Genomic DNA, 144,179 nt, shown 5'->3' with positions numbered 1-144,179 from the left:
AGGCCAGCACACACTGGCGATTGCAAGTAGGACTACACTGCTTTTTAGGGTCTGTAAATTTCAATTAAATATACAACGCACTATTCACGTCAACCGGCGTTGGCTGTTTTTGTTGAGGACTATCAGTAAACACCACGAAAAAGACAAGGCGCTTCAGAATGGTCGTACACGCATAACACACTTGAGTCTTTGTTCTTCAAAGCAAGAAGCGATTCTGTTAAAGAGGCGGAGGTGTATCATCATCATCATCATCAGTCTGGTTACGCCCACTGCAGGGCAAAGGCCTCTCCCATACTTCTTCAACTACCCCGGTCATGTACTAATTGTGGCATTGTTGTACCTGTAAACTTCTTAATCTCATCCGCCCACCTAACTTTCTGCCGTCCCCTGCTACGCTTCCCTTCCCTTGGAATCCAATCTGTAACCCTTAATGACCATCGGTTATCTTCCCTCCTCATTACTAATCCTGCCCATGCCCCATTTCTTTTTGTTGATTTCAACTAAGATGTCATTACCTCGCGTTTGTTCTCTCACCCAATCTGCTCTTTTTTTATCCCTTAACGTTATCATTCTTCTTTCCATAGCTCATTGCATCGTCCTAAATTTAAGTACAACCCTTTTCGTAAGCCTCCGGGTTTCTGCCCCGTACGTGAGTACTGGTAAGAAACAGCTGTTATACACTTTTCTCTTGAGGGATAATGGCAACCTGCTGTTCATGATCTGAGAATGCCTGCCAAACGCAGCCCAGCCCATTCTTATTCTTCTGTTTATTTCAGTCTCATGATCCGGATCTGTGGTCACTGCCTGTTCTAAGTAGATGTATTCCCTTACCACTTCCAGTGCCTCGCTACCTATCGTAAACTGCTGTTCTCTTCCGAGACTGTTAAACACAACTTTAGTTTCCTGCAGATTAATTTTTATGCCTACCCTTCTGCTCTCCCTCTCCGGGTCAGTGAGCATGCATTGCAATTCGTCCCCTGAGTTACTGTGTATACTGTGGAGACGTATACTGTGACATTATAGTAATATCTCGCTCTATTCGGGAAAAGATTCGGAAATATATGTTGCAACATTTAGGCATATAATCTTTTCTACTATCCTCGTCGTCATGTGGGATGACAATCATTAGTTTTAAATGGAGAACACATTAAAATCTCCAAACGCTGCCTGGTTCGATGTTTTTTTCGCCTTCTCGTAGACCAGTGATCTCTGGTATAAGAAGTAAGGAGCAGCAACGGTTTACAGATTATATTCTAGCTGCAACGTTCTGTATATTTACAAGTTTTAGTCATTAACTTAGCGCATCACAGTGACACCTGGTTGCAGCGGCAAAAGATAGCAAAAACAAAACAAAAAATAAGTCGGCTAACGACAGTTTGCACAAAGGATTTTGCCAATGTGGAAGAAATTGCAGCAAAAAGCGGCGCACAAAAGAAGCAGTGTAGCTGTTTTTGAATATCCTAAGGTACTGACATTTCGTGTCCTCTTTTACGCAGTTTCCAATAATTCAGGACGCATTTCAATGCTCCTTGTGGTCTTATTGCTGAATACGCTGGATTCGACAGACGGGAGGCAGCGAGAAAATGTATAGTGTGACACAAAATAAGAAGTGCTTTCGGACTTATACGTCATCATAGTATGCGGGACTACTGTAAGCATGATTGTCACGACAAAATATTGCCTATTGTTATGATGCGCACAGGCAAAATAGGAACGACAAGTACCCATTAGGTGGCTTAATTCTGCGAACACGCGACTCAGCAACTTCAGGTTTTGGCAGCGCCGCATTTAAATGGATGATGCAAACATTTCGAGCGTGTCGTCCATGTAGTCAGCAGTCGTCGCAATAATCGCGTCGTGTTTCGCGACCGCCGCTCCTGCCGACGCTGCCTCTGGGAATTTCGCGCCGCGGCGTTTCTCCGACGAGCGAAAACAGGGTCGTTTTTCTGCGGGTGCGACAGGCCAGCTGCTTTGCAGCCTCTCGCGCGATCGATTCGCGAGACGCGGCCGCTTCGCATGAGACAGCGCGTTCGCCTTCTCCGCCGCCGCTTGACTGCGAGAGAACGCGCCGGCCGTGACGCGCTGCTGCACCGACTCGGCGGTCTAAGGTGCGTCTAATGCAATTAGGGCAGCCGCCACGGGCGCCAGCACTTGGACGCCGGTGAAGTCACGGCAACCGCCCCCGTGGCTGCTGTTTCCGGCGCCCAAAGCGGTGCTCAACTTCGTCATGACGCGCGTTCTTGTTTTTTTTTTTTTTTTTTTGTCCTCTAACTTCTTCGTCGACTTTGCGTTGCACGCGAACTATGAACGAGCTTGTGCCCAGTTTCCTGGCGGAGCGCGGTTCGTGCGATCTTTCAGAGACACGACTTTACACGCTGTTCGAAAAACGTGCTGTCCTCGAGGCGACCTGCAGGTGCCGGAGCGACGTCAGCGCCAGAAGTTCCTAATGAGCGTTAGTGCTTATCGCCGCTCGAAAAGTTGTCATACGATAATATTGGGGCTTTCATAGAAGTGAAAGCTGGTAAAAGCGGGAAAATGCATGACTCTTGTAATGGACAAGGTCATGAGAAATAGCGCATGCTCCTTCTGTAATTGTACCGATGTTGTGTTCTTGTTTTTGACTGTAGTATTAACTGTTTACCGACACTGATCCCGCGTGATCAAAAAGGGTTCTTACTGGAGTCAACATTACGACGGAGGGGTCTACTATGCTTGTACCTTTGTATCCTTGATGAAACATTGGGTCCAGCTTGAGACGTGCGTTTGCTCACCACTGCTCATCACTTCCCCTCCGTCTTCTTTGGAATCTCTGGCTGGTATCGATTCTCTACATGCAGAGTATGTGTAGATATACTCCAATTGCGCAGCACCTAAAGGTATCGTGAAGACGTAAACATTCCTTGGGGAGTTCCCGGAGCCCCACCACATGAAATGTGCAATACCTTGTATCTGCACAAATATGTGAAATTTGCGAACATACGACGTTTAACCAATATGATAATGCAAATTTAGATGATTGGTAGCTTCATAAGCGATAAGTAACAATTTAAGCCAGAAAAGGTCGCAGTTCCGCCTGAAAGGCGAAGCACCGATTCCAATAGCAAATTAGTAGATAGCTGTACGAAGTAAGGATATTAGTTTTATCGGACGTAAAAACTTGTAAATATTCGCTTACTAACTAAATTAACAATGATAGAATGTGTAAACGTTACTCATCGAGTACGTAAAAAAAAACATCCACAAAGACAGCGCTGTCTTTGCGTGTCTGCTGCTTTCTACGTCCTTGTGCAGGCGCGCTTACACATTCTATCATGGATTCAAACCAACTAGTCCATCACCGTGTTTTAACTCAATTAACCGGCACGGTGTCACGCGCGCACTGGTAAAGATGAAGACATCTCGCTCGATGAGCGCGGAAACTCGATGCTAAAATTCTGGAGTAAGGAATCGCGGCAGCAGCAAGCAAATTGCCCTTCACGAATGTCTCGCTTCAGCGCGAACGAAACATCAAAAGCACAGCGCATACGAAGGTACTGGCACTACACGCACTCAGCAAACATCGCAGATCACTTTGAAGATGAGGCCCGCGTCGGCGCGCCCTTTAGCGACTTCGCAGGTCGCTTCCAAGACACACGACCACCGCAACGCATCCCTACGGCATCCACCAAAGGCGTCTACTATACGGAGTCCGCGAATCGCGTGGCCAACGCCGTAGTATACGCTGCGGTTATCTCCACTCTGTACGGAGCGGTGGGCAAAAAGAACTTTGAGACACCGTACCAGCCGCCGGAGAACAACGCCCCTCCTTCATTGCCTCACCCCCTGCCTCGCGCGTCACTGCAGGAGAGGGCACGCAACCGGGCCGCGTTTCTCGCTTGCGCAGGCGAGGTGGAACCGCGTTCGCCGGCTCACTCTCACATGCTTTCACTTATACAGAAGCTCACGGCGACGCCGACGGTGACGGCGGAAATGCGCCTGGAATGTCCATGTAATTGCTATCGCAATAAAATCAAATAAAAGGACGATACCTATTGAGTTGCTTAGGGCTCTTTCGAAAATTCGTGGAGAACGTATAGTATGCGCAGGCCAACTGCGATTTGTGGGTGGATCAACTTAACATTTTGGGTTGTGTCGACTTGAAATTTGGGGGTGGGCCTATTTAAATTTGCAAGTGGTCCAACTACAAATTTGCAATTGGACAAATTGAAGTTTGTAGGCGGGCGAGCTTCAAATCCAGGTTTGGCCAACTTGAAATTTGGACACGAGCGAAAGTAAATTTGGGGGTGAGCCAACTTAACTTTCAGGGCGGGTTAACTTAAATTTTGGGGTGGCCAAACATGAAATTTAGACGTGGGCTAACTTAAATCTGGGAGTGGACCAACTTGAATTATTGGTGTGGGCCAACTTACATTGGGTGGTGGGCCAACTGAAGTTTGGGGGTGGGACAACAACAAATATGGGGGGGGCAATTGAAATTTTGGGGTATGCTTGCACAAACTTGCACAACTCCAGTGCAATTTCTACTTACAGAACTCTAGTGCAGTTTCAGCATTCATTATTATTGTTGGGATAGCAATTATTTGGGCACTTCAGGCGCATACTTTTGGAGGCGTAGCTGTCAACATGCTGTTCAGTATAAAGTCCATGGACCAACCGTCACCGCGTGCTGAGTGATGTATGTGCGAGTGAAAGCACGCGAGGAGAGGCAACGAACGCGGCTAAATCTGGCATGCACAAATGAGGAGAGCAGAGAGAAAATTGGAGGACGCATAAGCTTCGCTTTCAAAAGTGGAACGCGATAGCGTTCCCGTCGACCCGCCAAGGGGTGTAAGACAATGGGCTACGGCGCAGCGATCACTTACGAGGCGCCCCGCATCGGACGCGGTGAGCGTCGAGCAACGGAGTGTTCGGCACGGCAATGAAACGTGCGCCTGAGCAAACTGAACGAGCCAAAGAGCTAGGTGTCTCGGAGCCCCGGGGAAACGATGCACGCCAGCCAAACGTCGTGATCGGCACGGGCAGAGAGATAGACAGACAGTGATCTAAAGAATGGAAGGACGCTTGATTCTGCAACCCGTGAGGGAGCAAGGAGAAACGTCGTCAGGGAAGAGGAGTCCGGGACGCGACGCGCCTCGCACCTGTCCCCGCACAACCCCAATCCGCGCGTGGCGCGCCACCTGTCGGGGCAGCGCCGTACATTGAGAGGAGGGGGTCTTCTGTATTTGCCGCAAGATGGCTCTGCGTGTGCGGAAAGCGCTGAAGAAATGTAGCGGGAACGCACTTCGCTACTCGTGTAACTGCGACTTCTGTAAGTTACATGTTCATAATTACCGATATACACCGCAGTATAACTTTCTGCGGCTCGTTTCTAAGGCAACACCGCATTCACTAGAGGCGCTTTTGCACCGCTTTGAAGCATCGAACTCGTGGCTGAGTTTAAAGTGCTTGCATATGCTGATGACGTCGGAATCTTTTGTACAGATCGCCAAAGTGTACTAGAGGCGATAAGCGATGCTAAAAGCTATTGCAGGCAAACCGGATGCGAGATCAATTGGGACAAGAGCATCGGATTTTGGCACGGAAGTTGGGACAACACACCGTCTGTCTTTGCAAATTTACAATGGACCGTGTCTCCTTCGAAATATTTGGGGGTGCCGCTTGAGCACTACGAGAGTGCCGCGCAGTACTGGGAGGAAGAGACGTCGCGCGTAAAAGAGAAAACCGGAGGATGGCAGGGTCGTGATTTGTCAATGTTTGCAAGGGCAACTGTTTGTAATTTGTTTTTAATTGCGAAAGTGTGGTATGTCCTCCAATTTTTGTCGATGACCCGTGTGAATGTACAGAAAATACACACAGTATTTGCTGTTTTTATCTGGGGTTCCACTTGGGAAAGGGTCAGCCGTACCAACTTGTTTCGTCCTGTTCGAGATGGTGGTCTTGGATTGTCGCATTTGTTCTTACGACAGATTGTTTCTCGTTTTGTCTTCTTGCGAGATCAAAGTGATTCATTCTTGCGTACGATGATCCAGATCCGTTTGAAGAGCGTTTTGCCTGAATTTATTGTGTCTAGTGCACAGCCTGTACACTATCGGCTTAAAGGCTACTTGCGAGAGGTAGTCGACTCCCTTCGAATATTAAAAGCTCGGTTTTCCCTTCAGTACCTGAGCACAGTAACAAGAAAGAAACTTTACAAGGATTTAGTTGAAGTTATGATGCCAGTGGCATTGTACCGAATGAAATACTATGGAGGCCCAGGACAATATGTTTTAAAAAGAGTTAAAAGGATGCCAGTGAGAGCAAGCGTAAAGTCGTTCTTCTTTAAATTGCATACATCTACCCTTCCGGTCAAAACATGGATAGCCGACAAAGGAATATTTGTACCATGGACGACAAACTGTGCGCTATGTAACAAGCCGGAGACCATTGAGCACGCTTTCATTGAGTGCTGGGATGCAATTTTTTATTGGGACGTCTTGCAAAGAACTCTTAAAAAAGAACTGCCGATAACAGCACAGGGTATACGTTGCCTGCCGGTAGACAGCCATCAGGGCTTTCCGTACGACATGATAATGCTCCTCGGCCTCCATAGTCTTTGGAAGACAAGGATGGCGGTAACGCACGCCGATGTGAATGCGCGCTCAGCACGAGAAAATTTTGTTGAAAGCATTATTTTCATACGTGAGATATATCGTGTACAGGCAGATCCGCCTGACTGGTTGGGTATTCTTGATGAATTAGTGAATTTCAAGAAATTTCAGCTTGTCACGTTGGTCCAAGTAGGCCAACGTGTTTTTATGTATGTATGTCATTTTGTGAATAAGGAAAAAAAACTCGTGGCTAAGTGGTAACATCTCCGTCTCACACTCCGGAGACCCTGGTTCGATTCCCACCCAGCCCATCTTGCAAGTTGTTTTTTATTCATGAAGTGCCTGCCGGGATTTATCGCTCACAGCCAACGCCGCGGACACCGACGCCGACGACACCGGCTTTTCTGCGACACGAGCTCCTTAACGCTGTCGCGTTAAAACGTGCAATCTTCCGTCGCACGAAAGGTCATGGGGGGATGAGAGGGAGGGAGGGAGGGAGCGGAGTTGTTCTCCGGCAGAAGCTGCAAACTTCGCGACCACGCGCAAGGGGACGACGCAAGGCCACCTACTCTCGCGGTTCAATCTCGCCGGCGCAAGGGCAGAAAGCGGAGAGACAGCACTGGAGGGACGCGGTGTGGCGTTCTTCTACGGCAGCAAGTGCGTACTTTGCGCGGCCGCGCGCTTCCCGCGTGCCCCGTCTTGAAAGCGGTCTGCAGAAGGCTCGTATCTTTGTTCGTTCTGTGTTCCCGCGACTAAGTTTGCGTTGAAGCAATACACAGCACGAAGGTCATTTCGCTCGGCCTGCTGCCGCGCTTCCCCACGCCAGCGTTTTGATATCGAGTGTCCGCGGCCATCGAGCGTGATGTGTTCCTCTTTGCCTGTGGCACTGACACCATGCTTGCAAATTTAATTATTAGGCGAATGTTTCCAATTTTATAGGCCCCACAAAATTGCTATCCCTGCTTCTTATAGCTGCCTACAATTTTTTTATCGCAGTGGATGCTGTGCCTTTCGGGTGAAACTGCTCTCTTTCAAGCTGTTGTGATATGTAACATATACGTCATACCTCTTTTGCTAGCAGCCAGCTAGCACCTCATGTCTGCCGTGACCCGCCCACAAGCGACTTGCGCTTATGCGGGCACGATATGTGTAATAAGTTGTGAATAAGTTATGAACTGCTGAAATAAAGATGTATGTATGTATGTATGTATGTATGTATGTATGTATGTATGTATGTATGTATGTATGTATGTATGAATGTATGTATGTATGTATGTATGTATGTACGTACGTACGTACGTACGTATGTACGTATGTATGTATGTATGTATGTACGTATGCATGTATGCATGCATGCATGCATGCATGTATGTATGTATGTATGTATGTATTCCCGTTTTTTCTTGGGGGGGGCGGGAGTGGCAATCATATATATTTGTGTCTGCTGACTAGCAGCGGTGCTTCTGCTTATCTGTGGTGAGTAGAAACTTGAACGTACGTGCGCTGGCGAGATATTATGCTTCGTGGGTACTGAGTAGGCCACTCTATTTGGACCTCTGCGGTGTTTAATCTTTTCGGTCATTCTTACTTTCGTCCTTTCCTACTCTTCATTGAATTTCTGAGCTTTATTTCTTTATGTTTCTAGGGATACCACATTTTGATGGCCATTTTACTATGGTAGACTAATTTCAAATGAAAGAAAAGCTGCTTGAATAGGAGATATACTGATGTCACAACAGGATAAGTGCCATTTCTTCTATCTTCCTTACTCACCATGCCTTTCCGTGTTTTTACTACGTGCCAAGCACTTATCATTTCGTTCAGGTGTTTAGTGCCAGTTTTACAATTTAATTTCTTTTATTATTTCAATGTTAAGCTTCTTCTCATGCTAGAACAGGCGCGACTTCTCTTTCTTAGTGTCCTGGTGACTTGTGCTGAACGTGCTGTCTTTTCTGCTAGTGTCTTTTAGCCGTTCAACTTGGTTTAAATTATGAAATACTTTAGTTGAATTGGTACTATTTCTAATTGTGTATAGTCGAACAAAGTGCAGTACCTGCCGTTTTGTTGTTGTGTTTTCTAATAAAAGTGCACTTAGTCCCGTCTCAAGCCGTACGTGTCGGTCTTGAGGCGGGACGTACGTGTCGATTTCAACGCGTAATCAAAGGCACCGACAAAATAAAGTTTTCTTCCTCTGTGCTCAATAAGACACCAAAGTTGTAGAACGTTTGACAATCAGAATTTTCGCACTTCGCCTTCAGATATCGTCCATATTAATTATTCGCATGGGGGAAATGCGCCAAGAAGAAAATAACAAGAATATATTCCCGCATTTCATCGTTTCAGAGGTTCACACAGCTTCTTACCGTAAATGATAGTGTGCTATTGAATTATCAAGGCCCTAGTTATGATAGGGAGAGTTGAAATACATTTAGAAGCTCTTGTGTCAAGAGCTTTAATGGAACCCACTAATGTTAGGTTGACAGAGGGCTCTACAGTACTATTGGACATGAGGACAGACGGTAGTGCCATTTTCGAGAAGCGGGCCGCTGACGTGATGTGAGGGATAACGGGGTGCACTTCTCATCGTCTGGTTGCCTTCACGCAAGACAAGCACCGCACGAGCGCTCTCCTGGACATATCTCTGTCTTCAAAGCAAGAGATGCTGGTGACTGTGAAATTACTTGTCCTGTGCAAGCTCGATACGCAGACTATTTTCACATGTCAAATCTTCTCAAAATACAGTGCACGGCCACTGTTTGTGGCGTTCACACTGTAGACTACCGACTCTTTTTCTGTGTGAAATAACAGATCACCTAAAGTTTAATTTTAGGGCCTTACGTGCGAAAACCACGATATGATCATGAATCGGGTCGTACTAGGTGACTCCAGAATAATTTTGACCACCAGGGGTTCCTTAGCGTGTACCCAATTGGTGTATTTAGGGTGTCAGATGATAAATACAGGCTTCTTGGGGTTGAATAATGTACAGGCCTTCAAAGACGTATCTATCAGCAATGCGTTCAACTCTGTCTCCGTTGAAGTACTACTTGTAGCTGTGCATACTCTGGCGACCTCAAGTAGAAAGGCCACGAGGAGATTTTCGAGGTGACGCCTCTGAGACAGAGTGAGCACTGAAGAATAGGCTGGAGATGTTTGGTTATTCTCCGGCGCTACAGGTTGAGTGGAAACTTGTTGTACACGGCACTGACCGTTCTGGCATCCCAGAACAAGGTCGCCCTTTACGTGTAAGGTTCAGTTCATTCTACTCTGAACCGAACACCGCTTCACAGTAGCCATGGAAGATGTCTTCCATCAGTAGCATCGCCGCAAATTCCGGCACTTGCATATGTTCAGTGAACTTTAGGAGCCCCGTTGCTATCCCGAGTACGTGTCCACGCAATTTCTGTATGGTCTTTCCAGCAGTTTTCTGCAGTGCTAAGGCTGTATCTCTGTGGGTTACGTTTCCTATACTCAAATAGAATTCGTTATTGTGGCACAGGTGGTTGGTCGATCACTGAAACAGTATTTAAATATCGTAATGCGTTACCATTCTTAGGGTATTTCACGCACTTCACGTGGGGCTATGTTTGTTTGTATTTATGTATCTATGTAAGTATGTATCTGACTCTTTTTCCGTCTATCTGGGTCTGGGTCACTAGGTAGTACGCGGTCGAATGGGTAGCACATCGGGCTGGTTGCTGTGCTGTGGGAACAAAGTTCTAAACCAACCATCGGGCCAACTTGGGTCACTGTGTATGTGACAATGTGTACACATGGCCCGCTCTACAACGAAGCTCTTTTACGCCGACACAGGTCCCTGTAGATGCTAGATGACGCCTAGTGCTCTTAGGGAAGCGCCAGAGATGAATCCTGATGCAGTACACGCTTCACACACAACCTCACAGTGGCAATACTTTGTGTCGCTATATTCAGTGCAAAACGCATTACCGTCTACAGTCATCGAGAGATGGGTTCCACAATTTTTTTCTTCGGGACTCGATGCAGCTGAATGCTACGCCAAAAAGATATCATGGTTTCTTGTCGAGCGTGTGCCGGCAGAAATATGGAGAGCCCACCCGCGGTGGAGAGGAGAAATAGAAGGCAGGAAAGGCGGGGAGGTTAACCAGACGTACGTCCGGTTCGCTACCCACACTGCGGGTAGGGGTATTAGGATGAAGAGAGAGAGGGAGATAGGAGATAGAGAGCGCACAGTTTCGCGCACATTTGAAGGTTCGCACCGAGTGTACACACGGTTGCCAAGACCTGTCGACTTAGGGTGTTTCGACAGCGCTTTCGTGGCTTTCTGCGAAACCGACACGTACGGCCATCGCCCAATGATCTTTATTACGGAAAATGTTCTAGAGCCCAGCTGGTTCGATGCTGCCCGGAGATGGTGATGGAACCTGTCACAATTAAAGCATCAGGCACCACCAGACCGAATGTGTCTAGTTGTTTAACACGGATAGATAGTCAAGTGCTATTTGCTACTGGCACAGGAGCCACGTGTTGCGATATTGATGAAGGAAGATTATCGAAATTCATTGCCCCTGGCAACTGCAGTCCCCCCTTGTTTCATTGCCTAATTATTTCATAGAGATGGCGCTTAACGCGTGCTTGCTACTGAGCCTTATCTTGAATCGTACTTGGAGCATTTCCTCACATATCCGAAAATAATTAGGAAAACTAAATACGGACGGGTCGCATCGACAAGTCGATAGAATAAGCCGACGCTCTAGTGCTAGTTACAGAACTGCAAATACAGATTCGTCTTCGGCCAACAGCGGCTCCCAAGGCAAACGTTCCTGTCTAACGACTGACCACCCAGTGGTGTCCACACCTTTTTGCAATAAAGCAACCATTAAAGCTCTGGCCCCCAGAAGCCTCACGAAGATTCCGAACAGGATTACTCAGGCGAACCTAGACGCTTGTCTTGGCCCCATAGGCTTCCGCGGCTTCATGGCCATGAAGAAGTCAAATACCATCGCTGTGCGGATCCCGACATCAGCTGCTGTCGAGCGTTTGCAAACGCTTCGGTGTCTCTCAATCACAAGCGAAGTTACCGTGCCAGTCCAAGTGTACCTGGTAGAGGGCTCGGACTTACACCGCTGTGTCGTTTACAACGTTGACGTTGGCGAGGACGAGACTGCTCTCCAGCGTGAGCTCTACTGTCCTACTCACCGTGCCATTCAATCGCGTTACATGGGAAAGGGGCGCTCTTGCATCGTAACCTTGCACGGCCCACCAACTCCCCCAACCCGCCTGCACTACAATGGCTGCATTCTACGGCCTCGGCCATATAAACCCAGCGTCTTCTATTGTTACAACTGTTTCCGACCTGGCCACATGCGCCGATCCTGTCCGTGTACAGCACCAGATGAAGCTGTACTAGCTGGCGCAGTGTCTTACCGATGTGGACTCTGCAAGACCGACGACCACGAGATCAATTCTCCAACTTGTCCCACAAAGCAAAAGGTCACTCTGAAGGTTCGTCGCGGAATTTATAAGCAATGGCATCAGCATGCTGCCACACAAACAGTGCTGACATCTAACAGGTTTGCGGCGCTCCATTGGGATGATGTCGACTCGCCAGAGCTTTCCGAGCCCAACCAGCCTACATCCCAGTCCCAACAGACTTACAGTGACAATTTTCGCAAAGACCGCCATCGCCCGCTGGTTACACAGAAGCAGAGCGTGCCGGAACATCCGCGTGATGATATGGCAGCAGTTGAGGATCAAATTGGCCGCCTTCGAGCGGAGATTTCCAAGCTCCGACGACACCGTGAACTACTTGCGCGTCGCCAGCGTGCAATGGAATCTCACACTACTACAACTGCCGAATCCGCTACATCATCGTCTCTGTCACGCCCTGCTGTATTGTTCGCATATTCTACCAGGTCGTTTCCTCCGTTGACGGATAACTCTAGAACATCCCTTTGCGTTTCATGGTCAGCCAGTTATCCAACTTAACATCTGTGATTTTACAATGTCTGGACTGGTAATCAGAATGGCGGTTGCAGGTTTTGTGGTGCGCTGCAGCGGAACTGTAGCGCAATCCACGAAAGTGGGGGAGCTTAAATCTCGCCTTCGTATGAACAAGCTGCAGGTGTGGGCCCTGTCACTACTGAAGGCAAACACCTTGCTTGCCATTCCGGGCTTCAGTGGATACGTGTCTCCTTCGTTGAGTGACCATCGCGTGCATACAGCTGCCCCTCCAGGAAAGCCAGCTGTGTATGTTGATACGCGCTATCCTCAGGTCTGCCTTTCTCTTGAAAACTGGTGTAACTCATATCAGGAGGTAGTGGCAGTAGTTGTGAAGTTACTCGGGGCAACTGTTGTGCTAGTGTCATACTACGTAAGACCAGCCGGTGGATCTTCTTAACGGATTAATCTGGGCTCGTTACTGAATGTCCGTCGACAATACCCAGAGTGTCTTATATTAGTTGGTGGTGATTTCAACGCCCCTCACCCAGATTAGGAGTACCCCACTTATAGCCCCCGAAGTAGGCCTGTGCGGAACGCCTTCGCGGATGCGTGATTTGTACTACTGAACCATGCCGATTCAGCAACGCGGGCTGTGCCTCAAGCTCGACGTACAACATACGCACCGGATCTTACGTGGTGGTCGGGTCCCGGCACTCCCACTTGGCACCTGGAGCCCGACTGCTGGGTAGTGACGGCCACCCTATCGGGCCAGATTAATCTGGGCTGGTTACTAAATGTCCGTCGACAATACCCAGCCTTTCTTATTTTAGTTGGTGGGAATTTCAACGCCCCTCAGTCAGATTGGGGGTACCCCACTTCTACCCACCGAAGTGGACGTGTGGCGGAACGCCTTCGCAGATGCGTTGTTTGTACTACTGAAGCATCCCGATTCAGCAACGCGGGCTGTGCCTCAAGCTGGACGTACAACATACGCACCGTATTTTACGTGGTGGTCGGGTCTCGGCACTCGCACTTGGCACCTGGAGCCCGACTGGTGGGGTAGTGACCACCACCCTATCATCATCGCCCATCCTCCATCATAAGCCCGCCGATTACGCCACAAGTGTACTGTGGCCAAGTGGGACACTTTTCGCTCCGTTCTCCCAGATACCTCTGTGGACTCGTCAGCACTACTTGTTGACCGCATACAAAGCGCTCTCAATGAAACTACAACCATCAGCTGGGTAGACGTCGATCGACCGGCACCGGATATTGGCCTGGTCAACTTGATGGCTGCTCGCAGACAAGCTGAGCTGGCAGCATTCAGAGACCCAATTTCTGCTCAAGCACGTATAAGACTGAATTCCTTACTGCTAAGCCCGAAGATATGAACGCGACCTCTCGCGGTGGCACTGGCATACGTGGTGTGAGCGGTTTTCATCCAAGATATTGAATGCTTCTCTCATGCGAACGTTCCGTGCCATGGAACACGGTTGCCTCCGCCTAGACGCGGCGGCCACAGCCTGCTTCGTGGCTGGCTTGTCGCCAGATGATTTCGCCGGAGAAGCAGCCCGGAAGTTTTTCCCCCAGTACGACGTGTTGCCTCAAACAACCAATGGTGCTTCCTTGGCAGGCATTCCGGCACATATCGACAAGTTACCATCTACAGCAGACCGAGGGAATTGCAAGCTCTTTCACCATGCCTGAGTTGCTTGCAGCGATAGATAGTACCAGTCGCAAGACAGCACCCGGTCGAGACTCCAATACTTATGAGGCTTCCGAGAACCTGAGTTGCGCTGTGCTGCCTCAACTCTTCGACACCATTAACAAGGTATAGCTAGACGGCCTTGTCGCTCCCGGCTGGAAATTGCCTATTGTGATCCCGATTCCGAAACCAGGCAAGCCGCAGACCGGCCTTGGCAACTTCTGACCAATTTCCCTAGCGTCAACGTTGTGCAAGCTAGCTGAGAAAATGCTGGCCACACGACTGTCGTAGTGGCTAGAGCACCACGGTTTCTACCAGCCTGATCAAATTGGCTTCTGTCCATCCATAGGTACTGAAGATGGGCTGGCTGCCTTGGCATCCTCAGTTTCATCGTCAACTCGTATCCACAATGTCCGTACTGTCCTCGCTATGGACGTCGAAATGGCGTATGATAACATGAGTCATGCTGCCATTCTCTCTTCAATTGACATTCTGCATTTTCTCCCTAGAGTACGGAATTTTGTCAAATCTTTCCGTGAAGGCCGACATTTTGCAATTCGTCTCAGTGGTGACGCCGTCGGCTCATTTGTCGCTCTTCGTGGCGTACCCCAGGGATCGTTATTATTACCCACATTATTCAATATCGCTTTCATCCCGCTTGTATGGCGCTTACATGATGTACCCCACATAAAGTTCTTGTTGCACGTTGATGGCATCACGGTTTGGAGCACTCAACGTGACCTACAGACTCAAGCCGTTGCCCTTCAATCAGCTTTAGATATTACATCGACTTACGCTTCTTCGGTCTGCCCTAAGCTTTCCGTGAGCAAATCTGCATACATGTCAGTCGCCAATCGCTGGGGCCCATTCGCCTTCATCTATCCGGAAGCCTACTTTCAACAATGTTCAACTATAGAACTTCTCGGTCTGACGGTCCATGAGTCGGGAACCAGAACTGCTTGGCTCTCCATCGCAAAAAGCAGGCGATTCAGACGGTGGGTCTCATTAGGCGCATTGCTCCTAAAATGGGCGGCGCCCGCTCATATGTTGCGCGACATTTGGTGAAGACGGTAGTCCAACCACTCGTTGTTTATCAAGCCCAATTCCAGCATTTGAGGAGGGCACAATGGGATCGCCTTGAAGCTATTAATCGCGAGGCAATGAGGGTTATCACTTGCCTTCCCTGCATCACCCCGATCGTGGCTATCCAAGAGAATGCACAGCTGAACACACTCGATGAGCTGGTGCAGCAGGGACGTGATGCTCGCAGGCTAAAGGCCAGCCTTTCACACGCAACGTGTGCTCTCAGGGTTTATGCTTTCTCGTACTCTCTTCTACGACCACCATCACCAGTTCTTCCTCTCTGGACTTTTGTACAGTTAAGTTAAGCCAATGGATATACGTCGCCCGACATCAGCTCAAGCGGCGGCGTCGCTTCGCGAGCGAATTATAGCTCAAGACGGCGGCCTCCGTTTGGCTCCATCGTGCTTTACGTTGATGCAAGCACTCAGAACTGTGAAGCGACCACTGCAATTTATTGCCCTTCCGCATCTGCCTATAATGAGACGTCCCGGTTTCAAATGTAAGATCCTCCTTCCTCCTTTTGTGCTGAGCTCCTTGCTGTTCGAGAGGCGTTGTGCTCTGCGGCTGCCTTTCCCATGGTCCCCACGGCCCGCATCGTCATCCGCACTGATGTCCTCCAGATGGCGTGGCTTCTGCGACGTGTTAGTCGCAGCTCTGAAATGTATCGACAGATCCAGCCAATATCTATCGAGTGGATCCCACGCGACCTTCTAAGCTTCCAAAGCCGTGCGGATTCTGCGACCCGTCTAGCGACCTCTCCATCTTCACTGCCTGCGCTCTTTCACCTAGATGATGCCACCTTCCTTTTAACAAGAAAGGAGCACCTCCGGCGCCGCACACGGGCTCTCATACCTCCCTGTGCGGTAAACCTCCCCCGCGTACTTACCCGTGCAGAGTAGGTTGCGCTTCGGATGATCCGGGTCGGGGTTGCCCTCACTTCTGCCGTGACTCGGAAGTGGCCGCACTTTCGCCAGTTATATCCTCGCCCTGGGGGTCCAGTCTGCAAGTCGCGAAATGCTGAAGCCGACATCTACCACGTACTGTGGGTTGGCCCTGCATTGAAACCGACGAGGCTCCGGCAGCTCGCAGCAGCGGGACTTTCGCAGCATAATCTAAGCGATTACCCTGCGTGGACGTAGGGGCCACATTATCGATCCCTCTTGGACTTCATTAGATCCGCAAAGTTCCTTTCATTCATTTATTTCATTCATTTATTCTTTCATTCATACGCCTCTCGAAATACCCGTCTTTGGGACTCATACAATTTATGCCTGGCAACAGATGACTGAGTGGGGGCACAAAATCAGGGGGTATACTAATGAACCACACAGAAAGTGAAGGACTGATGAATGGTTGTGCGAACTGTGGCCCTGAACAACGGCATCTTGGTTATATGGTGCTAGAAGGGAGAGCAAGGAACGCGCGAAGGTGGAGCTAGCGGTGCCTGGACGCTGCCGGTCAGGAGTTAGACATGCAAGCTTCGACTGCAGGGCTGCGCTGTCGACCCATACTGGCACCCAACGTGGAGCCAAACGTCCAGGGGGAGGATCGTCGTAGGAGAAGCCGTGGCGCCCGTTCCACCACACGTAGGGACTCCGGCCCCGGTCTGCGGGACGATATCCGCTGTGCCAGCGGATATCGCTGGCACAGCGACGACGAGCCCTGCTCTTGCGCTCGCCCCTCCTCCATCGCCGTCATTGGGCCCGACACAACACCCACAGGCGCCATCTCAAACGCGCTGCTGCTGCACCAGAGGCAGTTGGGAGAAAGACACCACCAGCACCTAGGATTTCAACGTGGTGACACTGACATTAGGTCAAGCAGCAGCTCGTTTCCTCGGTGACAAAGCTGACCCCTCCCCACAATCGGCTGAGGCTATGATGGAGCAACTGCTGACATGGTTTAAGAGTTCCTGCGAGGTTATGGTCGTGTTCCGGGAGCTAAAGAGCTAGTTGTCAGCGGCCGCAGCGCCGTGGCGGTATCGTCTTCGTCACGAATGGGCGCCAACTTCCGTACCGTGGTCATGCCACTCTAAGGAGCTGCTGCTGTCGAGATGACTTGCCCTATCATCTGAGGTGACTAGCTGAATCCTTTGCGGTTGCCTAGCCTTGACTAGACGGCTGCGAGATGGGGGATGGAGTGCAGGTGTGCGTCTAGGAAAGGGTTAGCTCCGTCTTCGCAGAAGTCGCGCTATAGGCCAACGACGTTCAATTCATTCTTATTTTAAATTACATAATGTACCTTTAGTAGCTGACAACGATCGATTGTGTACGTGCTATTCGAACCTAAGCATAATTAGCAGCAGCATGTTTGCAGTGAATTACTGTGTGCTCCTTCTCAGCTAATGTTCCTTATTTTTCATCATAGAACACACAGATATATAGATGTGCTGATTTAAAAAGAACGCTATAATTGTTACGTTTTACTGCGCTTTAAAAACTGTGTCTTTAAGATATCTTAACTCCAAACATAGCGAAAAACCGAAGGCATCGCAACCTCCAGTCAATAACCCACGCCCTTATACCCTCTTCCAGCAGGAGGCGCTTAAGCTAGAGAATTTTGTTTTTGTTTACGCTTAAGCGCCTCAGCCACGCCAAATCGTGCCAAAACGAAGGCTCCATCTCTGCTGCAGGCCAGCCTGAAGTTGCTATCCTGGCGTCGCCCATGTGAGTGGCCCTCTTTGACCACCGCCATTACTTAAGAAGCGAGGGGAATAGCAAGGGCGCCTGCGCAGCTTCCTAATGCATTACGCACGGCCGGCGATGACTGCAGGCCATTAGAGAACCGTGAAGGTCGTCGCATTACTGCACCAGCCGTGGCGCCTCTTAGGGGCCCTGATTGAACGCCGTTTACAGCACGCCATGCGCAACGCATCACTGGCGACGATGGGCGCTTCGGAGGCGTAGATCAGCCTCGTCTGCGATTTCCAGCTAGCGCGTGCCACTTTCAAAGATGCGCTTGGAATTGAGATGCATGTCGATTCGTTAATGACGCATTTCAATACAGATGCCTAAGTGTCGGCCCGCAAAGGAAGCAGCAATACGGTGAGGCGGAGCGGAAGTGTGACTGCCGCAACATTTTCATTTCCTTTCCTTCATTTTGCCTACGCTGAATTTGCAACACATGCCACAACGTTGCCATGCAGCCAGGGAATGGACGTATTTATTCTGCAGTCCTTATACTTGAATTGTTCTACCCTTCCATCCCATCCAATGCACATTGCAAGCCAGTTGCAGAAAACTAAAAAAATATCTGCAAAGCTGGTATTGAAGAAACATCACAAATGAGCTCCAAATATTCCTTAAGAAGAAAAGCTTGCACATTATATTCAGGTTTATGAAAATTACCTCGTGTTTTGTAGGTCCGCTCTTAATCGGCACAGGTCACACTGCTCCATGCCACACTTGCTGCCCGACAAAACTGTGAAGAACAAGGTATCTGTGAGCGCCCTACCTTCTTATCCCAACGGCTCTCTCTCTGTAGTAGCCTCCTCGTTGCCATTTAAAATAATATTTTATTTACTTTCTATTGCAACAAAATGCATTGCAAGGAAAAATGAAAACGCAGTGAGACTTACGTGGACAATAATTACGCCTAGATGTGTCCATAGTGTGTGTTGTATCCGAGGAATGCGTTCGCGGCATTTGTGTAAAATATCTGCATAAGTAGCTAAAGTTAGAACGAAATTAGATTTCAGTACTCTATCCTTTCCATGCAAGAAAGTACGTAATGTTCGACATATTCGTGAACGCTCCTTGGACCAAGTGTAAGAAACAGAGCGAAACACAGGCTCTGCATTAACAAAGCCAATAAAAAATATAACTGTTTTATCTGCCAAACAATTACTGCCGCAGAAGCGCCGACGATTAATCTTTCAAAGCCTGCATCAATGCTCACGCGATAATCAAACGCCGATGTGGGGAAAATGGCAGCCGCTGTGATGCGTTTCTGCATAATTATGGATGGCACAGGCGTTTCCCGGTAATCGAAATATAGGAATGCGAGGAATGCGTAATGAACACACTGCGGTTCGCCGCGAACGCACTGGCAGCCGCCTTCAATGCGCGACCATGCAGATGTTGCACCATCGCAATGGCGCTAAGCGTCGTCAACTGTGACGGCGCAGCCGACGTCCTAGGATGATGGTTTGTTTTCACAAGCCTGTAACGAAGTTCTCGGAGGCTGCGGAAAATGTACGACGCTTCCGCGTTCAATGAAACTCATTTACCTGAAGGGGGGCAGTGGGGGGGGGAGGGGGGGGGGGCTAAAGGCGCCAGCGGTAGATGCAAGAGAAGGAAGACAAAATTTTGTAACGCTCACGGGGACTCGACTCTCGCATGTCGCCGGTAGAGTGCGCATTATATTTGATAGCTGGCTACGTTCGAGTCCGCTGATACGCTTATCCTGCGCTGTTTTGCATGCGTTACTTCCGTGTCTTTTTTTTTTTCGTTCTGTTTGTCTAACGCTTTTTGTTTGCTGGAGTTGATTCCTAATAATTAGAATACCTGACAGTTCAGGGGCCTATTTTCCCATTCACTCACCATTTCATAAAAAAAAAACACGAAGTCAGATTATCCTAATATTTGTTCATTTTGTACAGATTTAACCATGTGCAGGTACCGGCTACATAGACGTGAACAGCAACGCTGGTGAAACCACCTTGTGAAGCTTGTGGTAGATCTTTGTAGCTCTTTTGTTCCTCATTCTTTCTTTCTTTTCCTTTTTTTGCCTGTGGCGAAATACTAACGCAAAGGAAAAGGTAGAAATTCGGTGGAACCCATTTCACGATGACTGTAGACGGTGCATTTGGCACTGAATCAAAATAAGGACGCAACGTAAGGTCACCGTCAAAACGAGTTATATATGATGCGTATACTGCAACGAAATTCCTATTACGGGCTTCGATGATGATGATGATTTATTGGCATCCCCTTTAAAACAGGACGGTGGCAAATAGTCACCTAACCTGCTTGAGTTGCTATGGTTAGCTATACGTGCTTTTCATTCTAGCCTGTTTTGTATATTCTTTTAATCTTTTCTTCTGTTCCTCGAAACTTCTCCATTTACCTTGAGCTCCGCTTATACCTGTAATGCATCCGGTCGTATCAATGTCTTCCCTGCATTTGTTTTGCACTAATACTCTAAAGGTTTCCTGCTTATCTCGACTACTGATCGGTTGATGTTTCCGTCCACTTTAAATCCAAGCTCTTCTGGAAGGTGTACGTTACCTACGGGTCTCACTGTGTGAATCCCTTCGCAATAAATTAGGTTGTGCTGAGTTGTCCCCCAGATTTTCGCTGCATCATGCACATACCTCATTTTGTTATGAGTATTTGCTCCGGTATGTTTTTGTATTTAGGGAAACAGCTCGACCCTCAAATAGCGAAGCACTGCCCTTTGTGTTACTGTACAGATTTTCCATTCTAATTTCTGGCTTCCCATTCTTGTAAATTTCCATGACCTTTTTTGTTTGCATTCGTTGCTCCAGTTCGCTGTCTCTGTTTCTCTCACTTTCTTTTTGATGACTCCTCGTCGTCTATTTACACTTTCAATCACCGTGTACTTGGCTGCCAACTTTCTTGACCTCCTCATTCATTCTGTGTCCACGTTTTTCGGTTGCAGATACTAGGGCAGTTTGGACCCCCATGTAGCATCTTCTCTTTTTCTCGGTACTTGTCCCCCATCTATGGATCACTTCACGTAATCTAAACGTTTTTACTTCTTGATGATCCCTGGTTAGCTGCTTACGCTTTTCTATTGCTTGATTTATTTCTTTGTTCCACCACTTGCGTTTACTTTGTCGAAACCAACATTTCTTTTTGCCTAGTCTGTTTTATCTCCCGCTGCATAACGTCTTGCAGGTACTTATATTCTGAGACTATTGTAGGATGAGCGGCAATTTATTTCTCTATGCTTTTCAAGATACCGGTTATTTGTTTTTCCTTACATTGTAAGAATTTTGCTGCTGTTTAATTGTCCGAGTGTTGAGTAAGTATTCTCCAAGAGCACTCGGCGCCATCGCCAACAATGGAATAATAAGCATACACGCGTTCTACGACCGGACATTGAGCAAGCAACATGTAGAATATTATAGAGGGACAGTCACTGAGCAAAAAAAAAAAAGTTAAGCAAGGAATCCTTCTTGACCGTATTACAGGAAAAACTGACAGAGGAAAATGACGAACACAAGTTATCTTAGCAAATCATTTCTAACAATAACTCGACAACCGCAAGGGCATGGTAAAAAGTGTGCTTGCATTTATTGAGATGATACATAAAAAAATCGAGAACCCTGAATTCTTGTGGCATATAACCGCTGCGTCATTTTTCTCTAAGGCCAGTATTATTGCTCATTACGACTTATAAAGGATTTTACACTCTGCAAAGGAATTTAGCTTGAGGCCAGAGCGCTGTAATGTAGCTGTAATGTGTGCGTGTGCCTTTACATTTAGTGTCCCCAGAGAGACCTCCCATTGTTAACTAGAACACGGGAAAGTGGCCCGTACTGTTACCGAAGGTTGTAACTTTCTCAGATGAACTTTATACTTCCGGCAGCTGCTGTGTGTCACAATAAAAACTGATGCTAAATAATGGCTGCGACATTTATGTTCGGACGGCCGGCTGAGCGTTTTTAGTATAGTGGAGCTACCACGCCCTATGCGTATGTGAAAAGGCGATACGGAGTCGCAATTTAGAAGGGTTTGCTTTAAGTTCAAGATCAATTTCACATGATTTCTTTCATATAATTCTTGCTTTCCTTAATATAATATATGTTCAGAGAATCGATCAAAATCAAAAGTGATTTCAGTTTTTCTGGACCTCGAGCATCCTTGCGGTGATCGTTGTACGAAACTTATAGGTAATATTTGAAAACGACAATGCAAGATAACTGCAGATGTGTTACTGCACAGCCACCACAACGAAGAGCCATTTTTCGCATGCGCGACGTTTCCCGAGACCTGCTAAATCTCGTTCGATTGCTTGAGAAATAAAGACGGGGGATGTGTGGCTAAAGGCGCTGTATATTGTATTATGTATATATTGTATCTTGTATCTTGCATACTGTATATTGTACCCTCGTCTGTATATTGTATCGTGCCAATTAATTGTACTTAAAGAATAATAAACTGAAACTGAAACTGATTGAAAATTATCAAATGTGAACTGCCTTTGGCGTTATATTTTGCTGTATGCCTCGGAGAAAAACATTTCCAATACTTATCAGCAGCTTAAAGGCCAAGGAAGTTCGCAAGGAATTTCGCTAGTAGCACGCGAACGCAATCTAAGACTTGCTTGTCCTACGCACTTCCCTAATGCACTATATTGGGCCCGTACCAAAAGCGGCGCATCCTGCCATCTTGGTTGATGTGTAGCACACAAGCGAGGAAAGCCAGAAATGCAGGCAATTACGCCTGTGCAGCCACTACCAGTGCCTTTGCTATTCATTTGTGAGAATGTATGTAAACAGATCAAGAGTGGCTTGTTTTTACGAATTATTTAGTCACTCGTACACAGAAAAACTGTTAGAACAATGGATTTGTTACGCATTGGTTAAATGTTCGGCTGCAGGTTACACAGGTTTATTACGTGAAGGCGAAACCCTGCTGCATACTTGGGGCCCTATAACGTAAAACTATTCCAGTGTACTTCATTCCAATCTCCTGACGTCATATTTACGTAACCGCAGACGCAAGCATCGAGTGATAATCCGCAGCTTTGTTTGAGAACCCAATCTAACGCGCTCCTCATTTATAGAAGTTCACTTTTTTCTTTCAAAGTAAATAGCACTGCCTACATTCTTCAAGGGCGCTATAACGTAAAACTATTCCAAACTTTTCTATTCCAGTTCTGCTATCAGCCCTCCGCGATTGGTCACAAAATGTTTTTGCATCACCTCAACTTCAGCTGCCCGTCACGCGACGTCACGAAAACCGTGATAGCACCCCATCTGATATGACGTGTACACATTGATTATGCATGATCTGACCGAAAATAGATACAGTTATTTCTGATCCATCCCTTTTCGTCATTAGCCCTTTTTCGGCCTCCACCCACTTCACCTGCCTATCACACGACGTCAAAAACCGCAAAAACTCACCACCTCGAAGTGACGCCTCAATATGCCGAACAAAACCGATTTTTTTTCTGAATAGCCGCAGGATGCCCCATTCGCAAAGGAATAAAAGATGGCTGCTGCCGATCACTCAGGCACTGGCGACTCGCACCTGCCTGAGAGCATGGGTTTATTTGCGTATAGTACAACATTTTGCGTGGCCGTCTAGCGCTTTAGAGAACATTCGACACTTTTACAACCTCGTTCTGCCAACTCTTCTTTGCTGAGGATCCGTTTCAGCGTCATTCTTAAGCTTCCGTTGCATGCCGCCACGATTTTCGACCAGCCACCGCAAGCTAAGTGAGGGAAAGCGGGCCAATCGCAGACGCCGGCACTACCCTCTTGATCCGGTTATTGATTTTCAGTGCAGTGACTCGGCACCATCGAATTCCTAACCACTTGAACGTGCTCTTCGCCCCTTTTCACCCAATTAGAGAGGACAAACCGCCCAGTGTCGGCAATGTTATTTCTTTTCAAGCAAACAAAAGTGACCTATGAACGAGGAGAGCGTTTCGTTGGTCAGTTCAGACAACCCTGCGGGTAACCGCCCGATGCTTGTGTAGGCGGTTACGCAAATGTGACGTCAGGAGATTGGAGTAAAGACATATAGGAATTGTTTTACGTTATAGGGTCCCAGATATATATATTGAATTGGCTGACAAGAGGCGAGGAGCACGCTCAAGTGGAGAGGGATTCCATGGGGCTGAGCCAGCACAGCCGAAGTAGATAACCAGCGGAAGGGGGTGGTGCTGGCGCCTGTAATTGATCCGCTTCCCCTTGCTTAGATTGCGGTGGCTGGTCGAAAGTCGCGGTGGCGTGCAACGGAAGCTTAAAAATGCGGCCAGAACGGATCCTCAGCAAAGAAGTATTTGCAAAGTGATGTCGCATACGTGCCGAAAGGGCTTGATAACGTTATAGTGCCACACCAATATATTTATTATAGGCAAATAAATGGCTGTGAATGTGTGGAGAGAGTCTTTGTGCAGCCCTGCGTGCGCGTCCGCGCCCACGAGCGGCGTTTTCTGAGCGTGCTGGGTGAGTTTGCGAGCCCGGGCGTGGGCCAGCTCGTTGACGCTGGGAACGACGGGGAGACCCGAGGCCCCATATGGGCTCGGAACCGATTGATGACGTGGGGGGCGACGCGCCTGCCGTAAAAAAAGGCCTGCTGCCTCCCTCGAGATTGAACCCGTGGCAAAGGCCCTGACCGCCGACCAAGAATCCGTGAAGACCTGAAGTATCCTACCGTCCCAGAGGGCGAGGGGCACCGCGAGCTGTTCTGCCAGTGGCGGGCATGAGCCCGGTTGATACAAAAGTAGTTCAGACTTCGATGGGGATAGCCGGAGCCCCATTCCCGCCAAGAATTCCTCCGTGAAGCTCAGGGCCTCCTGTAGTGATTCCTCGACTCTGCCTTCACTGCCACCGTCGTACCACACCGTGATCTCGTCGGTGTGAAGAGCATGATCAACGCTGTCCACTTCGGAGAGACGCGCGGAGAGGCCGTGCATGGCGATTTTGAAGAGAAGTGCCGAAATTAGCGACCTTTGAGGGCTGCCCCTCGCCTCCAGCTCCAATGGATCAGAATTTACCTCGCCCACCTAGAGAATGGTGCGCCTGCCACGAAGGAACAAACTGACGAACCCGTGGAACCTAAACCCAAGGCCCATGTCCGAAACCTAATCGAGGACGTGCCTATGCGAAATGTTATCGAAGGCCTTTTCGAGATCCAGTGCTAGGATACCCCTGACGTCTCGGGTGTCCCTATTGATGGTGTGGTGCCTAATGAGTTTCATGACGTCCTCAGTTGACAAGTACGGGCGAAATCCCACCATGTTGTAGGGGAAGAGTTCCCGTTGCTCGATGTACCTAGACATCTGTTTATGAATGACATGCTCCGCGACCTATCCCACGCGAATGTGCGTGAGATTCGTCGGAGGTTGTTTAGGCTGGGGCTCCAACCTGGCTTTGGAATGAAAACTACTAACGCGAACTTCCAATCGTCCAGGACGTCACCCGAGTCCCACACGCGATTGATGTCGACTCTCCTTCGAGATTGCGAAATAGGCTGTTCGAAATACCGTCCGGCACGGGGATGATTGGCCGTTAAGGTTAAAAAGGGCTTCCCTGACCTCGTTTATAGGTAAAGGAGCGTCCAGGTCCTCCATATCGAGGCCGTCATAGCAGGGGTGATCCGCGCCGCCCGAGGGGCGGCGCGGGTTGTCTGAACTGACCAACGAAACGCTCTCCTCGTTCATAGGTCACTTTTGTTTGCTTGAAAAGAAATAACATTGCCGACACTGGGCGGTTTGTCCTCTCTAATTGGGTGAAAAGGGGCGAAGAGCACGTTCAAGTGGTTAGGAATTCGATGGTGCCGAGTCACTGCACTGAAAATCAATAACCGGATCAAGAGGGTAGTGCCGGCGTCTGCGATTGGCCCGCTTTCCCTCACTTAGCTTGCGGTGGCTGGTCGAAAATCGTGGCGGCATGCAACGGAAGCTTAAGAATGACGCTGAAACGGATCCTCAGCAAAGAAGAGTTGGCAGAACGAGGTTGTAAAAGTGTCGAATGTTCTCTAAAGCGCTAGACGGCCACGCAAAATGTTGTACTATACGCAAATAAACCCATGCTCTCAGGCAGGTGCGAGTCGCCAGTGCCTGAGTGATCGGCAGCAGCCATCTTTTATTCCTTTGCGAATGGGGCATCCTGCGGCTATTCAGAAAAAAAATCGGTTTTGTTCGGCATATTGAGGCGTCACTTCGAGGTGGTGAGTTTTTGCGGTTTTTGACGTCGTGTGATAGGCAGGTGAAGTGGGTGGAGGCCGAAAAAGGGCTAATGACGAAAAGGGATGGATCAGAAATAACTGTATCTATTTTCGGTCAGATCATGCATAATCAATGTGTACACGTCATATCAGATGGGGTGCTATCACGGTTTTCGTGACGTCGCGTGACGGGCAGCTGAAGTTGAGGTGATGCAAAAACATTTTGTGACCAATCGCGGAGGGCTGATAGCAGAACTGGAATAGAAAAGTTTGGAATAGTTTTACGTTATAGCGCCCTTGAAGAATGTAGGCAGTGCTATTTACTTTGAAAGAAAAAAGTGAACTTCTATAAATGAGGAGCGCGTTAGATTGGGTTCTCAAACAAAGCTGCGGATTATCAGGGGCCCGTGGGTAGATATCTCTCTGCCAACGACGGGATGTTGTCCTCCACCATGGAGCCCTGCCAATTGACTTCGAGCAAAACCCTATTTATACCTTGTGTCTAGTTGGACTTGGAGGTCGATTCGTCTTAGAGCTGCTTAAGGAGGTTCCACTTGCCCCCAGTGCGCATTTTCCCGTCAACCGAATTACAAACCTCGTTCCACTGTTGCTTAGCGAACGCGCGGCAGTGTCCTCACTAGTCTGATTGAGTTCAGCTATCCTCTTACGCTGTCTACGATGGAGCCGTTGCCCCTTCCACCTGCTCAGGAGAGTAGCCTTGGCCTGGAGGCGGTGTACGGGACGACTGTCCATTCTGTCCACGTTGAGGTTCATGCGGACTGTCTTAGTTGCGGACTCAACATCCCTTTGCGACAACCATTCGTTAAAGTCTGTGTGATTCGCCACCTTCCTCTTCCTGATTATGCGAAAGAGGTAGCAATCTGTGACCCTAAATTCGCAGGGAGGCCTGTTGGAGACCTCGAAGAAGGTGACGAGGATGAAGTGATTGCTACCAAAGTTTTTGTTCAGGTTACTCCACGAGGTCGGCCCCACCTCCTTTACAATGGTGAAATGCGGCTTGGAGTCCATAGTGATCAAAGTGTCCTTTCTGGTTCGGAAGGATGGGTCTGTCAAGAGTACGAGCACGTGATCGGCGGCGGTTTACCAGAGGTCACGCGCCTTCGTGGTCGTCGACAGGAAGCCCCGCTCAGGGTGCGGCGCGTTGAAGTCGCCCGCGACCACCAGTGGACTGCCCGCCGCCAGCCCGGCGGCCTATGCCACAAGGGACGCGAAGCGGCGTCTTTGGTTCCTGGGAGAACTGTATATGTTGAGAATAAAGATGTTGAAGTTTAGCCAGGCGTTGGAAATGATTTCGGTGAGCGAATGCTCGACCTGGCTGTGGTCCATGCGCATGGAGTGTACGACAACAGAACATCGCTTGGATCCGAGGGAGCAAATGCCCCTCCTGCCCGCACACAAGACGGAAGGAGACCTGTAACCTTCCAGCGAAACTGTTTCCCTGAGGGTTTCCTGTAATAAAATGACGTGCGGTTTACGCTCGCGTGAACGAACGGACTGCTGCAGGACCACCCTTTTCGCAAAGAACCCGGCAGAGTTCCGCTGCCTGATGAGGAATCCGTTATCCTGACCCACCATGTTTGGAGCATTTGCTTTTCCTTGCATATGGGGAACCGCCTTTGAAACCATCCGCATTTGAGGGCTTCAGCAGAAGCCTCTTTGGAGGCTTCTGCTTGACTCGATCGGCCCAGGTGGTCTGCTGGATCCTGATCCTTTAGCGAGAGGGCCTCCTGGAGCGGAGGCGTCCTCTGGACTGGCTGCCACGGCCGGCTGGCGTGGACGCCCTCGGCACGCTTGGATCACGTACTTGGCAGCTGGGAGTCACCTGCGGCGCAGATGTTTTCCAAGCGCACTTTTGCTGCCTCCTTCTGCGATGGACGACGTAGGGCACCTGGAAGCGTTGCTTGCAGGCGTTTTCCGCCGTGATATAAGGCCCCACGCAGAGGGCCCACTTGGGCGAGCACTCATGGTCTTCTCCGTAGGAAGCGAGTCCACATCCCTTGCAAATCGTTTTCTGCGGGGCCGGGGACACGTCGGCGCGGTGACCCAGCCTTTCGCAGGCGTAGCTAACGTCCGTCTGGCGTCCCTAGAGCCTACAGCTAAGCATGCTGGCGCCGCACATTCTGTAGTTCGGCACTTTGAGTCCGTCGCAAATAACGACGATCGTGGTGGTGTCCTTGATGCGTTTCACTTCGAGCGCGTTGGGATTCCTTGGCTGGACGATCGTGTCGCGTAGCAGGTTGTTGTCAAAGTCGAGGTCGATGCCTCGCACGATCCCTTTGCATGTGTAAACCGCCACCGCCAAGTAAGTGTGTACTTCGTATCGAGTGGACCCCACGAGTAGAGCTCTCACCCCCGCGTAACGCAGGCGCTCTTCTCTGTCGGCGCAGTCACGACAAAGGGGGTCCGAAACGAAGGGGGGTGGCCCGAAAATTTTTTGACCAACCATGGAGGGCTGATTGCAGAATTTGAATGCAAACGTTTGGAATAGCTTTACTTTATAACGCCCTTCGTAATGCTTTATGTTATACAATCGGAGGGGTCAGACTTCTAGCAAGGCATAACGAGCCGCTGTATGAAGTACACGTGTGGCAACCGTTGTCTGCGAGCTTCGGCGTCTCCTCTACGTTGCCCTGTCGATTTGTCGCGTTGCTGCTTTCGAAGTTCGCCTTCTTCGGCTCGTTTTCGACGGTTACCTGCGGCCTCGCGCGCTCGTATAGCGGTGTCACACAAGCATCAATAACGTTTCTCTTCAACTTTAAGCTCCATCCTCTCAGCAGAGCAAAAACAGCACTCGCGGTCGAACGCCTCGCTCCCGCCACTTCGCACGTCGTACCTAGTTTCGCGCTTCGCGAGCAACCTCAGCCATATCGTACTGCCAAGGGAGTTATACAACGCTTTATTGATGGTTTGGATGCTTGTTTTGAGCTTGTTATTTACTAAAACGTCTTCTGTTCTGTGTATTGTATGGCTGATATCACTGAATGTATGAACAGTTCACTTTGCTGGGTGTTTGTACGAGAAATTGCATTTTTTTCTTGCCTACGGGGTATGAGCCATCGCATCTTTGTTTGCCAAGGTAGTATGAGTCATTGCTTCTTTGATTGCTTACGGGGATATGAACCATTGCTGCCGCATTTTGTAGGTCTCAGTCATCGTAACGAGCCACATTAAGCTTTCACGTTAGTAGGCGGCGGTGAAACCTTGGCCACATCACCTTTTCTTTCTGCGTCGCGCCATCCATGATTGTTTTCGATGGCCCTGAATACATTGGGCGAGACAGTGGCTTCCACTTCCGTTTGTACAGATATTGGTCAGTTGCTCTTTCTTAGTTTCTGTTAGGTTTTTGTTTCTTCTGAGATATAAATAAATACTTGTGTGGTCGTGCTCTACGCGAGCGTGCATGTTGTGACCTGTGCATTACTTCATTTAAATTCTATTTTGTACAATTCGTTTCTGTGTAGCTCAACTCCGTTAGCGCAGTTTCGTCTGGTACATAGTCTGTTTTTTTTGCGACTACTACTCATCCCTTTTAAGCTTGTACTGCCACCCCTCGACCCCTCCCCCTCTATTCCCACCCCTTAAGTAATACCCTTAAATGAGGGACATTACGGTACGGCAAACAAATAAAAAATCGTATCTCTAGTGCAGAGAGAGTGCCGTAAGGGGGCCGGAGAGAGCGGGCGCACTTCACATGGGCAGCGACAACTTTTAATGATCGTGGGGAAAATACGTACTGTTGGACAGGTAAATTATCACCACCGATCTGGGAAGATCAGCGAACCTCACCGACACCAACAGTTTATTCAGGTGAGCCAGTTTTTGGCCACTAAAGCTGCTTTTCCTTGGTGCCACGCCGACGGCAGTGCTATCCCGAACGCACGACTAGGCGACGCCGTTACTCCCGCTGCAACTGCGGCCGGAGGTTAAGTGGAACGCGGGGAGTGCAGGCCTCGTGACTCGCCTCGCTGCTTTACTCGATGGACGTCATACAAGTGGAAGAAAAGGAAATCTCTCCAAAGGAAATTCCAGCCCAACAAGGGTGGAAAACGATTCATGCACGTAATAAGAAAAATCGGGAGGCCGACGAGGACATTAACCAAGACAGGCAAGCGGAAGCCACGTCAGTAGACGAGGAGGCATATCAAAGACGAGCATCTAGGAACATACAAATGATGAACATGGCACCCAAGAAACTGCACTTGCCTAAAGAAGACATCAAGATCATTATTGCGAGATCAGAGCAGTGTTACATAAGCTCAGTACCAAATCGGTGCCCGGGCCCGACTATATCACAAACAAAGCGCTCATGAATTTAGACGATAAATCTATAAAGAAACTCACGGAATACGTGAACGCGTGCTGGGAAAGCGGACGCGTACCACAGCTATAGAAACGGCGCAAGTCATTCTGATACAGAAGCCGGGCAAGCGGCTACAGCTAAACAACCTTAGACAAATCTCGCTGACTTCGTGCGTAGGGAAGGTAATGCGATATATGGTGAGCACGCGGTCTTCACAACACTGACCAACTACCTCCAGGGCCCCGACCTGCTCGCCCACACGATGTTCGGGTTCAGAAGAAACCTATCTAGGCAGGGCGCGATGCTAGAGATCAAATACTAAATCATAAATCGCCTATCCAGGCCCACCAAGGCCATAGTCATCCTGGGCCTGAAGAAGGCCTTGGACGACGTAACGCATGAAACCGTACTGGCCAAACTACAGGAACTCGCCCTGGCCGAACGAACGCACAATTACGTTCGAAACTTTCTCACGAATACGGGTACCAAGCTTACTCTCGGGTAGATTACTTCCGAAGAAATAGGGTTGCGTAGCACAGGTACCCAGCATCGATCGGTGACATCGCCGACGCTTTTCAGCCTAGCTATCGGGGGGTTGCTGTCCAAGCTAAATGAAATCGATGGGCTCAATTCCTGCTTCTACAACGACGACATTACGTTATGTGTTACGAAGGGCTCCCATGGGTATATAGAACACACGTTGCAACGTGTGATCGACACGTTCCATGAATACTTGGAGAACACCGCACTTACTTGCTCCGCGGAAAAGCCTGAACTGCTAGTCTACAGACCCACGCGAAGAGGCTGCAAGCCGAGCGGCGAGACGAACGAGAAGGATCCCTGTAGGGATATACGACTAACGACGTTCGACGGACAACCCATACCCAGGGTATGTAGCATATGCGTTCTGGGCTTACACATCGCTGCTAACGGCCACAACGGCGAGACCATCAGGAGACTGGAAGGCGTGGTCGTACAGACCGTTAGATCACTCAGACGCATAGCCAACAGACACAGCGTGATGAAAGAGGGTAACATGATCAGACTAGTTCAGGCCTTCGGAATTAGCCGAATGACGCACGTGGCACCCTACCGCAAGTGGCAGGTAGCGGAGGAGACAAAGATGGAATGCTGAATCAGAAACGCTTAGAAACAGGCCATAGGGTTACCCATCAACATGAGTAGGAGCAGGTTACTGGATCTGGGTCCAGACAACGCGCTGATTGAATTGATAGAGGCACAGAGCATAATGCAGTACAATCGCCTTTATAAGAGCAGAACAGGCAGATAAATTATAGAAAAGTAGGCATCGGGTATGACGACGTTGCCAACATGGCGTCAGAGCCAGGTTAGTCGTCCCTTCGCTACCGAGGAACATGTACCCGGAATACCACAGGGGTAGGAGGGAAAAGAGAGCACAGGACGTACAGAGGAAGTACAGCAACTGTGAATACGCGCTGTTAGCGGACTCGGCCAGGCAGCGTATTAAGGAAGCGCATCCTCTGGGCGCCGGAGGGTCAGAGCTGTGCGCCTATTAGCTCTCGCCACAGGCCACTTCCGTAGCATGGCGGCACCCAGGGCTGCGGCCTCCGACGTTGCCTACGAGATTTAAGTTTGTTTACGCTCTGACGCTGGGCTGCCGCCACTGTGAACGCAATGCAGCAGTGGGCACTGACGCCCATTAGGTGATAGCAGCACGCATCACTTACATTGTAGACTATCCGAGGCACGGGAGGCAACTTCAAATCCGTCAAGAAACGTATGTTGTTAGATACGGGACCATTTCCTGAGCCTACTTCGAGTTCCCCAGACCACATCGAATCGTACCACAGCTAATTGAGGAGCGCACAAACACGGATGCCACATTCCTGAGGCACGGCACGTGCAAACAAGTTGGCGGACCCCACTTTGTGTGCAGCCGGTGGAGCTATTCACTGCTTGGCTCTTTCCGAAAGTGAAGGGAAGGGACTCTACCGTCCTGGCACTGATGCTGGTAAAGTGGGTCCCGAAGAAAGACGGCTGTAATGCGCCGTGACAACCTGGCGGCGTCGCCCCCTACCCTCTATGCTGACGGCGCATTGCGAGTCAGCAAGGCAAGACCGCAGGGAGAAGAAAGCCCTCGGACAAACACCCGAGCAGCGACTCTCTTCGCCGGGTGTGACTCCATCGCACGGGCGCCTACCATTGGCCGAAAATGGCGTCACCTGAGCGGGCTCTCCCATTGGCCGAACGTGACGTGTCTTTGAGGCACCGAAGGGCTTAAAAGACGCAGACCGGGAGCAGCAGCAGCATTCCTAGAGCATTCCTGGATTCATCTCTCTCGAACTTCTTGCGACGGGCTGCAGCGTCCGAGTTGCTGCCGGCCCGTAATGACTCTACGACTGTTAATTGACGCTCACTGTAAATAATGTAAATAAACCTCCCAAGTTTTTCATCCCGACGTCCCCCCTCAACTCCTACAATGTACAACATTGCGCAAGGGCTGTATGCCGGACTTTGACAACGCGACGCCTCGCTGCCGAAAGCCACATCGCTCCCTTTTCGACGACGCTGGAAAAGCATTCATGCGGAACGTGGACATGCGCCACCTTGCAAAGGAGGAAGACGGCGGCGGCATGGTGATACAGCCATGAAATAGCCGATTCCTTAGCACGAGCTTCTTTAACAGATCAGGTGATATCTGTGCTGCTGGCAACTGCGCACATCACTGCAGCCAGACATAGGCAGTTTTCTTTGACCGAAGCCAAAAAAGGCAGGTCATTGACAATTTCATGCACCTAAATTATTCTTGGAACCGACAATGGTGTCCTAACCGGTAATTCGAAGTATGATATACAAATCCGCGTTACCGTATTGCAACACTTAATTTTTACTTACACAGGTGTGGTCTGGCGGTATCACCTTTATGCTACCTCTGCAATGAGTCGGCATGCATCGATCATTTTTCATTATCGTGTCGGCGGTTTTCTACTCATCAAAAACGATGTCTAGAAATTCCGCTTGTAAATCTATGACTGCCTCTAAGCAGTACTGTTATACTCTCCCTTGGAGCAACGGTATTAGGGTACAGCCACAGGAATGTTTGCCAAGACATATTTAAATTCCTATGTGACACAAAAAGACTTCCTCATTAATATTTTATAGTTTTCATATTTCATTTAGTTCTACTTCATTTTAGAAAATTCAAAAAGTGAAAACACAAATTCGCAGTTAAAATTTTATTAATATTTTTCAAAATTTAACTTGCACATGTTGAAGTATATCCTTTACTTTATGCATTTCAGTAACAAGTCCTTGTTACTACTCCTATCAAGGTAAGGCTGACTATCGTATTAAACACCATATTATTTCATTTATGAATACTTTATTTCTAATTTTAAATTATTGATTTATTTTCCTTTACTATCTTATTTGTTTATTAACTAATTTATTTAATGTTTAAGTCATATTACCACCCCATTCATGGCCTATCCCCCGTAGTGAGTTTGTGCTATTAAATGAGGCTTGATCATCATCATCATCATAATTATCATCATCACCACCATGTGTTGAGGCCACCATAATAACGAGGACACGGGAAGGTTTTGTTGCAGTTTAAAGTACGTATTGCCGAGAACGCTAGTACGATCAGGTAAGACATACGTATACATATGTATACGTAATGTATACGTATGTATAAATATGTTTACATTTGGCCGTACACGTTACGCGGATCACGCACTTGTCCGAAATATTTTGACGCCACACACAGTGAGTGCATGCCACGCGGAATGAGAAGCGCGCATATATTTGCAGATGCGCGCCCATATATCTTAAAAGCATGCTTCAAACCATGAGCACTTTCCTGCTGCCGCGCGTGCGGCTTAGCTCTGACCCCCTATTCTTCGTGCACATGGGATTGGATTTTCTTATACCTGCTATGCGTGAAGGAAAAGCGCGTGGCCAGCACGTAATTGTCTCGTATCTTATTGGAATGAAACGGAGACCAAGCGGGAAATTCTACTGAAATACCCAGCTTGCTACGATTCCTTAGTTATGAATAAAAGAAAGCGGTAATTTGATTGCTTCAGCGCACCCCATATTCCTAATGCGGCCAAGCGTTCAGCGTATTGCAGTGAAGCGAGTAAGAATTCACGCGCCAATGCAGTGTAAGCAACGCGTTTATAAAAACTGTAAACCTCAATTGGCCACGCTTCTAGCCTTTATTGTCTCAGATGCTCAGCTGAGGCCTCCGCGCTGAAGCATACGGTGTGTTGCAGGGAAGCGAAAAGAGAGAATTTGCGCGTTATGTAAGTGTGAGCAACATGTTTTAAAAACTTGAGACACCGCTGGGCCACCGTTGTAGTCTATTATTATTTCAGATGTGCACCTGAGACTGATAATATATGGTACACGGTATGGTACACGGTACACGATATGGTACACGGTACACGATAATATATGGTACACAAATGAACATATGAAAGCAGTGCGCTGTGTAGTGGCGAAGAGGACACCGAAGGAAGGGTCCTTTCGCAGATACTCACCCGCGAGTGAGTATCTACGAAAGGACCCTCATCCTCATCATCAACACCGATTTGTGCGCGTCGACAGTGGCGCCTCGAAAAGCGCGGCGCGAGAGAGTGTGGCCCGTGGCGTGAGCAGTGCGCGAAGTTCGGCATTCGAGGGCAAAGAGCTTCCTCGCTGGGCGTCTGGTCCATAGGAGCTATCGCCGCCCGCGTCACTACATCTGCACCCGAATCAACCCTGTCACCAGCTGAGAGGCTACCTCGCCCAGTTACTCCGCTCGACAACTGATCCAAGAAGGCTGGCGGTCCTGAACCTGTCTGAACGAGCGTTCGGGTGAGGGGACACAGGGCTACCCAGCCAGCTGTGGACGGACCCGGTGGCTGTTGCGGTGTGCTCCCGAGCGCAAACCCCGCCGGCGGGAAACCGGACACGCCGAAGCTCCGGTACATCGACTTTGGCGCAGGGCCACCTGGGCCCCAAGAGTCGGTCCGACGCTGCTGTTCGAAACTACTATCCGATACCGGTTCCACGACGTCTCCGACATCGCGACACGGGATTGAGCCTGAACTGTAGGGATATTACACTTGACCAATCCATATATATATTGCTACGGCACAGTACTTCCAATGACGAAGAGGCAAGCAGTGAGAAGACGCGACGACGATTGGAGGCTAGCGCGGGCTGTTGCCTTTTGGCCAAGGGCGGCGTATTTCTCTGTAAATATACTTGTATATAGCTTTTCGTCGGCGTCTTCTTAGGTAACATATCTGGTGGAGGTGTACGTTCCCTGTACCTCGTCACGGAGCTTCGCAGTGGACTGTACGTCGAGCGTTCCTTCATGGCTCCCGGCGACAACGCGACTCCACCGGCTCCGACACCTGCTGCCACTTCGACGACTTACATCACTCTCCCCGCTCCCCATGATCCTGGCGTATTCTCGGGCAAAGATGGAGAAGAAGCCGAGGAATGGATCAGCCTGTACGAACACGTCAGCTGCAATAACCGGTGGGACTCTACTATCATGCTGGCCAACGTAGTCGTTTACCTCAGTGGCACACCTCGAGTTTGGTTTCGGACGCACGAAGATGAGCTCACCAGTTGGGATTGGCTTAAGCAAAAGTTCCGAGACTTGTTCGGCAAGCCCTACGGTCACCAACTTGCCGCGCAGAAGGCGCTTTCCGGCCGTGTGCAGACGTCAACAGAGCCCTATGTCACGTACGTTAAGGATGTCTTGGCTCTGTGCCACAAAGTTGGCGCACACATGATTGAGTCAGACAAGGTTTCCCACAACCTCAAAGGCATTGCCGATGACGCCGTCAACTTACTCGTTTTCAACAAAATGGCGACGGTGGATGCAGTTATAGAAGAGTGCCGCCGCCTGGAACTCGCTAAAAACCGATGTATCCACCAGCAGTTTGCCCGTCTGCACAACACCCCAGCGACATCTTCCAGTGCCGACACTTCTCGTCCCAACAACACTGGCGACATTACCATGATCGTCCGGCGTGAGATCGAGGCCGCCTATCCGGCTGCCTTCGACTCCAGCCCCACCAACGCACCTGCAGTCACGGTTTCCCTGATCCAGGCAGTTGTCCACCAGGAGTTCGAAAACGTGGGTCTTCACACCATCTGCTCGGCCCATCGCCCTGATACCCACCCGGCTTCTTTGATTCCGCCCCGTCCCGCATCATCTTACCCACCACGTTTCCGCAACCCATCTGAATGGCCGTCGAGTTTTCACTGCCGTCGAGTCGGGCACAATTCTCGGCACTGTCGCAGACGCTATTTCGCGACCCGGTCTACTTATACTGCCTACTCTCCCCCCTCAGGTGGCCCTTCTCGTCCCTACGCCGCACGCTCCGATAATGCCGCCACTGATTCTTCTGCGCCGAACCGCCCCTATTCTCGTTAGCATTCGCCCCAACGACGAAAATCTCTCTCTCCGCAGTGCCGTCGTTCCTTTTCGCCGACTCCCTTCGGACCCCGCTCCCAGCCGGAAAACTAGACGATGCAGCGCCTCGATGCTCCCTACGCCGCCAACTCCTCTACTGACCTTGCCCAATCATCTGAACCTTCTTGACGTGCAAGTCGACGGTGTTTCTGTATCTGCTGTTGTAGACACTGGGGCGCATTTGTCGGTAATGAACGCTGACCTTCGTAACCGCCTGAAGAAAATAATCGCGCCCGCAACGACGCCTGTTGTCCGTGTCGCCGAGGCCGGAACAGCCCCCGTAATTGGTATTTGTGCCGCCCGCGTCTCCTTCGCCGATCGCTCCACTGTCGTGCTATTCACAGACATCGCCCACTGTCCCCACGACATCATCCTCGGCTCAGACTTCCTCTCCGCACATCCTTTCCCCTTGACCTGCCTGTTCTGGATCCCGCTGAACCACACCCAAGTCGCCTCAGTTCCGTCGACTTCGTTCACTTGCCACCTTTGGCACTGACTTACGTTGACTTAGTGTCATCCCCACCAGAGGCCGACGGTCACTACATCGCGGCTCCTATGCAAGACGTCCTACTTACACACGGATTCACAGTACCTCATACCTTTTTATTCATTATGGCAAATTGTGTCTGCCTGCCAGTGGAAAATTTTGGGTCGACGACACAAGTGCTGCCACGTGGGATGTCTCTGGCCCAGCTTTGCTCATTCGAGGATCACTCAGTAGCATCTATTGCAGCAGACGACAATTCAGCTGATCCTCCTCTACCATAGCAGTCGCCAACTGGTGCCATCGCCGACTTACAGAAAATGAATGCGCCCGACATGACGTCCGAGCACGCTCGTGAGCTCTACCGCGTTCTGTTTTCCTACCAGGATATTTTTTACTTTAACGATCGCCCTTTGGCCCAAACTACAGCGGTTAAACATGGCATTAATACCGGCGATGCCCCTCCTATTCATCGCCGCCCGTATCGAGTGTCACCGGCTGAGCGTCAAGTTATTCACGCAGAAGTCCGCAAAATTCTTGCCAAGAACATTATTGAACCGTCATGTAATCCATGAGCGTCACCTGTTGTGTTGGTAAAAAAAGAAGGATGGCTCATGCGGCTTTTGCGTGTAATATCGGCACCTTAACAGGGTTACCAAAAAGGACGTGTATCCCCTACCTCGGATTGATGACGCCCTTGACTGCCTCCACGGTGCTCGCTAATTTTGCTCTAATGACCTTCTCTCCGGCTACTGGCAGATTCCCGTGGACGATCTCTACCACGAGAAGACTGCTTTTGTAACACCCGACGGCCTTTATTAATTTAAAGTGATGCGGTTCGGCCTGTGTAACGCTCCTGCCATATTTGAACGCGTGATGGACTTCCTTCTTCACGGTTTCAAATGGTCCACGTGCCTGTACTACTTGGACGACGTTATAGTATTTTCCCCAACGCTCGCTACGCACCTCGAGCGCCTCTCGGCAGTCCTGGACGTTTTTCGTCGAGCCGGTCTGCAACTCAACGCATCGAAGTGTCAATTCGGCCGTCACCCGATTACCGTCCTTGGGCATCTCGTTGACGCGAACGGAGTGCAACCGGACCCAGGCAAGATCCATGCTATTACGCACTTCCCTGTTCCGAAGTGTGTCAAGGATGTGCGCAGCTTCATCGGCCTTTGTTCCTACTTCCGCCGTTTCGTGAAAAATTTCGCGGCCATAGGACGACCACTAACCGAGTTTTTGAAAACAGACGCCGCTTTCCAGTGGGGCGATAACGAGGCCTCTGCATTCTCGCATCTAATCGACCTCCTCACAACGCCTCCCGTTCTGTCCGATTTCGATCCTTCTGCACCTACCGAAGTCCGTACTGATGCCAGCGGTCACGGAATTGGCGCAGTACTGGCACAACGCCAGCGCGGCAACGACCGTGTCATCGCGTACGCCATCAGGCTCCTCTCGCCCTCGGAGTGTAACTATTCCATCACTGAGCGTGAGTGTCTGGCCCTAGTTTGGGCGGTTGCGAAGTTCCGCCCATACCTATATGGCCGACCCTTTTCCTTTGTCACAGACCATCACGCGCTTTGCTGGTTGTGCTCACTGAAAGATCCTACAGGAAGACTTGGTCGCTGGGCCTTACGCCTCCAAGAATACTCGTATACTGTCACCTACAAATCTGGCCGACTACACAAGGACACTGACTGCCTGTCTCGCTACCCAGTAGACGAGCCTCACGACGCCGACAGTAGTACCACCAACGGCCTTTTCTCTGTGTCTGCCTTCGCTAAGATCGCTTTGAGCAGTACCGAGGCCTATCGCTGCGAGCACTCATCGAGCGTCTGCGTTCTACATCTACCGACGCATCCGTTCGCCGATATGTCCTCCAGAGTGGCATTCTGTATCGAAGGAACTTCCTCCCTGACGGATCTGATCTTTTTCTTGTCGTGCCGAAACATCTACGACAGACTGTGCTCTTTGAGAAGCAAGACGCACCCACTGCAGGACATCTTGGCGTAACCCGCACATACGACCGCGTCCGCCGCCGCTTCTATTGGCCTGGTCTCACTCGCTTCGTCCGACGCTATGTTGCTGCCTGTGATCCCTGTCAGCGTCGGAAAACACCTCAGGTGCTACCTGCCAGTCATCTCCAGCCGATCACCGTCCCTGTGGAACCGTTCTTTCGTGTTGGATTAGACCTCCTCGGTCCATTTCCCACGTCATCCTGTGGGAACAAATGGGTAGCCGTCGCCACTGATTACGCCACCCGATACGCTATCACGCGGGCTCTCCCTACCAGTTGCGCCACTGACATCGCGGACTTTCTCTTGCGTGACATTATCTTACTTCATGGCGCCCCATGACAGCTGCTTACTGACCGTGGTCGTAACTTCCTCTCAAAAGTTATCGCCGACATTGTGCGTTCCTGCTCCACTCAACACAAGCTGACTACCTCATACCAACCTCAAACCAATGGCCTGGCAGAGCGGTTACACCGTACTCTTACTGATATGCTGTATGTATGTTTCCAAGTATGTACAAGTATGTTTCCAAGGACCACAACGATTGCGACATTGCCCTGTCTTACGTCACATTTGCGTATAATTCTTCCCGGAACGACACCGCCGGATTTTCTCCATTTTATCTACTGTACGGTCGCGAACCGACTTTGCCCCTTGACACGGCACTTCCTCCTGCTGCGATCTCAACAAGCGAGTATGCGCGCGACGCCATCGCCCTCGCCGACCATGCACGCCAGCTTGGCCGTGGTCGGCTGACCGCCTCGCAAACCACTCAACAGTGCCAGTACAACGCCCGACACCGTGACGTACAGTATTCGCCTGGTGCGCTCGTGCTTCTGTGGTCGCCCTCTCATCATGTCGGACTTTCAGAAAAGCTTCTTTCGTGATACACAGGGCCCTACCGCGTACTGCGCCAGGCGACGCCTGTGACGTACGAAATTGCTTCTGTGAGCTCAACCTAGTCCTCTACTCTGGCATCTAGTGATGTCGTGCACGTCTGTAGGCTCAAGGCCTACTACACTGCTTCCGAGTCCGGTCTTTAGTCGCTTCGGGACGGCGCTTTTGGGTATTGCTACGGAACAGTATTTCCAATGACGAAGGGGCGAGCAGTGAGAAGACGAAGACGATTATTGGAGGCTAGCGCGGGCTGTTGCCTCTTTGCCAAGTGCGGCGTATATCCCTGTAAATATATATGTATATTTGTGTATATATATATATATATATATATATATATATATATATATATATATATATATTATTCACTTGGTAAACAATGTCACCGCAGTGCATACAAGTACTGTGGAGAAGCTTTTGAAAGCACATTCATCTTCATGAAATGCGTATCACTCCCCTCCATCCCCCCTAAAGGAAACAAGAACAATACCTACCACATAAGAAATGACGCAAGAGAGCGTCCATGAAATAGAAGCAGAAACAGGAGCGTAGTCTTCAGAAATGATCCCTCATCTTGCAGTTATACGAACATGTCTTGGTTTTATTAGCATCGTATTGACACAGTTTTTTAAAACCAATGCTTATTCAAACAAGGCGTGTAATCCGAAAAAATGTAGAGGATTCTATATTGCCTTGCAGTTACTAGTGAAAGCGGTAATGCTTGACCCACATCTGTTACGCTAACGGGAGACCTCAGAGAAACCACCTGACAAAACAAAGCAAGTGGCCAGGACTGCTTAGCAGCTATGCGGTGCTAAGCGCAAGCTTGCGGGTTCGATCACTGCGGCCAAGTTTTCATGCGGGCAAAATGTGAAAGCGCCCGTACATTAAGTTTTTGTGCACGTCAAGAGACGCAGTTGTTAACATAGTTTTCACACCCACTTGGTTAATTGTAAAAGGAAGCTTTCACAATTAAAAGTAAAAACAAAGTGGCACACATTGTTCCAGGGTGGAGCTCTACACTGGTCCTTCGGATCATACTATGGTTTTTGCACGTGAAACCTCAGATTCAATTATTTAATACGCCGCGTGATTAGTAAAAGCTTGAGGCAGAAGCCCAAGCACACAACACAATGTTATGGATGCTTCTACGACCGTGTCCGCATTCACAGCGGCTGTTCCATTCCGCTCATCTCACTATCACTCGCATCACTCGCTGCTCGCACCTGATACGAGTGAAATTTCAAGAATGTCGAGGCTTGCGTCAATGATGCCGTCACGCTAACAGAATTCCTCTTCGATCCTCTGAATATGAGCACACACCCTAAGCCACTTGTCTGCCGTTACAAAATTTATGCTTTCTGGCAGCAACTTTTTAACAGCTGCAAGGGTGAACGCGTATTGTTAATCGCTACAAAACCTTTAACCTGGCTGCGAATCAGTTCGACCCGATTCAACTCGCAGTGGTATGGAGGAAGCCTCACGACGTCCTGACCGGCAGCCTTACCGGCGTTATCCACGCGATAGGGCGAAAACATCTTCTCGTGTTGGTTCACGAGCTCCAGCGACTCTGGCTTCATTTGACCCTGAGAAAACGCGATGCCTTTCTCGGTTCGTGTGCTGTCGGTACTTTCGCGAGGTGAACACTTGGTAGGGTGGATTGCCCATCATTAAAACGCCACATGGTTTGATGTTTGGTAGAAGCTGCTCAGATAACCACTTCTCCAACCTTGGCTCATACATTTCTCTGTGGCAGTCACCAGCTCCTTTCGCTGCTCGGAAAACGAGGCAAGCACCATATACGTAGCAACTTCGCTACCGGCGTGCGAGTCCTTTGCGTGCCGCTGGGCACGCAAAGGCCTGTTGTCAGACTTTCGCGAAAATCATCCTCGCGTGTAACGACGTTCACGCCCTCCCAGACCTTTTCGTTGACTAAAGTTTTGTCAAGGTGGTATATGTGCCTGAAGAAAAGAAACAAACAACGAAAAGAATTCAAGCATGTCGCCAGGCATACGCAGCTCGCAATTTCTCAAGACGGGCGAAGGACTGAGTCAACAAGTGCTGCTCAGCCATTATGATTCAGCAATATCCAAGCACCGCATGTTTGTGAGAGGCAATAAGCGAAGCATCATATTCTGCGCAGCGTACAAACGCTGGCCAGGTGATTGGCGTGAGCTGCACAGCGGGCATCGAAATGTAGTGATGCGCGACGTGCGTGCACAAAAAACGCCGCCACTTGCAACCGCAATGTTGGTTTCGTGAGGATAAAAAATGCCACGAACTGTCAAGCAACAACGCTTGCGTTTGTGCACACAGCGCTTCTCCGAGCAGCTAAAGCTTGGGCGTTACCACTTTTTATGCAAACTATTAGAGCGAAACGTTGTTGGTGTCTTTTGCGTGTCGGAAAAAAATCTTTTTACGGAACAATTAAACTTTCAGATTTGCGGAGTAATATAAGATCACTCATTCGGCCATGCACTATAGAACTTGCAAAAAGGGTCGATTATCGTACAAAGCACCTTTGGGTGCGAAGTTCCCGGATGGTACACAGGTACTGCCGCCGCCACAAGATGAGGTTTCTCTCGAGGAGAGCAGTTTCTCTTCCGTTTGCTAAAAGAAAACCCAATGTCCTTGAGTGGCCTTTGCATTGTACGTACATATATTTTAGGTATATCCATGTCACTAACACAGGTCTCATATCGCGCAAGTTTCGCGGCTGTCGTAATTTTATTTCGCAGGAAATACTGGTACACTTTTCTTGGTAGAGCTGCGAGGGAGAAACTGTCGTGAAGTTTCAGTCTCGTCCTTCCGGTTTTGGCATTACTGCGTGCTGCTGGGAGATGCGGCCGTTGGCGCTTCTGTGAAGGTACCACGCTGTAAGTCGCGCTTATCCGCTACACACTGCTTTCGCTAACCTCAGTCAGCTCGCTCACCCTCCGACATGCGTCTGTGATAGCCAGCATGCGGGTCGCTTTTGCATACTTCTGCGTAAACATTGTACACGACTCTCTTGGCCTGCGTGGACAGCCTTTCCTTCGACAAATCTTGCCGCACATGCACGGCTGCTGGGGTCACGGAACACTGTGGACGTGGGTCGGCAGGTGACGCTGAGGTGCTGCGACCTAGGGACGTCATATTCGTTTAAAGGTGAAGGAAAAGAGATACGGATGTCAGAAAAGCGCAAAGCATGGAATAGCGTGAAAGGAAATTCCTTCGACACGGCCGCGTTTTTCTTGATTATTAAATTATTATCTTGCGTTAAGAAAGTGACAGTTACTGTAGCATATTTATTTAACCTGTATAGCGTAAATACTATTTCTGTAGGGAACTACTTGCAGGGACGTAACAAAACAGGTGCGACTAGGATGCGTAGCCTTGGCTACACTTACACAGAAAGTTGTCGCCTTGTGTACTCGCGAGCGAGCAAAACCGAGAATAAGGAAGTTTGCATCGTGTCGGAGTCCGCCCACACCACCTCGCCCGCCGGCAACGAGGCGGCGCACGGGGCTGCTCAATGGCTTATGGACCGCCGCCGCTTCGGCCGCCACGTCGGGCGAGGCGTGGGAGTGGGTGGATCGCCTGACGAGTTAGAGAAATCACACAACACTACAGACTGGCCAGATGCAAATTTCCGCGACCACACAAGACAATGATTAAGGGACAAGCGGTCGCTTGGCGACAGCTGCAGACAAGCACGTTTCTCAACCCGGTGATCTTGAATCTACGTTACCCAGATCATTATTCGTCAAACCAATGTAAGTTTTGTGAGGCCAGGGCAACCCTGGAGCACATGTTATGGGACTGCGAACAAAGAGGGCTCCAGACGGGGACGCAGCCTCGAACCGAAAGCGCTGGTAGACTACGCTGTGCAGCTCTGCCCTCGAAGACCAATTTTGGGCCGTCCAGCGGGCCGAAGAAGCCGCCAGATCTCAAGCGCTTATGGCCGACGCCTAGGCTGGGATATTCGTCCAATCCCTAAATAACTTGAAAACCTTTCAATAAATTCCTTATTTTTCTTCTTCCCTAGTTGAGATGGGCAACAAGGGTTTCGCCATCGTAGACATTTGGCCTCCTTGGCATAGCGAAATGCGGTAATGTTGCAGTGCCAGAAATGATGACAACAGAGCCCCAACACAAGGCTGTTACTTGTGAGAAATAAGCTATTCTGCACAAGAGCAATACACAAAAGCTGCAGAACGAGGCGGCCCACACATCAGACGTGTAGTCAGTGCAGGGTGTGTCCCGTTCATCTATAAAGCTGCTCTTTTATTGGTTTTGTGTTATATACTACCTTTACATGAAACCATATATAACCAACATGCCCTAATTACAGCTTATACTAACTGCAACGCATGCAAAGCAAAACAGTACGTGACCCACTTCTCCTGTCTCTCTTTTGATGTCACAAAAAGGTCCCTGCTCAGTGCAAAGTTTATGTGGTGATTGGTAGATGCAGTATTGCACTTAGCAGCGAACCTTCGTCTTGTGCTTCGGGCGTCGTTGAACCAAGCCCAGGGGCCCTATAATGTAAAACAATTCCAATATGTTTTTATTGCAATCTCCTCATGTAAAATTTGCGTAACCGCTGACGCAAGCATCGGGCGGTGACCTGCAGCGTTGTTTAAAGAGACAAATCAAATGCTTTCCTCGTGTACAGGAGGTCACTTTTGTTTGCTTTAAAAACTAATAACATTGCCCACAGTGAGTAGCTTGTCTTATCTAATTAGCTGATAGGAGGCGAGGAACAAGGCTCAAGTGCAGAGGGATTCGATGGGGCCAAGCCAGTGCACTGAAAATCGATAACCGGATGAAGAGGGTGGGGCGGGCGTCGGTGATTGGTTCGCTTTCCCTTATTTAGCATGCGGTGGCTGGTCGAAAATCGCGGCGGCATGCAACGCAAGCTTAAGAATGACGCTAAAAAGCATCCTCAGTAAAGAAGACTTGGCAGAACGAGCTTGTTAAGGTGTCGAAAGTGCTCGAAAACGCTACACGGACACGCAACATGTTGTATTATACGCGAATAAACCAATGCTCTCCGGTAGGTGCGAGTCACCAGTGCCTGTGCGATCGACGGCAGCCATCTTTTATTCCTCTGGGAACGGGGCATCCTGTGGCTATTCAGAAGAAAATTCAGTTTTGTTCAGCATATTAATGCATTTTAACTCGTACACGTCACTTTGACGCGGTGAGTTTTCGCGGTTTGTTGACGTCGCGTGACAAGCAGGTGAAGTAGGTGCAGCCCGATTCCTTTTGACCAATAGCCGAGGTCTAACGACGAAAAGGCGCCGAATCAGAAATAACTATTTGTCTTTTGTTCTTTGCAGTCGTGTATAATTACTGCGGTCACGTCATATCAGATCGGGAGCTATCGCGGTTTTCGTGGCGTCACGTGGCAGACAGGTGAAGTGGGGGTGGTCCAAAAAAGTTTTTGACCAATCGCGGAGGGCTGATTGCAGAATTGGAATAGAAAAGTTTGGAATAGCTTTACGTTATAGCGCCTCAGTATTTGTGTACTATCTAGCGTTTCTTAGTAAACTCGAGACAGTTTCAATCTCCGTAGAAATTATAGCTGCTGAAGACTCGCTAGACAGCCCCAAAGAAATGAACAACGCGGAGAGTACTATTTTACTATAATAGCTGACGCTTTTTTTTAATGTTTGCTTATGACTCGTATGGCGCTGCAGCAGAATGCTTGGACATCGCAGTTTTAAACTGACGCACATGAAAGGCTGCGTGCTCATGCTTCTAGTTCGTGATGGGTACCCACGCGTGTTTCTGACAGATAGTCGCCAGCAACACTTCCGACTGAAATTTCCCGTGTTTTATTTCCGCGATGGCAGCGCTGTTAGGGACTACCCATGCTAGCTTTTGAGACAGCTGCATCTTCGTGGTCAAGTTCCTGATCATTATCTGAACACTATTGCAACTTGGTGTCATGAAAGAGCGTACTTGGCGTGTCATGTCAGAGCGTGTCATACTTGGCTTATGAAACTAAACATCAACAATTGCAAACTGACGAGAATTACGCGCATGACTGAAGCAATCACTCTGTGCTCATACTCCCTTAATGACAACCCACTGACCCGCGTTTGCAAGTATAAGTACCTTGGTGTTCAAATAATAGATGATTTGTCGTGGAAGGCACACATTGCATATATTACTAACGATGGCAACCGCATGCTTGGTTTCATTCGTCGCAACTTTTCCCTTGCCCCGATCCCTTTAAAACGGCTGCTGTACAAAACAGTAGTGCGTTCGAAGATTGAATGCGCTGCATCACAATGGGATCCATACACTCACTCTCCCATTGCAATGTTAGAATCAGTTCAGAATCGCTCTCTCGGATATATAATGCCTAATTACTCCCATCATACTAGCGTTTCAGGAAGAAAAGCACCTTATCTTCCAGATATTTCCATACGATGTCGCATATCTTGCCTGTGCACCATTTTGTAAAATACAATACACTAACGATACCCTAAATCTATACCTGTTTACTGCTCCGGCACACGACATCCATACGCTAGCGCCTAACCCGCGTTCAGGAAGTGAAATATCGCAGTAACATTTTATAGGCTAATTTTTACAGTGGACCTGTTAGAACCTCGCTTGGTTTCCATTGACGTCCGCACCTTCGCCACGCTGGGGTAGAGAGTTGAGAAAGAGGGAAAGCAGAGTATAAAAATAGCATCGCGCAGCATAGCGACGCGGCGAGGGTGGGTGGAGTCTAGCTCGGGAGAAGGAGCGGCGCGGCGGGAACACAGGTGGTGTGACGTCATTGCTCTCTGATAAATACTGCGCGCTCGCTTCGTGAGTCCTCCTTCTCGCAGGGGGAAAAAATTCTGCGTGGCTCTGCTATCTCAAACACCCAAAAGCAGCGGATCTTGGCGAAGCTCAGCAAAAGTTAGACGAAGTGTGCGGTTGGGCACTAGTTTACTGGCCATCCCCCAGCTCCGCTGGTCTCTAGTGTTTGCGAAAGCAGAACGCATATTTTTTTTTTGTTTTTACAAATGCTCGAATGGAGGGGGAAAATACGGATATATATATTTGTATTACCGTTGTTGCACCAAGACACGGTATTGCCAAAACATCGTCCACATTTCAATTTTGTTTGAGAGAGCATTCATTCCATCATACTATACCATTTCTCGCATATATGTTTTCGTTATATTGGTCGGGACCTTCTTGTTGTCATTCTCTTTTCTGAACAACAAATCTAACAAATATGTAGTTCCTGACACACTCCGCGTTATTTGTCGAAAAGGCACAAAGAAATGGAGAGTGATAGGCAGAAATAATAGCGCAAACGTTTCGTAATCATTTCGTCCATGCGTAGAGCACAAGATACACGCTGAATTAATGGCGCTTTCAGACTCATGCTTGACGACGCATTTTCCTTTCGAAATATGCTAATGAACGCCTACTTCATATTCCGGGCCATACAAGAGCAGTTTATTCTAAATATATCATATCATGGGGGGGGGGGGGGGGGGGCTTGAAGGTGTCCAAACGCCACAGATGCAGAAATAAAGTAGTTTCTTTTTTTTCAGCTCTTTTCAATTTGCCTTGTGTTGCCACTACCTACCTACTACTACTTACATTAGAAAGATTTACACATAATTTAGAAGAAACAGTCGTGACCACAACTAAGTTTTTTCTACTTTGCAAGAGCAGCTGTGTGAAGACCAATGTGTTATTGAATGATTGTAAGTGCCCATGTTTTTCTATATTAATTTCTTGTTTGCTATATTTCTCCCATTGTGCCTTTTTATGATCATGTGCTCACTTCTGTAATAATCCCTATCGGTATTGACAGTGTTGCGACATAAATAAATAAATAAAATAAATAAATCAGGCAAGGCGCATTAACGGAAGGTGATTGTTTACCTTTTATTTTTAATTTGATGCGGTGAGGATCACACGTTGTGTGATAAAGCGAAGTGAATGAAACAAATTTGCGCATTTTTTGTCGCTTTCGGCGTGCGATCGTGACATTTTTGTTGCTACTTAAGCCAACATGCATGTTGAACGACGAGCCGCCTCAGTTAAACCCGTCATTCCTGTCGGGCAGTAATTGCATACGTCCGCCTTCCGCCCTCTTTCTGGGAATTGCTACTGCAGGGTGTTGAATGTCCCAGCCTTCTATATCCTTCCCAATAAATTCCCACGTCTCGAAGTCTGAAAGACCTCCAGAAAAAGAAATGGGTATTCGGCCAGGTACAAGGGGCCGCAGGGGCCGCAAGATGACATTGCATATTACTTTTAGGGAAATGTCTGCATGCGGTCGTCTTCGTTCGACGCACTTCAATCACGTTGTAAGGCGAGAGAAACGTGTCCTGTTTGAGCATCTGATTTATATAGTAAAATGAAAGCTATGTTAATGACACGTCGTATCTGTTAAAATAAACATATTTCACAGGTTACAAAAATTTAATAAATTATGGGATTTTATGCACCGAAACCACGATCTCATTACGAGGTGCGCCGTAGTGGGGGACTGCGGAATAATTCGGACCACCAGGGTTTCTTTAACGTGCGCATAAATATAAGCACACGGGTGTTTTCGCATTTGGCCCCCATCGAAGCGCAGCTGCCATGGCCGGGATTTGCTGCCACAACCTCGTGCTAAGCAGCCGAACAACATCGCCACTAAGCAACCACGGCGGCTTTATATATTACTGGTTTTCTATCGAAAACAAAATTAAACATTCGTGACCTCCGATGCCGATACCGTGCTTCTGAGCTTCAGTCGGGCCCCGTGACCTGCCCATATATCTCTCCCTGTTGAGGAGGCTGGACAGATACCAGCAGTACCACCCGGTGGCAGGCCAACTCCTTGACGTGAGAAACGCGTGTATCCTCCGCCAAGAGCCAACCTGGCCACCTCCCACCCCCGCGAAGACCAGCATTTCTCGCTAGTCGGCAACAGGAATGGTGACCTCCGATAGATTCTTTATTTTTGAACTACGAAGGCAGGAGACTGCATGTAGGAAAAATATACGAGTCCTAAATTTGAAGATCGAAATTTACGGGCAATGAGTACTGCAGTTCGCATTGTCGTTCATAATATACAAGTCGCGACAATCGTATGCCATCATTTCAATAGAAAATTTGGTCAAATCGCCGCGAAATGTACAGTGCTCATTCAGTCAGCGAAATTCAGACAAGAATTTCATTACGCGTCATTTTACCTTTTAATGCATGAGCTTGGAATTGACCCGCCCATGTTCCCAAGTCACGCTTGGGTTCAAGTGCGCAACCTCGTTCTTGTAGTTTATATCTATAGCAGGAGGTCTAACCAGTACGAATTGGGCGGTTTTCTTAACTTTTCTGAAAAAAAAACACTATTATCGCTCTTACGGTTTACGCTGGTCCGCAATTTAAGATAGCCAACAGTGAGTGCAAGCGGGGAAAAGCGTGAAGAAGGCACTTTTGGTGGCTTGCGGCAATATTTCGCACATAGAGGCACATGCATGCGCACGCGAGAAAACGTCTCCACGTACACACGGACTTGCGCAAAAGAGGAAAAGTGATACATTGTTGACCATAAATAGTTAAAAAACTGGTCTTTAAGACCACAGAAATACCTAAGTTCTTTTTTGTAAGACAGTATGTTTTCACTAAAAGTTCTGAATAAAAATAAAATGACCATCCTTTTGAGATTTATTTGTTCCGGCCATACTTCAGTAAATACCTGAGGTTATAAGTAAACTTTGGAAAGAATGCCACTCGCATTCCTCATGCTTACCTAGTTACATATTTAGCCATATTCTTGGCAGAATTGGCTTTCTTCGGATGCGCGTCACAACGACGTAATTTTCATAGCTCTCTATTTACTGTCGATGGCTTAACCTACGGTCTATTTTCGAAGCACATGTGCAGATTCCTAGCTTGTAATCATAGTGCCAACACCCAGTATTAGGAATACGGTCCTCTGGTAAGCAGCGGACGACAAAGCGGCACGACATCTCACAAATCTTCTTTCCGACAACTTTTCCGCTCAGCATATATATCAATGTATGACCGACTCACTTGGTAGTGCCCTGTACAGTTTATTCTCACCTACAAGCTAGCAGCTAACATCATTCCTCAGCATGGTTCAAAAGTGCCGGCGGCCAGCAGGCGTTCTCTACACAGCACGACCTGTCGCCCTGTGGCACTCATCGTTGTCATCGCCGTTAATCTTTTCGGCTTCGGGGCACGACAGAGATGGATGAGGCTGTCTCGTCCCCGTCATATTAGAACGAGACCGGAATAGTGGGAAGTGCAGAACGCCCTCTCTTGGAGACTTCATTCGGGCAACCAATCTCATTACGCCAACTTCGAACAAGTTTCACTCGTACAGTCTGTAGAGGCGCCGGGCTCTCAGATGTCGCTGCTATTGTTTGACATTGTTCAATTTTGTACCGATTTGCTGCTCTGGAACGCTAGTGCAGATTGAAATATGTTACCCAAAGTTGCGGCAAAATACAGATATACACACCTATTGTAATTTGATGTCTGATGGAATCTGGAAAATTCATAAAAAATAGCGAAATGTTCATGAATAAATACAAAGATTTTTCAAGTTAAGCGAACCGTGTGCGCTGGAAAAGACAAGTGCCACAGTCGGGTAACAAAGTTTGCAGGTTTTTACGTTTAATGGGGCATTAGGGATCTTTAAGTGAGACAGGTCTTCCGCAAAAGAAGAACCTGCGCGGTGCCAGAGAAAAGAAAAATGAGACCTTTGAAGATTACAACGTGGACGGGGTCAAAGTAAGGAAGCCAAATTAGCTAAACATATGATTGTACAAGAAGGAAGTCTTCTAGGTATAAAATAATGTAAAAACTTCATACCACGAGATCAAAATGCCCTTTAACAATGTTCGCAAGTGCACGTCTGGCATACTGGGCTCCATTGTGAAGCACCGATCATACAAACTGCAATGCTCAAAAAATGCATACAGAAATATTAGTAAAGTGTGGATAATTAGGAACTTCTGCAAACGAATGACAAGAAGCTTACTGGCTTATTCTCATGCTGATGTTCCTTTTAAACACTGTGCATTTTATATCCAGGCACATTAAGAAGTTGCGTTATCTCTCTATTTGTTTCACACAATACACACTCATGCAGACTGAGCGTGACCGAAATCATGAGCGAAGATATTGTGATGCTGTAGCGATTGGCGCTTAAATGACCACAAGCCGTCACCCAGTATGACGACTCCAAATGATTTCATGATTGCGACAGCCGCTTTTGAGAAAAGAATGGAAGTTACGGTATGTCATTAGCTTCCTTTATGATATTATTCGCGCTTCCTCTGGGAGGGGCTTTATGTTTACCCACAACATAGCAAGACGTAATGTCTGCCATTAAGAAGAGAAATAATATACGTACGTGCACAATGGCGGCTTCGCGCATGAGATATCATTGTTAAGGCTCCGCAAAGACGTGCAGTATCGATAAGACTATCAGTGTGCTATCGAGCGACATTAGTCAATAAAATGTGGGGCAAACTACAACATAACCGGAGCTAACTACAGAGAAAGCAAAGCTCTGTTGTCGCTTCACTGCTCAGCTCACTTTTTTAGGTGCTGGAGTAGGTCCACTCCTCATAATGGGCCTGGAACAGACTGAAAGAATACATTAGTGAGCTTGAATACTGCCTAAGCGAAAACTGCAACATCGATGAAGTCGCCGCTCAAAGCGGCAAAGCACGTTCGTACCAGTCATAAATGTTACAGCCACGTTCGGCGAAGGTAATTTCCAAAGGAACGGGTCGTTTGCTGGGATTGCTCGGCAAGAAATTTGCTTAACTTTTCTCGACATCGCACGTTTTACCCGACTGCATTTTATATGCAGGGCATCTATTATTTCAATTGAGTAATGTAATAGAAAACATAACAGTTTCTAATTCCCTCAAATTAAGCCGCGTGGTGAGGAAGCATGTCTTCGATGAGCAGACATCTATTCAGCGCCGTCTCCATCGACAAAGAAAACTTGGACAAATAACCCGGCCACATGTTCGCCTAAACGTTTTCTTTCGGAAGTTTCACAGAATCCATCACACATTGCATGACGTTGCGCCATAGTCTCAATACAGTATATAGTAATATTGCATATGGTTGTGCATGTAGCCTATTTCTGTAAGGCAAGGTGTCTTGTTTACGATGGTGAAGACTTCAAAACTATCAATGCAGCGTTGGCTTCATAGCTGTACCGGTGTCGGTTTTCTGAGTTATTCATCGCTGTATCACGTCATTGTTCAACAAGACACGCTGAAACACATTGCCTTTAATTCTGTGTAATTGCACAGATTCAAGGTAAAAAACAAAAACGAAAAGGATGCAGAAATTAGGACATGAATTAGGAGAGCGCTCTCTTTTTTGAAGTGTTGCTTCATTTAATGGAGGCCTTCCTGTGTTCTCACGTCGACGTCAGGTGTTCTTTTTCTTCGCTGGCGATTTTACCCATCCAGTAATATCGTGGAACTTGTGATTACTTTACCAGGTATCGCACCAGCCTGCTTGCTCATCGTTTCGCGGCAGTCGCCCTCTAATTTTTAGGGGGCAGATTAGAGGGCAGCCGCTGATCTAACATGGCTGGGTCAAGATAATTCAGCATACAGGTGCAATATACAGAAGCGATAACAGTTTTAGCTCGAGATACAAGATGCTCGATGATTAAGTGCATCCGATGCGATACTCCCCATTCGCATGTTAAGATACTTGGATACATTAGTCATTACAGATTATACCACTGTAGACGCGACTGCATATCAATTGCGAGCTTACAAATTTGGTAACTCCTTCCAACAGATTGCGTTCACTTCGATTTTTATCAATTAACAAATAACGCATTTGCTAGTACAACAGAACGCAATATCGCCGATAAGAGACAGCGTTACCTCGGGGCCGACCACGAGGTACATGTTCAAAGTAGAAATATTAGGCAACCGCTGAATCAATTTGAATGAAATCTGCTGTTATTGAGGGAGGAAGTTAAATTCTACCAAACGTAGTATGCAGAAGTTTGATTCAAAGCCCCATACGTTTTACGAAATCGCTGATCATTGCTTTAAAAAAAAACCGCAATGTTCAAAAATTCACAACTGTGCATTAAAAATATATATCAGAGTAACCTAACCTGCACCACTTTGAAGAAAACAGGCATCATATATGTATTGACACTTTCTTTGAACTTACAATGCTAACGATGGTTGCGCAAAAGTCCTACTAAAAAGGTGGCGGTATAATATAAAGCCGTGTAGAATACATAATTTTTGTCCACTTGAAGTGTCCCAATTTATGACCAGCTTATGAAACTGCTATACACACACACACACACACACACACACACACACACATATATATATATATATATATATATATATATATATATATATATATATATATTATTGGAGAGGTACATAGGCGTAAAGTCCGTTCCTTACTTTTCTTGAATTTGCATTTTTCCTTTTCTGTCTACTTCTCTTTCTCAATGAAGGGTAGCGAACCGGTTACAACCTGGTTAACTTACCTGTCATTTCTTTTCTTTTTCTCTCGCTCTCGCGAATTTGAAATATTTAAGAAAATGCATGAGCTGTATAAAATATTCACCGACGATTACGATACTCCTTAAGACGACATTAGACCGCAGCTGTGCACGTGTTTTCATTTCGCGATATAATAAGGCATCGCACCGATCCCCGCACCGTCTGGCAGAGCCGCGACGCGCGATGCAACACTATATAGACCGGCGACATAGTTGCCGCTTCCCGGAAAATGCAGCTTATGCAGCCATAATCTTTATCGGAAACGCTTGGGGCGAAGGCTGTAGCTTTCTGGTTCTTTTTTTCTTCCTCCGCCCTGGATGGTGCCGCAGATGCCGCTGATGCACGGACTTGAGCGCCACCTGGTCGTGATTCCAGCCTCTGTATTTACACTCTTAGTCAATACCGGCTTAATAGAAGGCATATAACGAGGAAAGTAGATCAAAATCTTGACGCTTATAAATGGCTCACTCCAAGTGGCCTACGGTGTATGGGGCCTATTTTATGCAGCTCTTGCATATGTGACCAGCATTTAAACGGCCCCATCCGTTGCAGAGAAGCGGCGCTTGGAAACGTCACGCATAACGCCAATTCTTTATGCGGTATTTCAGATCAAATCTGTCCGGCTTAGTAAGGGGCCCAAGTTTATGTCACCTAATATTATGCAGCCCAATGGGAATTTTTTATGAAATTTTTTTTATAGACAGGTGACGCCTAGTGTTCTTTAGCTTGCGATCTCATGCACATAGCTTATAACCACAATATAGGAAATAAGTAGCACTCATCACACAATCATCGAAACACACATCCCACAAACATGTACACACTGAGAATCGAACCCGGGTAAACCACGTGGCAACCGCAACCACTACACCTCATCACTACGCTTACACGGAGGATTCGCATATCTATTTGTACATGCATTTGTGCTTCCGAGGCTGTCGTTTTACGCCGATTGTTCACCGCCGGCGATCGTGTGCGGCATAGATATAGCTTGCGTAACTGTTGCTGATGCTTATGTGCTTGGTGATAGCAAAGAGGTATTTAAATAAGTATAGTAGTATACGACTACCACTTTCAACAGCTGTCATGTGCGGCGGAAAGGCTAAAATGGATAAGATTACTTTGCATGGGAGCTGCGCGAAAAGAAAACTGCTTCGCGAATGTTGTTCTTCAATCGTTTGCCTTTATTCGCTGTGCTGCGGATCGTTCGCTGCAGTCGCTGTTTAACCGGGATTTGTCTGAGAACTTTCAATCTCGTTCGCAAGGTTCATTCAAACATGATCCGCTGCCAAAATGCGCACCTGCAACTACGGGTAACTGCACTCGCTTCACTGTTGCGCGGCCCGGACAGTGCAACGGCAGTACGGATCCGGTATTCTGAGAGGTCGAATAAGCGGGTGGGATATTGCCGGCACGTCAATGTTTGTTGAACCAATGAATATTGCTTGCCACTTCCGCTGACAGCATGAGGGATGCCCAGCGCGTAAGAATGGCAGATATGGCTTTTGTGGCTACGAGAAAAAGTATCTCGAACCGCACCTTTTATGGCGCTCCGTCGTAGTTATTGAGACAGTGACAGCGTTTATTTTGAAGCCGTAAGGCGCGTCAGAATCTCCGTTTCTGAGACTACCGTAACTGTATTGTAGATTTCGCTAGCTTCACTACTTTGCACACTCTATTTGTTTTCACTATTTGCCTGCCGGGTGCATGTGACAGTGCTACTAGCTACCACGGCATAGCTGCAGTGCCGTCGAGGTTAAAAGAAGGGAGGGAGGAATGAAATCGAGCCGGGGTTAAAGAATTTATGTTGTGATACTTAGCATCCCGTGATTGCTGCGGATCACGAGGACGCAGTATTGGATAGTTCCGGAATAATTGGGACCACCTGGGATTATTTAACGCACACCCAAAAGCTGGAAAAAGCGTTGCAGAATTTCCATCGGAATACGACAGGCGGGGCCGAAGCGTTAAAGCCACCGGGTTGCTGTGGCGACTGTCGTCAAAAGAACGATTGGGCTGCTTGAAATGGTATAACCAGGCGCGAGATTGCCGTCGTATCGAAGCAGCTGACAACGGCTACATTCCTTGCCTTGCAAGTTGTTGGCTCCGACGGGAAATTAACTTAAAATGAACACGATTTACAGATTGTGTCTTGTACTACGTTTGTATTATCAGCACCATCGCAATGAGCACTTTGTTATCAGGAATGCAAGCAGTTCTTCGTGCGGAAGACGAGTCGTATTCATACACAAACTACTTTACTTATGTGAATATTAAAAAGAGAAAAAAAAACGCATACCGACTGTATTACTACTACTAATAATAATATATTGATTTATTTCCATCACCATTACATTGATGGAGGGGATGGGAATAAAAGCGATTGACGCTTGACTAAGTTCCCACCCCCCGTACAGCAGGTGAGCAGTGGCATGCGACGGCACCTCTGTCACGACAGCAAATACAAAGTCAAACAAAGCATTAGTATAAAAGCAAGTATGCAAAATACACAATCACCTGCGTGTGTGAAAAAAATATAAACCGATTGAAAAGAAATACAAGTACAGCAACTGAGAGCAAAAACGCTTACGAAACAGCGAAAGAATAGCAACCAAAAATGCGCTTATAAAACACTTAGACATTAGAATTAGAATGTATTAAAGGGCTTGCCCTGTATTTAGCGGGCATGACGCTATTGTGCTGTACGTCAGGCAAAGTGAGGTCTATCAAGAAGTGGCTGCAAGCAGGTGAGATGGAATGCAAGCTTGAACACCTAATTATCTCGGAGAGATTTAATTCTGATTTAGTTATTGTGCGCATTAGCTCACTGCCTGTGCCTTCGTTATATTTGTTATATGAACTGCGGCATATATACAGTTATTAAAAGCATAAATCTTTGTCTTTACACCTTAAGTATGCTTCAGCGGAATGTGCACTTTATGTGTACACGCAATCTAAAAGCATGCTGTACATTCGTGCAGAAATGTTCATGCAGACTTAGACAAAGGACATATTTTTCAAGGGACAATGACGTATTTACAACAAAGCGTACAGCATGGTTTCAATGCAAGTTCCTCACATATAATGAGGACTTATATACCAAGCTCTGGCAGCAAAAAGTAAAAGACAAACTGCGACAGGAAATACAAAATCCGATAGGCAGTGTTCGCCCCCTACAGCTTTTAAAATATGAAATGAGCATGACGCATGAACTTGAATGAACTACTTGTGGTTGTGACCAACAAATTTGGGCCTCTAAGTTCATCGCTTTCTTATTCATTAAAAAAAGTTTTGTTCATCGTAAAAATTATGTAAAATAGTAGATAAGTACAATATCAGGAACAGAACACACATACGTCCCTAACATAGTGTAGGGTCCCATCTTCTATAGATAGGTTATTTAATTACGAACTTAGACCGTGAAGTGCTCGCAGCTAATGAAAAGAAAGAATGAAAGTGCTCCTAGAAAATGTACGTACTTGAAGTGAAGAATTCTTCTTGGAGTCAAGCAGCACAAAAATATTTTGTCCTGCAGAGCAGTGTTTGGGTGAACGCCAAGAAATGCAAGTGACCTTTTCGATGTATGCATTGCCAACAAGTGAAAAAAAAAATCTTTTCATATATGTACTTCATTTTGACATGATTGCTTCGTCATCGAAAATACGTCAGATATACTTCGTATTTGTTAAAAATTATTTGTCCTGATGATTCCTGGACATCTATGCGAACGTCGTACCTGAAAGGAAAAATAAATTCCACGTAATGTTAGAAAATTCAGGAAACTGTTTCACCTGGGCCCTGTTAGGGCTAGGTTTTGTTCAACAGTTGTTCAAGGCAAAGTAGTAGCGTTCTTGCGCGATGTACGTCTCAGTGTTAATCACATACCTCTGACGCTGCGGCATAAGGATCCGAGGTCTTTTATGTGACTGCCCTCATTGTTGTGTGGCTCATAAACTAAATATGACTGTACTTAATTGCACCTTGTTGGGGAAGAGAACCACTGTCCAGGCTCCGCTCAACACCTTTGTCGTGTCCTGCTACCTGACATGCGGGCTGTTGCTATAGTTTCGGGCATGTCTAGTGGTGTTTTTTTTTTTCGAGGGCATCCGCAGTAAGCTGAAAAACACTAGTAATTAATCGATAGAAACACAGAAACTGCTTTTTCCGACGTTTTGCAAACCGCTCATGCAACTGTCTATTTTGATTTTTTTCCTAGCTTCGTTGCTTCAGAGGTCGGTTACTAAATCTTGACTAATTATCTAATTAAGCGAAATACAAAATATGGCGTGACACACTACATACAAATGTGAGCAACATGAATTTGGTGGCGTCATCTTAGAGTGCATCGGCATATTTTTAAACTCTGGCTAAAATTAGCTGAAACACCCTGTATAGCAAAAGTAAGATGATGTTTTTATAACTGGCTGACATCAAATCTACACTGGCAACAAAACTTCTAAAAATTATTTCAGGACGTTTATAATTAAAATAGCAACTTATTAATCGTGTTGCTCAGAACGTGTTCTCAAAGTTAAACTAATAGGTCATATACTCGTGTAAAAATATATTGACAGTTGCCTTTAGTTTCGGTTGGTAGCAGTTCTAGGTTTTGATAGCGCCGCAAAGGATTCGTATTTCCAAGTACAGCAGAGAAATAGCGCGAACGGACTCGGGAAGAGGGACACATAACCGCTTGACCACAGCGGAACGTGTCAGTCTTGATAACGAGCCTAGGGGCCGGCAATGGCTGCAAACGCAGGAGACCCGAACATCTACGAGTGTGGTGGGCTCGAGTGACGCGGGGCAGTCTCTTGCCGTAGGGCGCATCTTTACCGTAGGGCGCAAACGCTCGCTACAAAACTAGCGGGCCGCAGAACAAATAGGAACCGAGCATGGTTGAAAAATTAGACTGTAAGACCCCCGCCAGATGTTACATAAGCTAGGCCATGCAAGCTTTTTTTTTTTTACTGCGTGAACACATGTTGCGCGTTTATGGTTACGTCATCTCTGTACCCCAGTGCTCACGCAACGTTTCTATTACGCAGAGTATGTTTTCACGTACCCCTCTTTATCCGAGTCCCAGATACAACCTAGCCTATGTTCCTGTTAGAAAAATTTTTAAAAAATTAAGAAAAGTGCGTTTGTTGTTCACGGGGAACCGCAGAAGTCAAAATGATTGTACCACCGGTGCACGTACATTGAATTTGTCGAGCGGGGATCACGAATGCCATTTATGCTGCGCGCAGCCGGCAAGTAGTTTGCATGTACATAAAGTCGCATGAGGCCACCCGCAAAAGTAGCTCCAGAAGTTTGTTGTTTTTGTCTCTTCCGGCAGCGCGCGAATTGGTCAATCCCAATAATGCACCCATTCTAGCGCTTCCTTGTAGACAAGTCAACAAGCAGTATGTACACGTCCATACTTATGCCATCCAGAGCATATTCACAATGGGGATATCAAGTTCATTAGTGTTAGCTGTTCCTAAATGCTATAATTTCTGTTTGCGAAACCCTTCCCCGCTCCCTAACGCAGACCCTTTTCTGGATATACCTATCTGACTGGCCTCGAAGCTCATCGTATAACAGACTCATCTTGCGCCTCCCATGGTAGCAACGAGTCTATCTTGAGGAGCAGTGGCAGCCGTACCGCCATTGCTGCATCTTCTCGAACTCTCTGAGCTTTGGGGCGGCTAGGCAACACGCATCTGTCACGCTTCGAGGCACGTTCAGTTTACGAAAAAGAAAAGCGATATTCTGAGTCAGGGTCCCTACAACGTAAAACAAATCCAAGATGTTTTTCTTCCAATCTCCTGGCGTCAAATTTGCGGAACCGCCGATGCAAGCATCGGGCGGTGACCCGTAGAGTTGTCTAAACAGACCAATCAAACGCTCTCCTCGTTTATAGGAGATCACTTTTGTTTGCTTTAAAAACGAATAACATTACCTACACTGGCCTGCTTGTCTGCTTGCGGGACGCAGAGGCGTAGTTTATCAAGCACTTTGTGGAAAGCGAATTCGTCGGGGCGTGATAGGTGTGCGACCCCTCGCGGTTCCGATCGTACGTCGTCAGGGTGCCACGCCCTGCACAGGTGGCGGTCCTCGAGCGAGTGTTTCCAACGGGACGACAAGACTTCTTTCGGGCTTGGCGCCACATGCACGTTAGAGGTGTTTCTATTCGTCTCGCATGATCTTCGAGTATGATTTGTGCTGTAATTTTTTACACTGTCTTGTGCGGAGGGGATGGAGTGAGGTACAAGCCTACCTCTCGAGCGTTAAAGCACATTTCGACTGTTCATCGCGGATAAGGCCATGCCTGATCAACCGCGGACAAGAGGCATGAGACGAGATGGGACGTAAAAACACTAAATAGCTTTTTTAAAATCATACAACGAATAAAGCTTGAACAACCTCGTAAATAAGCTAAACAGAATTATGCAAGGCTTACCGGAAGGCAAGGTGTGAACAACACAAAACTCTCCCATTACGTGCAATACAAGCCGAGCGCGTGATGATTTATATTTCATAAAATGAAACAAAACATACACGTGACAATCAACAGCATAAAGGTTACAGTTAGTGAATATTAAGAAAAGAAGTCGCCATCATTATTTTAACGGACAATAAAGAGCGATTAAAAAAGATAGTCCGACGGAAGGTTCTAAAAGCAGGCTGTAACACATGGGCTTATCTCTATAGTGCTCGTCGAGATTGAGATGTGCAGCATTGTCTGGCTGTTTGGTTCTTCGCTGCCGAAGACTATGGCGGGCTCGAACCGCGTGTCCACTCTGTTCGCCGAAGACGCATCATTAGAGAACTTCGCCTGCCGATCACAGCGTGCCGATCCGCGTCTAAGGCGTGCCGACGATCCAACCACATAGGCATCTCCCGCAGCTTCCCGACCCCCGCCTCCTTCGCCGCGCACCGGCTTGCACATAAGGGACCGGTCGGGAAACTCGTGGGAGAAAAGGAGTCGATCGCTCTGCACAGCTGCGTAGGCAGCGGTAGTGTCTCTAGGAGGCCTTTGAAATCTAGGAGGCTGTTGAATTGCCTAAAGCTATATGGCGTGTTGTGCTTGGAGGCACCCACACGCAATAAAGTCGCTGAAAAATGTATTCTTTTAGTCGAACAGTTCAATGTAAACATTATTCGCAAAAAAAGGTATACAGTAAACTTTCAGTTGTACGAACGTCGGTTTACCGAATATTTCAGAATAACCAACTTTTTAAAAATATCCGGGAGTTTTCTTATAGATTCTATGTAAAAATGTTTCACTTAAACGAATTTTGGAATAGTAAATATTTCAGTTTAATGAACTCGCTCAGAGGGCCGAGGTTTGCACTGCACTGCACTGCAGGCGCAACCGATGTCCGCCCTCATCAGACCGCCGCTCCAGTGGCAATATACCGTCGCTGGCGCTACAGCGCCCCTGGGGCTAAGCGGCGGAGCGGAAAACGAACGGCAACGAGGCATGGCCTCCGAGATCGCCTGCACAAAAGGAGCAAGCATGTAATCTTGGAGGCCATGAACAAAGTAACATCGCTGGCGCTTACAACGTCGCCAGAGCAAAGCGGCGATCTGTGACAACACAAACCCCGTGGTGTGTGTTTTTTTCCGACCGGCTAGTCGTGGCATGGTCGTCGTCTCTTTCTTTCCAGTCTCGTCGGTTCCGCGTGTGCACACAAACGACCCACGTGGTGTGTTTTTCATAAATATGTACAAATTCCATTTCACACATTTCTAACACTATGGATGCCATGTATTTTGCTCCATGAATTGGTCTTCAAACTTTTGACTCTGTATGCCATGTCTTATGTTAGTCTAGTGAATATTCAGCTTAATGAACTTTCAGTTAAATGAATTATTTTCTTCGGTCCCTTGAAGTTCACTTAAGTGAGAGTTCACTGCATTCATACGTTCCCATTGAAGTGATTCGTGTGGCTTGATCATTGAAGCACCCTAGAGTATGGCATCGTAAATTTCTCAATCCATTCAACTGGCTGATAGTGCTCTTCACGCTTAGCTTCATGGAACTTGTAAAGTGGAAATAAATCATCATTCCCTTCATATTAGGAAAATTTTTGAACTTATTTTAATCTGGCAATGGGTTGGGCTGCTAAGCACGAGGTCGTGGGATTGAAGCCCTGCCACGGTGGCCGCATTTCAATGGGGCGAAATGCGAAAACAGCCGTAAAACCCCCTAATTTAAATTTTAATAGGGCAATGGCCGCTCACTCACATAAGGAAAATTACAATAACTTGTTCACCTATATTTCTTGCCATAAAGGGCATATTTCTTAACAAAACCAGAAATAATATTTTAGTGCATCCCTAATTTTTACAATTACTAATTGGTATGTTGATCTATGTGCCACTAAAACCTCGCTCCAGTGCATCGGCAACGCCATTTCATAGGCAACGCGTAAACCTTCAGTGCTTATGGAAGAATACTGAAGTATCCAAATCAGCGTACGGAAGATTATACAATGTTCATTACAAGGCAATATACGAAATAAAGTATTTCATAATATCTTATGCCGCCCTTAATGTGACACGTTAAATCCATATTGTGACCAATAAAAATGTGGCTGTAAGGCATTCCTTAAATTTTAATTTTTTTATTTTGCCGGCCTTAAAAGATGTGGTACTACATGTTATAAGCCCATTCATTTCGTAGCGCGTCCTCTTTCCGTAGGATATCGCTAGGATAGATTCTCTGTATAGCACATGCCTCTCGGCCCTTGCGTTTCAAGGGCTCTGGCGAGGCAGTAGTGCTTTTAGACAATTTCAGCATCTCGCATATTTTATATAATGCATCATTATTTCTTAATGCATTTTAGTGATCATAGTACACGTCATTAATCATTGCCATAATTTTATTACGTGTAATTTTTATGCAATTTGCACCAACTCTTTTAGGCCCCTTTACAGCCACGCCTCATTAAATTCACAAAACCCATCAGACCACGACATATTCAATACCACTAGCATGGCGCTCTTTGGCCACACCTGGCCCTTGCGCCATTAAACCACAAACATCATCATCATATTTTGCCGGCAACGCATTGCCTTTACGGGTGCAGTTGACGAGATGTGACTTGTAAAGGTGTCTTATTGTCTTAGCACAAGCTACAAAAAATCCTGCATGTTTTCTTTTCTATATTGGACTCATTTATATTGTGTTGATCTGTACTCAATTGGATAACCTTTTGGAGATCTTTCTGTAGTTTACAGGCGCGCAGGTTGGACTGAATTAAGGAATAATGGTAATTTTGGCAGTACGTCGGCACTAGTCGTATGGCCGTTTCTTTTTCCCTTTGCCGCTCCTCGTATTCATGCTGCTCCTCAGGAGTCCTAAGTATGCGCTGCCTACACATAGCGGTGCTGCAAGAGCAACGAAATTAGGTACTAAGTTCATTCTTTTAGATATGAAAGACTAGTGACGGCACTCCCCACGTCGCAAGCTGCCGTCACCGCGGCAGCTCACACAACAGTAATAGAGACTTTTAGCGTGTCCGGTATTCGGACACGCTATCTTTACTAGTAGCAAGAGTTTGGCCCTGACTGGGGTGAAGTTGCTATCATTTTAAGGTCAATTATTTCAGTGGGCCATATTTTTGTTTTTTGTGAATCAACTGGATAGGTATATCTCATACTAGAAAGCCCTCCAGCACTGATGACATTAGTTTTTTGATAAAAACTAGCCACATATTGTGATACTTAGTGTCAAACTATGAAACTAACCCGCGCACTCCGGATTGCTGTGCCAGTAATGTTCGGTTATTGCATAAGATAAGCAGGTGCAACCTATGGTACGTCTACAGAAGACACCGAGCAATAAAAGGCTGCCAAAACACGGTCGGTAATAGCTTACGCATCAACGACCCCTAATATTCACTGCCACAGCTCAATAACTTCATTTCTATTCCTGCAATGAACTTCTATCTCAGCAAATATAGCATACACTTGCACATTTAGCAAGTGTATAGCAAATTTAAATCGTAGACGATGTTACACCGGGCAACCATCCTATATGGCGAAATAATCTGTGAATAATGCAAGTCAGTATGCCCCACATATAGATCATCACCATCATCATCAGCCTAGTTACGCCCACTGCAGGGCAAAGGCCTCTCCCATACTTCTCCAACTACCCCGGTCATGTACTAATTGTGGCCATGTTGTCCCTGCAAACGTCTTATTGTTTCTGCCGCCCCCCACTACGCTTCCCTTCCCTTGGAATCCAGTCTGTAACCCTTAATGACCATCGGTTATCTTCCCTCCTCATTACATGTCCGGCCCATGCCCATTTCTTTTTCTTGATTTCAACTAAGATGTCATTTACCCGCGTTTGTTCCCTCACCCAATCTGCTCTTTTCTTATCCCTTAACGTTACACCTATCATTATTCTTTCCATAGCTCGTTGCGTCGTCCTCAATTTCAGCAGAACCCTTTTCGTAAGCCTCCAGGTTTCTGCCCCGTAGGTGAGTACTGGTAAGACACAGCTGTTATACACTTTCCTCTTGAGGGATAGTGGCAACCTGCTGTTCATGATTTGAGAATGCCTGCCAAACGCACCCCAGCCCATTCTTATTCTTCTGGTTATTTCAGTCTCATGATCCGGATCCGTGGTCACTACCTGCCCTAAGTAAATGTATTCCCTTACCACTTCCAGTGCCTCGCTACCTAACGTAAACTGCTGTTCTCTTCCGAGACTGTTAAACATTACTTTAGTTTTCTGTAGATTAATTTTCAGACCCACCCTTCTGCTTTGCCTCTCCAGGTCAGTGAGCATGCATTGCAATTGGTCTCCTGAGTTGCTAAGCAAGGCAATATCATCAGCGAATCGCAAGTTGCTAAGGTATTCTCCATCAACTTTTATCCCCAATTCTTCCCACTCCAGGTCTCTGAATACCTCCTGTAAACATGCTGTGAATAGCATTGGAGATATCGTATCTCCCTGTCTGACGCCTTTCTTTATTGGGATTTTGTTGCTTTCTTTGTGGAGGATTACGGTGGCTGTGGAACCGCTCTAGATATTTTCCAGTATCTTTACATATGGCTCATCTACACCCTGATTCCGTAGTGCCTTCATGACTGCTGAGGTTTCGACTGAATCAAATGCTTTTTCGTAATCAATGAAGGCTATATATAAGGGTTGGTTATATTCCGCACATTTCTCTATCACCTGATTGACAGTGTGAATATGGTCTATTGTTGAGTAGCCCTTACGGAATCCTGCCTGGTCCTTTGGTTGACAGAAGTCTAAGGTATTCCTGATTCTATTTGCGATTACCTTAGTAAATACTTTGTAGATGACCAATACTAAAACGAAACTTAAGTATTGCGCTTACACGGAGTTTACGCGTTTGTTTGCTTTGCGCAACATCTGTCAGGTATTTGTTTGTCGCTCAACGGTTGTTCTAGCGAGTTGTTTCTTAATAGGCATGAAGGAACAGGAGAGGCTGGCGCATTTAGGCGGTGCCTAGTCCTCGTCGTTTCTCAAAACAAAATATTGTCAAAAAATTTGTAACAATCTTTAGTAACAGTCGCTGTCGTCTGCCACGTACTGAGGACGCTACGTGCTGCCTTGCCTCAAAATTATTTTTCCAATGCCTCTGATATGCTTGTTCCATGATCATCGTTCAGAAATGTTATTTTAAAGCGAAGCTTTTTTTTTTTTGCCTCTTCCGTCAACTTTCACTCTGCTACAGTTGCTACTGCGGCTGTCTTGCACGCCGCGTCGGGGTTGGTCCAGAGCGTGTACATACAAGGAACGGGCGTCACATAGCTGAAAGAAGCCGCGATAAACTCGTTTGGACCTTTAAATCGACGTCGAATGTGCACAATGCAGTCTACAGCTTCCTGGACGTCGGTACATTAGCTACCTGACAGCCGTGATTGTCGGTGACTCCCCCCAAAAGCATTGTACGAACTAGAGCGCGTACCTTTCTACTAACGTGCAACTCCCGAAGGGAACTGGATACAATGGTAGAGAGGAGCCGCGAGAAAGGCCGAGAAGTGATAGAATTGACGCAGTCCCGAAACCATTGCATAACAGCCTTGCCAAGCTTTGCGCGAAGTTCCCGTACAACGTGTGTGTCGGGCAGGAGGGGCGATAGGAAAAAGATGACGCGAGAAGGCAACGAAACACTACTACTATAGACACGACAGCGGTTGCGGGCGTACGAGATCAATTCAATTTGAAGGCACGACACGGTGCGTTTCTGGTCTTCTTGAAAAATAAACACGATGCAAATATGTCCAGCGCACAACTAACGCACGACGTGCAAAAGCAGAGCTGCATTAATTAAAGCGCACGGCAGGATCTATGCGACACTACGGAAGCGGTCGCATGTCAAATCAGCACTTCTGTGCCTGCCGCGATAGCTTTGGTGCTAAGGCATTGCTCGAGGTAGCGGATTTCATCCCGATCGAGGAAGCCGCATTTCGACGGGGGCCAAATAAAAAAGTGGCCGTGCACTTAGATTTAGAGACATATCAAGGAACACCATGCTGTCAAAATTTTTCTGGTGTCCGCCACTATGGCGTGGCTCATAATCCGATTGTGGGTTTGACACATACAGCCCCATAAATCAATCAAAGTGTAATACTGCTGCCACAATCCGATGTGCCATGTGAGACAATTAAGGCTGAACCCTCACCGAGGTTCTGAAATATGGCGCACAACAATGCCTCAAGTAAGCGCCTCTCCATGTGTGTTCTGTGTACTAGGCAGACAAAGAGTAGTAGTGCATGCAAACTATAGTTGAAATCAAGGGCGCTATAACGTAAAACTATTCCAAACTTTTCTATTCCAATTCTGCTATCAGCCCTCCACGATTGGCCAAAACTTTTTCCGACCATGCCCATTTCACCTGTCTCTCACGCGACGTCACGAAAACCGCGATACCTCCCAATCTGATATGATGTGATAGACTGATTATGCATGATTTGACGGAAAAAAGAAAGACAGTTATTTCTGACTCAACCCTTTTTCGCCATTAGCACTCGACTATTGGTAAAAAGTTTTCGGGCCACACCCACTTCACCTGCCTGTCACGCGACGTCACAAAACCGCACAAGCTCACCACGTCAAAGTGACGTGTACGCGATAAAGATACATTAATAGGCCGAACAAAACTGAATTTTCTTCGGAATAGCCGCGGGCTGCCCCGTTCCGAAAGGAATAAAAGATGGCTGCCGCCGATCGCTCAGACGCTGGCTACTCGCACCTGCCGGAGAGCATGGGTGTATTTGAGTATAATAAAACTTCTTGCGTGGCCGTGTAACGTTTTCGAGCCCTTTCGGCACGTTTACCACTTCATTCTGCTAACTATTCTTTGCTGAAGGTCGGGTTTAGCGTCAGTCTTAAGCTTCCGTTGCATGCCGCCATGATTTTTGACCAGCCACCAAAAGCTAAGGAAGGGAAAGCCGACCAATCGCAGACGCCGGCACCACCCTCTTCATCCGGTTATCGATTTTCTGTGCACTGGCTCTGCCCCAGTGAATCCATCTCCACTTGAGCGTTCTCCTGGCTACTTGTAAGCCAATTAGATACGACAAGCCGCTCAGTGTAGGCAATGTTATTCGTTTTTCAAGCACACAAAAGTGACATCCTATGAACGAGGAGAGCGTTTGATTGGTCTGTTCAGACAACCCTGCGGGTGAGCGCCCGGTGCTTGCGTCGGTGGTTGCACAAATATGACGTCAGGAGATTGGAATATAAACGTATTGGAACAGTTTTACGTTATACGGCCCCAACTCACCATTCTTGTGTTGGACTAAATATTGAAGAAATTAAACATTCGCCGTCAACATCACCGCTAATTATCGTCACTCGAAGCAAACAGCCCAGAAAGCTTCGCGCTCATCGATTCCCACAAAACGTGGGATCTGCATAATTCGTATAATAATTCAGTGCTTTTGTTTAAATCGTCCCCTCGCTGCATAGCTGGTGCCCAGTGGCTAGTTTCAATCAAAATATGAGCCAACAATCCTCAACCTTACCTTTTCTAGAAGTAGTTTGATCTGTTTTACATCTTACACAATTACTTACGATAAGAAGACAAGCGAGAAAAGTCGTTAAGGAATTGCTTTTCATTATAACAATGTCTTCATTAGCCAGCTACAGAAAAAACGCAAGAAGGGCCTGTACTAGGGGTGCAACGCGACATAAAAATAATAAAATGTTGAAGAAATAAATAAATAAAACAGGTTCATTCACCACTATGCAGCCGCTGCGGTCTAGATGTCACAAAGTATTCCCCTCTTTGACCTCCCTCTGTCGTTTGATTTCAGTTCAAAACACTGGTATAATTATTTTACCTTGTGGCTACGGGTGTGTGACTCTAGGGCACGGTCCTTCGACTACAAATGCCGGAATAATGTAGAATATGGGAACAGAAAAAAAAAGCAATGAAACGCTTTTATTTCAGCCCCGTAAAATGGTTAACCCTGTGAAGCAGTACATGGTTGCTTAGTTTTTCGCGGCCCGGTAAAAGTCGTCTGCCTCCCGCCTAATTTGATTTCCTTGCCTAAGGGCATAAATATTTCATTCGCCGGGAGATGCTAGCCTTCTAGAGTGCATCACTTTGGGCCGTGTGTTTAGACAAAAGCGCTAGTCTCGAACTTGCTTCCAAGCAGCCAAAGGCCACGGGACTTGCTGTTTTTGTTCCTTGCCTTCTGCATCCGTACTCGTTTGTCTTCGATACCAAACCTCGTGGGAATTAAGGGCTGCACCTCCGAGAATCCTCGGCGAGAGAGTTACGCATTCCAGGAGAGAGTGCCGCACGGGAGGCGAGGGAGCCATTATGGCTGAAAGCAAGAGCTATAAGGCGAGCTCACCGGAGCGCATACAACGCTGTCCGTTGTCCCTAATGGAAGACACCACATTAGGCGCCTCACAGGAGCTCGCGATAAAAGGCGACAGCACGGCACTCGATAAGTCAGCGTGAGCTCCATACCGCAGGTGCGTTTTCTTGCTTTCACCGATGCTGACGCACGTTTGGGGACCGCACCTGCCGCCACCTTTGAAATGAACAGCTTCCGTCCGCAAGTCGGCTGACGGGCATCGGACCATCACTTCTTCAACAGCAATGAGGCTGCTCACTATGGCCGTCGTCTGGCATCATGCGGGTCAAAGAAATAAATAAAAATGAAGCGTTCAACAATGCTGTTCGAGGCGAATGTTATCATAGCATGTTTTTTGACTAATCTTGTTTCTGCTGTTATTGTCACGCCAGTTTAGTTGCACAGTCGCGCAATATGCGAACCTTTCCGAAGCAACAAGGTCCACAAGTACGGTTGAAGTGAGCGCATGGGTATATAAGCACACATGGGATCGAACTAACGTTTATTAGGCCGCGGAGTGATGGATCATGATGCACTGACAATAAGTTTGTGGAATATGCGTAATTTTGTTCAAAAGTGTCGCAGAAAGAAAATCAAGATAGATGATGCTTTGTGCACATAATTGTGACTCTTTGTAATTATAGTGCCATTAGGTTTTATTTACTTAGCTGTGGACTTTGTAGCGGTTCTTCAATACAATATTTCATTTGCATCCTTTAACCACATGCGGAAAAATTGGCTATAGGCATCACAATGAATGAACAAACTTCTCCTTCCCCATTGCTAATCGAACTCAGCACGTGCAACATAGCGCATCGAGTAAAGTGACTGCGTTCAGCGATCCACTGCAGTCTGAGCTTAACTGAAGTGAAATTGTCAACTCAGTCGGTCCAGCAATAGAGTTCCGTATTTATTTGGCGCTACTAGGAAAAAGTGGCAAAAACAAATTCCCCAGAGAAACGTGTGCACCGTGCGTGATAGTATGGGGGTATGATGATACGCATACATATAATCATACATATATTGAACAAAATGCTTCCTCGGCAACTTCCAATGTAAATGCATTTTATCAAGAACGATATATTCAATGAGGACAGAACATTTATTCAACACACGCGCGCAGAACGGAAATATCACGCAGTCAAATAAATTCTAGCAGGCCCGTAGACCTTAAAAAAAAGTCTGAAACAGCTTTGGAGCCCTTGTGCGTCAAAAAGATAAACAGACATTTGACCTTTGCTACGCAAACCAATGGGCTTTCCAGGAAAGCAATAAAAGAACAGGTGGTACAACAAAATACTACGCTAGAGTTACCTTGTAAATGTACAGATTACAGTCGTATATATCCTCATGGTATTCTCCGTCGAATTACCGATGAGATTCTTAATGAAGCAAAGGCCACGAAACTTAAATATTTCGGTAAGATTAACTTCTGGCCTCATTTTCTGGGACACAGAGACTACCCAGCGATGACAAAATTTTCTTCTTTAAATTGTCACTTTAACTTATCGCGACCTTCGAGGTGGCATCCATATTTAATTTGGAAACAGCGACTACTCCCACTATCTAGCAGCAGACATAACTAGATCCTCTTTAAACTACCTTTGTTACACTCAACTATTGCGATAATTCAGGTGAAATTAAGGACTTGCTTGTACACGTATATACAGAGTGTTAAGCAGTACACTGTCGTTCATCGAATGATCTATAGGCACTGTAAGAACTTCATGCATATTCTGAGATATCCCATGTGTTTGACACACCTCTTTAGTGGGCGGTAGCATTATTGTTGTTGGATGAGATATAGCTTAGAGCAATGAAGTACAAATGCGCTCACAGTTTACTAGCGTCAAATACTGTGCTACTTTGTTCTGCATTATTCAAGATGTGACAACATGACAGGGTAAAAGGACATAAAGAGAACAGCACAAAAAGAAAACGGCTATTGAAACATAGCGTTTGTCCTTCGCTGTTAGAATAATGCCGTCGTCCAATGTGGCACTTTTACGTTTCATGTCTTTAAATTAATGGATCATATTGACACGTGTACTTATATTTATCGGGCGACCACGTTTCGCCGCCTAACAAATCTTATCGCACCGCGCGGGACGCGCTTGCCTGTATCCGAAGTTTCTGGAAAGTTATCGATGCTTCTATCCGCAGTCTGTTGTCGCCGCACCTTGTGTTATCTGATTTATTCGCCTGACGCGAATGGTGTAGAACTTTGTGGTGTAGCCTCTTTTGTGGGCACAGGTTCGCCCAATAAAAGTTAGTTTTGTGTTCCACAGTATTGCTACTGTGTTCTTTGACGTCACGACCACGTGACATCTGGTGGAGGTGCTTTTCGTCCATGTACCGGACGCCCCCGACAAGCCGTGATCCAAGCCCGGACCACAAAGAGAGCACCAACGTAGTACTGGACCAGCGAGCAAGCCGTCGTCGACAACAGCTGCCCCCGGAGCACGGACTTCTACCTGAGAAGCCCAAGAAGATTGTGGCCAAGACAACCACGATGGCTGCCCCAGTGTCACCCATCGTACTTCAACAACCCAGGGAGCCCCCTACCTTCCGTGGAGCTACGTCAGAGGATCCTGAAACCTGGCTCGAAACCTTCGAAAGGATCTCGACCTTCAATAACTGGACCTCTGAGGATAAGCTACGACACGTGTACTTCTCCTTGGAAGATACCGCGAGGACTTGGTTCGAAAACCGGGAGTCCACCCTAGCAACATGGGACCTATTCCGCAGTAACTTCCTGAGGACGTTCACGAGCGTTGTCCGAAAAGAAAGGGCCGAAGTTCTACTGGAAACACGAGGCCAACTACCCAATGAGACCATCGCCATGTTCACAGAAGAAATGACCCGTCTTTTCCGGCACGCCGACCCGGAAATGTCCGAAGAGAAAAAAGTGCGTTTCTTGATGCGAGGCGTAAAGGAGGAACTTTTCGCCGGAATGGTAAGAAGCCCACCGAAGACCGTCGACGAGTTTCTTCGTGAGGCGACGAGCATCGAGAAGACACTGGAATTGCGGAACCGGCAATTCGACCGCCGCACCAAGCCAACAAGCTACGCCGGAATTCAATCACTGGCCACGGATGATCTGCGCGAGACCATCAGGGCCATTGTGCGCGAAGAACTGCGCAAGGTCTTGCCATCGTCACAGCCTCAAGCGACTACGATTGCCGACGCCGTGCGTGAGGAACTCCAACAACTTGGAGTAGCCCCTGAATCGCCGCAGCCTGAGCCGCAAGCGATGACCTACGCCGCCGTCGCACGCCGTCAAGGTCCCCCTCCGCGACCGCGCCAGGGGCCTGTCACGCCGCAATTCCGTCGTCCGCCGCCGCCGCCGCCAGCACGACCACCCGTCGCCCAGCGCACCTACGCGAGGAAGACGGACATTTGGCGCGCTCCTGACCACCGCCCGCTCTGCTACCACTGCGGCGAAGCCGGCCATGTTTACCGCCGATGCCCATACCGCGAGCTGGGATTGCGAGGCTTCGCCGTCAACGCACAGCGCCCGAGGGAAGGTGAACGCCCTCGTGACATCGCCGACTACCTCGCCGCCACTCAGTGGAGCCCTCGACGACCGTCCCGTTCGCCGTCACCAGGCCGCTACCTGTCGCCACAGCGCCGACCATACACTGGCCCAGCCCGGGGCCGGTCCGTCAGCCCATATCCGGAAAACTAAAAGCAGCAACCGATGGAGGTGCGGTTGCTGTTCGTCGAACTGACGAAGATCCTCCGCCGCCGACGAAGACGCCGAAAAGCCTATCTCGACGACATAACAACGACGACACACCGCCGTCCCGACGAAGTCTGGCAGGAAAGAACACGCTGACGAAAGACCACCTAACGACGCCACGTACCAACCACAGGTCAACGCGACGCAGCCGTGATCCGACGCCGAGGCGTAACTGCAACGCAAGACAAAGAACCACCGACCTCGACGTGCTTCTCGACGGCCACGCAGTCACCGCCTTAGTAGACACCGGAGCCGATTACTCTGTCATGAGTGGACCCATTGCAGCCCAATTGAAGAAAGTTAAGACTGCATGGGAAGGCCCGTTAATTCGGACCGCTGGAGGACACCTAATCACGCCGAGTGGTATCTGCACGGCAAGAATTACCATTCATGACCGGACTTACCCTGCCACCTTCGTTATCCTGCAACAGTGTTCACGAGACGTCATTCTCGGCATGGACTTCCTGAACCAACACGGCGCAATCATCGACCTGAAGTCGAAGTCAATAACGCTGTCGGAAGATCAAGCGATACCGCCGGAGAGCTGTCGTAGTCACCACGCCTTGAGTGTGCTCGAAGATCAAGTGAGCATCCCGCCTCGCTCCAGCATTTTTATTTTGGTCGGCACCCAAACACCCGCTGACGTAGAAGGCGTCATCGAAGGCGACCAACGTTTACTGCTCGACCGTGAAATTTGCGTCGCAAGAGGGATCGCTCGACTGCACGGAGGAAACACGAAAGTGTTGCTGACAAACTTCAGCCAGGAGTTCAAGCACATCAACAAGGGCACGATGATCGCATACATCGAGGAAATTCAGGAAACCAGCGATGCCTTTGTCCTCTCGGATTCTGTTGCATCTACCCCGACGACCGTAGTTCCCGAGCCAGACTTCGACATAAATCCAAGTCTCCCCGTGATTAAGCAGCAACAGCTCAGAAGTCTGCTTCGACGATACAAAGACTGCTTTTCGACGTCATCGAGGATTCGACAAACACCAGTCGCAAAGCATCGCATAATAACCGAAGAGTGCGCTCGACCACTACGCCAGAGCCCTTACCGAGTTTCGACGCGAGAACGCGAAGCTATAAGACAACAAGTCGACGAAATGCTGCGCGACGACATCATCCAGCCGTCGAAAAGCCCGTGGGCGTCTCCAGTTGTTTTAGTGAAGAAAAAGGACGGAACCCTACGTTTCTGCGTCGATTATCGTCGACTGAACAAAATCACGAAGAAAGACGTATACCCCCTCCCACGGATAGACGACGCATTGGATCGGCTCTGCAATGCTAAATACTTCTCATCGATGGACCTCAAGTCTGGCTACTGGCAAATAGAAGTCGACGAAAGGGATCGCGAAAAGACCGCCTTCATCACGCCAGACGGCCTCTATGAATTCAAGGTTATGCCATTTGGACTGTGCTCGGCTCCTGCAACGTTCCAGCGCGTGATGGACACGGTTTTAGCAGGATTGAAGTGGCAGACCTGTCTTGTTTACTTGGATGACGTCGTCGTCTTCGCCGGAAATTTCGACGATCACCTTAAGCGGCTTGCGACAGTATTAGAGGCCATCAAGTCATCAGGGCTCACTCTGAAGCCGGAAAAGTGTCGCTTCGCTTACGATGAGCTTCTATTCCTAGGCCACGTCATCAGCAAATCTGGAGTACGCCCCGACCCGCAGAAGACAGCTGCCATCGCAAAGTTCCCGCAGCCAATCGACAAGAAGGCAGTGCGCAGATTCCTTGGCATGTGTGCCTACTATAGGCGCTTTGTCAAGGACTTTTCACGCATCGCGGAGCCGCTAACACATCTAACGAAATGTGATGTCGAGTTCAAGTGGGGAACGCCGCAGGCCGACGCATTTCAAGAACTCAAACGACGCATGCAGTCGCCGCCGGTACTTGCACACTTCGACGAGGACGCCGATACCGAAATCCACACTGACGCCAGTAGCCTAGGCCTTGGTGCCGTCCTAGTCCAGAGGAAAGACGGACTTGAACGGGTGATATCTTATGCTAGCCGGTCGCTGTCAAAAGCGGAAGGCAATTATTCTACGACTGAAAAGGAATGCCTCGCCATCATTTGGGCTACAGCAAAATTCCGCCCTTACCTCTATGGCCGGCCATTCAAAGTCGTCAGCGACCATCACGCGTTGTTTTGGCTAGCTAACTTAAAGGACCCTTCAGGACGGCTGGCGCGGTGGAGCCTCAGATTGCAAGAATATGACGTCACCGTAATATACAAGTCCGGAAGAAAACACTCTGACGCCGACTGCCTGTCACGCGCCCCCATCGATCCCCCGCCGCAAGACGACGAGGACGACGACGCCTTCCTTGGAATAATAAGCGCGGAATACTTCGCCGAACAGCAACGAGCAGACCCGGAGCTAAAAGGCCTCGTCGAGTACTTGGAAGGGAACACCGACGTTGTCCCTAGGGCATTTAAGCGTGGGTTGTCTTCGTTCACGCTACAAAACAACCTGCTCGTGAAGAAGAACTTCTCACCAGTCCGCGCCAGCTACCTTCTGGTTGTACCGTCAGCGCTGCGTCCAGAAGTACTGCACGCCCTACACGACGATCCAACCGCTGGGCACCTTGGATTCTCCCGGACGCTGTCGAGGATACAGGAAAGGTATTACTGGCCGCGTCTGACCGCCGAAGTCGCCCGTTACGTCAAGACATGCCGAGACTGTCAACGGCGCAAGACACCACCGACAAGGCCAGCAGGATTATTACAGCCGATCGAACCTCCTCGCCGACCATTCCAGCAGATTGGGATGGATTTGTTGGGGCCGTTTCCGATGTCAACATCCGGGAATAAGTGGATCGTCGTGGCGACGGACTACCTCACCCGCTTCGCTGAAACTAAAGCTCTACCAAAAGGCAGCGCAGCCGAAGTGGCGAAATTTTTCGTCGAGCACATCCTGCTGCGACATGGTGCCCCAGAAGTCCTCATCACCGACAGAGGAACGGCTTTTACAGCAGAGCTCACCCAAGCCATTCTGCAGTACAGCCAGACAAGCCACAGGAGGACAACTGCCTACCATCCGCAGACGAATGGTCTCACGGAGCGCCTGAACAAGACCCTCGCCGACATGCTAGCAATGTACGTCGACGTCGAACACAAGACGTGGGACGCGGTCCTGCCGTACGTAACCTTTGCGTACAACACGGCGGTGCAAGAAACAACGCAGATCACGCCGTTTAAGCTGGTTTACGGCAGGAACCCGACGACGACGCTTGACGCCATGCTGCCGCACGTAACTGACGAAGAGAATGTTGACGTCGCTAGCTACCTCCAGCGCGCCGAAGAAGCCCGACAGCTCGCCCGCCTGCGAATCAAGAACCAGCAGAGGACCGACAGCCGACACTACAACCTCCGACGACGCTTTGTCGAGTACCAGCCCGGTGACCGTGTTTGGGTTTGGACCCCTATACGCCGACGAGGACTGAGCGAGAAGCTCTTGCGTCGCTATTTCGGACCGTACAAGATCATCCGACGTATTGGCGCACTGGACTATGAGGTCGTGCCAGACGGCATTTCGCTGTCACAGCGGCGCCGCTCACGACCTGAAATTGTCCACGTTGTGCGACTCAAGCCGTATCACCAGCGTTGACGAACTTTGGGACTTCGCATAACTGACCTTTGGACTTGATTTCTTTTCGTTGTTTTGTTACTTATGTTTAATAAGTGTCCTTTTGTGTTTCGCTCTCTTATATTTGCAGCATCGGGACGATGCTATTTAAGAGGGGGGTATTGACACGTGTACTTATATTTATCGGGCGACCACGTTTCGCCGCCTAACAAATCTTATCGCACCACGCGGGACGCGCTTGCCTGTATCCGAAGTTTCTGGAAAGTTATCGATGCTTCTATCCGCAGTCTGTTGTCGCCGCACCTTGTGTTATCTGATTTATTCGCCTGACGCGAATGGTGTAGAACTTTGTGGAAGGCACGCGGGTCCCAACGATTAGTCTGGAACATTCAACGATTCTGTATAAAAGCCGACGCGCTTGACCCGCTGATCAGATTTTCGACGATCGCCGACCGTGTTCGCCGCTATCGTTGTGCTATAAGTGTAGCCTCTTTTGTGGGCACAGGTTCGCCCAATAAAAGTTAGTTTTGTGTTCCACAGTATTGCTACTGTGTTCTTTGACGTCACGACCACGTGACAATATAATTCAACTTATTCAATTTAGGTGAACTCTGACTTCATCTAACATTCACTTCTTTCCCTGAAAATTCATTACACAAAGTATTTAAGGCACAAAAAAAAAATTCTGGGACGAAATTTCTTTGCAAGAGATGTTTCTTTTAAAGACTAAACTGGTACAGCACACTTTTGCACCTTTGTGGTCTTATCTTGTCCCCAAACAATAACCGTCATATGTCATGCGCGCCTTGCACTCTTTAACGCCGCGCGCTCGGTATTTTCAGGTGACAAACGCCATGCGAGCTGTCAGCATAACACAGCAATCTTCACAGGAAAGTTGTGAGCGCCAAGTTCTCGAAAGCCCCGCGCGACATCTTCTCATTTAAGAGGATGCTTTATCTCAGGTGCTCCATTTAAATACATGGGAACGGAGAAATCGTTTTCCCTGCAACCAATGCAGCTATTTTAATAAAAGCTTATTGCAGTTAAAAATTAAATTCTAAAACTTAGTGACAGCAAACCCTGGAGGCAACCTGGAGTTGGCCCAGAGCTAACCCTTCTTGTTGAGGCATTTTAACAGGCCCTAATAGCTATTGAGACGACGTACAAGAACATCGTAGATAATATTTGCATAGTAAACCAGCGTGTTACTGACAACAAGATGAACAAACGGGATAGTTTTTTTTTTTGCTGATTGTTGAACAGGTTATGCGCCTATATTTTTTGCGCCATAGTCAGGCTGTCCACTGCAATCGCGATAGTTAGTCGGTCAGATTGCTACGTTGTTCTGTTTAGCTATTATATGTTGTTATACACCTGTTTTCAGAATATATTATGATTATAGGTATCTTGTATGGAGTCTTATAAAAATACGTTATAATCTGTTTATTTAGTTTTATTGAATGCCCTATATCGTTTACAACGGTTGCGAATGTTCTACTTATTCCTTACGCGTTTTTCAAATGTTATTTTACTTACGGCTAGTCCCTTCCGTCCCAAGCAGGATTGGAGACTCGTAAACAAGACAAAATTAAGCGATATCAGAACAAAAATTTAACAAGCCAATAACCAGCATCAAAACAACATAATGATCATAAATGATCAGAAATCATTAGGCGTACTCAAGCTTTATTTTCAATGCAATCAATATATCATTCTAATGTTATACAGTTTACAACTATGCCCACTAATTTGTTCCGATGTGCTATGGCAAACAGGAATAATGAATACTTATGTACATTGACACGACCCACGGAATCGTGTACAATTTTATTGTGACTTGTCCTTACTGAGTGTCTTAGTGTAGGTACTGTGAATGTGATATGTTGGATTAACAATGGTAAAGGGGATAGATAAAATTAACTCCTCAATTAACTCCCTGTTGTGCAAGCGGGTGCAAGTTCGCCCATGTAATTTCTTTATATATTTATACAAAATACCCCTAAAGGCCCTCACGGCTGAGGGTATTACATAGGGGGGAGGTGTACGCGCAATTGATAAAAAATACAATACACCACGAACTCATTGAAGAAAAAAAATTTCCGCACATCAGGCGACACTAGAATATATGTACGAAATACTGTTAATTCCGACAAGCATACAGAAAAACAAAAGAAGCAATAACATGAACAAGGCAGTAGTAAAAAATTATAGTAATTATACACTTTCCAAACAGAATGAAATGAATAAACCAACCAAGATTTACATTATAAGAAATACAAAGAAACACTTGCGACATGAGATAATATATCCATCACGTTAAGCAGTAGTTAAGGCAGCCAACAGATTGCAAATCCTATCGTGATCACTGGCAATAGCAACACGTGGAGGCAGAGCATTCCAGTCAGTTATGGTACGTGGTTTGAAAGAATGTGCCTAGTTAAAGGCACGACATGACAGGCGCTGACCCTTAAATGGATAGTCGCATCGGTAAAAGATGGAAGAAGGCGAACAAAAAAAGTCATTATGAAGTGTTAAGTGATGATAGAGCTTATGGAAAAGTGATAAACGTGCAGCTTTTCGGCAGTGACATAGTTCTTGCAGGCCTGCGCGTCTGTTCAATGCTGTGATATTCGTATGACGTGAGTATTTAGAATGAATAAGAAGAGCTGCGCGGATCCGCAATGATTCAATGTTATTTATTAAATATGCTTGATGAGGGTCCTAAATAGCCGAAGCTTATCCAATTTTATTTCTAATTAGTTACAGAACGCCCGTAATCGGAGGTGAGAAAAAACAAGCTTCAAGGTCTGTTTAGGAAACCTAATGACCGATTAGCGGATGCAAGAATAAGGTTAATATGATGGTTCCATGTTAGGTCTGAATGAACATGAAAACCGAGGTAGTTATATAGAGTTACCAATTCATCTGTAGCATTATTTAAGGTATAAATGGTTTCGGTTCGAGACTGAAGGTTAGTAAATTACATAGATTTTGTTTTTGGTAGGTTAATTTGCATGAGCCAGGCAGAGCACCATGCTGTTACTGAATTGAGGTCAGATTGTAGGGCTAAGCGATCATCGTTAGAGTGAATTTGGCGGTAAAATACCCAATCGTCAGCAAAACGTCGGATTTGGAAAGAAAGGGGGTTAGTTAAATCATTAATAAATATCAGAAAAAGCAAAGAGCCAAGCACGCTCCCTTGTGGGACGCCAGAGTGTACTTGGCTAAAGGATGAATTATGGTTATTAACAGAGGTGAACTGATACCTGCAAGAGAGAAAATCTTTAACCCATGCAATAACAAGAGGGTGATTACTTACCTGTGTTAATTTGCTTAATAACCGATTGTGCGGCACCATATCGAAAGCTTTGGAAAATTCTAGAAATATGGAGTCGACTTGAATACCAGCATTAGCAGATGAATGCCGATCGCAAATAAATCCAGCAAGTTGCGTTTCGCACGGGTAGCCTTTGCGGAAGCCATGTTCGTATTTGAACATGATGTTGTGTTCTTCTAAATAGTTAATAACTTGTGAATGAACCACGTGTTCAAGGAGTTTGCAAATCGGGCTAGTTAGTGAAATGGGTCGATAATTGAGTGGTGATGAACGGTCGCCAGATATGAATATTGGGACAACCTTAGCCAACCGCCAGTTACGTGGTCACGTGGTATTGAACCAGATGAAAGAGCCTGCGTAAAAATAGCAGACAAGATGCGATGACTACGTTCAGATGAATTCTTGAGTATTTCGTTATTAAAACCAAGGTGATCAGACGCTGATAAGGGTGTAAGTTTTCTTAGTAAAGATAAGATACCGTTCTCATTATTAATTATTTCGGACATTGATGTATTAGAATAATTCATATTAAGAGGAGCTACAGAGCCCTCTTTTAAGGTGAAAACTGCTGTGAATGCGTTATTGAGAATTTGGGCACATCGAACAACTGAAACACTACCTCTTTCAGCATTGGTTCAACTAACGTCGGGATTATTCTAAGGGTTTATTATCTGCCAGAATTTACGCGGGTTGTTTGCTAACATTCATGCCATGTCATGGGTGAAGAAATGGCGACGATCAGATATCAGCACCCAGTGATATTCCCTATCAGACACTTTGTAGCGTTGCCAGGAATCAGGTTGCCTGCTTTTAGTGGCCTGCCTGTAAATGCGCTTTATTTATTGTTAAGGTGACGGAGATGCCTAATAAATCTAGGCGCGGTGTTCGAGCACGGCATAGTGATGATGGGTAAGAATATATTGATGAGAGCAGTAAGCTTGTCTGTGAATAGGTTCCAGTTGATCTCCATTGAACGTGTTGGCGTATCGCGAAGAAATGTCTCAGCAAAAACTGTCAACTCAGTGATCAATTTGCCGTAGTTAGCACGGTTGTAGCACCACCTGATTTGTTTATAGCGAGTGGATTTTTATGAGGTACGATGTAACACTGACTAATCAGGAGTAGTCATTATATAGTCCATCTCACAAGTTGGTTGCGGCACTGTGAAAACTGGCCGGATTACAATTATTCAGCAAGGCGAGCTCCTTCGCATTGTGTGGGTCGGCGCTCGATTTCAGCCGTGGCCTCATCGGTTGGGCGCCCATAGCGCGAGGTCGTGGAAGCCCCGGCGGACAAAGTTCAAATCCGGATACGTCAAGCTCAGAGCTTATTACGTTAATATTTTGTCGCTTCCTCAAGCCTAATACACCACACCGCATTATTTGAGCAGTACTCTTGTTCGTTTGCGTTCTGTAGCGTGCTTACCGGGTGTCCCCGACCAACGATTGCTCCTAACAGAAGCCGGTAAAAACAACCCTTTGTCAGGTTTGTTGTGTCTTTATGGGCATTATATCGTTCTACAGCGAAACTGCATGTGGCTCGCACCTCAGGATTTCTTCTTCGCGTGGTCCTTCAGCAGAATACGCTATGTGGCAAAGCCGACTTTCTCCCGAATGCCTTGTAGCTCTCTATGTATGTTCAAGAAAATCATTGTGCAAGAGCGCGCTCAGACGACCCTAATATTATGCTGAGTGTAATTTACCTGTCATAGTCATAACAAAGTGTCATGTTACTGTGGAGTTGTAAACGTTTCTGAGTTCCCGTCTGCCGTCAATACATGTGATTTTACGGGACGAGCAAGGTGAAAATAAACGGCTGTAACTCGTGCTTCACCGAAATAATCCTGAAACAAATTTAGTTACGTTTGACTGCTCAAGCTACTACATAACCGTGGGGATGTTTATCTCAGCCGGTATCATGGATAGTTATCAGTCCCAGACTTGACACTATATGCCACCGCTACGTTACCAAGCCACTATTAAACGGACAGCCCCAGGTTTCTGGGAGGCGTCTTTATTGCATAAGCAGGTTTATGCAGCAACCATCACCATGTTGCAGCGAGAAAGAAAAGAATGAGGCAAAAAATTACGATAGTTGCGTAACATACGGAAATATGTAGAACGCCTCACAGGTCAGGTTTTTATTTTTGCACTTCAGAAAGATACGCATAAAATGCACAGCCTGTTTTGAGAAAGCTTTCTGTATCATATATATGTGGTCTGGTGGGTGGCCTACTTGCGGCACAAAAATGTTTGAGAACATCCAACTTCGGTCATTGCAGATTCGCATTAAAACATTTGCAGTTCTTTCTGCAATAAACATGAATTGTATCGGCACAGACACAGGCAACTCAAAGCATGTAAAACAACAAAACTGCCCCCAAAAGTAGAAATGCAGGTTGAAGGCATTTTCGTTACCTCACATGGCGGTCCTGAACATAACCAATTTTCAAGTAAACGGTTGACGAAGCTGGTAAGGTTGCCTCAACCCTAATGTCGTGCTCATACAGCCTCCTGTAATTGCACTTGGTTGAGTTAACAAGAAAGTGTGTGACAACTACCAAGCCACAGCACAAAAATGAAATTAGGAGCTACAGCTGTCTAACCTATTGAAAAGCACTTCAGAACGGAACGCCTCACCGGACAGGTATAGTTTTCAACACCACGCACACTTAAAAAAGACACGCGTAAATTGCACCGAATAGACGCAAAATGCACAGCCTGTCTGGATGAAGGCTCTCACAGGGGCTCGCGCATAAGGTCGTCTTAATCAGGAGATATTGTGTCATTTCTACCCCTGTCTTCTCTGAGGTTCACCACCACTGGGTTCAGATTATCAACAACATCATCAGTGATGTCATCCGCTTTCTTCATCGAGTTTTCTGTGTCTAGAACGTGCTGTACGTTCCAGTCCTCAGCACTCACTTGCGGCATCCCCTTCCGTACCAGCGGCTCCACGCCTTGCATCTTCAAAGTCTTGTTTTCTCTGGCCACGAAACCTTTGACGTCACTGGCGAGCTGTATGAGATTCAGTTGGCAGTGATAGGGTGGCAATCGCACAACGAGGTGGCCTAATGTTTCAGCGCTACAGTCCACTCGGTATTGGTGTCCACCCCTGTCATTGTTTTCGACGAGCTTCATTAACTCGGCCTTTACCACTTCCTGGTCCTGTGCAGCATCCTTTGCAGAAAGCCAGACCTGTATTTCTTCTTGTGGCTGCTCATTCGCCAATTCTTTTCCTCCTTCACAGAATGATAAGGTGCATTGCCCATAAATGTAACTCTTCCAGCTGGCAGAAGGGGCAGCAATTTTTCAGTGAACCACCATTCATCTCTTCAATATAATCTCTTGCGCTTTTCATTGCGTTAGGCACTTCCCCTGTACCTTCAACAAAACCATTTTTCATTGCCGCAATGGGTCACAATAAGCCTGCCGCCTGTGCCACTGGGGATTTGGAGGCACGTCAACAGTATAGATAGACGCGCCATATGCAGGATATCTACAGTTTTGTCAACCCACAATAGACCACTGGTGTGGCCGGCGTTGACCCACGTTTTGTCGCTGTAAAAATCTGCCTACCCTGGCGTCGCATCTCCGCAATGGCAGCTCGCTGTCCCCTCAAAGTGGCGCATCAGCTTGGCGACAGTGGGGATCTCGTTTCTCCGAATCAAGCTGTGCACGGTTATGCGCAACACCCCCAGATCAAACTTGTCCAGCTTATTTTTCGCACTCGCGCACTCTTCCACCAGAACGCTTCTTTGGTGTCAAAAATTTGCCCGCCTTTTCTTTCTCCGACACCACTCATGCAGCGCCCGCTCGCTCACCTTTGTGAGTTCTGCTGTCCTCTTAACCAGAAAATTCATGCTGGTCCAGCCTTCCCCGCCCTCATTGCAATGCGATTCAAAGACGTCTAAAGCTACTTTGCAATTGATTTCTGGCATGTTAGCAAGATAACATTCGAATATGCAAGGTACTATTTCTCAAATGGGCTTTGCGAAAAGTAAAAAAAAAAAAGCAAATTGCAATACTAACGCCAACGAGCTTAAAATAATCAATGTGCAGGCCTCCTAGTGGGTCTTAAATCGCATCAATACGCATGATACCTATTGTATTGTAATGATTAGCCCAAGGAACAGAACGTGCATGAGCACAGTATTTGGCGCTGCCGGAACGCCGCCGCTGCGCGCTTCGTAGCTTCCACACTGCTGCAACCAGCTTGTGAGATGTAGTACAGATAAACCCCCAGACAACTTTTAAGCAGGGTTGACTGGAATAATTATTGCTTTTGGTCAGGACTCCACATTATATCTGAATAATCGTGGTGCGGTATGACAACCGTTGTGTAAGGATTTCATTTACCTCGCGCTCGGCGTCGACAGCGAGCTGCGGCTTGAGCTGCGGCTTGTCTTGCTTACTGCGCAAAGGTCTGCTGACCCCGATGTTGCCTTATTGAATCCGCACGCGTAGCTCTACGATTAGCTTCTTCAGCAGCGTTTCGTACCTTGCGAGGAGGCGTCATGGCATGTAACCAAGGATCAACACAGGGTATTCAGACTGCGCGGCGCACATGCCACATCCCTTGATCCGTGGCACGGTACCTTGCTACTAATTATTAGTTTTATTATTATTACTATTATTAAGGTTTATTGGCATCCCCCTTGAAATGGGGCGGTGACAAATAATCGCCTTGCCTGCATGAGGTATGCAAGTCCAGCTACATGCAACATGTAACATGCAACTGCTGCATGCAACTGCTACATGTCGGGAAACCTGGTGGAATATAACGGAACTGCAATACAGAGTTTGTAAGTATCGACACGACGCGGTGCGGGGCTCACATCGCATGTAAAATGGCGCGATATGATGCTAATGATGATGATGATGATGGTTTATTGGCATTCCCTTTGAAACGACACGCTGACAAATGCACCCAGCCTGCCTGAATTAATCAGGGCCGCGATAGGAAACTGTTGTTCGGAGCGTGCGTTCCGTTCCGTCGCACGCGATTGGCCTAGACCGCGCCGACGTCGTCAGCCGCTGAGCGCGGCCACCTTTTTGGTAACGTTAGAATGATGACACGCTCCTGTCAATATTGTCAAACTGAGCGCTCCGTTCACTTGGAACATAACGCGCCCAGAGGTGCGCAGTTCCAGCGTTCATGCGCTCGCTATATGACCGGATTCGCATGGACCGTTTCGTGGATTGGATTCAATCGAAACGGCGGCTGGGGCTGCAGAATCGCCCGTTCGGATCCTATCCATAGTCTAATTAGGGGAAATGGCGCTCGCAATGGGAGCTTCGGTGTTGCGCTGGTGTTGCTCCAGGAGGAAGCAGAGCAGTTGGAGGTGCGAAATGCGTTTGAAGAGTTGGCAGGAAGCGAAAACCAACTTCGGTTTCGTTTCTCGAAATAAACAGTGCGTTGAACGGATCCCTCTGACGTTTCGAGACCCGGAATCCCAGTCGGACATTGCGGTGCGACATGCTCTTGCCTCCTGAAGAGCGCGCCATGGAATGAGCGCGCCACTGTTGCCTACGTTATTTTTTCTTTGGGCGGGATTCTACCTAACGACTACGCAAGGAAATTTTGTAATATTCATAAGTATTACTATTAGAGAACGTGTTTTAGCTTGAGAAGAAAAATTGATTTTTTATCTATAAAACTTTTATTCCTTAGAAGACGAGAAACATTCCGTTTTGTACTATATTGTCTGCGAGCAGACGACAAACGAGGCGCGTAAGCTTCCGGGGAGTTCACCACTGGCCAATTGGCTGCTCTCTCCCTGCCGTTCTAACAAAATTTGCGGACTGCCCACTTTGTGGCGTTTCACCAACTGAACGAACGCTGGTTCAAACAAACCTCTTCGATCGCGCCCCAGGTACGCCATACTTGTTTTTCATTAGATCAATACTTCTCAATACATCTCCGTACCCTTTTTTTCCTGGCTCAAGACTTCTCTATCTGCCTTGTGCCGCTGCCTATGCAACTGTAAGATAACATGCCACTTGGTGTAACCATATGCAACTGCAATTCAAAGGGCGCACATATAGACGCTAGGCGGCATACATCTCACAGCGCATGCCAAGTGGCATGATACGATGCTAGTCATGATGATGTGATGATGATGATTTATCATGATCCCTTCGGAAACGCGGTGGTAATAGTTACACTTGCAGCTTGATTTGACAGGTGACACGATACGATGGTAATGATGGTGATGATGATGATTTTTCGCCATCCCCCTTGAAACTCGACGGTAACATAGTCACCTAGCCAGCTTGATTTATACAGGTACACAATACATATATTGTATAGCATACATCTGTTGCAACTTCTTTTTCTGCCTCAAACCTTCCTTAACTACCTCGTAGGGCTATCTGAGCGTCTGTTACGCGGCGTTATACCTGGTGTAATAGTATGCAACTGCAATGCGAATATGCACGTACGGACGCTACGCGGTGCGCATGTCAAGTCGCATGTCCCGTTGTGTGGTAGGAAGCGTTTATAGGGCATTTTTCCGCGGAATGCTTGCAAGCTCTTGCGTGGCTCAATGGTTGAGTAGTGACTCCCATACAGAGAGCCTGGATTCGTTCCCGGCGGGAACTGGGTTTCATTTCTCATTGCGGGTGATAGCTGCTATGGACGCCGGACACTGGCGGTGCCGGACACCATCGTCAGCGGAAGGGACTATTGGAATCAGCCCATAAAAGCTGACACTATAAAATGAACGACTCTGGTGGACACACTGGTGGACAATTTTCATTGCGGTTCACTTATTTACTGAAAATCATCACACTGGCACCTCAACAATTACTACCTCTGTAAAGGCCACCAAGGGGAATCTTGCTCCAGGCCTTGATGGCGTGGAATCGGAACCTGTCGATGTTACCAAGCGGAAACATCCCATAACATGTAGAGCACATTACGTCAAAAAACCGTCACATATGCGGAGCAAAGTAGTGTGGGATAGCTTTAAGAAAGGTGAGAGATATTTCAGCAATATTTCTAACCTATAGCTAGTTTAGTAGGAATCAAATGAAATTTACTAAAGCCAAAGAGAAAAATTAGAAATCCACGTGTGCGCCTAGTTTCTCTGTACCGGTGTAATACAGTGAGTGTACACTTTTCGCTTTAAGGATAATTGTACGTTTCTGGCAATAATTTCGAAAATAGTGCCATACACGCTCGCTCCGTATTTTTTTACTGATATGTACTTCTGGCTCTTGGGCACCTCCTGAATACAAGGCTCGGATAAATAGATACTCATCTTTAGAAAAGTGACTTGAGTAGTCTTGCCAGGCTAGTAACCATAACTTACCACAATATTCACAGGCACGCCGCCGCAAATACTTGCAGCATGTCGCTAGTATTTGGGAAGACACCGAAGAGATTGTATTGAATGATGGAAAGTTTGAGGTACCAGAAACAAGTCACCAGAAGATTTTGATGCTTTATCACGACAGCTCCGACTCGGGAAGGCACGACGGCTTTTGGAGGACATATATGAAAATACACCCAATATGGTCACAGTAGAGCGCCTAGTTGTGCCGAGAAGGCAACCATTCTGGGATCTTTGTGAAGTTGCCGTGATCGAAAAAAAGAGCGATTTTCTTGGTCCCTGTCTCTCAAGCCCCATGTCCACGGTGGTGACTTAGTGGACTTGGCGTTGCACGGCTAAGCCTGATGGTGCGGGATCAAATCCTGGCCACGGAGACTGCATTTCTATGCGGGCAAAATAAGAAAACAATCATGTATTGTGCATTGGTGCACGTTAAAGAACCCCAGATGGTCAAATTTAATTCGCAGTCCCCCACTACGGCGTTCCTCATAATCATATTGTAGTTTTGGTACGTAAAACCCTATAGTAATAAAAAAAAACATGCAGCTGTAATGTATTTCCGATGCACTTTTCCTGTCGCGCCACCCGACAGCTGCACGCATTTTATAATTGCTTCTTTGGGATTTCCGCTCTTTAATTTGAACCGCAATCCGTTGTCTGTGGGCACAGATTAGGGCGGAAGAACCCCGTGCCCCGCGTTTAAAGATCCATAATCAGTTGGACATAAATGCACGCGATCACACTTGCCGAATTACGCACGTAATAGAATATGTGATCTTGCCGCTTTATAAGTGATATACAACAATAGTACAAGACTATGACACACTCGATAAACGCTCCCGTTTGATCACGAGTGCATTCGTGTATAATTGCAAAGGGGTATAGAATGGCTTCACAACTTATACAGGGCTAGTCCTAATGTTGTTTTTCGTGATAACAATTGGGTCATTTTGCCCAAGTAGAGCCAACCCGTGCGCTTGAGAATCTCGGATTTCATAAAAAAAATATGTGAAAAATGGTGCAACCGGATGAAACCTTTCGCAAACTATTTCACGTGAGGAGTTTTTGCACTTTTGAAGGCCATTTGCGTTTTCTCCAATTGTGCAAATACAGATGGGAAATATGTTTTGACCAAGAATTCGGTTACTTCTTTATCGTAAGAAAACTTACAGTATTATAGTTGGTAGACCTGCTTTATTGTTTTAGAGCAAGCAGTTTAGGCTCTATTTCATTGTTCCTCGTCTTGTTATTTGCTGGTAAATTTAATGAAGAATAGCGTTTTCTAGAGTGAAGTTGAAAAAAAATGGCTGAAAATTGGTGAAAAACATTTTCATGGGAGTATACACAAGAAATATCATCTAAAATTTCATTTTATTGCACATCAGCTCCGCCAAACCGCGCTCAGTTTGAAAAATACAACATAAAAGCAATTACGAGAAAATCGCCTACTTATATCGTCCCTATGTATGAGGGATATTTAGTGTGTAAAGGGGGCTTATTCGGGTCATAGAGAAGCAGCGACCAACGCGGCAACAGTAGGTAGGGCGCAGCCAAAGAGCGAACTGGGTATGAGCCACGCGATGGCAACGGGGCTTTTTTTAGCCTGCCGATCTTCTTCGTCACAAATGCCATTTTCCCAAACCCCTTCTATTCAAAAGGTTCGCTGGAAAGGGTAAATTTAAGCCAGCAACAATGCTGTGCTGCCCAACCCTGCATCCTGGCGCCTATTTCGTACAAAGTAAAACTAGCTCTGGCATTTCAGTACCCTGTGGGTAAATCGGGTTTCGATTTGGAGCCATAAAGACGAGCAGTGAAGCTCTACTTGCAACTTAGCATTGCGATGCTGGATCCCAACTCCAAGAATGTCTGCCTCAAAACACGCATCGCTTTTTAGGTGACTCCTGTACAAATAGTTCCAGTGCTTCTCCATCATATTATTTTTACGATTATTTGTGCAGTGTCTCATTGATGCGTAAACATTGGCAGTAATGCTGTATTTTCCTAGGGCAGTGTGGCTTTGCGAGACTGTTCAACAAACTGAGGCACAAATGAAATTTTGGCGATATTATGTTCTTTGGGCATCCGTATGAAATAATTTTTAGGCTTTCTCACATGACCGTTATACGCAGAAAACTTCTAGAAAAAGGAATTTTTGGCTTGGTGTTAGCACGTTATAAACTGATATAAAGTATCATGATAGCTCCATTGTTTTCTAATATAAAAAAGCCATTTCTACTAAGGATATAATTTTAACGCTTGTTACACCGAGAAAAATACTCGATTTATGTCGCAAAAATTTGTCCTACTTAGTTTGTCACCGTTTGCGAAAATAAAAATCACCTCGAAGTGTTCTAAACTTTCTTTTCACCTGAAATACTTTACGGAATTACTTTTCCTGTAGTGCCATTTGTCACACCTTATAAATGAAACAGAACATGGTCGAGCACACAAGTTGGGACAGTTTGCGTGAAAAAACGCAATTAGGCCACGTCTTAGTGACTAAGTTGAACAGCCAGAAGATACTGAGTGGTTGAAGAATGTTTATATTCTTTTATTATTATTTTTAATAAATTCGGCCCGTATTCACAAGTGACTATGTACGCCAAAGCAGCTTGTTCAAGACCCGGGTCAATGAGAACGGCAAACACAGTATTAGCGAAAGCGAATGGCCGAAGACATAATGTTCTTCAAACAAAACACTTCATGCATTTTACTTTTCTTTGTCGGGCATTTGAAGGTGGTCTTTGCACTTTCTACACAATAGCGCCGAAGTGCAGAAGGCCAGAAACAGTTAAGGGCTGCAGATGCTCATTTAATTTTACCTAATGGTATGTTCCCACGTGCTTCACACAAATTTAATCATTCGCAGTTTAGAAGAACTTCTTGTGGACCATTTGGTTAGTCCTGAACAAGTAACGTACTGCGCAATATTTTCACGTTGTAGTGACGGTGAAGAAAACAATAAAGAAACTGTAAAGGACGAAACTAAGTTTTTATTAGGCAAACCTTTGCCAAAAAAGCTGGCTACTTTAAAAGTACAACGATAGCGGCAAACACTGCCGGTGATCGTCGAAAATCCTATCTGCGGATCAAGCGCCTCTCCTTTTGTGCATGGGTCATCGAATGTACCAGAGTAATTGCTGGTGCCCGCGTGTCTTCTAGGAAATACCACAGAATTTGCGTCGCGCAATCACACTACACAAGGTGCAATGACCACATACATTGAATAGAACAACCGATAACATTCGAGAAATTTTGAATACATGTAGGAACTTCCTGCGCTGACTGATAACGTTTACCATTTCTTAGCCGGTGAAAGCAGTCTCTCAAGAAAGATAAACAAGTAGACGGTCAATATACGCTAAGAAAGGCGCCAAGAGAGGCAGGGCACTGCTCTCGGTCCAGTCTTGTCTTCCGCTCTTCTTGATGTATTTGGTGCAGTATGCTAATTTTTCGCAAGCCTGCGAGAACGTTCTTTCCTTTTTTTTTTTTTTTTTGCTCCCAACATGGTTAGTAAGGCGTACTCTTTCCTGTAAAGGCACGCTAGGTGTCAGAAATGGGGGAAAATGTGTCACTAGATGCGTAACACGCAGCGCACCAGTTTTTATATAAGAGATTCTGTTTTACATAATTGAGCTAATTACTCAAATTCCGAACACATGCGGGGGGCGCCGTTTAATGGCAGTCAGGTCACTGCACTAAGGACCAAGATCCTGCACGCGCGACAATTTTTTTTTCAGGCACTACGACCTGTCGGTTTCACGACTTGTCATCGATACCACACGCACGTGCGTCAGGTATTCAGTTCAGTTCAGTTTATGGTCCTTAAAGACTCACGGAGTTAGAAAAAGGGTGGGTTCTACTTAGGTTCCACGTAATGTACGCATCATTAGCTATATGCTAAGTGATGAACCACACGCTGTTGGAACAAAGACGGGCACACGATGCCTAAAATGTCTGCAGGAAGGCCATTCCAGTCTTTAACTGTTCGAGGAATGAACGAGGAGGAAAAATGAGCGGTTCGGTCACACGGGTGTGCGACTCGTTGCGGATGACTGGTGCAGTGAGAAATGCGTGCTGCGGCAACAATGTATAACGCATGATGAAGGTTGCTGAAAAAAAAAGACTTGTGATAGAGCTCGAGACTCGCATTGCATCGGAAATTAGATAGTAGTATTATTCAGGATTCTGCTTTAAGTTCCGAAATACTGACATCGTACGAATATTGTGAGTGAATAAACCTAGTAGCACAGTTCTGAACTGATTCAAGTGAGCTGATAAGACACGCTTGAGATGGGCTCCAGACGGCAGATGCATATTCTCGTTTTCGTCGAAGAAGGGATTTGCGTGCAAGCAGTTTTCCGTTTTGTGGAGCGTGACGGAGATTAGGCTTTGAAGAAAACCTAGTTTCTTATTCGCAGATGATATCGCTTTAGAAATTTCTTTGAAACTTGAAATAAACATATTGAAATATGAAATATTAAATACGATAAAATTTAGATGTGCTTAGAAAAATGTTAGAAATATTTCAATGCGTATGCCCTTCATCAGGAAGGCAGTTTCTGCGACACCGCACTTGAGTTTGCCCTCGTTGCCACAGACACAACTTTCATTGTTTTTCATGTTTTATTGTCTTATTCTCGTTAACTTGCTGTCGTATTTTACTGGCGGAACTCCACGTATCTTTTTTTTTTTGTAGCGCAGCCGCAACGCCCTGTTATTGACAGACAGCCTTGACGAGCTGTTTTTTATTTCTCAGCTTTCTAACTAACCGGCCCTTGTACGTATACCTTGAAAAGTGAAGTTTTCGACAAGGTCTTTTCATTTGGTGTTCCAGAGCATCAGGCTTTTCCCTTTTATAACCTTCCACAGCTGAAACTTGGAGTGTTCAGCTTAATTAGACGAAGAAGCCTCCTATGATACCTGCCTTCGTCGTGTCAAGCTAGCTACTATTGCTATACAACACTCGTCAATTCCGAACCAGAACCTAGTCTTATCCGTTGGGCAAGTACGCAAATGATGCAGTCGGGTTAAGTATATTGTAAGTGGCGGGAGGTTTTCCAGATGAGAAAGAATACGGGGTAGGATTTGATAAGGACGTAGTGGACAGCATTGATGAATTATAAAGCATTAATGAGGGCGGCCGTCGTCGTAATAAAGTTAAAGAGGAGATATAGAACAAAGGTAGTAAAAGGCCGTGCTCCAACCTTCAGTCATGGTTATCAAGAAATAGAACAGCTTTACGAAAAGGTTGAATTGGAAATAGGAAATGTGCCAACTCAGCATAGTGTAGTCATGGACTACGCACTGCAAAAGAGGGGATATAGCAGGCTGAAGAACAACGAATCCGCAACTATAGCAAGCGATTCTAGGAACAGTAGATGAGCGATGTTACTAGATTTCACGTAGAAGAATAGGCTTCGAATACTGAAAACCTTTTTCAGGAAGCGCAGGAACAGGAACTGGACCCCGAGAAGCCGTAATGGAGAAACAGGAAATGAAATAGATTTCCTATTCTCTGCCGATCTCAGCAAAGTGCAAGAGGTAGAGGTGTTAGGTTAGGTAAAGGGCAGTGATCATAGGCTAGTGAGGTCTCGAATTGATTTCAACTTGAAGAGAAAAAGAGCAACATTATGGAAGAAGAAACAGGTCCATCTATACGCAGTAAGGATAAAAGCAGAACAATTCAGATGGGTGTTCGCAATCAATTATGCACCTTTTGGGCAAGAAGACGAAGGTAACACTGATGTAATAAATTAAACTGTCACTAGGCTGACTTCAGAAGCAATGATTGAAGTGAGAGGTAAGGCACCATGGCAACCAGTATGTAGGTATTCGAAGTAATCAATGGCTTAAAAAGAAAACGACAAAACATGAAAGTTTCTAACTCAAAAGATCAGACAGAATTCGCTGCAAAGCTGATACGCAAGAAAAAGAAGCCAAGCGATATTCGAAGTTATAATGTCGGAAAGATTGAGGAGGCAGAAAAATGGCTGCAGCATGAATGCAGTGAGAAGAAAACATAGCATGGGACAGGGCAAGATGTAAGCAGTGAAAGATGCGCAGCTTAATGTCATCTGTAAATTTGATGATATTGTCACAGTGTTAAGAGAGCAACACAGAAGATGTTCACCAACAAGGCGAAGGAGACGACGTAGTAGGGCTAGCCTAAGGCTTCGCTATACTGGCTCTACCGGCCATATCTTCGGCATAGTAAACATGGTCCCTTTAACGTTGTGGCTCTGCCCGTTTCATTTTTCGGGAAGGTGCGTGGTGCTGCATAAGACGGAACTCCGCAGTGGGCTTGTCCAGCCGTCCTACCACGTTGACCGACAACAAGGCCACTGGGTTAAGCGCGGCGTCACCAGCCGCGCCGTCAGCATCGGCGACGCTTCAATTGTCAGTCGCTTTGACCAATCCGCCCGACCCTGGCACCTTCTCTGGTAAACCCATCGAGAGCGTCCAGGTTGAAGAGTGGCTTGGCATATACGAACGCGTTGCTGCATCGAACCGATGGGGCCCGAGAGTGATGCTATAAATTCTACCTCCGGGTAACAGCACGCGTGTGCTATGAAAACATGAAGGACAGCTGACCAGCTGGTACTTATGTAAACGAAAACTACTCGACCTCTTTGGCAAGGTTACTGGCCACAAGTGCGCCGCTACGAAGGAGCTATCCTGTCGGGCTCAGACAGCTTCAGAGCCGTACGTTGCATACATCCTCGATGTCCTAGCTGTTTGCCGTGGCGTCGATTCCCGTACGCCCAAGGCTGAGAAATTGAGGCACATCTGATAGGCATTGCCTGTGATCCGTTTAACTTGCTCGTTTTTAAATACTGCTTGACGGTAGACGAAAAAAACCATGAGTGAAGGCGCTTCGAAGACGCAAAGAGCTATCGCATCACCTGACAGTTCGTGCGGCTTCTCAAGAGCGCCGCTACATTGTCGTGCTAAGTCGCTAATTCATCCCGTCAGTCACCCACTACGGATAGCGCTGTCTGAATCATGCGGCGCGACATTGAGACTGCGTGGCAATCTTCTTTCGTACGCCGTTCGGAGGACACTCAATCGACGATCTCCCGCATCCGGGCAGTTGTCCGCGAAGAACTGGTAAACGCGGGCATTGAACCCGTGTTCTCATAGCACGCCTTTCGGTTCGACCTACTGCCCCTCTTCATCGACGCCCGCCGACGTTTCTACGCTATCAAGATCCGGCTCTACGGCGAACACGTGACGTCAAGCCCATATGCTTCCATTCTAGCGCCGTGTCGTACATTCGCCGCTATCGCCCTTATCGGCCCGGCTCTGAACGTAATTACTCAATTACAGAGCGCTAGTGCATCTCACTAGTATGGGCAGTGAGTAAATTCCGGCCGTATCTATAAGGCCGACCTTTCACTATCACCACGGGCCATCACGCTCTCTGTTGGCTCTCGACACTTAAAGATCTAAAGGCTTGTCCATGTCGCTGGAAACTACGTCCTCAAGAATTCACCTAAACCGTGGTGTACAGGTCCGGTTGGCTCCACCAGGATGTAGATTGCTTGTCTCGGCACCCCGTCGACACTCCAGTCTCCCATGATGCAACTGCTGGAATATTCATGCTCTCCGCCTTCGACCACATCACTGAGGAGCAAGAACGTGATACATGTGTGAGCTCATCAGCCGCCTCCGTTCTGACCCGTCATACCCTTCCCTTCGCACGTTTCTCACTGTGCACGGCATCTTATACATCCCCCCCAGCAGCAGAAACGACTAGAAGGATTCTATCCTGACCTGTACAAAATGCCTGAGCAGCCACGCTTCCTTCATTCGAAGTAGTTATGAACAGAGTACAGATGCTCCTTCCATAATTAGCGATGAAATCGTCGTTTTTCGGTCTTTTTGTCTATGTACGCGATGAAGTCAAATTTGAAATGGTATAGGAACTTTCCCGTACCTAAACTCTGCTGAAGTTAGGAGACTTTGGAAGACTGGACGCGGAGAAAAGTGGCATGAGAAAATGCTATATCAGTCAGTTTATTAAAGGATGGAGGATACAATATGCACGAAAAGTTTGCCGCCCGTTATAGGCCATGCATCACAAGGTGAAGTGCATGAGCTGGAAAAATAGCAACGTTACACTAATCTGTAAGAAGGGTGACGGTAAAGAATCGATGCATTATAGGCCCGTTAGCTTGTTTTCAGCATTGTATAAGTATTCACGACGACAACTTGTAAAATAATTGGGGCAACACTTGACTTCAATCAACAAAGAGAACCAAGAGGCTTTAGGCACGTATGTTCACAATTAATTACGCCCGGGTAGACAACCAGGTAACTGAAGAATCTGCTGGGTACAATCAACCTCTCTATATGACTTTCACGGATTATGAAAATGCATTTGATACAACAAGTATGCCAGCATTCCTAAAGGCAGTGCATCATCAAACAAAACAGGGGCATACGTGAATGTTGGCGAAACCTCTGCAAAGACACACAGTTACCTTGGTTTTCCACACTAAAAGTTGAAAATTACCTATCAAGAAAGGAGTCAGGCAAGGAGACACAACCTCGTGAACGATATTCTCTGCATGCTTAGAATTATTTAATATTATTATTATTGCCAGAGCTTCGATGAGCTGCGTCGACAAAGTGTCCTTGCGCGCAGCGCTGTTGCACCTCGCGACTCTTTCTCGGGCCTCGCGCATCGCTCGAACTCCACGCCAGCAGCATCGCTCTCTGTTGAGATTAAAGATTTCATTCGTGAGGACGTGGCGCGCCAACTGTCTATGCTGCCTCTCAACGATCGGCCTGCCCAGCCTGACATATCTCTGGCTGCTCCCATTAGGCGGGGCGTTCGCGAGGAACTTGCTGGGTCTTTACTTTTACTTCAACCCTGTCCTCCCGTGGCTGCACCTCTGACCTATGCTGAAGTCGCCGCGCGACCTGCGCCTCCGACGTTCGCGTTTCCTGCGCCAATGCGACTGCAAGCTGCACCTCCTCCCGCGTCGCCCTCAATTCCGTCTCGACGCCCAATTCAGACCCCTTGGCGTACACGCGACAACCGGCCCATATGCTTCGCTTGCGGTATCGCCGGCAATGTCGCGCGCTTCTGCCATCGGCGCATGCCACCTGCTAACGCTGCTGTCGCAACGCCTGGATATGGTTATTCCGACGATATTACCGGGCATGCGATGCTTCCCAATCCAGAGTTCTCGCCGCTTCCACGACGACCTGTCAGCACACATCGGTCGCCATCACCGCGTCGTCGCTCGCTTTCCCCCTGACGTCACCGCCAGTCACCTAGCGAGGGAAACTACTTGCTGCAGTTCCGCAGGCACGAACTGCTAGCTTCGCGACTTCTGCAAGGCCTGCACAGTCACCACGCCATTGATTGGACGTTTTGGTCGAAGGAACCGCCGCAATTGCGCTTATTGATACTGGAGCTGCAGTTTCTGGTATCGACAAAAAGCTTTGTCGTAACCTCCACAAGGTTACAACGCCGTTGTCTGGTATGCTTCTACGCACCGCGTCTGCGTAGCATATAGCCCCGCTTGCTCAATGTACTGCAAGGGTGGTCATAGATGGAATTGTCTATGTTGTTGAATTTTTCGTGCTGTCTTCATGTTCACGTGACATAATTCTCGGCTGGGACTTGTTGTCTCACCATCGTGCCATCATCGACTGTACCCGGGCCGAAGTGCAGCTTTTCCCGCTTGCCGATTCCCCGCTGCCTGACCCTTCTGAAGACAAAGCCTCCAAGCTCACCGGTGTATTCGATGCGGACATACCACCCGAAATGCCTGTGCTTGTGCCCGTCTCTTTCTTTGCCGCGCCAAACGCTACAGTACTTTTTACACCATTGCCTATTTTTCTACGTCGCAATGCCCTACCTCTCCCGTTTGCTGTCCTCACCACTGTATCTGGATTATCCTCTATGCTAGTGTGTAACCCGTCCCACTACCCTGTGACCTTATTGCGCGACGAATCACTAGGTCGTGTTCAGCCCCTGCTTCACATTCTCGACGCTTCCGACGACACGGCCTGTTATGAGCTCGACGCCCTCACTTCTCCCGTGCTGTGTATGTCATCATCATCATTGTTGTCGTCGTCATCAGACGTTCTGGAATCTGTCGTAGACGCCGATCTGCCACCTCCATATCGACACCAAGTCCTCGCGCTTCTTCAGAATTTTCGCTCGTCGTTTGATTGTGAACAACCATCTCTTGGGCGTACCGCAACCGTCACTCACTGTGTCCACACTGGTTTCCATCCTCCTTCACGCCAGTGACCATACCGCGTGTCCGCAGCCGAGCGACAGATAATTACCGAGCAAGTCGACGATATGTTGCAACATGGCGTCATTCGCCCTTCCCACAGTCCTTGGGCGTCTCCTGCAGTATTAGTGCGCAAGAAGGACGGGTCCATACGCTTCTGTGTGGATTACCGTCGACTCAATAAGATCACTCGTAAAGATGTCTATCCGCTCCCTCGGATAGATGACGCCCTCGACTCCTTACAAGGCGCGGAGTACTTCTCATCTTCGGATCTTCGCTCCGGCTATTGGCAAGTGCCAATGGCAGAAGATGACTGAGAAGACAGCTTTCATCACGCCTGACGGCTTGTACGAATTTACCGCAATGCCATTCGGGCTCTGCAACGCGTCCGCTACTTTCGAGCGTATGATGGACACCATCCTTCGTAACTACAATTGGAAAACATGTCTGTGCGACTTTGACGATGTCATTGTGCTTTCGCCAGATTTCCCGACGCACCTCGTTCGCTTGCGTGAGCTCCTTACCTGCCTTACCTCTGCTGGCCTCCAACTCAACATCAAAAAATGACGCTTTACTGCCCGCAAGTTAACAATATTGGGACACGTTGTATCGAAGGACGGTGTGCTTCCTGACCCAGCCAAGCTTCGCGCGGTCGCAGAGTTTCCGATGCCTACTACTCTTAAGGCACTCCGCAGCTTTATATGGCTCTGCTCTTACTTTCAGCGTTTTGTGCGCAATTTTGCAACTATCATCGCACCACTGACCAATTTGCTTACCGCTACCAACGGCATCTCCGCGTGGTCAACATCCTGTGAGGACGCCTTCAAGCAACTACGTCGACTACTCACTTCGCCACCGATTCTTCGGCACTACGATCCCACAGCGCCCACAGAGGTACACACGGACACCAGCGGCATCGGACTTGGTGCAGTGCTCGCACAACGGAAAGACGGCTATGGCGAGTACGTCGTGGCGTATGTGAGCCGCACTTTAAAGAAGGCAGAAGCCAACTTCTCCGTAACAGAAAAGGAGTGCTTGGCCATTATTTGGGCTCTCGTCAAATTTCGTCCATATCTATATGGTCGCCCTTTTGACATTGTCACCGACCACCATTCCCTTTGCTGGCTGTCCTTGTTGAAGGATCCGTCAGGTCGCCTAGGCCGATGGGCACTTCGCTTACAAGAATATGACATCCGCGTTGTCTACCGATCGGGCACAAAACACTCTGACGCCGATGCGCGTTCCCGATCACCGCTACCTTTTGATGTGGCTTCAGTGTCCCCGCTCTTCGCATCCATGTCAGCCTTCAACATCGCTGATATGCCGGACGAGCAGCGTAAGGATCCCCTGCTTTCAATTATGCTGAATTTCCTCCACGACCCATCCGCCACACCCTCTTCTCGAGCACTTCGTCGCCAAGCCACTCACTTTGCGGTACGCCACAACGTCCTTTACCGCAGAAATTATTTGCCTGATGGTCGCAAATGGCTCCTCGTAATACCACGACACATTCGTTCTGACATATGCGTTTATTTTCATGTTACTTCTCATAATGGTCATGCCGTCGTTCTGAAAACGTATACTCGGCTAAGGCAGCGTTTCTACTGGCACGGCATGCATCACTTCGTCCGCCTGTACGTACGCGCTTGCACACCGTGCCAACGACGTAAAATTCCAAAGCGCTCTCCTGGTGAGCTACAGCCGCTTCCCTGTCCGTCTCGGCCGTTCGACCGCGTCGGCATAGACCTATACGGGCAACTTCCCTGCAGCTCCTCGGGTTACCGTTGGATAATTGTAGGTGTCGACCACTTGACGCGCTACGTCGAGACTGCCGCACTCCCGGCAGCCTCTGCGCGCGAAGTTGCGTTTTTCATTTTGCGGAACTTCGTGCTTCGACATAGCGCACCACGCGAACCGCTCAGCGACAGGGGACGTGTCTTCTTGTCCGAAGTAATCCAAGCCCTTCTCGCTGCATGCAGCATCGTTCACCGCAAATCTACAGCCTACCACCGCAAACGAACGGCTTGACAGAGAGGTTCAACCGCACACTCGGTGACATGTTGACTATATACGTCGCCTCGGACCACAGTAACTGGGACACTGTTTTGCCGTTCTTCACGTACGCCTATACTACGGCCACAAAGGCGACCACTGGCTTTTCGCCCTTTTTTCTGCTGTATGGGCGAAAGCCCTCGTGTAGTATGGTCACACTGCTACCATACCGACCCGACGCTTCCGAATGCACGCCTGTGTCCGAAGCCGCCAAATACGCCGAGGACTGTAGGCAGCTCGCGCGAACCCTTACGACCGCTGCTCAAGGTCATGAAAAGCTGCGGCGTGACAGTGGTGCGCTTACACCATTTTTCCCAACCGGTTCCCTTGTTTCGTCGTGGGTTCCACCTCACAGCCCTGGCCTTTCAACTAAACTCCTTGCAAGCTATGATGGCCCCTACCGCGTCATAGACCGTACCTCCGCTGTCACCTACGTTGTAGAACCTGTGACACCATCACCCGACCTCGCTGGCGTGACACAATTCATGTCAACCAACTTAAGCCGTACTATGAACCCCTCATCCTACCTACGCCATGAGTCACCAGGATGGCTCCTCTTCTCTCCCGAAAAAGTTGGCCATTGTAGTGAAGAGGAGGACGAAGAAGACGGCTCTTCTGCTACTGAGCGCGCGATCAGCGTTCGTGTGCTGCCGAAGCAACTAGACTCTGACTAGCCTCTCGTAATAAATCCACATATTACAAAACTAATAGACTGGCAAGGCTTAGGAGCAAGAGTCCACGCCGAATATTTCCGCCACCCTCCTTTTTCAGATGACACTGTCCTGTTCAGCAACACTGGGCATGATTTGCAGGAAATGATTGGGGACCTTTACCTAGAAAGTCTAAGAATAAGGTTGAACATTAGCATGCAGAAGACAAAGATAATATTCAAAAGTTTGGAAAGGCAAGAGCTCATGATCACCAGTCAGCTTTTAAGTCTGTGTTGGCGCACGATTATCTAGGTTATTTATTCATAGGTGACCCTCTCATGATAACGAACTTTGCAGAAGAATAAAAATAGGTTGCGATGCATACAGCAGGCAAAACCAAACCCTGACTGGGAACTTACCAGTGTTTTTGAATAGAGACGCGTGCAATCATTGCATTCTATTAGTGCGGCAGGAACATTGAGGGCAACAATGACCCTCGAGAACAAGTTAGAACAGAGCAATGAGCGGCGAAATAAAAAATGTTAGGAGTAATGTTTAGAGGAAGGAAGAGACCGATGTGGATCAGAGAGCAAATAGGCATAGCCAATATTCTAGTTGACATTAAGAGAAAACGTGGAGCTTGGCAGGGCCCAGAACTGGTGGACCATTGGTGTTACAGAATGGGTAACCCTCATGGAAGGCAAACACAGTGGAGGACGGCAGAAAATTAGGTCGGATGACGATATTGTGAAATCTATAGGCGCAAGTAGGAATTGGCTCGCGTGAGACAGGTGCTTTGGAGATTGCTGAGAGTGAGAGTCGTCCTGCAGTGGGCATAAGGGTAGGCTGATGATGATAGTGATAATGATGTAGGCCGAGAAAAAAGTTCCTTTGCAGACGTGTGCCAGTATGAGCAACTGATCAACGAAATTCAATGAAGCTGTATCACGGCCACGTGGGACATTAAGCACTTCTATGTGCTTGCGTTCCAGCGCGGCCGGGACTGTATAGGCGACTTCTCAGACTCTTGGCAAGGCTAAGCGACCACTCATTGGGTGTTTTTAGCGATCATTCATGGCTGCCGAAGTGGTCACATGACCACTTCTGAGCACTCACGTAGGCCACGTTGCTAGACACCACCTTCAGCTTGCACCGCTGTAGCCGTAAAAAGTCCTAGCTAGCCCACAACGTAACGAAGGTAAAACGTGACGTGACAGACAGTTATACCAATTACGTGCTTAAAAATGGTCCAAGGACATAGTACATGCAAGTGATGCATACACATGGTAACTTTTATTTTACCATAATGTATTCATCATTCATCATCAGCCTGGTTATGCCCACTGCAGGGCAAAGGCCTCTCCCATACTTCTCCAACTACCCCGGTCATGAATAATTCTATTTAAAGCAAATTTTTAGTGATTACCCCCATGCGGACTACGTCGAAGTTCAAGGCGTCAGCTTTCACAGCCGCACCAGGAAGAACTCCTAGCTAACCTCTAATGTGGATACAACTTCACATGAGAAATGATAAACAAAAATAACGGATAAGTGCTTAACGAGGCCGCGCATATAAGTTGGCCATTCAATCGAGATATACTTGATGTAAGTCTTATACAATAATAATATCTTATTACGTTTCAAAGCAAATGTGTGACTCCGACACACTTTGCGTTGTGCTTGCATTCGATATTGTCCACGCTGTAGCGCGCCGGCCTTCGCCGTCACACGAAAACTGCTGGACAATTCCCGCTTTCTGGCATGAGTGGGCGCATAGTCACGCGGCATTTCTCATGCTCCAAGGACTTTCCTGTTTACTCGCAAAAGAATAGAAGGGCGCGCATGCTGTATCTTCCTGAAAAGATTGGTTAAGTATTGCTTTATTGTCCACAAGTTCTTGATTGCTTATCATTAGAACTGTATTACAAGAGTTAGCTATCGAATGAACAATAGGTGCTTGAACTTTACAAATGGAAAACTTCTCGGGATGGCCAAGTTAACGGCATGGTATATGTAGTCAGTGTTTATGCATAAAACGGTGCATCCTACATAAAATCTATGCCCTTGCTAGTTCGCGCACCCTGTATAGTGACCTTGTTAGCCAGTATGTGCGCTAACACAGGTCAAGTAAATATGGGATTCAACTTTTTTATTCTGGTGCTTTCTTGCCTCACTGGCACAAGAAAAAAATACCCTTTCATTTTTTTTTGCCTCCCGCTCACCGAGATACTTACCTGATAATGAAGTAGCAACTAGCAAGCCAGAAATAAGTCGGAGCTTTGCGTGCCGCAGTCGATGCACTCTCGCTTGAACCATGAGGAATAATTGCAACATATTCCATTTAGCTGTGTATCTATGAAGCCGATGCAGCTCCAAACTTTTAGCTGGAAGAAAGCGTATATAATCTCGCTCGATATAAATTTGCCAAGAAGGGTAAATAATCTAGTTCTCTGGCATTCTAAGGATGTTTTGTGCGCAGTGGTATTTTTGATGAAGGCTGAGGTATAGTAATTAAGAAAGAACAGATACTGGATGCGTTACTTTGTTATAAGGCAATAGTTCTCCATGTTGTAATACGTACATTAGGTGGTAGTTATTTCATTTTTTCACAGTTGATTTGTTTTGCTTACTATGAAATGAAAGGGTCACGTAGTTCCGTTCTTTCTGTTAAATATTTTTGAAAGTAGTGTCATACTGCGCCATTTAGTATGAATAAGTGTATTTTCACAATCCTTGCAGCGCACAGTACCCCGAGGTATAATAAAATACAAGTCCGTATAGCGTAAACCCATTTTCCCATTTACGTGCTTATGCGAGATTACTTGCTAAAGGGCGCACTCAGCCACTCCCATATCCCAGTTTCTGTCGATAAATAACGCCATAATTTCAAGTGCTGTCTGCAAAGTTTCCTGAAGTAAGCGGTATCCCTTGTCATATCAGTCTCGCTCATTACAACCGTGCCGGGATGGTACAACATAAGCCCTTCGTAATCACTGCCGAAGAGCGCCGAAGCTTCCATAAACATTCCTTCAATCTCGGGACACGCTTAGGAATAAGCCCCTTGTCACAATGCTTACCTCTGGTAAACAGACGCCCTGTTTGCCGTGAGCTACTTCAGCGCTCTTGGCAAAGCGTTGAGCCCTGAGAAAAACAAATCGATGCTTGCGTGCGAAGCTTGCAAAGAAAAAAGAAAGTCACAAAAAAGCATTGCAAAAATTTCAGCTCGTTATATTCGGCGTTCGCCTCATTGTTGAGCCCACTTTTATGTGGCGGAAACGGGGATAAGAATAGTATGGCAGCCCTTCTCGCGCATGCTAAACGCGCTGATCTTTGGAGTCTGGGAGGGCGGGCGCTATCTTTTGGTCAAAGTTTGCTACCATGTTTTAGCAGAACCTTTCCAGTGCACAATTTTCATGGTGCGTACGTCAGCAATTAGCTGCTATGGGACGAGATGAACTGCGAGGGACATGAGGAAACTTAAAACTGCCACCCGAACCGAAACAACATGTCGCCATGCGAAATCACTGATTCCGCCAGAACCGTCTTGAAAGATTGCCCGAAATACCAGACCTACCATCCGGAAGTACGAATATCTAAAGTGGATAATTATTCTTCGTGAGCGAGCTCGGCACTGAGGAGGAGGGGAATGTTTTAATCCTTAGTCGAAACTTTAAGGCTACTATTGCATGCAAATGAGGGTGTCTTGGGTAGTAAAATACTATGCAAAATAGTGAGATAAAGTTTTCGTGAGGGCATTAAACTTAACAGCAGAATCATGAACCCTGACGAATCGGCAGACGTAACCGCAACGTTTCAGGAATCGCTCACAAATTTTGTTCTCTTTGAAACAAGACGACCTAATCGGCTCCTTTAGAGGGATGCTCGTAGCTGCACAGCTAAATGTGGCTGATGAACAAGCTAAAACCTACTGCTAGTTTGAGGGAAATATGAATTTTCTTAATGATAGCTAAACACTTTCTAAGCTTAGTAAGGCATGGTGTTTCAGAGGTCGTAGCGCGATCTAGTGGTTATTCTATAGCACGAAATGTGAAAACCCCGGCATTTACCTTATTTTCATTCTGAATAAGGACACCTAACTCAACGCGATATTAAATAGTCAGATAAAACTGCAACTGACCGCTAAAGAGCCCATGACAACAAATGTGGGAGCTTGAATCATGCATTGTATGTTAACCCATGCACGTTCCACAGAAAGCTAGATGAATTTGAGGGCATTTAGTGCAGACAAAGTTGCAATTATTCTTTTATATCTCAGTTGAACCCCAGAGCAGTCTGGTGAAACGTATGGGGAACGAAGAGAAACACACCCCAGTAAACGTCCTTCTCGAAGTAACAGAAGCCGATATGAAAGGCCACCGAAAGCGACTGCAGTAGCTGGAAGTACGTCAGGGCCGCCATGCATATCTCTTTTTAAATATTATGTGTCTCGGCGGTCTAGTGCTGCTTTTCACCGCTCAAGCGAAGGAAATACTCGCTCAAGTGAACGGCGACGCTCGTGTTGCTCCGTAAAAAGCCGCAGCGTGCGCAGCGAAACGTCCGCTGGTGTCTGGAAATGTTTCACGGCAGGTGATGCCGTATTGGCCGACAATTATTTACGCCACCCCGCATTTGCCAAAATGCCGGTAATTAAAGCTGGGGGGGGGGGGGGGGGGGGGTTAAAGCTAAAATACGGAGACAAAGTGTGCGCAGAAAGCTCCCTTTTTTTAGCATGTATAGATATATTATCCCCTCTAGTCTCATTTAAAATAAAAAAAAAGAGAGACTGTTCGGACGTTGGTGTCGTAACGCCTTTAAGCATATCACATTTCATATTTGTACTTCATATTTTGTATTTGCAATACGTGATTGTCGATATGCGGGAGACCACAAGCGTCGCCTGACTAGGCCTATAGCACCAAATTGTACATTCACCCACAAAGGCATCGGAAAAAAAGTGAACAACAGCAAAATAACATTGTAAGCAGTTAGAGAGCCACAAGCGAGAACAGTTGAGTGCTCTTCAGTGTAAAGCCAGCCAGACTCACCGCTAAGAACGAACATTTCCATGGCAGAAACTTGTTTTATGCCAAGGTCAACGACCTGCAGAGAAAAAAAAAAACATGAGTGGCGTTTGTGGAGCTTTCGCCATAGGGTGATTTTACACCCACACGTATGATTTCTGTGTTGAAATGATTGAGACTTCTGGTGTTGTCGTGCGAACCGGCGCATGGTTCTGTTGCAGCCAGCGGAGAAGACAGCATCTCGCCTACATCCCTAAACCCGCACGCTCCGAACAGCACCGCACATTAAATGCAAAATCCATAGTCGAAATCCCTTATTTCCAGAACTTTATGATCCTTCAGTGCCACGTTTTCTTTATTGCCTCGTCTAATAGAGTAGATTAGCGTAACACAATACTGCTCTAATGTTACTAGTACTGCCCACACAATTCTAAGCTTTGGCACGATTATAAAACACCCAAGCAGTCTATTATGCGCTTCACTCCAAGATGCAAATATGTCATTCTCTTCTCCCTCGGATGTTTACGGTTTTAACCATGTTCGGATTTACGTGGCCCTGGCGCAGTTGGTATATGATGCAAAAATGTCTATCATTTGCATTACGAATCTTAACAGTGCGAGAGTTCTCATAAAACAAACCACCATTTGCGCACCACAAGATATATGTGCACCATGCGCACCACAAGATATATGTTGATGTCCTTTAATTTTGCCGTCAGCTACTTGTTATTTCGCAACTTAGGCAGCCATCTTAAGAGGAAGCTTTAGCTCGAGTGCTCCTATCTAAATACATGTAAAAGGAGAATTCGTTTTTCTCGGCAACCACTGCACCAAATTTGACGAGGTTTGTTGCATTTAAAAGAAAAACTTAACATCTAGTGACTGTTGGTTTCGAATTTTTGACTTAGGTTGTGAATTTTTTATTAAAAATTGCCAAAAATCGAAAATCTTCAAAAAACGAAAGTATCAAGTTTACAACTCTGTAACTCAACCACTAAAAATGATAATACAATTCTGTGAATTGCATCTAATAGTACATCTAAGGCGAACAAAATTGATATGTTACACATGAATATAAAGAAAATTTAATTATAGGGAAATACAACTTTTGCAAAACCGTTGTAACCAACGTAACAAATTCACGTAAGATGTAAAATGACATATTGAATTTGTCCGCTTTGAATGATCTAATGGATGCCGCTTACAGAACCGCGATATCAGTTCTTGATGCAGAGCTATGAATTTGTAAACTTCGTGCTTCCATTTCTTTCAAATGGTCAAATATTTGAAAATCGATTTAAGAAAATTCAAGCCGTAAATCGAAATTCCGCTTCCAGCAGTCACTAGAATTTACCTTCTCTTTCAAATGCAACAAATTTAATTAAAATCGGTCCAGGGGTTATCTCAGACAAACGTTTTTGCGTTTTTACGTGTATTTGAATAGGCCGCGTCGGAGTTGGGCCCGAGCTAAAGCTTCCTCTTAAGGCTAAGCTATATACAGGGTGTTCAGCATTAAGTTTGTTGTATTCTCATAATTAGGTACCGGGAGGCGCGCGAAGAACACCTGTGCAAGTAACTTAGGTATCCAGGTGGACACAAAGTGAGGTGATAATTATCGCTGTCAGCAGTCCAATTAACTAAAATTGAATTATTATTGTTTTGTCGACTGCAGTAATTGGGTATGTTTGTATGGAAAACTTAGAAGCAGTTGTGTTTCTACACAGTATCAGTTGGAAGGATTCTTGGGGCATATCTGTGCTCCGAGACATCTGACTCCAAATTTTTATTGTCGTTCTCGCGAGTACTCTTGCAACGGAGTTAGGATCGGCGCAAAGCCCCTTCCTGATGTGACGCGGCTCTTACGTGTGGCCAATAGTCTGACAACGGGGCGGATGAATTGGCAAATATGAAAACTGTCCCGCTTGGCCTCTCGGCTGGCGGACTAGAAAAATCGAAGAACCCGCTACCACTGTCGTAACACACGACCGCGCAGCCTGTGACGATGGCGGCCGCTGCCATGCCGGGATGATAGCGCGAGCGGCGAAGCAGGAGGGTAGTGCGAGTGCGTAATGGTGACTAGACGAGCGGGCATGCTCCTTGCCGGGGCTACGCAAATAAAGTGACTGCTGATTTCCAAGTATTGTAAGTTTCATTGAAATCAAGAGCAACAACTGGGCGGCACACCGCGCGGTAATAGCTTGATTTTGCCAGCCGAGAGCTGGATGAGAACAGTTATCATCTTTGCCCTCGCCTCCGCCCTGTGTCAGACAAAACGCGGCATAGAAGAGCCGCGTCACATCAGGGATGAGCTTTGCGACGATCCTCACTTTCTTGCATGTGTAATCATGCAAACGACAATTAAAATGTAGAGTCGGATATCTCGGAGCACAGACATGCTAGAAGAATTCTTCCGAGTGAAACTTTTTAGAAACACGACTGCCTCTAACTTTTGAGTACAAACACACACACTGACTGCTGTCAGTAAAAAGGTAATTAATTAATTGGGCTGCTAACAGCGATAATTACATCTCACTTTGTATCCACCTGGACTGATAACTTATTTGCACGGGTGACCTTCGCGTGCCTCACAGTGCCTAATTTAAACAAAACCATAAAGCAGAATTTTGAACACCCGGTATACGAAGTCCTTTTAAAGCAGGTACCGCGTCAGGGTTTATACACTACTTGTCGCTGGCGCAATGTAGACTGAAGACAAAGGTTTGTCTGATTTCACGTGAAAGCTGCCATTGTTCTTTTGCGTTGCGAACACCCTGACGCAATCGGTAGACGGTAGCTAGGCTATCGCTCCGTAGCACTGCAATTACTATAACTAGGAATGAATAAATTATTGAATAACTGTTCACGCTACTGTACTCTTCAAGTGCAGGCACTCCTGGAAGGGGCACGTTGCTCGCGGGTTTCCCTAGGTGAATTCCTTCCCATTGCATACGGATGTGCTGAGTGGCTTCTGAATATTTCCTGCAGCGTACACATGCCTCGTCTTGGAGACCTATGACGTAAAAATATTCCAATCTGTTTTTATTCTAATCTCCTGACGTCAAATTTACGTAACCATCGACGCAAGCATCGGGCGGTAACCAGCAGCGTTGTTTGAAATGCCGCATCTCGATTGTAGAATGTCCCTCTCTTTTGCTTTCAACGCAAATAGCATTGACTACATTGAGAAGGTGTCTTTATCTAGTTGGCTGAGAGGAGGCGAGGAGCACGCTCACATGGAGAAAGTTTCGATAGGGCCGAGCCAGCACAGTGAAGTAGATAACCGGATGAGGAGGCTGGTGCCGACGTGTGCGATTGGTGCGCTTCCCCTTACTTAGGTTGCGGCGACTGGTCGAAAATCGCGGCAGCCTGCAATGGAATGCTTATCTTCTATCACTATTTTCTGCTTCCGTTCTCTCTTGCATTTCTTTTCTAACATTCCAACCTGCTTAGCTAGTTTGTCTTTGTACTGCTCTAGGCGGTATAGTCGTTACGATAGCACACACATGGCACAGAAAAAAACTACGTCTTTTTCTTCCCGCACTCATTGAAACCACGCTTATTACAACGCGGAGAACGCTCGTACTCACAATAACGCATGGGTGGGCTCATTCGAGTACCATCCATCATCTTCTACTAACAAGGAGTAGTACAATAGTAACTCTACTTGCAGAGAAAGAAATACAATTATTCGTCACCTACTGATCTCCCCCTAAAAAAGTCCAACAAACAAAAAGCATGAAAAATAATATATTATATATATATATATATATTACTCAGTTAACCTAACACTTGAAACAGTCAAATGAGCGAAGTAGCAAAAAAAAATCGGCTTGGCGCGCTGTTCCTGCTGCGTTGAGACGGCACTTCCATTCGGTACGTCTGTTCCTTTCGGTGTTACTCGAGAGAATCACGCGCGCATCCGCCTCCGCAGATGTGTGGTGATGTGACAAGGACGCTATGACGAAACCGGAGTGAAGGAACAAGAATGACGATGATCGCATTACTAAGACGGCATCGGGACGTGGTAGGACAAAGGATGCCTTGGTTGGCCTATAGGCTACAGAACAGCCGCGGTCACGAATACAAAGACTAACAGGTACCTAATGACCAAATATTCAGCAATAACACAAAATTGAGGGACACAGTACATATATGGGAAAAAGGAAAGCAATGAGAAGACAAGAGAGGAGTGCAGCTAGAAATAAGGCTCAAGAGAAAGTGCGAAGCTCGGAAGAGAAAGAAGAAAGCATGTTTTTATCGGCATCAAACTGGAAAAAATGAGCATATTGTGGACTTGCGTTCTTCGCAAAGGCGAGAGTCTGCTGAAATAATCAATAACGTGAAAGGGTCTATGTTCTCTGGCAGTCTTCTACTGACCCCATAGTGAAACCGACGCTTCTAGATCTGTGCATATATCGTTTCCACGAATGATGTTACATTAAAAGAGGACGTTGGCACGGCTACGCCTGCAGCTAAGTGATGGACGTGTGGCATAAATAGCGAAACTTGAAGAAAAGTTCTTGGTGCGCGATGTCACAAAGTTATAATTATATATAAGCACGAAGTTTGTACGCAGACCTTCAATCATTATGCTATGCATGTGAAAATTTTCAGGAAGAGAAATGGGGTAGATAAAACTTGTGAAAGTCTGAAAACGGAACCGACCATGTGCATTCCGTGGGGGCAATGTTTAATGAGGGCGGAGTAGCTTAACATACTGCCATAAAGTACACTTAGTTTGCTGATTTCAACAACCCTTATCTTGAGGTGTAAGAGAACAATGGAAGAGAATATTATCAGTTTTACTCGAATATCCCATATTTCTTGTGTTACATGAACTTAGAGAGCCCGTTTAATTGTCACCAATGAGAGAATTAGGATAGGTTGGACTGCAGAGCACGGCACTCCTCAACACAGCATGTCTCTCTAGTATTTTGATGCTATTGGCGTAAAAAAATATATGGAGTCTTCATGATTGCTGTGGAAATCACATTGATGGAAATTAAGGAATGAAGCGGACGCAATCAAGAACCTTGGGCCAAACCACTAAATACCAAATAGACAAAGCAAGGTTGACCACAGACACTCACCAAGCAAGACCTACCGAAGAGACAACTGCATGGCAGAGCTACAAAACCAGCTTTCATACCGTAGTGCGCAAGGTTCTCGAGCATTAGGTTATGAGAGACTACAGTCCACGCTTTGCTGAAGTCGCCCTACAAACATCTCATTGCGTGAAGGGTGCAGAAACCTAAATTATAAAACTGACAGTGTTGGTGGTCGGTGAGCGGGCAGAAAGAAATTCACGATTTCGAAGGAGAACATCTTCAATGCGAATAGCATTCCTTGCATTCTTTATCCGTTTTGAGTCCGTCTGTCCGTCCGTCCTCTTACGCCGACCGATTGGCCCAGGTGTACCTGCTTAGGCCACTAGGCAGGTGCTCCTGGTCGTCATGTCGTCGTGTTCATTCAAATCTCCTTATTATTACCTCGTGACCCTACTGTCGCCATGCCGCCATCGTCAAGCCATCTACGCCGACCCAGTCATTCAAATTCCCCAATAGCTACGGTCAGCAGGTACAGCCTCGTTGTCGTGATGCCGTCGTCGTCGTTGCATCGACGCGATTCCAGCTTTGTCACCTGACACTCGTGATGCCGTTATCGTCGCGCCATCGTATTCACAAAGACACCATACATTCGTTGTTCACACCGCCATAGTTTTGGCGTCGTGCTTGTTGAATCGTCGTCATTCCAGCTTTGTGATCACTTCAGTATCGCCATCCCATTGTTTTCGTACCAACCTCGTCATACCGCCGTCATCTTTCTATCGATGGTATTCTTTATTCTTCATTGTACTCTAATCATACTGTCGTCATTCAATCACGAATATGACACCCTTGTCATTCCGTCATGATCAGTCATCATCATGCCTCTATTGTTAGATCATCGTCGTGATGGCGTCCTATCCATGCCATCAACATCACTATAGCTACGTCAACAGAATTTTGTAATGTCGTCGTCATGAAATTGTCGTCATACAGGTTTCGTGATCTATTCATTGTCATGTCATTGTCCTCATGACCTCGCCGTCATTCCAGTGTCATCATGCCATCCCACTGCCTTGCCATCGTCGTAATTGCATCGTCGTCTTATAGTAGTCATCATACCGTTGTCACCCTGCCATCGAAGTCACTCTTTCGTTTGACTAACGTCATCACGTCAGTATCGTAATCCCATTTTCGTTATGCCGTCGTCGTCATACGACCTTCGTCGATCCATCAACGTCATTCTTTGTGGATCATTCTATCGTAATCATGCGCTCGTCATTCAACCGTGATTAGGCCGTCCTCGGTGCAATCACCGTCATTGCGTCGTCGTGACACAGATGCTATCACGCAACCGTTGTCCTCTCGCCGTCAGCATGCCATATTTTTAATGCGATCATCGTCATTCGGGTTTCTTCGTCCCGTTTTCGTCATAACGTCATCGTCACATTACTGGCGTCATCTCATCGTCTACATGTCGCTGTCGTCACGTTGTCGTTGTTACACCACCGTCGTAATTTAAGGACCGACATGCGATTTTCGTCATACCATATCATGATTGGCGTCATTTGTAACGTGGTGCTTAGTTATAAAATTCACGAGACGCGTGTTAATGACATTTTCAAGGGCTTTGGATAGCATGGGCAGCACCGAGATTGGCTTGTCATTACATATGTCACTAAGGGCCCCACACTTGGGTATTGGGCGTATGCGGGCAAACTTAAGATCAGAGGGGAAGATTCCAGTTTCCAGCATCTGAATAATTATATGCGTTAGCAGCAGAGAGATAACAGAGGCAACATATTGGCACGCACTAGTTACGCTAGAAGTCGAAGAAGAAGAAGTGTGCGTGGTAGCTGGTGCAAAAACGAACTGTAAACGGCCGTTCGCTTAGAACTGACTGACTGGCTTTTCCTCTCGTGACAAACTGGTGGAGGTGCTGGGTACGCATCCATCGTATGCCTACGGGTCCTGAACCAGAAGCTACCGACGCCAGTACCTCGGGCACGGCAGAAATCTATCGAAGAAGCCGTCGCCTCCAAGGTCTTCCACCGCAATACAGTCCCCTGGCAAGCTCCGTGAGGAAGATGTCAACAACTAGCGCAAGCCAAACCGAGGGGATCCCAAATGCTGCCGTACCATGCATTCTCAGCGCGCCTCGCACGCCTAACCAGTTCCATGGCGACGCCTTTGAGGACGTTGAAGACTGGTTGGACCATTTCGACCGGGTCGCCGCCTTTAACGACTGGGACGATCGCCGTAAGTTGAAGAACGTTTACTTTTCCCTTTTAGACGCGGCGAGAGTATGGTACGAGAACCACGAAGCCCCATTTACCAGCTGGCAGGAGTTTTACCGACTGCTTTGCCAAGCCTTCAGCCCTCCCGAAAGGAAAGAAACAGCCGAACAGGCACTGTCTTCGAGGTTCCAAATGCCAAACGAAACCGTCGCTATGTTCGTCGAAGACATGACGCGATTGTTCCGCCGGGCCGATCCACTAATGCCAGAAGACAAGAACGTGCGTCTGTTAATGCGAGGCGTAAAGGAACAGCTTTTCGCGGGCCTCGTGCGCAATCCTCCTACAGCAGTCTCTCAGTTCGTTCGTGATGCAACAGTCATGGAACGTATGCATCGGCAGCGGCTCTCGCAGTATGAACGCCAGACCACCATGACTGCTGCATGTTCTTTCGTACCTGCAAATGATGACAGGGAGTCCCTTACCGAGCTAATACGACAAATTTTTCTAGAAGAACTGCAGAAGTCCTATGCATCGGCTCCGGCACCTCCCAGTGCCACGGTTCTTACGAATGTCATTCGGGGAGAAATCGGCAAAGTGGTTCATCCCTCGCCACCAACACGAACCTCCCACGTTCTCCTACGCGGATGCTCTTCGGGCTTGCGCGCCGTCGACGGGCCGTTTTTCGTAGCCGCCTGCTGGGATTTCTCGACGCTCCCCAAGTCAAATCCACCGCACGAATCCGCAAGCACCCTTTCATCCTGGTCCACGCAAATCTACAGTATGGCGCACCCCCGACAACAGTCCGTTGTGCTGTCACTGCGGGGAGGCTGGTCACATGTATCGCGACTGCCAGTACCGACGGATTGGTCTGCGGGGATACCATCCGGACGCCCGTTGCCCGCGCTATGGCGAACGCCCGCACGAAATAGAGCAATAATTAGAAAGTAGCCGGCTTCCTCCTGCCCCACAGCGAAGACAGCCACGGTCGCCTTCACCTCGTCGGTACGCGTCACCAAACCGTGCTCGACCCGCCTTCGATTCCGCTGGAGTCAATGGTGGAAGCCCGCGCCGGGGAAACTGAAAACGGCGACCTCCGGGGGTGAGGCCGCTGTCATGCGAACCGTCAAATATCCTCCGCTGACGCCATCCCCTCGCGACGTACCGCTGACGCCTTCATTCGAAACTGCAAAAAGAACTTCTGCTGCTATTACTGTTTCCATTGACGGTTATCCGGTAACTGCACGTGTCGATACGGGAGCTGACTACTCGGTTATGAGTGCCTCACTGGCCACTCAGCTACGCAAGGTGCTGACAGCGTGGGACGGCCCACATCTGATTACGGCCGGAGGACACCTCGTGTCACCCATTGGACGATGCACCGCAAGACTTGCAACTTCTACTTCGACTTTCGTAGCGTCTTTCCTTGTGCTGCCCAAGTGTTCTCGGCTAGTTATACTGGGCATGGATTTTCTCCAGGAATATGGGGCGATCATTAACCTTCGTGACTTGTTCGTGACTTTTACTATGTTTCTTCGGATTCGAGTGTGGAGGATGAACATCACCGCGCGGCTTTACGCGTGGTTGATGACTGCGTGACGTTACCGCCTCGAAGTAGCATCTTCGTCCTCGTTGAATGCCCCCAAGACCAACTAGGAATAGGCATCGCCGAAGGTAACCTCACCATATTGCTGGATCGCGAAGTCGGCGTCGCACGAGGTCTCGTAGAGCTCCAACATAGGCAAACCACGATTCTAGTTACCAACTTCAGTGGCGAATACAGGTACTTTGCGAGGCATACCACCATGGCCTACTTTGAAACAGTGGTCGAGTCCAACGCCTGTGCTTCGGTAACGACAGTCTCGATTCCGGAACCCAGCGATGTGGACTTGACCAGTCACATCAACGTCAACCCACAGCTAGACCAAACCGAGAAGGAGAGGCTCCTCACTCTGCTATCGTCATTTAGCGACTGTTTCGCCACCACGTCGAAGGTCAAACAGACTCCTTTAATCAAGCACAGGATCATCAAAGAACCGACCGTCCAACCTGTTCGCCAACACGCTTATCGCGTGTCGCAGAGAGAACAGGATGCTTTTCGTCATCAAGTTAAACAAATGCTCGACGATGATGTCATTCAACCATCGACAAGTCCTTGGGCTTCACCTGTTGTATTAGTTAAAAAGAATGACGGTTCCCTACGATTCTGTGTCGATTATCGCAAACTGAACAAGATCACGAAAAAAGACGTTTATCCACTTCCTCGAATTGACGACTCCTTGGATCACCTGCGAGATGCCCGTTACTTTTCTTCAATGGATCTGCGTTGTGGGTACTGGCAAATTGAAGTTGACGAACGGGACCAGGAAAGAACGGCGTTTATAACACCCGACGTTCTCTATCAATTTAAGGTCCTCCCTTTTGTGTTGTGTTCCGCTCCGGCCTCATTTCAACGCATGATGGACACAGTTTTATCTGACTTCAAGTGGAACTCGTGTTTAGTCTACATAGACGATGTAGTTTTTTCCACCACGTTTGAACAACCCATCCAGCGGCTTGAGGCGGTTCTTCAAGCTATCCGCACCGCCAGCCTCTCCCTGAAGCCCGAAAAATGTCACTTTGGCTACGAGGAGCTCAAATCTCTAGGTCATATTGTCAGCAGCACCGGTGTGTGCCCTGACCCCGACAAAGCCATGGCCGTTGCTCTGTTCCCGATACCGAAGACAAAACATGATGTCCGCCGATTTTTAGGGCTTTGTGCGTATTATCGCCGTTTTGTACCCATTTTTTCTGAAATCGCCGAACCTTTCCAATGACTCATCAAGAACGACGTCACATTTGTTTGGGGCCCGGCACAATCCGACGCCTTCCACGACCTTCAGCGACGTCTACAGACACCACCGATCCTTGGTCACTTTGACACCGAGGCTGACACAGCAGTGCATACTGATGCAAGTAACGTTGGTCTCGGAGCGACATTCGTACAGTTTCAAGCAGGTGTTGAGCGCGTTATTGCGTATGCCAGCCGAAGCTTGTGTGCTGCTGAAAAAAAACTACTCAGCAACTGAAAAAGAATGTCTCGCAGTCATATGGGCTATCCAGAAATTCCGCCCATACCTGTACGGACGCCCCTTCCGTGTCGTCAGCGACCACCACTCTCTCTGCTGGCTGGCGAATCTCAACGATCCTTTAGGCCGCCTCGCAAGATGGAGCCTTCGGTTCCAGGAATTTGATGTGACCATCGTCTATAAGTCTGGCCAGAAACACACTGACGCCGACTGTCTCTCCCGCGCCCCCGTCGAACCCGCACCACTAGATACTGACGACGATTCTGGTTTTCTTTGTACTCTTCCGTCTTTAAACCTTGCTCAACAGCGACGACAAGATTCCGAGCTCCAGCCCTTGATTGAATACCTTGAAGGAAGCCGCCCACGACCCCCACGGCAGTTCGCGCGTCACTTGTCCTCTTTCTGCCTACGTGGCGACATCCTATACAAGCGGAACTTTCACCCTACGGCAACCGTTTTCCTGCTCGTTGTTCCCGCTACTCTCCGCGACGACGTTCTACGTGCATGCCACGACGAACCAACGTCCGGGCATCTTGGTTTCACGCGTACTCTCGCGAGGATCAAGCAGAAGTACTATTGGCGAAAACTCACAAAAACCGTGAAGCAGTACGTCAGAAGTTGTCGAGATTGCCAGCGCCGCAAAGTTCCACCACTGAAACCAGCCGGTCTGCTTCAGCCTGTCCGACCTCCTTGTTCACCTTTTGAACAAGTCGGGATGGATTTACTCGGCCCATTTCCCAAGTCTTCGGCTGATAACCGCTGGATCGTTGTCGCCACCGATTACTTCACTCGATACTGCGAAACACAAGCCGTTCAGCGAGCTTCAGATGTTCCTAACTTCTTTATCAAAAATATCGTCCTTCGACATGGTGCTCCCGCTGTCATCACAGACCGTGGTACGGCCTTCACTGCCCAGTTGGTCCGAGATATTCTGCAGCTGAGTGGAACAACGCACCGTACGGCAATTGCGTATCACCCGCAGACTAGCGGTTTAACTGAGCGTCTCAAAAAACAATTGCGGATATGCTTTCCATGTATGTTGCCATGGATCATAAAAATTGGGACGAACTGCTCCCATATGTGACATTCGCGTACAACACTGCCCTACAAGAAACCACCGGGTTTCCTTCTTTTCGTCTGGTCTACGGATGCGACGTCACCACTATGCTCGACGTGATGCTCCTACCAACTTCGTCTCAACCTACCGCACCAGATACAAACGCCTTTGTTCAGCGTGCCGAAGCAGCGCGGCACCGAATTCTATCCCGACAAAGTCAAGATGCTCGTCGATACAACATATGCCATCGAGACGTCACATACAACCCGGCAGATCTTGTATGGGTTTGGACTCTTATACGTCAACGAGGCCGGTCAGAAAAATTATTGCGCCGCTACTTTGGCCCCTACATAGTTTTGCGTCGTCTAAGTCCTGTCAACTGCGAAGTTATTCCAGCCGACACTTCGCACCACTCCTGTAGACCACGTTCCCCTGACATTGTTCACGTTACCAGAATGAAGCCCTACCATTCGCGCTGACTCTCATCCACAAACTTTGTGATGCGGCCCCTGTCTTCACGTCCGTTGTCTTTTTCACTTCTTTTATTTTCTCCTTGTGGCATTTAACATCTCCCCAACTTTATTTATTTATTTATTTATTTATTTATTTATTTATTTATTTATTTATTTATTGGAGGGAGGGGTAATGGCACGCACTAGTTACGCTGGAAGTCGAGGAAGAAGAAGTGTGCGTGGTAGCTGCTGCAAAAAGGAAATGTAAACGGCCGTTCGCTTATAACTGACTGACTGGCTTTTCCTCTCGTGACAATATTTAATTGGTACAACACACAGGTGATCAATTCGTGGCGAGACGTGTTCTTTATTTTACCCAATAAATTTTCCACCTCTTGTGGACTTGTCGGAAACAAAGAAATTGAGTGTATCAAGCTTACGCGTTTCTGCACTGAATCGAGACAAGTTTAGGTACTAAGGCCCCTCTTGCTGGAAATCTGAAATTCCCCGACGTTAGGGAAGTATTCATTCATATCTGTGAGTGCTTGAACCTCCGTTTTACCATGAGCAAAAGCTGAAATACTAATAGGACGCTTCAGTTTCGAATTGTTTGACACATTGTTAACCTCACTTCAAAGCTTTCTCGGATCATAAAATATCCTAGCGAAAAGACATTGATAAGAGTAAGCCTTAGCTTTTTTTCAAATCAGCATTTAATTTATTTCGGAACTTTTTGTTCGTTGAGCAGAGCAGCGTCACCTGTTTGTACAAGTGTGTGATACATTTTAGTTTTGGTTTTGATCCTATTCTACAAGCATTGACTAATTCGGGGTTTACGAATTCTTTTTTGCCTCGGGGAGCATTGAACAAGCGGCAAGCATTTATCATAGATAGCTTTAAGCGTGTGGAAGAAAAGGCGGTATGATTTGTCAGGGTCACTTTCTGCGTAAACCAGGTTGAAGTTTGTATCTTCCAGCGCATATTAAAATTGGCGTAGCAGATGTGAATTTATCTTACGATAGTCCGACTTTTCATGAGGGTTCAGCCTGTCGCTGGCGACGGGCAAAAATGTAATGATAGGAAGGTGATCACTTCCTATCCAAGTTCTTCCACCACGATTTGTCTAACATCATACGTGTCAACCCCAGAAAATTTTGGAATATTCTGAAACCAAACAATAGATCCAATAACATTTCCTTGACTTATCCTGACGGTTCAAACGTGCCGCATGATCAGCGGTCAGACGTAATGAACTCATATTTTTCTTCTGTTTTCACTCGTGAGCCTGCACTGAAGGACTTTGATTTGCCCAGCCACAGTTTCCCCCTCATGTTTGCCATTACAATTACTTCTCAAGGCATTATGAAACTTATTGATAACCTAAAGATTTCTAGTGCCCCCGGGCCAGATAACATCACTGCTAAGATACTAAAAGGTACTAAAGCAATTTCCAGTCTAATATTACAAATAATTTTTACCCAGTCCATTACTGATAGTTCACTTCCAAATGACTGGAAGATTAGTAAAGTGTTACCGGTATATAAGTCAGGCAGCCACTCTGATCCTTCCAACTATCGCCCCATTTCCCTAACGAGTATTCCCTGTAAACTCCTAGAACATATAATATATTCGCAAATAGCATGTCACCTCGGTGATCATTCCTTCTTTTTTCACAATCAGCATGGTTTCCGGCCTGGTTTGTCATGCGATACACAGCTTTTTGAATTTATTACTGAACTTCACCTGAATTTCGACTCATCACTTCAAACTGACGTCATATATCTAGACTTCGCCAAAGCATTTGACTGTGTTCCCCATCAGCGGCTTTTGGCCAAACTTTCATGCCTCGGTCTCGACCCTCTCGCACTGTCATGGATCCGTTGCTTTCTTACTAATCGATTCCAGTACACAGCTATCGGAAATCATTGCTCAACCACTGCTAGCGTCATCTCCGGAGTACCACAGGGGTCCGTCCTCGGTCCCCTACTCTTTCTCATCTTCATAAACGACCTTCCCAACGGCATATCATCCAATATCCGACTTTTTGCAGATGACTGCGTAATCTACCGTCGCATTACAGACCCAGCCGACCATGCAACGCTCCAAAAAGACTTACATTCATTAGAAACCTGGTGTTCCAACTCTTTAATGAAACTTAACATCTCCAAATGTAAAGTTATGCAGGTATCCCGTAAACACTCTAACAAGAATCACTCGTACTTTTTAAACTCGACAGCCCTATCCACCGTTGAATCGTATCGTTATCTCGGTATTACTATTAATAGCAAGTTGACCTGGTGCGACCATATAACAAAATTGGCTACCGACACTAATAAATCACTTGGTTACGTCAGACGTACCCTTGCGCTGTGTCCCTCATCCACAAGAAAACTAGCTTATGAAACTTTTATTCGAAGTAAACTTGAATACGCCTCAGCTATTTGGAGCCCGCACCAAGCTTACTTAATTAATATGTTAGAATCAATACAAAATCGTGCCGCTAGATTCATCACTTCCAGGTACAGCCGTGAAGAAAGTGTCAGTGCGATTAAATCATCTCTAGGACTCGAACCATTGGTGTTGCGTCGGAAAATTGCGAAACTGTGCCTTTTGCAGCGACTTTATTATAACTTCCCCGAACTGCATGGAAGGCTTCTAATCCCACCAACCCGTACATCTCGTCGCCTTTTTAACTCTTGCAGCATCCAGCGCTTGCATGGTTCAACGTTTTCTTTTAATCAATCGTTTTTGCCTAGCGCCATTATAGAGTGGAACAATTTACCAGATAGAGTTGTCAATGAGCGCAACCCCATTATCTTCAAGCAGCTGCTTACTGATCACCTTAAACCCTAACCTTATAATGACCGTACTGTGCCTTCATTCTTTTGCGATTGCCGTCTCGCATTGTGACTGTTTTGCTGATTTGCTCTTGCATTCTATTCAGTGTGCCTCTTGGCTTTTTGGCTGTTGTTGTTTGTTTGTTTTAATGCGAATCCACAGGCTGAGTCTTGTAAGAAATTGTAACCATATCTTTGTTTCTATCCTTATCTTCTGTAACCCCCCCTTATGTAATACCCCGACAGGGGTCCTTAAGGAAAATAAATGATGATGATGATGATGACTAATGTCGAGGTATAATATACCACTAGTCCAATTTTGTTTTTGGGTGTTTGTGATACTGATGTCAAGTAAGCTGGCACTGTGGTCAGTAAGACGAGTAGGTTACGTAATGACATTTGAGCAAGCAAATGAATCAAGAATAGTTTCCAACTGTTTACAAGATGCCGCCCCACTGAGCTTGTCGATGGTGACATCGCCCATGATAAGAAATGGACTAGGCATCAAAAGGTTTTTTCGCAGTAAGATTTCGATAAAACTAAAGAAAATCAGACTTATACCCCGCGGGAGGTCGAAAAACAGCTGCAACGGTAACGTTTTGTACACACTGTGACACATTTGATACTAGGCGTCATACAGGTCATTTCGTCAAGAACATCATAAGTGAGGGAATCTTTAACATAGGGACACATTCCAGCACCTTGGTTAGAAGGACGGACAATGCCATTATACACATATCCTACAAAGTGTGGTCGTCTGTCATTCAGAGTTAACCAGGATTCAGTAAATAACAATACATCAAATTTAATGTCAAGACGCTCAAAGAACAAACTGAGGCTATCAGTTTTATATTTAATACTTCGAACATTTAGATGAAATGCAGCGAACTGCTTAGACAACCCGTTGAAGGTATGACAGAGCCTATATTAGTCATAATATTGGCAACCTGCCTTCTTAGCCACCTTGAGGCAGCTCGCCAAACCCAAAATGTCATGAAATTAGCTGTTGAGGCATCATGTCAACATCTCCCCGACAACAAATTCTAAGCTTCTCTGATGCTTCCGATTTCCTTCGAAAGATTTTTCCTCCCTGCGCCGAACGAATTTCCAGCCAACTTCTCCTTTCTTTGCCACCGCAGCACCAACTAATTGTTTACCCTGCTGCGTTAAGTTTTCGTTTACAAAGATGGGAGCTGAAATCTTAAAACCAATTGTTTTAGCCGAGGGCCTTTCTTTCCTGGCTTTCATGAGAACAGCATTTCGTTTGTCGCGACGCACAAAACGTACAGCAATACTTCTACTTCGTTGCTTACTTGTACCCACCCTATGGCAAGTATGAATGTCAGATTCGGTAACTGGCTCCTGAATAGCAGCACACATTTTTTTCACTATGTCAAGTGGTTCTTCCTCATCAGGTGCGCCCTTACTTTCAAATTTGTTAGCGCGGGTATATTGTTCTAACCCTTCTACTTTCATTTGGAACTGCCTATTTTCTGAAATGAGTTGCTCATTAGTTTTCCTTGTCGTTGCGAGTTCCTCGCGCAAGGCCTTGATTTCTTGCACGAGCAAATTGACATTGTCACTAGTTTCACTACAGTGATCAACACTCTGTTTGAAATCTCGGATTTCAGCACGAATTTCTCTTTTTAAGACCTAGAGTGGTTTGTTAATATCCTTCGCCATGACAGGAAAACAAGCACTAATGTTTGACAGCAGTGCAAGGGACAGCGACCTTATCGTATAAGGCAAGTAAAACAAAGCTCACCTGCGTAAAGAACATGGTGTAAAGACGATGTGAAGTCGTTGCGCACTGCTGCCAAACTGAAAATCACTCAAGTGGATGGTCCCTTTATATATGCAGGGTCGCGGAACCGTTCTGCACTGCGCAGTAGCAGTGGCCTCGCCTCACACATAGCCGATTATGACTGATGTGATCGCCGGTAGATGGGACAGATCCTCGCTTGATTGCGAGGGCAGTTTCATTGTGGACAGGCTTGAAGCGAGCTGCGTAAAGACCGTGGTGTATAAGACAATGCGAAGTTGTTGCGCACTGCTGCCAAACTTGAGTGATGGGCGACGCGATTGTAGACGTGGATGGACGAATTATCTGTGCATCGAACATATTTTGAAGCTCGTTCTTCAGCCACATTCTCTTCTCCCGTGACGTATTACATGGCTTTTTTCTCACAACTGTAGTATAGCCCAACCTAAATGGTACCTCAAACTTTGTAGTTGCCTTGGGATATCCCTTCAAGCATAGCAATTCCGGGTAGAGCCTCTTAACATCTTCACATGACGATGGCTGCCGCAGGCTCCTCGAAGAAGAAGTTGAAGAAACGCTGACATTGTGCCGCTTTTCATCCGTAGTTACTTCTCCAGTCCAGTAGATGTTAAGGCGAAGTGCACTGATGGCTGGACGTGACAGGAGTAATTCATAGGGTTCTCCGTCGAGTACTAGTGCCTGCGTAGCGATACTGTTGCCGAGACAGGATATGGTTAAATCTGTCAATTTATTATGATTATCTCTCCTTCTGTCGTATCCATGTACTTCCACAAGAATACGGGCATTTGTATTTGTGATGTTTGTTCCACTGTCAACTAACACGCTCCTTTCCTTTCCATCAACAAAAACAGATACATACAAGAGTTTTGCATGCGACAAATATACAGCTTCTCTTGCTGTCTTCAGGCAGAAGCCGAAGCCCTCTTTGTTTAATTTTTTGTCGCAGCGTCTGACTCTTCGTGTTGGCTTGAGCCTCCTTGGTCAGTCAGAAAGGACACAAGAAAAGCTGTAGACTTCCAGCTTGCAAGCGGGCGTCTTTCGTCAGCTCGTGTGGCAGCTGGGCACCTTGTACCAGGCATCATGGGCGGCCGCTGCGGTCCCGAGTCTTGTATGTAGAGGTTTCGCAATCTCTGCAGAATTTCTTCAACCATTTTGGGCCCTCTCACTTGTATTTGCTTCTGAAGATCCGGACTCAAACCATGAATGATAAGCGGAACCACAGACGTCTCGGGCAAGCCTGAGTCAGGCAGCTGGAGTAGCCTCCTTTTCTCCTAAGAATAGCTGAGTACAGACCCAGACCTGTACTTGAATGTGATAGCTTTATCCCATAATAATACCTTGGTCTCTCCAAAAGAGCCGAGAAAATTCTCCTTCCACTCCGTCCATCGCTTGTTGCTGTGAGCGTTGACAGGCAATTCGTACCCACTCTTGGTTATTCCTGATAGGAATAGTCGCATGTTTTTCACTTTATTTTCATCACTGTGCCAGTAGTATTCATTGCATGCATATTCAAAAAATGTTAGCCAGGACTCGGGACTACTGGAATCTCCATCAAACATGTCTGGCTTCACGTATTCGAGACTCGGCCTTTTCATTCCTCGTTCAGTCACGTTTACAAGCAAACGCATTAATTCATTTTGCCGACTGTTCTGTTCATGTTGCACTTTAAGAGACTTAATGAGCAGGTTGACGCCCGTGTCAGACGAAGCGGCTGTAGCAGGTTTCGCGAAGTTTCGAATTGAAGTCAGCACAAACTTCTCATAACCTTGAAGTTTCATATTCATCTTCACTTTTTTTTGGCAACTAAATCGTCGTAAGTGAGCTTCGTTCTAGCGCTTATGTGGGAGACGTGTGTCAGTGCTCACTGCTTCCGGAAGAGCTTGTTCCTTTTCATCTTGAGACGTTGCAGCCAAGATTGGTATGCCACCGCGTTGATTGATGATGTCCACCCACATCTCCATTTGAATGTCCACACAGAAAAAATGCGGCTGCGCCAATTTGCACTAATACACGGTAGGGCTAGGCTATGATGTCAGCCATCTTCTTTATTTTTCACCCTCGTCCCCTCGTCGTCTTCGTTAAGACACCCCTAACTTCTTCTTCACAACGTCCACGTACTAACCAATCATTACAATTATTATTGCATTATCATTACGATTACAACCATTACGATAATAATTACTAGTCCATACAAGTCATTTAAGCCATTATTAGTCGTTACTGCTCGCTAGTAAGAACTTTTGGTCATTTGTAATCAATCGCGGTCATTAAAAGCCGTCGTTAAACGTAGTGAGTATTTTGTAGTCATTAATAGTCATTAGAAGTCATTTGTAGTCATTGAAGTCATTTGTAGTCGTTACCACTCATTACTAGACATTTCTAGTGATTTCTAAAGAATTGTGGTCATTACAAGCCGTCGTTAGACATATTGGTCATTTTGGAGTCATTTGTAGTCATTACAAGTCATTAGTAGTTACTATTAATCATTACTAGTCATTATCACCCTTTACCAATCTCTATTATAAGGTTATGATTCACTAACTGTCACTATAAACCATTTTTCAGTGTTTAATCTGTGTAATCTGTCTTCATATGGCGCAGTGACGCTTCGGCGGACCTTCCGGCGGTCAGGTCTGCTGACATAAACTTCACCATGAGCCTAGAAAGGCTTTCGCCTTAATAAAGCTTACTTGAAGTCAGCGCATGTGTTGTTTTTATCCTTCTATCCTAGCTTTTTGCGCTGTGCGGCATGCGAATATTGAATCCCCAATTCGCCCATGCTTCCACTTTATCCACTTATTTCAATAAGCATAGAAATGTCAGAGAAGATAAATCGGCCACTAGTGGGCAACATCCGTTGTGGCACTCGATTTGGAAACGGCAAAGGCGAGCGACTTTCCTAGCACGCGGGAGAGAGGAGTGATTGAGCTAGTTATTAAAGATTGACGTTCAACATAGGGACAGAGATACTGCCATAAGCTTTGATAATGACCGCTGATATATCATCTAAATCACAGGACAAAGTCGGCCGCTGGCGGCTGAAGCCTTCGTAGGTAATATTCCTGTCCAAATCTACCCAGTTCCAGCGGAAGAGCGCGATTGATGTAATGTGAATATGAATAAGAGTAGAAAGAGGGAGGGGGGGAGGGAGGGGGTCGTCCCAAAAGGGAACGAAATTATCTTCCGTGCAAAGACTATTAGGTTTTTATTTCTGCCGGTCTGTTCAAATCGGCTGTTGTAGGAATTTAGTCATGGTATGCTTATGTAAAGCACGCCTATAGTTAAACTGGAAGAAAGCTGCGCTGCACTAAAAAAGATATTTAGTACGTGAAGTGTATTTCAGTGCACCATCACTATTATGGGCCTTGTTGCATTGTTCTAATGATAGCAGTCCAGAAAGTTTGGACAAGGTAGGTATTCTGTATTCTGTATTCTGACAAGGTAGGTATTCTGTTACGCCCTTGAAGAGGGCGTAAGACGACCTTAGGGGGAAATTGTATCGGGTGCTCCTAACTACATGTAGAAACAGAATTCATTTTTCTTGACAACCACTGCACCAAATTTGACGAGGTTTGTTACATTAAAAAATGCAATTCCTAGTAAATGTTAGTTTCGCATTTTTTATTTAGGTTGTCGAACTTTATTAAAAATTGGCAAAAATAGAAAACCAGACTATCGAGTTTGCAACTGCATAACTCAGCACTGAAAAATCATATCCCCATTCCGTGAATTGCATCTAATAGTACATCTAAATCGGACAAAATTGACATATTACACATCAATCTGCAGAAATTTAGTACCATGGAAATACAACATTTGCAGAACCCCTGTACACAACGTAACGAATTCTTGTTCGAAACTTGTTCTTTTAAATGTTCCAATAGATTTCGTTTACAGAACCGCAATATGTGTTCTTGATGCAGAGCTATATTAATTTCTAAATCTCGTGCTTCTATATTTTTCTAACTTGTAAATATTTCAAAATATCTGTAAGGAAATTTATGTCCTAAACTGAAATTCCCCTTAAAACAGTCACTGGAATGTAACTTCGTCTCTCAAATGCAACACATTTCATTAAAATCGGCCCAGTGGTTGTCTCAGAATAGCGTTTCTCCGTTTTACGTGTATTTGAATAGCCCGCGTCGGTGTTGGGCCCCAGCTAAAGCTTCCTCTTTAAGGGCCCCTCACTAGGCCCCATAGCAAATTTTGGTTATACGCTGGAAGTGGTTACGTGTCCTCTAGGGAGCGTTCTGCCGCAAACATTTTTCCAATCGGCTCATTAATAGCCGAGATAGAAATAGTTCAGTGCCGAAAACCCATGATTCAGCAGGCGAGCTCCACTGTAGAGCGCGACTCTCTCCACTCGTCCCGTCTAGCTTTCGCAAGCGAAATTCCTTGCTTGCATTCTCCCATGCCGGACCTCGAGGATCGCGTGACGCAAACGTCACGCGCCCTACCTTCGTTTCTTTTTCTCCTCGCTCTTTTTTCGACGGTGCGCATTTCCGCTGGTGACGTTGCGCGCGAGCTGTTATCGTTTCGCGCAACGTACGATTTTGCGCGCTGTGCACAAGGACCCATGGCTAGCGGTATATTTCAGTGCTACACGAATACTGAGGCAGAGCAAGCGGATTGCAGAGCGTGATCACGCGCTGAAACACGGTAGAAAATGGCTTAGTTTCGGTACCTGCGCACGTTACCGCACGACCGTGGGAACAAGCAGACGAAGCGGAGGTACGTCTCTTGCTTCGGTGCGAAGTAAAACAAAACCACGCCGACATTTCGTTTGTGTGTTTTATTATTTCTATAAAGTTCAATTCGTCAATCCAAGCAATAGATCACACAAATAACAGATGTGGTCTTGAATATAGTTCTCGAAGTCACGTGTCACCACGAGCGACGTCACACTGCGGACACCAGTACGCAGGCGCAGGGAAGCGAGTACGCCATCCTTCAGCTTGGAGCGCGGCGGCCGTGAGAAGGAAAAACGGCGTTCGAATTGAAATTTCAGATGCTTCCACGGCGCGTAGCGATGTAATACTTTGCAGACACGATCGTTATCGCACAATGTATGCTCTGCGCTTGTCAGCTCGACATGGCCAGACCTGGTACGGGGCCCTTTAAGCGGCATCCGGCATTATCACGTATTTCTAAGGTGGATATCCTTGATGTATTCCGTTTAATTTAATTATAGTGTTTTACGTGCCAAAACCACTTTCTGATTATCAGGCACGCCGTAGTGGAGGACTCCGGACATTTCGACCACCTGGGGTTCTTTAACGTGCACCTAAATCTGAGCACCACGGGTGTTTTCGCATTTCGCCCCCATCGCAAAGCGGCCGCCGTGGCCGGGATTCGGTCCCGCGACCTCGTGCTCAGCAGCCCAACACCATAGTGATATATTCTTTTGCTTTTGATTTTACTGCATCAATAGTTTATTTTTGTTTAGCGGTGCAGCCTCGTTTCCTGTATCTCATTTTTTTTTTACTCTCAGCTGCAACAATTATGCAATCGTCCAAAACTACTGAAAGGTCAGGTATTAGCCTTCCGATTGCACTTTAGGTAATAAACACCTCCGCATGAAGATCATATCCTAGGACAGCTAACAATAAGGATAAGATATTCGCGGGCAGCTTCCCTCTCGCGATATGTCGAAAAGAGAATTGCCGCAAAATGGACGGCCACGACACAGTGTCGAGTGGGCTGCATTGAGAGTGATCACCCAGCCGGATCGACGTGCTGGCAGTGATGGCGACAAGAACGACATCGCTCCACCTGTACCGTTGGTGCTGCCCATCCTATATAAGTATTCTTAGAACCATTCCTCCATTGTGACCATCCGCACGACATGAACTCGAACAGGCAGGTAGAGGTGGGAAGAAGGAAGTGCACGGGTGAAGGAGGCCGTGGCTGGGCCACCGCCCCAGAACTCTGCTTCCGAGTGCATTTACCGAGAATTGCCGTCCAATACGAACCTGGCGTGCCGCTGTGCAAAAGCTAAAACATAAAATAGCGCACTGCCGCTTTCCCGAAGACATCGCAAGGAACGTAGACTCTGTGGGGAAATCCTTTCCATCTCAGTCAATGGACTGCATCTCTCATTGCTTTCCCGTGCACTCGGCTCCGTGTCGTGCAGTACGTCCCGGTAGAGGCTGTCTTTCATCACAGTCGGTGAATTACGGCACTTTTATGGAGTCGCAGTATGTTTAATTTTGTCGTCGAGGTTGGTGACGTGAAAAAGCGTTTACGGCTTTCAATATTTTCCCTTTGTGACGCTGGGAAGACAACGTCTTTTCCTGGGTTTTCAATAACTTGAGGAGGGAGCGTAATTAGGAGTGTTATTATACATTTCTTTTTACTAAATACTAGAGTTAGCCACAGTATATGTCACAATATGAGTCACGCGACACGAGAGCGTAAGTAAAGAGCAATATCTTGACTGCATGCACATTCGTGATTGAGGAATTACTTCTGACTTGGAATCATAAATCCATAGATATTTATGGACTTCCTAAAAACTGTTCCTGCAAACATCGTCATATTATCAGGAACAACTTATTTGGCATGTACATATTAGCACGCGACTGGGCGCTCTAGGCACTTTGTGTGTATTTGCGAGCTTCTTTCACGCTTGGAAAAACACTTTTCTGTAGCACGTATTGAGCAACAAAAAGCAGTATCGGGTATTTTCATCTTGTTCTGCACATTTGTCATTGACACTTATGATGCAATTGTAATATTTGAGAAGTTGATTATTAATGAAAACTCATTGTGTAATTAGGCGGATGCAAAAGAAAATAATCTGAGTTTCTCCAAGCGATTGCAAACAAGATTACCTTCGTTCTGTTCAGGTACGTGGCATTGGCATATTTTTAAATCTTGGTACGTCAGAGTTGGGACACACTGTATATGCGTTATGTGCCATGTACTTTAAAAGCGAAGAATTGATTCTTTGCGTTGAACAAAGCGCAGATTTACGATGTGGTTTATGTATTCAGCTTTTTGGGTGTTTGTTTAAGGAGGGGACGCTAAAAGAGCGGGAAGCTGTGCTAGAATTTTAATGATTCTACGAGTATGATTGCCGATGAGGACCACTGACAATGAAGAAAGATGCGGACGACGCAATGGCAGCATTACCCTTAGCCACTTTGCACTTTTCTGCCACTATTTACCAAATACTGACCAAACGTCTTGAATAGCGAGCGGAATTATGTTCACCGGGAAGGCTGACCATACATTTGCAATTCTTTCGCCTGTGAAACGCTCCTTATTTGCTCGTTCAGTAGGCGTGTGCGGACCGGTTCGCTGCTGGGTATACTGCCTGCAAGGTGTACGAGAGTGACGCACAGCCCTCTTTCAGATTGCCAGCCTGGATGCATCATCGGGCACATAGAAATGAAAGACTGTGTGCGTAACTGGCGGCGTGCGGAGACTCTTCATTCGTACTTGCGCTATGAAAAAGAGAAGGGCTGGGTAGTCACTCGCATGTTCTCCACAGCACTGAATGGTTGTGCACATAAAGATGCGCCGCTTCAGTTATCATTGCCAATATTTAGCTGCATTAATGTTGTCTTTCTGTTTCAGAACCCCCTCTGAAGGAATTTCATCAAAGAATTTCAGAGACCTCCTCCTAAAGGTAAGCACAAATACCGAGGGACCTTACTTTGTGGGAGTCTTGTCAGCTCTTTTATGTACCATTGGTAATTGGTCTCCTATTGATTCGGCAGTGGTCACTATTCGTTAAATGATGTCGCTGCTCTTATTCCACTTGTTGATGCGAAATCATCAAATGGCCCATTCAGCGAAAAGCCGGCGTCTGTGGCAGAAAACGGCTCCTAAATTTCCCCTTCGCTGAACGTAACGACACGTGCGCGCATCGACGGAAAGGAGCGGGGAACAGAAACACCTCCGGCCATGCTGGCGCGCCAGGTGTTGCGTGAGCCTATTCACACGAGCCTATCGTGTCCTTGCACCTATCCATATCATTTACATTCGGAGCCTTCTTCCTAAGCGCAATGAAATTTCCTCCTACTAAGATGACTGTGAATGCGTCATATTGGTACTTACGGAAACTTGACTCAGCTCTGAAATAACGGATGACGAAGTTCTACCCGATTCTAACGTTTACATTATCTTTTGCAGAGACAGGGATTACGAAAGAGGTGGTGGGGTATTGCTCGCCATAAAAAAAACACATCACGTCATTCGTTCTACCGATGCCTTCGAGTCTCGAAATTCTGTGGGTCTGTGTATTATTTCCGCAGTCGAACACAATTTATGGTATATGCTACAGACAACCCGATAGCTCCTACCATTTCATTTCCGAATTACACGATAACATTACCTCTATTCGATCCAAATATAACAAAGCTGACATTTTTCATCTTGGTGAATTTAACTTTCCAAACATTGACTGGCAAAACTTGCGAGGCCAATCGCGGGCATCTTGTGAGTTCGTTCAGCTAGCACTTGATCTTTCACTTGTAAAATTAACTGGCCAACCAACTCTTATCAATAACATTTCGGATTTTGTTCTGTCGTCCTCGCCCGAGAAGGTCAACACTATCCCTTTTGCGGATGGGTTCAGTGACCGCTGGTACACCGTTCACACACCTTCATGCTCACGCCACCTGTAAAGTAAACAAGTATTTGATTACAAAAGAGCAAACGTCAGCGCTATAACAATGGTTTGGAAAGCTTCACGTCGTCATTCTTGGCAACTTTTTCTGGGCAGGCAGTGAACGAGAATTGGTCCCTGTACAAAGAATAGCTAATGGAATTAGCACATGTGCATAGCATATACCAAAGTTTTCACTTCGCGTTAACTCTTCAAAACTATGGTTCAGTAAAGCTGTTCGTACTCTAAAAAATACAAAGAAGCGTCTCTACAGGACTGCTAAACGTGTCGACACACCTGTATTTTGAAGCAAAAATAAGTCTTGTGATGTAGCCAACTGCAATGTCTTGCGTCAAGCCAAGCGAAAGTACTTTTCTTCCAATCTGCAATCACTACTTCAACACAACCAAAAAAATTTTTGGAAAACAATCCGTCCCCTAACAAATTCCGACATTTCCCAACTACTTGATAGTTCTGGCTTGCCAGTTGCATGATATCCTTCAGCATCCGTCTCTAACAATTACTTCACGGCCGTATTTACAAAAAAAGACCATTTGAAAATACCAACACCTATCGATCTCGATTATCCATACATGGCCCCTATCAATTTAACAACCACTGGTGTTGCTGAGCTTATCAACAACCTCAATATGCCAACTTCTTCCGGCATGACCGGTATAAGCTCGAATATTTTAAAATATGCAGTAGTACCCTCTAGCACAGTCCTTTCTCGCTTGTTTCAACAGTCCCTCTCAACAGGGGAAGTTCCGTATGACAGTGACAAGACCTTTATTAGAGTGTCCTGAGGAACTTGATTGGGGGGAACCGAAGGCTCCCCAATCAAGTTGGTGGCTCCGTCCACGACTTGACAGGGAGGTGGCGACTCTCCGCGACGTCGCGGGCCCTCTGGACGGCCAGTAGTTGGTTCGTGAAATCCGAGCTCATCAGCAAGGCGTCCCACTTGGACTTGTATTGAAGGTCGGAGCCCGCGTTGTACGGGTACAGCCAGAGAATGTGGTCGAAGGAGCAGCATGCGTGACCGCATTTGGAGCACGACTGTGGGAAGTTCGGGTCTATCGAACTAAGCGCTCTGGGGTGAGGTAGGGCATGGTCTGTAGTAGCCTGAAAGTAATGGTCTGAGCCCTGTTAAGTTTCGGTCTGGGGGCAGGGAATTTCCTCGTGCTGTGTCTGTAATGCGACGTAATTTCGTGAAAGGTGGTAAGATGATCTTTGAAGGGGCAATCCTGTGGGAGAGCGGGACCGTTAGCTCGGGCACGGTTCGTAAATGCACGCGCCAGGCAGTTGGCCCACTCGTTAGGGTTGCAAATCGCTTGGTTGGTTACATCGTTCACGTGGGCCGGGAACCACGCTATGGTATGACCCCTAGTTTCTTCTCCCATACTAATACGAAATGATCTGTTGACTATGCCGGCTGCGTGTTTAGAAACTAGAGCAGACGAGAAAGCCCTCACCGCCGTATGGTCGTCGGGCCTTTTGCGTCTTCAAGAGCCAAGGCTATCGCGGGCGCCTCCGCCTTGTTCGTGTGTTTAGCGTAGATTGACGCGGCGCTGATAAGTGTTCCGAGCGCGTCAACGACGGAGAAGACAAACCTGTCTTCGCTGCCATATTTGGCGGTGTCGACGACGAATGCATCTGCCCCGTAAGGAGCTATTTCTCCAAGGATGGTTCTAGCCCGCGCGCTTCTGCGACCTTCGTTATATATTGGGTGGATGTTCCTCGGCATGGGCTCAACCTTTATGCCTTCCCGGGCTAATTTAGACAGGGGGTGTCTGTCGAGCGGTGCCTGTGTAGGGAGTAGACCAGCTTCATCAAGAATCTTAATTCCCGGCTTAGTTGACGAAAGCCTGCAGATCTGTGCAATAAACTGTGCTTCAATTATTTCGTCTGTGGTATTGTGAATTCCGAGTTCAAGTAGTTTTACCGTGCTAGCGGATTGTGGAATACCGAGTATTCGTTTGACACCAGACCTGATGAACGTGTCGAGTTTTTTTTTTTCGATTTTGCTCCATTTTAGGTACGGTGCCGTGCAAGTAATGTGACTGAGGAAGAAAGCTTGGAAGCCCCTGAGTAGGTTGTTCTCCTTGAGTCCCCCACCTTTTGCTTCCGCTTCTAGTTATGAGTCTTAGTATATTTTTCGCCTTTGCACCCAGCTTGTTTAGAGCTTCTGCATTACAGCCTTTGGCGTTAATTAAATGTCCTAATATTTTGATGGAGTTCCCACTCGAAATGGGGCGCCCTTCTCGTCTTGTAATTTCGACTGGCAGCGTTTCCAGAGGCTCGAGGTTCCTAACGCCCTGCCTCGACTGTCTGTAGGGGAGGAGTTCGGATTTGATCGGTGACAACTTGAGACCCGTGCATGTAAGAAATTCTTCCCTTACATCTATGGCCGCCTGGAGAGATTGCTCTAGATCGGCCGGAGATCCCCCCAGGGACCAGATTGGGATATCGTCTGCATAGATTGCGTGGCCTATTTTTGGGAGTGCGGCCAGCCTTTCGGAGAGTTTATGCATGGCGATAATAAATAGTAGCGGGGATAGGACCGAGCCCGGAGGGGTTCCGCAGTTGCCCAGTTCGTAAGGACCGCCCGAGATCGTGCCCAGTCGAAGAAACGCTTTCCTTTCCGACAGGAAGGAGAGAGTGAAATTAAAGAATTTCCGCCCTAGGTTGAGATGGGAAATTTCGTTCAAGATGTGTTCGTGAGCCACTTTATGAGAGGCCTTAGCGAGGTCGAGTGCAATGATACCTCGTACGTCCCGCGTCTCGTTATCGAATATAGATCTTTTCAGAAGGAGCATTGCATCTTGTGTGGAGAGTCCCTTTCTAAAACCTATTAGATTATGCCTAAATAGTTCGTGGTTTTCTACGTGTTCTACGATTCGATTGTGTATTGCACGTTCGGCCACTTTGCAAAGGCACGATGTTAGAGAGATGGGACGCAGGTTATTTATGTGCCGAGGTTTCCCCGGTTTGGGGATGAGCACCACCTTGGCGGTGCACCATTCCGACGGGACCTGCCCCGAGCTCCAGACCTCGTTTACCTCTGCCGTTGGGATTTCGATGGCCTTGTCGTCCAGGTTCCGGAGGAGCTTGTTGGTGACCCCGTCTGGCCCCGGGGTCAAACTTCCATTTAATTTGAAGAGTACGGCTCTGATTTCTGAAATTGTAAAAGGTTCGTCTAGTTCTGGCCTGTCTAGCCCCGCGTAACCCGCTCTCGCGCTTATGCCTTGCGAATCTCCTTGCTTGACGGGTAGGTAAGTTCGCGCCAGGTCGTAAACACTTACATCGTTTGTGTGGCCTGAGGTGACCTGCTTATGTATGAGCCTATCGACGGTGAGATTTAACGCATTCCTGGACTGTTTGTCGTTGAGGAGGCTTTTCAGCAGATTCCCCTACTACCTCTTCTCATGCGACCACTCGTTTCGTTACACGTTTCGTCCCACTGTTGCAGGGCCAGTTGCTTTGAATAGCTCTTTATTTGCTTGTTTAGTGGCGTTAGTTTTGCTCGTAGTCGGCGATTTAATTTCTGCGTTTTTCACCTCTCTCCAAAAGCGTGTTTAGCCTCCAGGAGAGGCGCTAACCGCGAGTCCATCTTGGGGACTTCAAGTTCTGTGCTGATTTCTTTGGTCGGTTTTTTGACGGCCTGTTTGAGATTGGTAATTAGTTCTTTGAAGGATTCCCTCTAGGAGGGCCGTTTCGGCTCGAATTTACCTGAAAAGATCCCAATCGACGTATTCGTATGTTAACGGAGGTTTGGGTGTGACCTGCACAGCGATTTCGAGAACGTGGTGGTCACTACCCAAGTCCTCCTGCAGATGATCCCACGTGCCCTCGATAATTCGGAAGAATGCGAGGTCTGGCATTGTGTCTCGACTGACCGAATTACCCCTTCTAGTGGGAAACCTAGGATCTGTAAGAAGCGGGAGGTTAAAATCGGCTGCACATCCGGCTAAGTTCGTGCCCTTCTTGCTGTTAAAGCCGTATCCCCATTCCGTGTTTGGAGCGTTGAAGTCCCCCGCAATTAAGAGGGGCGCGTTTCTGGCTGCGCTGATTGCGCAATGGAATAGTGCATTAAGGTATCTGTTCCTATCTGCAGGCGAACTGTGGACATTAAGAATAAAGACATTCGCGTTGCACGATCTACTGAACACGAGCTCGATCAGTTGTGCTTCTAGTCCGCTACGTTATTTTGTAGCGGTGTGCTCCACAAAGGAGACGCTATTTTTAACTAAGGACGCGATGCCTCTCCCTGTTTTGCTTTTGTAAGCAACTGCGCGATACCCCGACAGAGTAATCTCCTTCTCTGCGAGCGTCTCCTGCAGTAAAATGACTTGTGAGTTTGTCACCAATCGGACGTGCTGACATAACGGACCCTTGCGCATCTGGAAGCTAGCGCAGTTCCACTGCCAAATTTTAACGGTATTGTTATTTGTGATCGCTATCTTGTTTACTGCGAGATTTTAGAAACTTTTGGCGCCCCCGTCGGGATTTGATCCGGTGGGGAGCGGTTCAGTATGTGTTGTTTGTCTACTTTTGGGTTGAGGCCTACGTAGTTGTAGTAGCGTTACTGTCGACTGCATGGCGGAGAGTATTTCCATAATTCTACTCAGGGTCTTTTCCAATTTACCCTCGTTTTTGAAGGCGGAATCCGAGGCGGCGGACGGGGTCTCATTGACCTCGGTCATGTCGCCTTCTTCTTCCTCCTCCGTGTCGCTAAAACGTTCCGGGTTGAGCGCCTTGTATTTCGACTGCCCGGCTAACGGACCTGGGTTACTGTTGCTAACCTCGTGCCGGTTTGTGAGTTTGCCTTTCATATTGTTAAAGGATTCCTTAAGCTCTGCGAGCTGGTGTGTAAGTTCCCTATTTTCCGCCTCGAGCCCTTGGATACGGGGATCGATCCTATGCTCTGGCTGTGCCTCACCATTCGTTTCTTTGCTTGATGCGTTCTTCTTGCCAGACGGCTGCGTCACTCCCTTGACCTTGTCGGCCAACGTGGCCCGCTTGAAGGACTGGGAGCGAAACCGCGATCTCGATCTGGAGGAGCGTTCTCCTTGCCTCGGTTTGGATTCTCTCCTTCTCGAGCGTGAGCGCCCTCCGCATTGAGATCGGGTACTGAGGATGGAGCTGCTCCGCGCAGCTGGTGCAGCCAACGAGATGTCGCCAATTGCGTCGGTGACGTCAGACTCTTCGTCCAGTTGTGCCTTGCTTGCTCTTTGTCAGCGTTTTCGGCGTCGGCGTCGTAAGATGTATGGGATTTGATAGCGCTTTTTGCACCTTTGGTCCCCGGTGACGTGAAGCCTGCCGCACGCCTCGCACTTGGGGATGCATCGATGTTCGTCTCCGTCGTCCGCTTTTGCTTTTCCGCAACCGCGGCATTTACTTCTCTCTTCCTCGCTGCTGATGCAAACGTCGGCACCGTGGCCTACGTGGCCGCAAGCTTGGCAAACTTCGACTTGACGTCGGTATAGAGAATATGGCAGCAATGCCGTGCCGCAGATCACGTGGTTGGGCATACGCATGCCTCTGAATAAAATCACGACTACGTGCGAGTTCTTGATTCGTCTGGCTTCTAGTGCCGTGGCATTTCGTTCGTTCACAATCAAGTTTCTAAGCGTGCGTTCGTCGTGACAGGGGTTGATGTGCCTTATTACGCCTTTGCACGCATCTTCTGTGGCGGCGACGTACGCCAAGACTTCGTAGGCGTCGTACTTAGTATCGATTTTATTTAGTCTCGCATAGGCCCTCGCAATAGACGCGTGCAGAGTGGAAATGATTAGAATATTCTGTACATTGTTTGGGCACACAGTGTCTTCCTTCGCCTAATGCTCAGGCAGGGCCGCCGCCATGGCCAGGGCTTGAGCGAGCAGTACTACGTCGGCTTTTCATACGTCGAGGCCTCCCTTGGGGCGCAGGATAACCTTGACCTGTTCCTTCGGGAGCTTCGGAAATCGCGAAGCTGCCGTTACTTGCGACAACAGACTTTTAGCCGGTTCCTTGGCAGTGCGGTAACCAGCCGGCTTGTTCACGGTGCCACGTTGGCCATCTCGTGATGGCGGCCTCTTCGTCTTTTGCTTTTTACGGTTGCTGAGGGCGGTGATCCAACCAGCACCGTTGAGATCCTCCCGGGTTACGTCCACACCTTCCACTGTTACGACTTCGCGCATGGCTTCGGTTTTGATGAACGCGCGTGTCGTCGCTTCAGTCGCGCACAGAGACGGGAAATCGCAAGCGTGGGGCTGCCTGCACCACCGCGCCGAGAGCAGGCTGTGCCCTTTAGGGCTAGCTCACTCGTCGGCGTGATCGTAGAACAAAAGCTTCAGAATGTGACGAAAAGTCCACCCACCGATAAAACTCTGGTATCGGCGGATTTCTTGTAACTTGGCGGTTCCGATAAGGAGATTATGGGAGATTATGAATGAGAGATTAATCATGAGAGATTCATATCTCTCATAAATAGTCATAATTATTCATAATTATAATAATAATATTTATTCATAATCTCTCAGAATGAGAGATTATGAATGAGAGATTATGAGAGATTAGAATGAGATTATTACCGCGACTACAGCGTGAGTAGCGTTAGGTCATCTTTATCCCTCTTATCGTTTCAATGACGAAGAACCATAGCATTGTTTTGTCTGTTTCACAAAAGAGTCCATAGCACACGCCTGTCCGCCCTGCCGCTCAGTCGTCCATCTTGTACATTTCGGCGTTTGCATAATCATCTCAGTTTCCTGCGTATCTTTGGCTGAATCAATGCTTTCATTTCTTCCGCATTACCACGTGGAATTAAGCACTAGAATAACCTACTAAACGATATAATTGGCATTCGTCACCCTGTACCCTTCCAAGCATGGTTACGCATAATACTTCCATAATTGGTCACAGCTAACCTTACTGCGCACCTAAGTAATTACCTTCAGCGAAGTTGAATAGGTTATTTATTTGTTTGTTTTTCTATTGCGTTACCATTATGACAGATTTGTTCTATCATTTTCACCAGCTACCATTTGTATAATTTCTTGGTACTCCTTTTTTGCTCCTTCACACAGTCGTTTTATTTTATTTATCGCGTTATCTGTATTGTTCGATATTTGTTCTTTCATGTTTACTCGCCCACAATGTATAGTTTCCTGGTACTCCTTTCTTTTTGCTAATTCCCTGTATCCTCCCCTCACGCAATACTGCTTCGGCAGCTTGTGACGTAACTGAATAAGTAAATAAATAAAGGTAAAAGGCTGGCCGTAGTGTTTCTTCAACCTACGATCCCACGTTCATAAGTCGAGTGTCTTGCCCGCTAGGTTAAACCAGCGCTTTCTTGATAGCAGGATAGTGCGCTATGCTTTATGACGCAATGCTACTTGGACCTATATATCCATTGCCGAGCCCGGCATGGCGAAAGCGATGACGTAAAAATCACTGCGGCTTGCTCGGGAGCGTGCCCATTAGACTATAGGGCAATCGGGAAAAGTAGCACTGCGTCACGGATCGAAGTGCAGCGGCCTTGTGCCATATACGAGGCGTTCGACAAGTGTCCCAGTGCGCTCGCTTGCCCGCGTGGAGTTCATAACTCGACGGACCACACAGCGACGTTATAGTGGACAATAATGCTTTCGCTTTCAGTACTCATCGGAAGTACGTAGGTGTGTGGATTTTGTCTACGCATGATGAGGAATCTGTGTCAATATACCTACCGTAACCAAAAGGTATGGTGTTCCCTCGCAGGTGCCAATGATCAGCCCAACAAACGCGGCACTAAGCAGTCTCAGCCTTCGAGAGCATTTACATTGCTAGCTGTCGGTTTCGCGTTACTGGTGAAACCACTGAACCAGAACTGCATCCTTCACTCCATTTTGTCTATTTCGCTGATCGATTCCCCTGTTTTACAGTTTTATCCTATTACGAAGTAGTGATGCGATAACTGGGGAAGTAAAATTGGCAGTTTAGCATGGACTGCTTGGTGCGGTGTTTGTTGGAGCGATCGAGTCGGAAGTGCAAGTGAGCAACCTCCTTTTGCGAAGATGGTGAAGTGTGAGTGTAATTTGGTTGTAGAAGTAGCGCCACACGGCCGTGAAGTGCAAATACTAGTCTTCTTATTGTCGTACTTATCCAGAAGTACCACTTGTCGCTATTAAGGCAGCTCCTTAATTTGTTACTGCTGGATTCGTCCAGCTTGTCTAAGGTTTATATATTTTCTTTTGGGGGGGGGGGGGGGGGGGGGTGCGTGGATCCCTCTTATAAGAAATCGAGACGACGTCAGAACTACAGAGAAAACATGAGAAGCCGAGCGCCACAAGAAGACTAATCAAAACAAATTAAACGTGCTCAGCCGTTTTCATTACATATAAAACAATAAAACATAATTTAGGATGGCCTCAGCAACTGGAAAAGCGACATGCTAGAACACGAAGATGGCGCGGATGTCATCTCTGTGCACTACACAGATATTGAGCGGGTGTTAGAAAAGGATATGGCAGTTGCTGGCATGGTTGCGATCTCCAGTATAAGTGTTCGCTGCTGCTGTAGCAACGGTCTATTTGTGCGACAGTCAGTTTGCTCGTTTATAATTTTTCCTTGATATTTCATGCGCTATATAGTACGATCACGCACACACAATAATTTAGTCAATGCTTTGGCCAGCCAAGTGGTTTCATCCCAATATTCAGAGCATCTTTGCGTGTGGCCTTTTATGTATGAAGTAGATTTGACGGTGCACTTACTTTTGCTTCGCTTTTCTCCTGAATATTCATGGACAGTTTAGAAAAAGCAACCTTCCAATGATGCAATAACAATGACTTTCCAACCACCCCTTTACCGCTGTAAGTTCTGCAGTCTGTCAGGGCAACACGTACTTCAGCGGGCCCGCAAGATGCCTTGATCCCCATTTGCAGAAGCGTTTTTTTTTTCATGAATTGTACTGTTAAACGCTGCGATTGAAAACCTGGCTGCATAGAAGAGGTATCCTTGTACCTACTCTAAACTGTCGCCTTTGTGATGTGCCTGAAACTATAGAGCATTGCTTCATAGGCTCTCAAGGTTCAATACTTTTCTGGGATATGTCTCAAAGGACTCTGAACAACAGCTTTGTTTTGAATTAGCCTAAAATCCAATACTTAATTGCGTTCCATGAAAATGACCTGCCATGTGACATGTTTTTGTTATTTGGCCTCACAGATTTTCGGAGAGACTCATGTTGGACCGAAATGCAGAGTGCGTAATTTCTTTTGCATTTTAGTTTGCTCTAATGATTGCTCACGTGTAAGATAGGTACGACTTAGCAGAGTTTCGATTGTACTGGTACCACCTCTTGACCAGGTGCTGGTCATTGCTCCTCTTCAATGGGAAAAATCCCTCTAGATTTCTTTGGTTAAAAATGCACACGTTGGGCACTAGAGCTCCTTTACAGGTCGTAAATAAGTGATGTGCTGTATATTGCTCGTACAGTTCTCGCATACAGCATTGCACGTAATGCAAAAATGCTATATAAAATGACCGCTCAAACACTCCGTACAGATGGTTAACCAGCAAAACAGAAAAGTGTGGCCCAGTGTTTATCACTGGGATAATCCCGACGCTTCATTAATCGACTGCTTGGTAGGCTGCCAGATGTTCGGTACGCAGTTCCTGGCTGCACTCGGCTGCAAGAGCCTGTTCTTATACTAAGGCTGCAGCATCGTCACAACGTAGACGAGCTCATTCCCTGTTCTGCTCGCGGTGTTGCTTATCCAAAGATGCCTGCTCTTGAGGAGTACGTATTGTCCCGGTTTCACGAGAGAGACAAAGACGACGGTCACCGATAAGACGAAAGAGGCGACGTAGTGGGGTTAACCTAACGTTCGGCCATACTGGTTGTATGGCCCATATGTTCTGCAGAGCACACACGGTCCCGTTTAACTTCATATCTTTGCCTCTTTCATTTTTGGTGGAGGTGCGGGGTATTGCTCAAGACGGAACTCTGCATTGGGCTTGTCCTCGGCGGACCTACCATGCTGACAGACGACCAGGTCGCTGGGCGAAGCACGGCGTCAGCACGCGGGCCGTCAGCATCCGCGACACCGTAACCGCCAGTCGTGTTGACCAATCCGCGCGACCCCGGCACCTCCGCTGGCAACGGCCACGACAAAGTGGACATCGAAGAATGGCTCGGTATATACGAGCAAGTCGCTGCACACGACCGATGGGACCCGACAGTGATGCTCGCAAACCTTCTCTTCTACCTCCAGCGACCAGCACGCACCTGTTATGACACACCTGAAGAAGAGTTGACCAGCTGGGACGTATGCAAGCAAAAATATCGCAACCTCTTCGACAAGCTGGCTGGTCGCAAGTGCGCCGCAGCAAAAGACCTACCCTGTCGGGCTCAGACAGATACGAAGTCATACGTTGCGTACATCCTTGATGTCCTAGCTCTGTGCCGCTGCGTCAATGCTAGTATGCCCGAGGTTCACAAAGTGAGGCACATTCTGAAAGGCATCGCCGATGACGCGTGTAATTTGCTCATTTTTAAAAAATGCTTGACGGTAGACAAAATTATCCGCGAGTGCAGATGTTTGGAAGACCCAAAAAGCCGTCGCATTCTCGAACAGTTCGCGCGGCTTCCCAACACCGCCACTACGTCGTCGTGCGAAGATGCTCATTCGGCTCTTCAATCGTCCACTACAGATAGCGTTGTCCGAATGGGGAAGTGCGAAATCGAGGCTGTTTTGCCATCTTCTTTAGTGCGCACTTCTGAGGAGACGCAATCGACGATCTCCCTCATCCACGCAGTTATGCGCGAAGAACTGGCCAACGCAGGAATTCAACCCGTGTGCTCCATCACACGCCCTCCGGTTAGCCCTGCCCCTTTTCATCGACCTCCACCAACCTTTCGACGCTATCAAGATCCGACCCAATGGCTAACAGCAAACTACAAGCCCATATGTTGCCTTTGTAGCCCCATGGGGCACATTTCTCGCAATTGCCGTTATCGTCAGCCCTTGTTTTCACGCTCATCGTTCTCCTACCGCCACAATGACAACCAGCACCAGCCATTTCACGCTTCAAATGATCCGACATACCATGACTAATGCCCTTCTGCGTCCCTCAGAAGCTCGATCCGTTCGCCCTCACCGCACGATCGTCGGTACCACTCGTACCTGCCCCGCCGTTTTTCATCACCTCAGCCTTCTGTACGCTCATTCCAAGAAAACTGATGGATGCAGCTCCCGGAGGTGACGCTGCATTGGACTCTCGACCTGCAAATCATCTCCTTACCTTGACGATAGATCAGAACCTGATCGCACTGGAAGTTGATGCCCTACCTGTCACTGCCCTGGTCGAAACCGGTGCACATATCTCGGTCATGAGCGCTGATCTCTGGTAGCGGCTCAAGAAGGTGCTCACTCCTGCCGCGTCCAGCGTTGTACGAGTCGCTGATGGGGGAACTTTCGTTGTGCTGGGAATGTCTGCCGCGCGTGTCAGCATCGCCGGTCACCACAAATCTGCATTATTCCATGAACTTGGCCATTGCCCTCACGACGCGACCCTTGGCCTTGATTTTTTATCTGTCCACTCAGGTACAATTGATTGCTCGGATGGTGCAGCCAAACTTGATTTCCCAGGTGTTACGAAACTTACCGACACCGTACCAATCCAGCTCTGTTGCTCCGAATTTTTTCGTCTATCTCTAAAGGAACTGACTTGTATCACTGCTGTGCTCAACCCCTGTGTAGTGGATGGTGACCATGTCGTCACTTCCTGTGTCAGTGCCTTACTTTCGCACGGCGATTCGTTTCCTCACACCGTAGTAGCCGTATCGGCTAGCAAAACTTACCTTCCACTCCTGAATTTCGGCTTCTGCCCTCAGGAACTCCCCGAAGGGATCTCTCTCGCCACACTGTCGCCGTTGCACGAGTGCGACCTTTCTTCCATCTCGCCTCTTCCGTCTTCCTCCAACACTTCCGCCGCCTGCAATTCTCATTCCGCCACGTCGCCTCCATCGCATGACAACATTACCAAAATGATAGCCCTGGGCCTTACTCCAACACAAACCAACGATCTTCGTCATACGCTCACAACTTATTCCGACATTTTTGACGTTGACGGTCGGCCTTTGGGACAAACCTCCCTAGTTCAGCATCGCATACATACCGGCGATGCACCGCTTATTCACAGACGACCTCACGGCGTGTCACAGGCTAAGCGCCGAGTAATACAACAGGAGGTTGATAAGATGCTTATCAAGCGCAATTTTACACCATCAATGAGCCTGTGGGCTTCTCCTGTTGTCTTGGTAAAAAACGAAGGACAACACCTGGCGATTCTGCAAAAATTACCGCCATCTAAACAACATAACAAAAAGGATGTCTATCCACTGTCACGCATAGAGGACGCATTGGATTGCCTACACGCTGCGACGTGTTTTTCACCGATAGACCTACGCTCCGGTTACTCGCAGATTGACGTTGATGACATGGACCGTTAGAAGACCGCATTTGTTACGCCGGATGGCCTTTATCAGTTTAGAGTCATGCCATTCAGGTTGTGCAAAGCTCCAGCCACCTTGAAACGTATGATGGATGCGCTCTTGCACAGCTTTAAGTGCTCTATATGCCTGTGTTACCTCGACGACGTCATCGTATTCTCGCAGACCTTCGCAACAGACCTGGAACGCCTTTCGTCTATTCTTTCCATCTTCCGTGCAGCTGGGCTGCAATTAAATTCTTCGAAGCGCCACTTTAGTCGCCGCCAAATTACTATCCTCGGTCGTCTCATCGAGTCATCTAGCGTCCACCCCGATCCCGCAACAGTTCGTGCTGTTCTCGATTTTCCTGTGCCGACCTGTGCCAAAGACGTCAGCCGCTTTGTAGGTTTATGCTTTTATTTCCGTCGATTTGTCAGAAATTTTGCCTACATTGCTCGGCCTCTCGCTGAACTTCAGAGGAAAGGCACCCCTTTTCATGCGGTCCTGACATAGCTGCTGCCTTCCAACGCCTTATAACCCTGCTCACTACTCAGCCAATTCTTGCTCACTTCGACCCATCTGTCCCAACAGAGGTCCTTACAGATGCTAGTGGCTATGGGATTGGCGCGGTTTTAGCTCAGTGTCAACGTGGGCGTGACAAAGTTATTGCGTACGCAAGTTACCTGCTTTTATAGGCAGAACGCAATTAATCCATTACAGAGCGCGAGTGCCTTCCACTCGTATGGGCAGTGAGCAAATTCCGCCCGTACTTATAACGTCAACCTTTCACTGTTACCACAGACCGTCACGCTCTCTGTTGGATCTCGAACCTTAAGGATCAAACGGGTCGTCTAGGTCGCTGGGCACTACGTCTTCAACAATTCAGCCACACAGTGTTATACAGGTTCGGTAGCCTACACCAGAATGCCGATTGTTTGTCTTGGCACCCCGTCGAAGTGCCTGGCTCCAGTGACGCAACTGCTGGAATATTCACACTCTCCGCCTTCCACCCCATCGGCGAGGAGCAAGCACGTGATACATCCCTGCGCGACCTCATCAGCCTCCTCCGTCCTGAGCAGTCAGACCCCTCGCTTAGCTTGTTCCTCGTTTTGAATGGCATCTTATACCGCCAACATATATGGACAAAAGGACCTGAACTGCAGATAGTTGTTCCTTCTCATCTCGGGGCAACTGTGCTCGCGCAACTCCTTGATGTCCCCATCGCTGGTCTTCTAAGTGTTTCTAGGACCTACGACAGTGTCCGGCGACGATTTTTGTTGCCGGTGTATCGTTTGGATGGAATCCAAGAATGAAAAGAACGTTTATTCAGTAAACACCCAGGGTATATATTGTCACGTGGTAGTGACGGTTGAGAAGGCAGCAAAACTGTGATTAACGAAACGAGCGTTTTATTGGGCGAACTTGTGCCCTCAAATAGAGGCTACGCTCAAAGAAGGATGGTAGCGGCGAACACTATCGGCGGTCGTCGAAAATCTGATGAGCGGGTCAAGCGCGTAGGCTTTTATACATCTGTCGTCGAATGTTCCAGAGCAATCGCTGGGACCCGCGTGCCTTCCACAAAATTCCACATTATTCGCGTCGCGCAAACATGCAATCTGATAACACAAGTTGCGGTGAAAGACAGTGGACGGAACCATCGATAACATTCCAGAAACTTCTTTTACATGCAGGCGTGTCCTGCGCAGTGCTATAAGATTTGTTAGGCGGCGAGAAGTGGTCACCCGATGAAGATAAAGAAGTACACGTGTCAATATAGTCGTCGGCATTCACAGGCACGTGTTACCGTAATCTTCGTGCTGTCAGTCAGTTCAGGCCGATACGTGCGACGCATGCATAGTCTGCACGATACATGTTTCTCTTTATTAGTTGGATAAAGTCAAGATACACAATA

General features: G+C 47.2%; 1 long non-coding RNA gene across 1 annotated transcript; it reads right to left on the bottom strand.

Moving 5' to 3' along the window:
- Positions 1 to 57,364: 57,364 nt before the first annotated feature.
- Positions 57,365 to 121,222, bottom strand: LOC140216024 (uncharacterized). Its single transcript, XR_011892670.1, has 4 exons — positions 121,176 to 121,222; positions 104,742 to 104,796; positions 68,841 to 68,985; positions 57,365 to 57,616 (listed from the first exon to the last, which is right to left on the bottom strand). It is a non-coding gene; the product is annotated as an uncharacterized lncRNA (long non-coding RNA).
- Between the last annotated feature and the right edge of the window lie 22,957 nt (positions 121,223 to 144,179).

The sequence above is a fragment of the Dermacentor andersoni genome, chromosome 2 (assembly GCF_023375885.2).
Source record: "Dermacentor andersoni chromosome 2, qqDerAnde1_hic_scaffold, whole genome shotgun sequence".
NCBI classification, from domain to species: domain Eukaryota; kingdom Metazoa; phylum Arthropoda; class Arachnida; order Ixodida; family Ixodidae; genus Dermacentor; species Dermacentor andersoni.
Note: the sequence above shows the minus strand (reverse complement) of the source record. Positions and strands in the feature narration are given on the sequence as shown.